Below are 143,437 nucleotides of genomic sequence, written 5' to 3' on the forward strand. Positions count from 1 at the left end.
CTGGAGGGGATTCTAGGGTTTCCTCTTCTTATTTGGGCCTAGAAAGTTGGATTTTTAAAAATACCCTTCAGAACCCCAGAGGATATACAATATGTTTTTTGTATTTTCCTTGTTGTTGTACACCAGGCTATGCTGGTTTCCATCTCAGTGTGTAGTGAATCTGGAATGGGTTTTGTAGTCTGAACTTTAAAAGAACTGCCCAAGGCTGAAGTTTCCAAGGCCCAAACTTTCAAAGAACTATCCTCAAAAATAGATCCAATCATCTTGGATAGTTTTAAAATTCAGACTACAATCCAGAGTGTATTCATGGCCCCACTGAGATGGGTGCCACAAGTCCTGGGATCCTGCCAGGCCTCAGAAAATAGTTCTCTCTTTGAAGGCAGCATCAAACTGAAGATTCATCCTGTCTTGTTTATAAAGAAAGTGCCTCACTTGACTATGGAAACCTATTGGGTGACCTTGGGCAAGTCATGCTCTCAGTCTGAGAGGAAGGCAAAGACAAACCTCCTCTGAACAAATCTAACCATGATAAGCCACAAATAAGTCACAAATACCTTGAAAGCATGCAACATCAGTAACAAGAGACAGCAGAAATTTTGAAGCTGTCCATCAACAATTATGACCAGTGGAATGAACAGACACACAAGTCATCCAGATACCAACTTGCACACTTTGGGTGAGAGGTACTACCTGTTTATTTTTTATAGTATTATAGTAATTATTTCTGTATTTTATAGTAATTATTTATGTATTTATATCAATCTTAAATACCCTAAAACATCAGACCCTGTCCTTTCTTGTAGGCTAAGCAGAGTCTGTTCTTGGTAGTACTTGGATGGGAGACCACCAAAGAATACCAGGTGCTGTAGGCTGCTTTTGGAATGATTAAGAGTACATTTCTCTCATCTGGATTAATCTTCAATTTGTACATCCTCATTCATTTCATTACTGATAAACAGCACTGATTTTGAATGGAAACAGCTTCTATAGGGCTAGATGGAAATGAAAAATAGAATGGTCTGTCAAAGGGGTATTGGTGACGTCTGACCCCCGAAATTCCACAACATCCTCTCATAGTTGTTTCATGTATGTGGGGTGGGATGCAAACCAAAATACTAAGGAACTTCACAGATTAATAGCCAAGGAGTCAAGCAGGAGTCCCTTGACACCAACCTTTGGCCTTTCTAGAAAGGAATGGAGCTATTGTAAAGTAGTCTCAGCAAATCCCATCCCAGCAATCAGTCCCAAAAGATATCTTGGTTGATGGTATCAAAACCTCTTGAGTGTCCCAACAGAACCACCAGGGACACTCTTACTTTGTTCATTTCCCAAAATATGTTATCCACCAATGTGACCAAAACTGCCTCCATCTCATAAGCAAGCCTGAAAGCAGACTAAAATTGATACAGATAATCCATCTCATCCAGAAGCATTTGGAGAAAAGAGGTTACCACATGCTCCAGTACCTTGCTCAAAAATGAAACAATGGAATTTTGCTGATATTAATTGAATATGGTAGGATGGGATTTCCCCTCTGACCTGTTTAATGAGCCAGAGTTGAGAAGAATGCAAGCAGATGTTGTTAGGTGGTTAAGGTTTTCCCCTGACGTTAAGTCCAGTCGTGTCCGCCTCTGGGGGTTGGTGCTCATCTCCATTTCTAAGCCGAAGAGCCGGCATTGTCCGTAGACACCTCTGAGGTCATGTGGCTGGCATGACTGCATGGAGCGCTGTTACCTTCCCGCCGGAGCGGTACCTATTGATCTACTCACATTTGCATTTTTTCGAACTGCTAGGTTGGCAGGAGCTGGGGCTAACAGCAGTCGCTCATTCCGCTCCTGGGATTTGAACCTAGGACCTTCTAGTCCACAAGTTCAGAAGCTCAGAGCTTTAACACACTGTGCCACCAGGTGGCACCGCAATTTAAGGGAGATGTTGACATGCTGGAATGTGTCCAGAGGAAGGTGACTAAAATGATCAAGGGTCTGGAGAGCAAGCCCTATGAGGAGTGGCCTCAAGAGCTGGGCATGTTTAGCCTGCAGATGAGAAGGCTGAGAGGAGAAATGATGGCCATGTGTGAGAGCTGTTCAGCAGTGGAACTCTCTGCTCCAGTGTGATGGAGCCCCCTTCTTTGGAGGCTTTTAAGCAGAGGCTGGATGGCCATTTGTCAAGGGTGCTTTGAATGCGATTTTCCTGCTTTTTAGCAGGGGGTTGGATTGGATAGCACACGAGGTCTCTTCTAACTCTATGATTATATGATTCTATGGCTCAGAAGAACAAGATCCTTCTCCAAGCAGACAGTGGAAGCTTGAAAAACAACACAAGGACAAAACTAAGCAATATTGTTTCAACAGCCTTCTGGAAAGGTATCAACTAGCATATTCCAAGGACAACCTTTCCTTTTCCAGACTGAAAATGATGCACTACACTGCTGCTACCAGCCAAGTAAAGAGAAAGCCCTTTAGTTCAACATAATAGCATTTCATAAAATAGTCGTTCCACAACATTCTTCCCATATGTGCCAAAGTCACTCAAGCTCCCAGTTCCCTTCTTCCAAAATAAAATAAAATCCATGGTCCTGATAGCTTCCACTCCTTTGGGTATACAGTGTTCCTTCACTACTTTGCGGTTCACTTTTTGCGGATTCACTGTTTCGTGGTTTTTCAATAAACTATAAAAGACTATTATAAAGCATAAAAAATTACAATTTACAGCCTAAGGAAGGGAGGAAGGAGAAGCCAAAGGGAGAGAAAAGGAGCCCAATTGGCAATGGGAGGAGAAGGAGGCGATTTATCAACACACGATTGGTTGATAAAGACTTAAAATAGTGTATAACTACTAAAATAATGTATAAATATTACAATAAATATAGTGTCCCTACTTTGCGGATTTTCATTTATTGCGGGTGGTCCTGGAACCTAACCCCAGCGATAAGTGAGGGAACACTGTAAACACTTTTAAAGTTCAGGCTGGAAAATCTAAAACAGGCCTTTCACAACCTCTATTTCATGTCAGGAGTTCGCCCCCTAGTGGGGAATGCACAAATCCCTAAATGTGAAAGAGAAAATCAGCAAATGTTGTCTAGAGCACCTGATACACACACTCGCGTTCATTTACTGTATATCTTTCACTGTGCACACATGCTCACACAGAAAACACCAAAGGGAAGGGGTGTTTAAGCATGGGATGATTTTACAAATGTGTTGCAGCTGCATCCAAGAACAACTGCATTACACAACAATTGCTCTGGGAAAGGGAGCCAATCTCCACCTCATACACGTGTATCTACACTGTGCAATACCACTTTAACTGCCATGACTAGATGCTATGGAATCTGGGAAGTTATAGTTCTTTAGTTTTCTCTGTCAAACAGTGCTGGTGCTTCACCAAACTCCAACTCACAGGATTCCCTATCATTGAGCCATGGCAGTTCAAGTGTTGTCAAACGGCATTAATTCTACAGTGTAGATGTACCCTATGATCCACCTAAGCCAGCATGCTGATTTGTGCTGTGGTAAAAAGGCAGCTTAGATGAATTCTTTTTTTATTATTATTATTACAACTCTCAAAGTCTCCCAACCAATGTGGCTACTGGTCATGAAAATAACCAGATTTCCATAAAGTCCATGAGCATGAAGCAAAAACACTCTTCTGCTTCTGTTCTCTAAGTTTCAATGGGATCTATTGCGGGGATCTTTTGCAGGTTGCCTTTTGATCAAGCGTTGTCAGCTATTATCTCTTTTGGGATATCTGCTGGACAGAATCCCAAGTGCTTAAGCCAAGTGTCAAACTCATTTTCACCGAAGACCACATCAGCCTTATAGCTGCTTTCAAAGGATCATTTGTAATTGTAAGACTGCATCAATGTAACTATGCTGCCCTGGCATTGAAAGCCTTGGAACACATAGAAAATGATGAGGCAGACCAGATTTGGCCTGCTGAGCTTATATTTGACATGTGTCATCTAAGCAATGAGCTGCCAATGATGCACTGTGTGTTTGATTTTTATATTCTATCTTTTAATTATTAAAAAAAATGTTTTGCATTCTATAGATTTTTTAATTGTATTTTAAAATAACTTATATATATTTTATGTTTTATATCCGGTATTGTAATCTGTATTGTTTAAGTTTTAAATAAAATATATCAATAAATATGTATATACAACTTAACAATTGTGTGTGTGTGTGTGTGTGTGTGTGTGTGTAGTGAGATGGAGATGTAGATAAAGAGAGACAGACAAGAACCTTCAAGTTGCTTGTTGATTTATGGCAAGTGCATGAATTTCACAGGGTTTTCTAAGACAGGAAGTACGCACAAGTGATTTGTTAGTTCCTTTCTCTGAAATGTAGATTGTCATTTTCCTTCAAGTAATTACCACTTTTTATTTATGGTGAACCAATCACAGAATTTCCTAAGGCTGAGAGTATGTGACTAGCCCAAGTTAACCAAGTAAGTTTCCATGACCAAGCAGGATCCAAACCCTGGTCTCCAGAGTCATTGGCCCCTTCCACACAGCTGAATAAAATCCCACATGTTATGCTTTGAACTGGAATATATGGCAATGTGGACTCAGGGAAATATAGGGCTGCGTGGAAGGGCCTATTGTCAAACTCAAACATCTATAACATGCTGGTTCCTTCAAATCTAGATAATCAATATAAATAAGTAAAATATAAATAAATAAAATGTAGCAGTGGGAGGAGTAGGAAGAAGAATACTAGGTGTAGGGTAGGACAAAATTAGTGGGGCCACTAGGAATTACAGTTGGACCTCATCTTTGGTAACAGTCCCTATTACATGATGCCATGTTCATCCCACTACTGGTTTGCCTCTATCTCTCCCAATAATTCTACTATTCCTGGCTATTGACAAGTAAAACCCATCAATTGCTCCTTAACCCGCTATGTTCCCATCACCTACCTTAGTGTGATGAGTCCCTTCCACTTCTGTGCTGGCATGGTGACAGTAAAATGACAGCAGTGGACGATATTCTCCTTCGCTCCCCACTCCCCCTTGCTATCTCAAGGTGGTAGTTTTGCTCTGATTATATGTACAGGCAGTCCCCAAGTAACAATCAAATTACAAAAGTTGAGAAGTAAATGGGACAAAAGGCAGTGAGGGAAATCTACCTCTAGGAAGGGAAATTCACTCCTGAGTTATCATGGGGAAAAGGTGTTTCAACTGAAGCTTTATCACCAATCCTTTCTCCACAACAAGCAATTTTTTTTCAAAACCCAGTGATCACAGGAACACAAAGTGAGGTGAGATCTTCTGAACAGGGGCAAACACACACACTTTAAAAATGTACCTGTTCCGATTTATGTACACATTAAAAGCAAACCTACAGAACCAATCTTGTTTGTAACTTGGGGATCTATGTATATGTATGTGTATGTGTATCTTTGCCAGATTTTGTTTTTAATACTGAAATTAAGCCATTGCATTAATAACAATGATAATAATAAAATGTAATGAATTGCAAGGTAATGCAGGACAATGGGATTACAAGAACGTGTGGAAATCTGATTGCAGGCAAATTGGTGCAATTGTGCTACTGAAGACAGGTGCGATAGTGAAGATGCTCAGTTTAGTATGAATCCATTATCTATGCTAACATGACTGTTGCAGAATAATAGGTTGGTGTGATAGTCCTAAGTCATCGGTGCTGCTGGATCAATGGCAAATATATATTTGAGGGATTTTGGGCATTATGGTCTCAAAAGTAACATTCCTGAGCTCTGTTTTCCACAAGTAACAATGGGTACTCAGAGATCTACTGTACCTGAACCTAGAGGTTTGTGGACCTATTTCTGTCCCCTTCTTTTCTTCACCGAAATTAATTCTTCATTGCTACGCTTAGATCTCTGAGCAAAAGCAAAGCTCTTCTGGATTCAACCAGCACTCCAGGAATTAAAATCTTAATAACCATCTGACACTGAAAAATCTGCTCTTTGCATCTCTAACAGCTTCACGTTAGGCTGTACAATTAGATTTTCCTTTGCATTCACACTTTCATTGGTATTTAAATATATATATATCTTACTCAGCCCAAAAGGGAACAGTCAAATTCTCCTTGGTTTAACGGTTCCAAGGCAGAAGATAAGCATGCCTTGCCTTGCCATATAATCAGCTCTTGCACCAATCAGCCTCTTGGGATGTAAATGTATGCAAATCTCTGGCAATGAACTGTCTCCGCCCCTATCTCTCTTTGGAAGGAGGAGGCTGGAGTAATCACAGCACAGCGGTGCTGGGCAGAGCATTTCTGCTGATGAATGCAGCCAATAATAACATAGTTTTATGTATCATTAATTCCTTTAGCATTCAAAACAATAACTTTGTCTGAGTGCAGATAATGCAGTAATCACTCACAATTGCCAATAGAGTTATCACCATTCAGCTGTGTAAAACAACAACTAGAATGTGTTTCTTCACTACTTAAAAAGGAAGGGTGGTAAAGAGAGCTCTCACTCTTTAACATTCACATTAAATGCAAAGCTGCACAGAAGCCTCACTCGCCTCGTTGCCAGCTGATCTTCAAATAGTGGATATCAAAGCAGACCAGTTCATGTTTTGTCACAACTGGAAAAAATGGGAGTTCAAGAACTGTAAATAAGGTTGTTTCACTTATTTCTTGCAATTTATATATCCTGTTCTTTTCTCAACTAGAAGGAACCCCCTTGAAAAGTTGATAAAACATTATTAAAATTCTGCTTTTTTAGACCTGAGGATGAAGAACATACAGATCTCCAGGTATTGATGGAATGCAGTTCCCATCAGGCCTTGCCAACATAGCCAATGGTGAGGGATTTGGCAGGTACAGTCCAACTGCATCTGGAAATTCACACACAAAAAAGGCATAATAAAATCTGAAGGGCAACACATCCCCCTTCCTGCTGTAGGGAATTGTATTGTCCAAGATGCTAATCTATTTGTCTACGGCCCACACCACTGGAGAAATTATACTGTTTAGCCGGCATTGCACCACCTGACATCTGGTGGGAAGTAGCAGCCAGCAATGAAAAGACCAAGGCATTGACATCTCTGGCCCACCCCCTGTATAGGTATCAGCCAGCATGCCAATGCCTTAAATCAAGAAATAGTTTTCTAAGATTGTAGATACTTGCAGGAACACCTCAGCAAGCGAGAGTCCAAAAGTGGCAGGTTAAATCCTCAATCAGTGGCTGATGCCAGATGAGAGACTCCCTTCTGGGCACACAGAAGACTGGGCAACTTGGAAGGAGCTGAACAGACTACACTCTGGCACCACGAGATGCAGAGCCAACTTTAAGAAATGGGGCTACAAAGTGGAGTCCATGACGAGCAAGTGTGGAGAACAGAAAACTACAGACCACCTATTACAATGCAGTCTGTGCCATGCCACATGCACTATGGAGGTCCTTCTTACAGCAACACCAGAGGCACTCCAAGTGGCCAGCTACTGGGCAAAGGACATTTAGTATCATGCCAAGATGTTGTTGTTGTTGTTGTTGTTTTAAAACTTTGATTGTGTTTGTGTTTTCGAATACATTGCAACTTGTACCCTCAGTGCGCTTCTGACACAATAAATAAATAAATTTAATCTATTTTGTCCTTATTCTAATGCAAGGCAATGCTAATACTATGTGAAATGTGATAGCTCTGAAGTAGAGCCTCTGCTTTGCACACAGAAAGCTCCTAGATCGATCACCAACATCCTCAACTGGGACCAGAATATCATTCTGCCTGAAATTCTGAGCAGCACCTATCAGTCAGTGTTACCAATATTGGTCTAGATGGACCAACTGTATGATTCAGAATAAGGACTTCATTACAGCACACTCAGCAGCAGCAAAAAGTTAATGTGGTTTTTGGGGGCTGGAATAGATTAATAGCATTTCAATTGATTCCAATCGATACATTTGATTTGACATTAGAGCAATTTGAGTTGAGCTCAGTCACAGAATGAATTTAACCCATAAGTCAAGGTATCACTATAGTTTACTTCTGGCAGTAGCATGCCATGGAATCTCCTGGAGGATTTAGAAAATGCTTAGACACATATTTTGTCAGATACAGGTAGCAGTCTCATGGATACAGGGATAACACTGCATTTCTATTTCTTTTACCATAACTGTCTTTAAATTGCATCTGCACATGCATCGGTGATGCATGTGCAGCATTCTTTGGCAGAGAAGGCTAAAAACCTTGTAAAATTACGACTCTTTTGATTCCATAGCACTGAGCCATAACAATTAAAGTGGGGTCAAACTGCTGTGGAATTAAATATGCCTGTTTTATCAGGATGCAAGACTAATGAATGTTTATGCTTCTCATGCATAAAACTGCCGCCTTATAGGCAGATGTCATCAATTTCTTTTTCTGGTCAGATCAGGTAGCTTTCTTCTGCCTCCCTTTGCAGGACAATGTCTCTATTTCTTTCATGAATCGAAGACATAGCTCTTCCTGCCATGGTAAAGCCACACATTGGACTGCCACTGGAAGGCCCACAGCACCTTTCACAGCCTGCAAGAGATTGCAAAAAGCAGTATTGCTGAGAATCGCCAGACTCTTGGTTAGTCCCTTTTAAACTTGGATTAAAATCCAAAGTGGATTCACAATTGAGCAATGGACATAGTAATGAAAGCGGACTTGAACAGACATCATGTGCCTTGAATTTCCAGGCTTTGCATTGTAGTTGTGCATCATACTTCGACATAATGTTAGCAGTGAAAACAGAGGGCCCTTCCAGACAGGTTCTGTATCGCAGGATGTGATCCCAGGTTTTCTGCATTAAACTGGATTACATGAGTCTGCACTGCTAGATAATTTGGGATAAACAGAAAACCTGGGATCAGATCCTGGGATATAGGGCCTGTCTGGAAGGGCCCAGAGTCGAGCAGACATCGTGTGCTTGTCTTTCTAAGCTGTGCATTGTGGTTGTGCATCATATATTTTGAATTGTGGCTGTCTAATGTGCACTATGCAATGACACCCGCCCACTGAGGCTCCTTTCTACACAGCCATATAAAATCAAAATTATCTACTTTGAACTGGATTATATGGCAGTGTAGACCCATATAATCCAGTTCAAACCAGATAATGTGATTTATCTGATTTGATAATCTGGATTATATGGCAGTGTAGAAGGGGCCTGACATGTGTTATGGAATGTTGTTAATTTCTGCTGCCATATGTCCAAATGCGTACACTTGTGCTACACTAAGGGGATGTTGGATTGAAGTCTCCTTTCAACAGCATTAACAAATGGCTTTAAATAGTACAGGCAGTCCCCAAGTTACAGAAATCTGATTTACAAGAGACTCATAGTTAAGAACAGGGGTGAGACAACAGGAAGTGAGAGAAATCTATCATCAGGAAGGAAAATTCACCCCTGAAAGAGTTATAATGAGGGAAAATGTGTCTCCACTGAAACTTTATCACCAATCCTTGTTTCCACAACAAGCATTTTTTTTTCAAAATCCAGTTATTACAGGGATGGAAAGTGAGGTGAAATCTTTTGAAGAGGGATACAGATAAAAAAGCAAACACCTCAAGGGTATTAACCCTTCCTTATGCTATCAAAGCCTAGCTATCTAGCTCTGGAGTTACACCTAAAATGTACCTGTTCCGACTTACATACAAAATTTAACTTAAGAACAAATCTACAGGACCTATCTTGTGTGTAACTTGGAGACTGTCTGTGCTTAGTAATATTCATCTTCACTTCCACATTCTGATGTCAAAGCTTGCTTCTGAATCAAGCAAAGTCCCTTTCAGTGAAATCAATGTGTTTTACATTTTTGACATCAAAATCTCAGCTTTGAAATTCACAAAAATCAGACTTTTCAATTTTAATTTGAGTCCACAATCTAGGATTACCTCTTTCAGTTTCTTATCCCAAGGGTCACCATAGAGTCCTTGATACTCCTTCAGTTCTTTATCATCCTCCTCTGTCACAGTGGTGACTGGCACAACTCCAGCAGGGAAGTTCAAAACGTTGAACAACATCGTAGATGAGATAGCAGCTGGAGAAGAAAACAAGCAAAAAAGAAAGTTAGGGGAATTCATCTCTACCCAGTCTACTCAAACAACAGAAGTTATGGCAGGACATCTACAATAACCACAAAATGCCATTCAGCAAAGTTCAAATGCATTAAATGATCACTGTAGAACCAGCTTTCTACATATTCTTCTAATGCAAGTGTGAATTGTTTGATCATACAAAATAGCCTGGTGTTCTTAGCTGTATTTTAGCACCCTCCACAAAGCCCTGGTCTAATCTGATAATTCTCAACAATGCTTTATAAACATGAGCACCAGGTTGCATTTATTTACTCCTTACATCATCAACCACATTCAGCTCCCCACAGATTATTTTCATACACATTGCTTCTTTTTTTTATTTCACGCCTCTTTTCCTATCTCTGCAAATGTAATATTTCCATCTTCCTAGTCATTCACACATCTTCAGACCGCAGAGGCTGAGCATTATACCCACTAACATCTCTAGGAAGAATGAATTCCCAGTTCCAATTTGGCCAACACTGTACAATAGGAGAAGGCACCTTGTGATCCTCCAGATGTTGTTGGATTCTGTAACCACCATCATCAGCTGTAGCCAGAAGAACCAAAGGTGAGAGATGCTTGATGTTGTAGTCTTAACAACATCTAAAATGGCACAAAATGCCAACTCATGATGTATAATAGTCAGTCTGTAAATTTTACAATTTGCTTTCTCCCAAATAATCCTGGTTGAAATTTGAAGTCCTGTTGTATGCATCAATATGTTGTGTAATTATTTGGGTATTTACCTGGGTCAAAGCTTTGTAGTGATTCATGTGGAATAGTTGGCATAGAATTCCCAACTATGGAACTCTATGCCAAGGAAAGTTAGTGTGTCTCCATCTCTTCTGAAATGCTCAATTTGCTGACTATATTTTCTCTGTTTGGATTGTCACAACCAGGAGTGATCAAACTTCTCCAGCTTTCACCTTCTAGCCCAGTTCCACTACAAGACTAGTTTTTCAATTAATGTTCCTAAAACTTCCTGATGCTTAAAAAAACCAAAACAAACATTATTAATGTGACTGAAATATACACATACTTTTAAAGTACCAAACTTACTTAGTACTTTGGCAGGATATCCAAGAGTGAAGGCTGGACCCAAGACTGGACAAAGGATAACATCAAGCTTGCATTTCTTCCACTCAGCAGCAAAACTCTGACGATAAGCCTGAATGTGCAATGCAACAGCAGTTAAAGAAGTAATGAATCTAGATGAGCAATTACAAAGAAACTGGAAAACTGTACAATAGTGTCTTAAATAATAATAGAATCTATGTAGTCAACCTAATCATAAGCATATGACGTGTGCTGAAATATATTTCCCCCCTGATATCACTAAGATAGTTGTAATATATTGATTATAGGTAGTCAGAAATTTCAGTTATATCAGGCCATTTTAAAAAAGAAGCTCACTGCAGCTAAGACAATTCATTTCACCTGGTTTTTTGTTATCAATATTAGCTGCAATTTATTTTTAGAGATTTTTTTGCTAAATGACATCTTAATTATGCTCGGGCAGTGACATTTGTAATTGCTTTATTTAGAATAGACAAAACTTACTCACAGCGACATTCAAAGCACACCTGTGTTTATACTGCTCACTGTGTTTTCTTGCAGAATAACAGTGCAAAATTCACAGAGATCTGGGCATATTGTTGGAGAGGTACAGGTTGTGCTTTCCTTATCTGTAATTAAGGTTGCTTGCAGCCCTTGGAGAGAAATATATCTCATGTCCTATCTCAGAGCAGATTAAACTGCGCTTTTATTCTCACTCTATTTTTTTAAAAAATATATTATTATTATTATTATTATTATTATTATTATTTATTATTATTATTACCATCACTTTGTCATGGTGCTCCCACAGCTTGTTCACGGCCCTGAAACATGTAACATATTAAGATGGTAAGGTTTGCTTGTGAAAAATAGGTAACAAGATTGTATGCCCCTAGAAAAGATATGGGAAACACTACATGCCATTAGGCTGCATTGTGCATTCTTCTACCAACTGATATTGGGTTGTAACTCCTAGCACTCCTCATTATTAGCTGCTATACTAACCTCCTTAGTGTTACTATCTAACTTCATCTGACGGACAACATAATTCCCATCCCACGCTTCATATTGCAACTTGAATGAGTTAACATTTTATATATTTCTTAAAGCACAACTCTTACCCAACTCCACACAATGCATAAATGTGGCTGGCTAGTCGTGGAAACTGGAAAGAAAACAAGACGGGATGAGAAACTAGATTTAGTAATTTCTACAGCTTCTATGGAGATATGCATAAGTGATACCATATTTCTGGACCATCTTTGAGCCTTGCTTAAGTCAAAGCCTGATGTTTGTATATGCATCAACCTGAGGTAGATTCATCTTTGCACACAATGTCACCAGGTGGCCAGGCTTAGTGACCCATGGTTTCCAAAAGATGTTGAGACCCAAAAGATACAATCTAGCTACAGTTGTAAATTTGGTGGAGAGAGTAACATAGCTGCTCAGGAATAAACTGCTATGTCAGTAGAGGCAGCTTTCTTTGTCACTGTTTTTTCAAATTCTGTTGTGTATTGCTCCAAAAAAATGAATTCCTCTGGCAAATCATCTCAACTCAAGTCACAGAAAGGATCCAGCCTTTGTGTCTAAAGTACAATTAATTACAATTGTATTTTGCATCTTCATTTCAGTTGGAATTAAGAGTGCATGAAATTTTAGGTCTGTTCTGCATTTCCCGTGCTCCACCTGTTATAGAAATGTGAAGATTCCCCATTCCCCAGATGGCGTAGTGGACTAAGTGACTTGAAGGTTGGGTTGCTGACCTGAAAGCTGCCAGGTTCGAATCCCACCTGGGGAGAGTGTGGATGAGCTCCCTCTATCAGCTCCAGCTCCATGCGGGGACATGAGAGAAGCCTCCCACAAGGATGGTAAAAACATCAAAAACATCCGGGCGTCCCCTGGGCAACGTCCTTGCAGACGGCCAATTCTCTCACTCCAGAAGCAACTCCGGTTGCTCCTGACACGAAAAAAAAAATCCTATGCATCAAATTGCCATCCACATTTTTCTACCATATGGGCTTGCACAGTGCACCTGTGTCTTCCTGGCCCCCATCAATATTGTCTGTTTCTTAAATAGTATGAAAAAAGTTGGCTTGGTTATTATTCATCTACAAATAATAATGGAAGATTAAAACCAATGGCATACAATGGTCTGCCTGTTGGGCTATGACTCTGAAGAAGGTTTTAAATGCCTGCTCCTCAATGAAAATCCTGGGAAAATAACATACTCCCAGTCCCAAAATATACTATATTAGGGTCACCATAAGTCAGAAAATACTTGAAGGCATACAACAACAACAATTTATTGACTAATTAAATGTTCAAGGTAAATGGCTATGTCCCCACAATGTCTTGAAATACACCAGCTGTAAGTAGGGTGCATGATGCCCAAGTTTAGGAGGAGAAATGCACATCAAATGAAACATATACTATTTTTTTTCTATTTCACACATACATGCACACACACATAAGAGCAACATTTCATTTTTAATGTTTGTAAGACTTCAGAAGAAGAAAAAAGCTGACAATATAATAATATATGGAAACCTGAAGACACCCAGGAACTCACCCATGGCTTGATGATCTTCGCCACAACTTTCTTGACTAAATTTGGAATTCTAAGGTAATTCACCTGAAATTTCAGACTTGGGTCCACTATATCTCTTTCACTTGGAGATAGTAGAAGAAAAAATGTAAGATGTTAGGAGGGCCTGATTCCTTTATGCAGAACAAGCATTTATTTCTTGCAGTTACTTACATCATTATAACCCACAAGAAGGTGTTGGGCAGCTTTGTAAAGCAATTTGGAGAACAATGGTTATGAGTCATAATAGTGAAATCCAACTCCTAAATGTAAAGGAAATTGATTACTTTGTTCATTGTTTCACATAGTAAAATATTTGTGGGCTGGCTCTATGTAATGGACTTGCCACTATCCACTATTTTGTTCACCTGGTTTTATCCAATGTTTGCAAGAATTTCAGTGATTTCAATAGTAATCAGAAATGTCAAATAAAATTCTAAATAAGCAGGATCAACTCACAAATGCCAAAATTCCATCATAGGGAATAAATTGTAAACCATTATTCATGGTGTCATAATTTCTTTCCTTATTTCAGACCATTTTTGTGTGTGTTGGAACATGCAAATCTACCAAATTTACATAATCATAAAAACTCAAGATCTATGTGAAAACTAACAGAACAGCAAGATCCAGTCTTGATTCCGGGCCAGGCAAACTGAATGTGGAATACACTAGTTTTTATTGCTTATTACAGCAAATGGGTATTTGGGTATTCAGAGTTTGCTTTTAATGACAATATGTGGGCTTATTCCAACATCATCTACACCCAATTCCCTTTAAAGAAATAATTGCTTACAACATGGCAGACAAAGTTGAGCCTCCATCTGCAAAAACACCTTTAAAGAAAAGTTCATCTATGGCATAATGCACTGAAGGTGGAGTGAAAGGAACCAGCTGTAAATAAAAGGAAATATATTGATGAATACATATTCCATTTATCATTCAGTTTAGACCATAGCAACACACATTATTGTTTATACTCATTATAGCCACTCTTTAGGGTTTGATATAGGAGTCTCCCCCAGCCCAACTGAATATGCCAGGAATTGAACCTGGAACATTTTTCAAAATGTAGGCTTTGCCATAGAGTCAATTAAACAAATTGTAACTAAGGGGCAGCACTCAAACATTCCATGAAAAGGTCTCAACTTCAATTCTAGGCATTTTCTAGTAGGACTAGAAGAGGCTCCTGCAGAACACCTACTATCCAACACAACATATTGTTATTTAACACAGGTATTATTTAATAAGTCATAGAATCATAGAATCATAGAATAGTAGAGTTGGAAGAGACTCCATGGGCCATCCAGTCCAACCCCCTGCTAAGAAGCAGGAAATCGCATTCAAAGCACCCCCGACAGATGGCCATCCAGCCAGTTAACTAGATGTTAACTAATCAACATTAAGTGGCATTTCACAAATACTTCTCAACTATTGATCCTGAAGAAGGTTGTGTGTGCATTATTTCTTGCTACTTTTTTCTGCTGTTTGCCTATCAAAGTGGGCATATATACATAGCTGTAATCTTTGCAAGATGGGGTGTGTGGTGTTTGCCTCACAATATATCATTGTGAGGACTCCCTGGTTTAACAAAAAGGATTGGAGGAGGAGGTCTTTCAAGCTTGGTCTTGAAAGGAGCAATTAAGACCCATTAATTTCATAAAATATCCACTCCAAATAAAAGGGGGAAATGCTAAAAATGCTTTATTGATATGGATCAACACTGTTGTCTTTGTTTTTGGAGTTCCTTCTGGAATTTAGATGTAGAAGGCAGACTGTTATAATCAATGCCCCCAGTTCAGAGTCTACTAGAAAACAACTGATTGAAGAACCCTCTTTGCATAGTAAGTAAAAGGTAAAGGTTTCCCCTGACGTTAAGTCCAGTCGTGTCCGACTCTGGGGGTTGGTGCTCATCTCCATTTCTAAGCCGAAGAACCGGCGTTGTCCATAGACACCTCCAAGGTTATGTGGCTGGCATGACTGCATGGAGCGCATTACCTTCCTGCCAGAGCGGTACCTATTGATCTACTCACATTTGCATGTTTTCGAACTGCTAGGTTTGCAGAAGCTGGAGATAACAGTGGGCACTCACTCCGCTCCCCAGATTCGAACCTGTGACCTTTCGGTCTGCAAGTTCAGCAGTTCAGCGCTTTAACACACTGCGCCACCAGCCAACAAAACCAGTCTTTATCAGAGATGTGCAAGCCAACTTTTAGTGATCTCAAGAAGAGCTCAACCCCTTGTAAATATTGCAAGCATGAGTAGACAAAGAGTTCTGTGCCTTTTTGTCTTTCTATGTTTACTTAAAATCCATGTAGGGAGGAAGGACAGAGGGAAATTGATCAAGACTGATGAGCTGGAGCACAGGAAGAGCTTAATGTTTTCTACCTGTGCCACAATCCACACAGACCTAACCATCCTTGAAGCCTATTTTTGCAGTTGATGAGTTGTGTGATGTCTCAGGGACCCTCAAGTCATGACCCCGCAGCCATTATGGATCAGACTGAAGAGGATATAGGGTTTGTGTCAACTCAGCAAGATTCTGCTCCCTTCCAGATGTCCCCTGTTGACAGTTTTAGCCCACAGTTAATTAAAAAAAGCCCTTGAAACAGAGCCTGGTTCCCCGGAGAGCGCTCCTTTTGATAGGACATTGTTTTTGGAAACATTCCGCTCTGAGAAGGAGAATAGGAGGAAAAGCGCACGATTAGCGGAGAGAGCAAACGCTAATTAAACCAGTTCCCTTGAGAGTTTCCAGGGAGGTTTGCATCTGGCAAGTTGTTGTCTTCAGTCCGCTTTCCCTTGGAAAAAGGTGTTCAGGCACCTGGTTTGAGGGGAGATTCGAAGTCCCATAAAAGTTCTGTGCGCAGGCTGGCCTTTGCGGTGTCAACGTGTCAGTTGAGAAATCAAGTCACCTCAAGTTCTTGCGGCGCGCTACTCTTGAGTAGACCGGGCGTTGCGTCTCGTCTCCCTGCCAAGTCTGGACTGCGATTCAGTTCCACCACGACTAACTTTGCCTTGCCTTGTTATCCTAGCCTCGGACATTGAACGTGGTACTCTTGAAAGACCTTGCTTATTTCCCCACTCAAACTGCTTGGAAGTTTGAGTGTGTTTTGGTTATTGGATTTAAAACTTTGAACTCTATTACTGGACATCTAACTACATATTATTGGACTATATTTGACCTTTCCTAAAAGGACTATTGCTGGACTTTATACTCTGCTTATTTTTGTTTGACTCTTTTATTTCCTTAATAAAGATATTAGATTGATTATTGGCCTCCGTGTCTGGTTCCCAGTGCTCTTGCAGTTTAGAGTGGTCACAAGTTGATACTTAAGAAGAAGCATTTCAAATGTCTCCAGACTAACAAACTTAACTCTGCTCTGAATACAGCGCCGTCTGCCTCCCATCTGCTACAGTCTATACATAGCAAAAGCCTAGAGAAACTTTTTTTGGGGCACAGGTAAGTGAAACCACAGATATGGATTCTGCAGTTGCCAAGATATTATTTTATAATAAATCCAATATCATTACTTTAGTGAGATTTAGGGCCCTTCTAGACAGGGCCAAAACCAGTGATGGGTTCTGGATTAGTCTGAAGCATCCAAACAATGTTTTAGGCTAATCCAGATTAACCCAGAGTAAACCTGGATTTCCAGGTTTTTCTCTGGATTAAAAAAACACCTAAAAAGATCTAGACCTTTCAATAAAGTCCGGATCTTTGCAGGTATGAGCCCTGTGGGGATTGAGTCTCAGAATCGCCTTCTGCGATCCTGAGGGTCAATTGCCACTGTTATCCCAGGTTTTCAGGCTCTAAAAGCCTGAAAAACCAGGATGGCACTACCGCCCTGCCCGCCCTCGACCATTTTATATTTTTAAACAATTTAAATGAAGAGAGTTGCCAATCCTGGAAGCCTGAAAGCACTCTGTTGTGCCTGGAAATGATGCAGTGGGGCTTTCGAGGAGGAATTCCTCTCTCCCACTCAAAACCTCAATTGCACCATTTCTAGGTACAGTGGAGTGCTTTCAAGCCTCCAGGAATGGTAACTTTCTTCTTTTGAATTGTTTAAAAATAGAAAAGGGGGTGAGAGAGGGCAAGGGACTGGTGGCTATAAACCCCCCTGCCAATGCTGGTTTAGGATAGGAAGAAATGTAGGAATCCCCAACGCTGAAAATCATGGGATTTGGGCCCACTGCATGGCCTAAATGCCAAGAGGAAATGGGATTTTAACTCCCAGTTCCTTTCAGGATTTAGTACTGTCTGACAGACCCTTCGCGCAGGGGTTTTCAACCAGTGGGTTCCCAGGTGTTTTGGCCTACAACTCCCAGAAATCCCAGCCAGTTTACCAGCTGTTAGGATTTCTGTGAGTTGAAGGCCAAAACATCTGGGGTCCCACAAGTTGAGAACCACTGCCTTAGTGAAATTGTTCCTCTGTGCATAACAACAGCTATTTCCAGAGACTGCTTCTGATAGCACCATGTAACTGATAGACAACTACCTTGGGATAAATAGAGAAATTGTAAGCAACAATAATCTTAGTTGTACATACTGTATGACCAGCTTCTTGGAGAAGCTTCTTGGTTGTATGAACAGCCCTTCTCATACAGGGAGGAAGCAGGAAATAGCCATCAGTATCGAAAAACCCAACCCGGAGTGGTGTAGAGCTAGAAAACACCTGGCAAGAAAGAGAAGAAATTGAGATACTACATCAGTGATTGAATCCCTGTGGAATCCCTCAATGACAATCAAATTATATAGTTGTATGCCTGTTTGCTCTCAAACTTCAGAATTCTAAAAATCACAGAGTCAGACATTATACAATGATAGCCCATCTGATGACATGGTTAGAGAGTTGGAGTATTCAAATTTAAATTCCCACAGTTTGTCATGGACCAGTCATAACCTCAATCAAAAGGCTCTTATGAGCATACATTTGGAGACAGAGCTATACCTGCTATCCAAACTTCTTGCAAAAAAGATGCAATCTAAAGATAAAATAAATACAATTCCAAAATCCTCCTTCTCTGCCTTGTTACAAATACTCAGTACTGAGTAGGCATATAATATAATAACGCAATTTACTTGATTATTCTAAATTACAGGGGAAAGAAGTTTTATATGGAGAAGGTTGAATTAATGGCATCTCCAGAAAAGGCTAAGAAAGAATTCTGTCTGGGCCCCCTGAGAACCATCACCATGATGAACATCTCTGACATTAGATCAGTGGTTCTCAACATGTGGGCCCTCTGATGGTTTGGCCTTAAACTCCCAGAAATCCTAATAGCTCATTAACTGGCTGGGATTTCTGGGAGTTGTAGGCCAAAATGCCTGAGGACTCACAGGTTGAGAACCACTGCATTAGATGGACCAGTTGTTTGATGCAGGATAGGGTAGCTGTCTCCATCTCCTTATTTGTTTACAACATATGATATCCATCCACATATCTTTTTACATTATTTCCCAGTTATATATTGATTTCTATCAATTTGCTTCTGATTCCAGGTTCTTCTCTCTTGAGGAACTGAAGCCAACTGTAAATCCAGCTACTTTGCACATTATATTTGCATACATTGTAGTTGTACACATTACAATCATATTATAGTCATAAACGTCTTGTGCACTAATATACCTTATGAGTAAGATGAGAATATAAATCAAAGACATTGGAATTCCTTGCATCTTGCAGCCTCTAGTCTAGTTTAAGAGTGGCAACCATGTGGGCCCAGAGACAGCCAGTGACTCCATCACTTCAAGATAATAAATCCACACTGGGTTTTACAGAAGCATTTTATGAAATCCATTCATGGTTTTAAGCTATGCAAAGAGTTATCAGCACCTCAAATAACTGCTGCAAAGTATTTCCATGAAATCTAAAGTCACTCTTTTAAACCCCAGTATGTGTTTGTTTACCATTTTGATGTAACAAAATCACTAGTTGTCTTTGTGGCCCTCCAGACGTTTTTGGGTTGCAATTCAAAACATTTTAATTTTTTAAATTAAATGTATTATATAAAATACATAATGTAACCAATTTGTTAAGTTTCACATGGGGCCACAATGCTAAACTGATTCATTGTATTTTTTTTTTACAGTTCCTAGCATTTTAAAAAATTTGTTATGCTGGCAAGGGCTGATGGGAGGTTTTAGTTCCACAACTTCAGTCCCATCCCTGTTAGATCTCTGATTGCAATCTAACTACTCAGGTCCCCAATGAACGGTTAAATAGCACTCAGTGCTCTTGGGTCAATCTTTTACTCTTTACCTAATCTAACACATACAGTTATGGTATGAGGATACAATGGGGAGGATAAGAGCTGGGTACATGAGCTTAAGGGAACATAGGCTATAAATGTAACTAATTCAGCCAATCAATCAATCATTGGTTTATGTTTCCCCCTTTCATGTTACTGATTTACACCATATTGAAATCAAAACCAAATTATATCACAAACCTAGCAACTGAACCTCTATCTTCAACTCTACGAAAACATTTTACAGTAGGTTTGGGAGTACTTTAAATCAGAGCAGTGCATAAGTGGACATGTCATTTGAAACTTACTTAGGCCATGAGGTCAGGCAAGAAAATAATACGTCTAAACTCCCCTGTCCTGCGATCATTTTATTCTACCAACATTAAAAGTTGTATGCAATTTGGAAATAATATGAAGCATCTCTCTCTTCCATTTGTAGGAAGCCGTGAGTGTTGCAAATGCATCTCAAATGCAAATCCTCAATTGTCATTAGGAATTGTACATTCAAACTAAAGCATGTTCTTCAAACTATATATGTTTGGGCCTCTTAAGTCTCATCTACTAAGTTGTATTATTTGTTCTGCAGTATGTCAAGAAGCATAATAATATGGCATTATGCAACTGCATACAAAATAAAATGTTTTAGAGTGGCAGTAACATCCAGGCAGTTGTTAAATTGCATATCCCAGTAACCCTGGCCAGTGTAGCCAACAGTGAACAATGCTGGGTGCTGCAGTTCAATCCAAGGAGGGTTACAAAACTGCACATCTATTTTAGAGTAAATTGCAGCATTAAATGTGAAATGAAAGAAATATCATGGAGGGTGAAAAAGTTACGCATAACTCTGCCTGTTCTCTTCAGAGAGTTTTGCCCATGCCACTGTCCATAGGAAATCTTGAGATTGTTGGATTATGGTTGTATGTGTATGAAATGTAAATCAAGTGTTTTCTGCTGTTTTTGCAAGAGTGTGTGTTTCAGCAATGAAACAGTTAACAGCAGGCTAGTTTGACTGACAGCCTGTTGTGACTGCTATGACCTATCAGGCATGATTTCCGGCCTTGGAGGTCGGGAACTTCCTTCGAACTGAGGAATGTGTTTCTTATCTCTGTGTGTTGAGCTGTGCTTGCCGAGGCGAGAAGTTGTAGAAGAATGCCAACTCAGAGCAATGACTTTTGCTGTGCTTTGTAAATATGTATTATAGATATTGAATAAATGTTTGGACTTTAGGCTAGAGATGTCTTTGAGTCTAACATTTGAACACAGGAATTGGTGTGGCAGTCGATTCACCAATTCATCAGGGTGCTGGTGTGCAGATGATTGATAGAGCTTGAAGAAACCCACTCAGCATGCACCCTGACCCCTCACGCCAACAGAGATGACTCCCAAATTCATTGATAGCAAAAATTACTTTTATGGACTGCAGCTCAAAAATCCTTCAATTAGCATGATACAATCCAGCAATCAAAGACATAACTGTGTTAGTCTAGAATATCAGTATGCATAAAGATATTGAACACCTTTGTGACTTTCGACCTCATCACACCGGGCTTTTGCCCCATTCTAAGACACTGCCAGGACGGAGCCAGGATAGAGCCCACTGGAGTCCATCATATGACTCAGGGTTCTGGTGGGGCTCCGTCCTGGCAGCGTCATAGGATCAGGCCCCGAGAACCGGGCTGTGTTCTCATTACCTAAGCCAGGGACAGCATTGGGGGGGGGGCAATGATGGTTTCCCCTGTGTAATAAGGAAAGGGTGATGTGGGGCGCTTAAGAATAGTTCCCCCCACTGCTCGATGGATTGGCCCTACTGCCCGATGGACTCCTCTGCTGTCCCCCAGTTTAAGGACCTCCATGTGATGAGGTCCTAAGTTTACAAAAGTTTATCCTACGATTTCTCTCTCACACTTTGAACAGGGCAAAAGCCCAATGTGATGAGGTCCTTAGTATACTTCCTCAGATGCATGGAGTGATCTAGGTATGTCAGAGATCATTTACATCACTCTATGCATTTGAAACTAAGTCTGCCATAGTTTCTGAATCCATATTATCTGCTTCCATTTGAATCCAGTTCAAAGTAGATAATTTGGATTTGGAAACTGGATTATATGGCAGTGCAGATGGGGCCACAGTCTATGAAAGCTTATGCTACAACTTCTTTCTCTCAGGCTGGATCTATATTGCTCTAAAATCCAGTTTCAGAATGTGGATCAACAGCATTGTTCTGGATTATAGGGAAGTGTAGAGTAGATTGATGTAATCGTTAATCCACATTATGAAACTGGATTATAAAGCAGTGTAGATTCAGCCCCAGTTAGTCTCAAAGGTGCTACAAGATCCCTTTCCCCAGTTCAGAAAGTAGTAGTTTGAAAATCTTGCTTCAGAAACATAGGAGCAATATTCCTGTCCCATACCTCAGAGGAAACTGAACTCTTATCTTTCACTTACCTCCTCATTGAATGGCATGGGTGGCAGTGTGGGATCCAGTTGGAACAAGTCCGCACACAAGAGAGCCCTCATGCAGAGAACCAGGCTGTCCACGTTCCTTGCCATTGGCCCCACTGTTCCCATAACTTCAATATAAAAGCAAAGATGGATTGTATATATATAAATACTGCAAACCTTGACTTGCATGATTATCTCATAGGAGTGGCTGGAAATGATGTGTACTATAGATAAATACATCTGGGAGGTTTCAGGCTGAGAAAGCCTGACTTAACAGAATGAGAGTAGTTTCATAGCTGCATTTTAAGGGCAAGGGAAGGAGGTTCACAATAAAGAATAGAATGGAAAGCCAACTAAGGCTTTTTGGAGAGGAAAAACTAGAAGCTAATTAGGGTTATTTCAGTCTTTTCTACATTCACATTTTAAAACTTGATTTCACACAAAGTATGAAGTATAAAGTAATACACAAGCTGGATAAAATCATCAAAACAAAAAAAGACCATATTCATTCACAAAAAATAGTATAATTATTCCCAGCATAAGGTAAAGGTAAAGGTTTTCCCCTGACATTAAGTTTAGTCATGTCCAATTCTAGGAGGTGGTGCTCATATCCATTTCTAAGCCAAAGAGCCAGCATTGTCCGTAGACACCTCTAAGGTCATGTGGCTGGCATGACTGCATAGAGCGCTGTTACCTTCCCGCCAAAGTGGTAGCTATTGATCTACTCATATTTGCATCTTTTCAAATTGCTAGGTTGGCAGAAGCTAGGGCTAACATTGGGAGCTCACCTCACTCCCCGGATTCAAACCGCTGACCTTTCAGTCAGCAAGTTCAACAGCTCAGTAGTTTAACCTGCTGCGCCAACGGGAGCTTTATTCCCAGCATAGCAAGGGCTATATTTTATTATGCTTTGCTACATGGTTTTTGGGAAAGAAGAAAAATGGCAACCCAGAACTAACATACTTTAGGAAGTATGAATTCAGTGCCAGGTTGTGTTCATTTGGGCCTATCCTGCATTCAGATTTTTAAACCTTTCATTTGTTCCATTCTAAATATGATCAAATTGGATAAATTATTATCAAAAAACAGATTGAAAATAAAATCTCATGCATTCTGACATCTTATCAGCTCATCAGGAGCCCCTGGTGGCACAGTGGATTAAACCCTTGTGCCGCCAGGACTGATGACTTGAAGGTTGGGTTGCTGACCGGAAGGTTGCCAGTTCGAATCCAACCCAAGGAGAGTGTGGATGAGCTCCCTCTATTAGCTCCAGCTCCATGGTGGGGACATGAAAGAAGCCTCCCACTAGGATGGTAAAAACATCAAAACATCAGGGCATTCCCTGGGCAATGTCCTTGAAGACAGCCAATTCTCTCACATCAGAAGCGACTTGTAGTTTCTCAAGTCGCTCCTGACATTAAAAAAATCAGCTCATCAAAAGCAAGAATGAATATCAAACTGGGATCATGCCATGCACAATGATCAAATGTTTACCACCACCATGACCCCCATTTTGATGCAATATTTATATTTTAACCATGATCCATTCTGACCCTTTTCTCTCTTAAAGCAGAAAAAAGACATAATTTACCGGAGAGTATTCCATCAATAGGGCCCCTGATTCCTGAATTGCTGTATAACACAGAAAGGGAGGACAACAGGAAGAACAAATCTGAGATTTTTGCTTAAAGCTTCATGGAGAACATTGTGGGATATATTAATCACTCAAATTTATTAAGTTTATGTTAAGTTTCTTTCAGTTTAAGGCCCAATATACATCTTAAAAAGTATGCTTGAAATAGCTACCTTGGCTTTGAAGAACAAGCAGTAGTACAGTGCTGATCCAGTGCTTGTATGGGTTTCTTTCAAAGCAAAGGTGGCTATTACATTAGTGGGGTGTTGAATCCACTATAAATTTTAGCTCAATTTTAAAGGGGATATCCAAGGTGTTTACCCCTCAGATATGTTCAGAAACCTAAATGGGACCTTGAAAGTCCCAACTAAAACTTATTGTAGATTTACCACCCTGCTAATATGGAAGCACCCACTATCAGTGCTGTGAAAACCAGCACTAATATAATATTTGATTATAGCAGAGGATGCCAAGCATTTGCAGAGTAGGGGATACTTACCTCAGTCTACCTGCTGTTGGCTTAAATCCGCAAATACCACAGAAGCTGGAAGGCAGGCGGATACTTCCACCTAGGTCTGATCCAAATCCCAAGATAGAGCCTCCTCCAGCAATCAGAGCACCTTCCCCTCCAGATGAACCGCCAGGGGTTCTTTTGTGATCAAGAGGATTCACTGTCTGGCCAAAAATTGAGTTGCCGCAGTCATAACTACAAGATAATAGAAGGAGAGCCTTTTATTTTTCTCCAGAATACTGGGCTACTAAATTGAAAACAGAAAGAGAGGTGAAGAAATTACTTTTCAAAAGCAATGAATTACAGTTACAGTCCTAAGGCCTACAAAGTAATTAGTTACCTTTATAATGACAGCAAGTTCTTTCCTGTTATTCAAAAGTAACTAAAATGCTGCCTTAGGTACTTTTTAAAAATCAAAATAATCAAGCTGCTAGTACAGCCACATACCCCATAAGCTTTCATTCAAGCTTCTCACAAAGGCCATGGAAAGTGTCCCACTTTGCCAAAGAAAAGAAAGGCAGCAGGGTGAATCTGTCATCCTGCACGCTGCTTCTTCGCAGAGACATTTTCCCCATCACACGTGGGGAGTGTCACCCTCTCGGCAAGGATCACTCCATTGAAGCCAGCACAACATGGGTAGGCCCCCTTGATGGGAGGGAAGCGCCCTACAAGGCTTGCACTCCACTTGTGGGCAGGGCCTCTGCAGGAAGTCCAGCAACATCATGGGATGGGAAGAATGCCCTTCAGTTGCTGGACTGGCAGGGAAGCTTTCTAAGATGCTTCCCAAACCCCGTCTGATGAGGTGGTATGATTAAAAGTGCATCTGCACTCTAAAATTAATGCAGTTTGATGTCACTTTAACTGCCATGACTTAATGCTATGGAATTGAAGTTATAGTTTGCTGAGGCCCACACCAGCCCTATTTTGCAGAGAAAAAGACATTATAAAACTAAAACTCCTGTGATTCCATAGCATTCCCATGGTGGCAGGACAGAGAGATGGGCCTCTCCTGATATTCTCAGGCTCAAGCAGGCAGATACACGTAGATATAGCCATACAGGGCTTTATAGGTCATAGCCAGTACTTTGAATTGTGCCTGGAAACAAACTGGCAGCCAGTTGAGCTGTTGCAATCAAGTCAGTAAATTTGATTGACTTATCTTATGGTAACTTATCTTTCACCAGAATATTACCTTAATAAGGATTGTGGAACATTGGTGAATACAAATGGATTTGCTCCTTGCCTCTTTAACACCTTGACTAATACACTGTCTTCTTCTTGTAGTTCACTGAGTGACTGAGTAAAACCACATGTTGATAAATGGCCCTAGAAACATTAGAGGAAGCATTAGGAGAAAGCTAAAACAACATTGTGACTCAGTTTTTTATTTTACAAATTATTAAGCAGATTAGTATTAGCATCCTTGTAAGCATCCAGGAACACCAACCCCCAGAGACGGACACGACTAGGCTTAATGTCAGGGGAAACCTTTACCTTTACCTTTAAGCATCCAGGCCAAATGTTAAGAGCTGTCAGCTGGTACAGAATACATACTGGGCCCACACAGTGTAAAGATGTTGTGGGAAGTATTTAGAGACAAGAGGTTAGAGACAAGAGGCTGTCTGTGTGGCACTAGGTGCCAGAATGCATCATGCGATGGGGTGAAGACCTGGGCTTTATATGGATAAGTCACACTGTCACATATCTCTTTCGTTCATTTTGTCCTGATCTGGATTAAGTTTCCATGAATTGGCTATTTAGCAACCCAATTACTGGACTGCCCTAAGGACTCAGGAGTTTCATCCAAGGCAAGTGAGACGTTAGATAATTTGTGACTTTGTTAGATACATTGTGAGAGTCCATCAACCTCACCATGGGGCAGGAGGAGCAAACCAACCTAAGGGGTTCAATGCCAGCCATGATGAATAGGATTGTTGGCCAATGATAGTCTGGGATAAATAAGCTGTTTAAGGACCCAATTCACCCATTGTGTGGGGATGCTGCACTCCACTGGCAAAATGGCTAGAATACTCCTCTACTATACCATGTACACTATCACTAAAGTTTATCTAGTAACAGTGATGAGTTGACACTCATCATATTTAAGCATTTCATATTAAACAGTGTCTTGGGGAAGCTGTGCCCGCAGCAAACTCCAGCACAGTGCAAAAGCTGTGCCCTTTCTTAAAAGTATGCTGCAAAGTGTGATTAAGATCTAACAAGTGTGATTAAGATTTGTGCCATAAGAAGCCATGCATACTACTATGCTTAGAGAAATTGGCACAGCTAGACACGTTATCAACTGTCCTGTTTTCTTCATATTGCTACACTGTTCATTGATCACAGTACTAAGACAGAAAACATAGATTTTTGTAGTTTTGAGTTCACAAAGTGTACCAATCACAATACATTCTGAAATTGCCTCCACAGTAATCTTGCCTTTGAAAATATAGTTCTGTGAAATGACTATACCACATGCACAACTCCATATTACATAGCCTTTACCAGCCCTGTAGATCAGCATTTCACACCCACCCCCCAGAGACTCTCATTGTGGCTCATAGAGATGGAATTACCTTGTATGCAATGTGGTCTTTGATACTGACAGGGATACCATACAGTAAGCCCTTTTGCTTCTGCTTTTTCAGTTCCTGGAGGTGTTGCTCACATTCTGGAATGAAATGACGCACACAGTTCACCTTCTGGGTCACTGTTAAGGCCTTTTCAGTGATAAAGCAAGAAAAAGAGGAAGCAGAAGAATTATCAAAAAACTACACATGTCTGATTTATCATTTTGTATCCTGCAGAAGCTTGGCTCCATAGTAGCTTTCTCGTCTAAAGCAATTGTTACTCATGACTCCTAGAATCTACTTTCTATCTTTTACTGAATCTACTTTCTAACTTTTACCACCTACCTGACACAATGTATTACCTCTGCTATTATTATTTGCTAGGCTAGTTTCCCATTGACTCTGCCCCTGCCCCCATTGTTTATTCAGCGAAAGTGAAGGAAGCAGTGCGGGATTTAGGACAAATGATCTGTGCTAATTAAGTTATGAGGCCCCTTAATTGGGCCCGGAAGGACGTGGGTCCAGTAGGCCTACACTGCCTACTTTGTGGCAGACTCCCATAGAATATCAACTCTATCATTATGTCTGGAATCTCTCTGAAACAGCTCCTTCAAATCTCTCTGAAACAATGCCTTCAAATTTAGCACTACGCTGCATAAGCAAAATCTCTTATTAAAAGGGGTTTTTTTACAGGAAGATGGTGCTCCATAGCCAATAGGGCCCTGTGCTTAAGTATAATTAAGCACAATGGTAAATTCAGCACTGGCAGGAAGACATAGGACCCCATCACATGAGGCTTGGGCTCTGTCCTAGGATGCCTCTAGGGCACAGCCCAATGGAGCCCATCCCATGACACAGGGCTGCTTCCAGTGGGACTCCGTCCTAGAAGCATTCTAGGATACAGCCCTGAGAACACAAGTGGCTACTCATGTTCTCATTAGGTAAGCTGGTTTAGGTTTAGGTTTAGGTAAGGTTGGGCTGCTGACCTGAAGGCTGCCTGGTTCGAATTCCACCCTGGGAGAGCACAGATGAGCTCCCTCTATCAGCTCCAGCTCCATGCGGGGACATGAGAGAAGCCTCCCACAAGGATGGTAAAAACATCAAAACATCCGAGTGTCCCCTGGGCAACGTCCTTGCAGACGGCCAATTCTCTCAAACCAGAAGCAACTCTGGTTGCTCCTGACATGGAAAAAATAAAGAAAAAAGCTGGAGACAGCATGAAAGGTAAGCCAGGAAGTGACACATTCCCCCATATGATGGGGAAGGTAAGGATGTGGGGGATGCGGGGCACTGCCTGCCAGATTTTCTCTGCTGCCCCACAGATGCCCCCACTTTCCCCCAGCCTGAAGAGCTCAATGTGATGAGGTCCATTGTATAATAGACTGCTGGAAAGGAATGCAGGAGATACAAGTTGAAGTTCCCACACAAACCTCTCTTTTTCTCAGTCTGACCTAACTAACATTGTTTTGAGGTTAGAGTAGAGAGAAGAAGAGGCATTATTATTATTTTTAATTATATTTATTTGTATCCTGCCTTTCTCCTCAAAATTGGGACTCAAAGCAATTCACAATTTAAAACAACAATGCAATTAAAATGTACAGAAAGTGAATGAGTAGCATAAACTATCCACCACAATAAAAGAATTCAAATATCAAGATAAAAAATAAACTTTTTTGAAAAGATAAAATACTAGTAAAATAGTTCAGTTAAAACAATAAAATCAGTCCGTTCTTTAAAAATGTTATGTTTTAAAAGCCAGTGGTGATTAAATGGTTTTAGCCACCTGACAGAAGGAGGAGGCCATTCTGGCCTCCCTGGGAAGCGAGCCATTGAGAAGGCCCTCTCTCATGTCTCCAACAACTGCATTTGCGATGGTGATGAAACTAAGAAAAACCTTCTCCTAATGATCTCAGTTTCTCGGTCTGCTCATATAGGCAGATTCGGTCTCCCAAATAGCCCAGATCTGAATCATATAGGGCTTTATAACCAGCATAACCATCATATTGAATTGGGCCTTGAAACAAATCAGCAGTCAGTGGTGCTGTTGCAACAAGGTGTGGGGAGTATGGTCCCTGGATGTTTGTAATCTTCCCCAGTTAACTGTCTGGCTGCAGCTCCTTTAACAAGTTAAGGTTTCCAAACATTCTTTAAAGGCAGTCCTAAGTAGAACATCTACAGAAATCCAAATGGGATGTAACCAAGGCATGGCCAGATCCAATGTCTCAAACAACTGGAGTCATTGGTGTATAAGCTTTAAATGTTCCAAAGCACTCTTCGCAACCACTGCAGCCTGGGCCTTCATAATTAAATCTGAGTCCAGGAGTATGTACAAACTGTAAAGCTGAGATTTCAGGGAGAGTGTAACTCACAGGCTTCATCCCTATTCCCTGATCTGCCTTTCGACTGGGAGCACCTCTGTTTTGTCTCAATTGTAGAAGGAAAACAGCCTCATGTATGAGTTAGGTGATTTAATGTTTTCAAACTATACTTTAGATCAGGGGTCCTCAAACTTTTGAAGCAGAGGGCCAGTCCACAATCCTTCAGACTGTTGAGGGGCTGAATTATCATTTGAAAAAAAAAAAAACGAACAAATTCCTATGCACACTGCACATGTCTTATTTTTTGTAGTGCAAAACAGCAACAACAACAATGAAAGAACAATACAATATTTTAAAATGAACACAATTTTAACCAACATAAACTTATCAGGATTTCAATGGAAAATGTGGGCCTGCTTCTGGCCAATGAGATAGTCAAGTTAATTAGGATTGTTGTTGTTGTTGTGTGCCTTCAAGTCATTTCAAACTTTGGCCGAGCCCAAGTCTAAAATTAATTATTTATTTACTGCATTTATTTACTACATTTATATCCCACCCTTCTCACCCCGAAGGGGACTCAGAGCAGCTGTATGTACATACAATATATTATATTATTAGCATAGCACAATATTAGCATTATATATTACTATATTGAACTATACCACTATACTGTAATATTATATGTAATATACAATTAATATTATTATATGGTATTATTATTAGTATTATATTGTGTAACGTAATATTAGTATCAATACTATATGTATATACAATATATTATATTATTAAAACTGATATAAAATATTATATTACAAAACTGAGGGCGAGGGCCAGGTAAATGACCTTGGAGGGCCGCATCCGGCCCCCGGGCCTTAGTTTGGGGACCCCTGCTTTAGATAGAAAACAGATTTCCAAGATACAGAAGCAAGACACAAATCTCTTTCTATCTGAAAAGACATTCTACTAATTCAGGGGGGAAACATACACACAAAGCATAGTAATTAAAACTGCATAGGGTTGTTGTTATTATTCAGTATTTAGGCTATCTTGGATTTTATTTTCTGGAGAAACTATTTCATTCTTCTTACCTTCTCCATATAGGTATAAAGGACACTTTCAGGAGACAAAGACCCTTCCTTCAGCTTCTCAGCCAGCTCTGCCAGAGGCAGAGAAAGGATAGAAGTGGTTTGTATTCCAGGATTCTGGAAGAAGAGCATAAATCATAACATTTCTCACAAATTCAATGGAGCTATGGTCCCCAGGTCTTCTGCAATTCCCAGAACACCTAGTTGTAGTTCAACAACATCCACAATATTTTTTAAGACAACAGACTCCCTTAGCCATCAAGATCCAGTAGGCATTGTGGTTCCCAAAATTATTTTTCCCAATCTCTGGTTGCATTTGTTCGCCCAGTACCTATTCATTAATATCCCATCAAAACAAGGAAAGAGAAATCCAATTCAACACAGAAAGCAAATATTACAGAATACATGTGCTTCAGTACCAAATGATTAAGTGCTATGCATTTGAAGTGCTCTGCTGAATTTGTCAGTTTTGCTTTTTCCAGTACTTCCATTGTAAATCCCTACAACTGGATTTATAAGAAATTGTTAGATTTGTAAAAAATGTTCCTGTCAAAAGCAAAACAAAATAAACCTACATCATCTACACTCTGAAACCCATTATATATTAAAATGCAATTCTCTCTCTGTAAATTTGTTGTTGTTTTGTGCCTTCAAGTTATTCATGACTTATGATGACCCTGAGTTGAACCTATCATGGAGTTTTCAGAGACTAGTCCAAGGCCTATTGACTTGTCCAAAATCACCGGGTTCTATAGTCAAACACTCAAACCACCAAGCCACGCTGGCCCCGGCTGTAAATTATTTAAAATGTTCAGATCTGCAAGAAAATATTACATTAGCAATCTGGGTATACTATATCTTTGTTCACTGAAATTCTGTTGAACCATAAAATAATTCTACCAATCAAATGATTATTTTAGTTCTGTAAACTATTGGAGTCTTTAGTGAGATAATTTGATTTTTTTTTCATTTAGTACTTGCATACCTGCTGTTTGAACTCACTGACAGCTTTTTCCATTTCTTTCAAACCATTGTTTCTCTTGCTTCTTGCCTCTAGAATTTGTTTTCTGATCCTTTTCTTTCGCATCCATCTCAATGCCAAGAAACCTGCAGACGAGCCACAGGCCAGGACAAGGACAATCCGAAGATCCATTTTCATTTGCGGCCATGGTTGAGCCAACCATTTGTGGATTGTGGTGGAAGCACTTTGCAACATCATGGAAACAGGTCACTGGGCAGAGCTGGTGAATCCTGAAAATTTGTACAAAAAAATGTGATGGGCAACCAATTCCATCAGGCATGTTCCATCATCACAGTGCATAGTAGGAAACACTTCTTGGTGGTTCCTCTCTTAAAATTCCAATTTGACCCCTTGGTAAGTCCACTACATAAAGGCATCAAAAAACAAGTACATTAATGATTCACAGAGGAATATAATTGTAGATAATGATTCACAGATGAATACAAAGATAGATAACGTATTTCATCCCAGATGTATGAAAGAACTAATCTATTATGTTCAAAGTGTAGCCCAATAGTGGCACTATGTTGAGAATGATAATCACAAAAAAGTCAAATTCTATATGGACTAAGATCTATTCCATGGAATAGTCATCAAAGCAAAGTAAGATGGGCCAAGTGGCAAATACCATGCCAGCACAAAAATGTAAGTGCAGCCAGCTGCATCAAAGCAAAGGTCCACCTGATCCAACAATTATTTGCTAATTCTGTTCTTGAATTCAGCAAAGAGGAATTTTACAATGTTCTTCTCATTGTGAGTAAGCCTTCAAAAACTGAACAGACTTAAAAGACTTTTTGTAGTTCTGGACTTTTTGTTTTACAAAATGTGCATGTCCTTATTTTGTACAAATTTTGCACATGCTTTTCTGTGCAGGATATATGCTTTCTAGACAAAACATTTTGCTTTCTGCACAAAAACTGCAGGTGGGAGGGTTGTGTAGAATAAGTCCTGAAAAAGATTCTTGTCAATCCTGGATTCTTTAAGCTTCCTATGACTTGAAAGGTGCTTCTTAAACCACTTTCTGAATAGTTTCAAATATTCTTTTCATTCCTATCCAGCACTATACTGTTCTCTACACGGTGTCCTTCTTCTGCTATTAAACCACAGCAACAGGGAGAGACAAAAAGAGGGAACTGGCTGATTTAGTTCTATGGCACCATGCACAACTATTAGGAATACAGGAAGTAGCATAATTTTGGGTACATTGGGTTATCAGAAAGCAATGTTTTTACTGCTTCAGGCCCCCACAAGGACACTTTTCAATTTTGAAGCATTTTGGAATTCTGGATATGGGATCTTTAGCCTGTATTTTCAAAATGATCCGACCTCTCCTGTTGATTTATTTTCTCAGGCCCGGTTAAGTTGATGACTATCAACACATGACCAGGCAGCAAATTCCAGAATTATTTTTTTTTACACATAAATCTGAAGAGGAAAGAGTCCTCATATCAATTTTTACCCCTGTTTATTTTTCACTATTTAAAAGAAGATATACACCAGGGGTGTTCACATTTTTTTAAGCCGAGTTGTCAGTTCACATTCCCTCAGCCAGACTATAGTTTGGAAAAAACATGAATGCATTCCTATGCACACTGTACATGTCTTATTTGTAGTGCAAAAAATAAACCAATGGAAGAACAATACAATATATAAAAACAAAGAACAGATTTAACCAGTATTTCAATGGAAAGTGTGGGCCTGCTTTTGGCTGATGAGAGAATCACAGCTTAATTAAGATTGTTGTTGTTGTTGTTGTTGTTGTTGTATACTTTCAAGTTGTTTCAGACAGTGGCTGCCTCAAAGTCTAGTGGAGTCTCCTTCTTTGGAGGTTTTTCAGCAGAGATGGCATGGCTATTTATTGGAAGGGATTTGATTGTTTGGGGGGGGGCTATAGTTGCCACCTGGCTCTCCCTTTTTCTTCCCAAGGAAGGAGCCACAGCAAAGGGCAATCTTTTTGGAAAATGCAGGACAGCAACATGGGACAAAGTCGGGGCAGAGAAAGGAGGGAGAGAGGAAACCAGGCAGGAATTTGGCTTCCAAAGCCTGCCCTTCCTGGTCGTGCAGCCAGGGCCCTGATCCCCAAGAAGGAAGGAAGGAAGGAACAAAGGGAGGAAGGCAATCAAGGAAAAGAGGGAGGAAAGAAGCAAGGGAGAGAGGACGAGGGCATCGGAGAGAGAGGGCTGATGGAGACTTGAATAGGGGCTGCAATTGACCCCTGAGCCAGACTTTGGACATGCCTGGTATACACTATACATGGGATGGAGAGAATGAAAATAAAACCATTGCACTGAATTTTGTATTTTTAAGAGAAATTGTGATAGAATCGATGCATAATAGACCCAAAATTGTTCTATGCACTTACAAAGGCAAGCACACATATACTTACACAGACAACCATTCCAATCAACATATACAAAAATATAATGACATGCATACATACTGAATAACATATACAATATATTATTGTACACAATAACAATGTGTACAATAGCATGTAAAACATTATTGCTGGACAAACACCACAATTTTTATCTCATCCCTTACTTTATAGATGAATAGATGTTACATTGAGCAAACAGCCCTTTCCTAGCATTTGCCCAACTTCTTAGCAGTTTAATTCAAATTCTATAAGCATGTCTAGTCTTCCTCTTTCTTTTTTGTTTTCTTACCCCTACACAAACACATACTTACCTTCCCCTTTCACCTCTGTCACATAACTTGAAATCTATAACTGGTCCAAGCCATTTACATTGGGTGGAACCACATCTACCAGCTGGGAAGGACCTCCAGGGGGAGGTGAGGCTTTGAAATCTATCTTGCTTTTCTTCCTGGCAGTCCTCCCCTTCCCATTTTTTAAGCCAATCAGATGGTGGGAGTCAAAGAGTAGATATGTGGGAAAACACAATGCAGGGATTTCTTCAGGGCACATATTCCACAATGTAAAATTAGTTCACAGAATAGCACTAATAGCACTATGATGCAGATATTCAACAAGTGATATTCTCAGCACAGTTTATTATACTTTTGCCCAGCAAGGGGGAAAACAAAACAAAAACTGTGTAAGACCCTACCTTCCCCAAAACAGGATGTAATCTTCATAACGACGTGCAGGAGGATCTCTTGTTTCTTTATAAAACTTGTAATCTGCTTTTCAGTTGAAAAGCTTTTAACAGCTGTCTGATGTCAGGATTATATATATATGCTCCACTGAGCTATGAACAGGAAGGCATCCAGTACAGTAATAGCAAGGGGAAAAGATATAACAGGAAAGTGTTGCAGGATAGATTTAGCTAGGAGAAGAGTGTGTTTAGGTGCTGTTGGCTGCTAAACCACAGTTCTAAATGACTTGGGGGTGAGGTTTTCAGATGGGAAATAGCCAAAATTAACTCTAATGAAATTTTGTTATTCCTTGCAATTTGTTAGGTCAATCATAGCTGAGTGATATAATTCTCCTGGAAGCTGTTTTTTAATACTGTTTTTATCATGTACTGTTGTTTTACATGTGGTGTTAAAATTTCTGTGTATTTATGTATTTTGTATTTATGTATTTTGAGTTTGTATTGTCCTAGGTTCGAATGGCATCAAATTGTTGCCGGGTGTTAGCTGCTCTGAGTCCCTCAATGAAGGAGAGAAGGTGGGGTATAAAACAAAATAAGTAAATAAATAAATAAAATGGCATTTGATCCACTGAAACCTATTGAGGTGTACACTGTCTGGCACTTCTGTGATATCAAATTTTGATGGTGCATCAGTGATGTTTTTAAAAGCCACAATGTTTTTGAAAACTGAGTATATAGAGAATGTGAAGGTAGAATTGTACTTTTAAGAGGTTTCCAGAGGCACAATTCTGCTTTAATTTTTTTTACCCTGTTTATATCCTGCTTTTCTCAATCCCAAAGGAAATCAAGGGGGCTTACATATGGCAATTATTCAATGCCTTAAACACACACAAATCATTAAGCTTAAAATAAATTGGGTTAAAATTAATACATATTAAGCATTCAAAATCATTACATACAATATTAAAATCACATCATCCAGAAATGTAGTCTAAGGTCATTCTGTAGTCATTGCACATGTGCCGAATCCATTATTGTACTAAGCTATTCTCCGAAAGCCTGAACCCAGAGCCAGGTTTTTACTTTTCTTCTGAAGACTAGGAGGGAGGGCGATGAACTAATGTCACGAGGGAGGGAGTTCCACAGCTGAGTGGTCACCACTGAGAAGATCCTGTTTCCGTCCTCATCAGTCATGCTTGTGAAGAGGGAGGGACCGAGAGCAGGTCCTCCCCTGATGATCTTAATCTCTGAGGTGGTTCATAGGGGAAGATATGTTCAGACAGGTAAGCTGGGCCGGAACCATTTAAAACAAGTGCATGTTCTCTGCATTCATTCACTTAAAAGAAAACTGATTTTTTTCTATTGCCACATGTTCTGTCAAAATTCAGCAGTATGGTGATAAATTTGACAGTAGCAAGAGGAAAAACAGTAGAAAGGATTCATAGAACTGTGCCCCCTCCCAAAGCAAATAATCTCAAGGGTGCTCATGTAAACTATATAGGGACTCAGTTTCTCTTACCATAGCAATTACCATTCCTATGATCAGTCAAACCATACACATTAAGATAATATTAAATAAATGCCTGTTTGTTGATCAATGTATTTTATTGGAACTGGGAATAAAGCAGCAGGGTAATGCCAGGAGAGTATTGTGTTAGTAGATGCTCATAGAATCCATGTGGCGCTTTGAGTGTTGGACTATGATTCTGGAAGATCAGTGTCTGAATTCATCCTCAGCCATGGTAACCTTGGGCAAGCCACTCTCTTTTAGCCTTAGAGAAAGGCAATGGCAAACCTTTTCTGAAGAAATCCCAGTCATTATGGATCTATGAAATACACTGATTCACGCCTGGCTGGTGGCACAAAGCATTGCAGGAAAAGTCTTTGTGGAAGTTAGAAAGGAAGATATTCTTTTCCTATCTTTTGAAGCTTCCACTTCATCTAGAAACCTTTCCAAGAAAACCTAGGATAAAGTTGTCATTGTTCAGAGCAACTTGAAGGCCATAAAGGTGGCAACAGAAAAATGTGACCATTTTACTGGTAAAAGACTAATGACTGAGAGCTACAGATTATTAAAACAGACACAGTAGTAAATAAAGGAAGCCAGCACAAAAGTTTATTTGCAGATACAATGAATTCCTTCCTAGCTCCTTTCTGATTGGCTTAGACTTTCCTCCTTCCTCTCTTCTCAAGAGAGACTCTTTCTACTTCCTTCATGAACCGAAGACACAATTCCTCCTGCCATGGCAGGGCCACACATTGTACTGCCACCGGGAGCCCAACAGCACCTTCCACAGCCTGCAGGAAAAACACAGATAAGTATAGTATTATTGAGAGAAAAAGTTAATTTGTAGCGCTCACACCAGTCAGAAAGCTTTCAATGTTGTTGTGACGTTGGCTGCATCTGCACACAGTTGCTAACTGAACATGCAGACACCCGTGCCCCCCAAAAATATTTTTCCAAACTCTGGTTGCACCTGCTGTAAAATAGTACTGACAGTAAAGGAAGTCAGCCTCACAGATCTTTTGCACAACCAAGAGGTTCAACCACATGGTTTCCATGCATAGCAATTGCCCTTTTTTGGTTACTCACTGACCTCCTTCATTCTAGTATCCCAGGGATCTCCATAGTGCCCTTTGTAAAGTTTCAACTCCTCCTCATCAGCTGGAGTAACTGTACTGACTGGCACAACTCCAGCAGGAAAATTCAAGACATTGTATAGGTGGGTATAAGTAGTAGCAACTGAAAAAGAATATATACAATGTATCAAAAATTCCCCAAGCTTTGTTATCAAAATTAAAAGCCCCAGAAATGTGATATTTATTTATTTACTGTATTTATAACCTGCCTTTCTCACCCCAAAGAGGTCTCAACTCATAGTAAGAGAGTTTCGCCCAGAAAGAGACTATTTAAATTAAACTATTTTAGAACAATTCTACCAAGAAAGGGTTTTTGGGAGGGCGGGGATACAGCTCCAAAAACTCCATGTTGACCTAGTATTCTGGGATCTGTAATCCACAAAGTTAACTTTTCCCTTCACTGTCTGTACCCAGGTGTATGAAAAAAGATGTTGTATAAATGTATAAATATAACAGGATGAAAAGCTATGCTTTAGGAAAATGGCCTTGTAACCTTCTGAATTTCCTTTTCAATGAATTTTGAAACTCATTTAAAAAAATCCTAAATGTAAAATGGTCTAGTACTAGAGGGTGGCACAAAACTAAAAACCATTATTTAAAGTAGCAGTATGCCAGATGTTTGGGATTTCAACTCACAGAATCCCTGACCATTGACCATGAGCCTGGAAGAGTCCTAGGATGGAGCCCTGAAAAAACGAGTGGCTAGTCATGTTCTCATTAGGTAAACTGGGAGGGGGGGGGGGAGCCAGGCAGCAACGCAGGCAATGTGGATCACAGGACAACAGTTTTCCCGCTGCCCATTAGATTTGCCCCTCTGCCCACAGATGCCCCCGCTGTCCCCTGGCTTGAGGACCTCAATGTGATGAAGTCCTTAAAGTCCAAAGATTTAGAAGCACTGGTTTCAAGAGATGAGAAAGCTATCAGAAATGGCAGAGTATTGTTGAGGAAGTCATCAAAGGCAACATATAAACCTCTTTGGAGGAGCTGGGAAAGTGTTCTGGTAAATGCAGCTCAGAAAAGTGTGCATTGTAGGTATGCCATGTAGAGCACGTATCGCTTTCACCATCCCTAGTCTTTCCTCTATGTATCCATCTACTGAAGAAGATTGCTTATCTTCTTAAAAGAGAAAACAAGATTATCTAGTTTGGTTTCATTCAAGTTGTAGAACATGACAGAAAGAATTTGAGAAAATGTCAGGCACTCATGAAAAGATGTCAATGTTGCTGTTGAAAACTTACAGAAGAGATCTGATCAGAGCTTGCAGCCATTTCTTTGAAGAAATACACCCAGGGCAAAGAGAATATAACAGTCATATACTGGAGAACCTGCCTGACTACAAGTATTACATATTTTCTATTTTTTCTGCATTCTCCAAAAAGATGTATCCTAATTTATCTTCACAACTACCCTGTGCGGTTGATCAGAAGGGATTTAGAATCTTATGGTTGGGAGGAATTGCAACCTTATGTCATGCAGATATACACAACTAAATCACTCCAGATTCCCCCAACTTATCCAAAGAGCTTCATGGCACGGTGGGAACTAGGACCCAAATATCTAAAACTTAAACATATTAAAGCAGCTCAAAATTGTGGACATTTCCTTGCCTTGAAGTTTTTGAAAGGGGTGAGACAGGACCCTTGTCAATTTGAATGTTTCTTTTACCAAACACAAACTATGGAAATCTACCCAAGAGGAAGCTCCAGAGCTCCCACTTTCCTATTGGCAAAACACATCTCAGGCCATATAACAGCCCTTCTGACTTCAAAGCTTTGCTGTGCAAGGTATTTAATATTTTAGTGCCTTTCTCATTGCCAATTGCTGATTTGATATAACAGCAGAAGGTGCTGCAAGCAGTATTAAGCAATGCAATTTAAGTACACATACTGTTGCATTCCCATAATGGTTTATTTCTACTAGTTGTTTTGTTGCTTTGCAAAGCTTTAGCCTCTATCACTTCATAAACATTTATGGGCATTTGGATTTTAAAGACTGGGAAGAAAGGGGGTTGCCATTTCATGCATATGCATGTCACCCAAAGCAAAACACATATAATGTCTTTGGCCTCCATGATCTAAACTTTCTATTCTATAGTCTTTCTCCTGTTACATGGAGGAAAAGATCACTCCCATACACATGATGATGTACCTCTGCTACCAGAGCCGGCCCTAGGTAATTTTCAAGTGTAGGCGAACAGAATTTTGGGGCTCCTGCCAAACCAATCAATGAAAAATAAAAGCGTTGTATAAGCGAAAATGTTGGATAATAAGGATTAAGGAAAAGCCTATTAAACATCAAATTACATTATGATTTTACAAATTAAGCACCAAAACATCATGTTTTACAACAAATCAATAGAAAAAGCAGTTCAATACATAGTAATGTTATGTACAAATTACTATACAGTAGAGTTTCACTTATCCAACATAAACGGGCCGGCAGAACGTTGGATAAGTGAGTATGTTGGATAATAAGGAGAGATTAAGGAGAAGCCTATTAGACATCAAATTAGGTTATGATTTTACTAATTAAGCACCAAAACATAATGTTTAACAACAAATTTGACAGAAAAAGTAGTTCAATACACAGTAATGCTACGTAGTAATTACTGTATTTACGAATTTAGCACCAAAATACCACAATGTATTGAAAACGTTGACTACAAAAATGCGTTGGATAATCCAGAACGTTGGATAAGCGAGTGGATAAGAGACTCTACTGTATTTGCGAATTTAGCACTAAACATTGAACAGGGGTATAGGGTAGTGTGGACTTAGATAACCCAGATAGCCCTCAGTATTAAAAAAAACTCTAAAATCAGGACAATAAATAAAGAACAACACTCTGAAAACAGAAGAAATCCAGACAGTAAACAATCAGGGACAGCTAACACCTCCCAAAAAAAGATTCTCCCAGGCAAGAAGAAGCCAGGCCTTGAATCCACAGGGCCATTAAATGCTAATCAAGGTGATTAATTACAACATTCACACCTGCTTCAAAGAAGAGTTCTTTCTCCCACCCTGGACCTTCTACAGATATATAAACCCCACATACCTAGCTTCCAAGTTCCCACAGATCTCTGAAGGCCCCAAAAGTGGGCTCACGTGGTGCGAAGGTGGGTCCGCGCCGGCCCGAAGGCCCAGCGTGGCCACCGGAAGGCCCGAAGGAGAAAGAGAAGGAAAGTGGCGTCCTCCTCCCAGGACGATGGCGCCCCCGGGACGATGGCGCCACAGGCGAGTGCCTAGTTCACCTTATGGTTGGACCGCCTCTGTCTGCTACCTACCAAAACCTGTCCACCAAAATATTTGTACTTTTATTTTCCTATCTCCCTGCTAGTACTACTACTCAACCCCCTGCATTATGTGATTTTTGTGTGTGTCAGGAGTGACTTGAGAAACTGCAAGTCACTTCTGGTGTGAGAGAATTGGTTGCCTGCAAGGACGTTGCCCAGGGGATGCCCAGATGTTTGATGTTTTACCATCCTGTGAGAGGCTTCCCTCATGTCCCCACATGGGAAGCTAGAGCTGAGAGATGGGAGCTCACCCCACCCTTCTCACCCAGGGGGACTCAGGGTGGCTATGATTCTCAGCTATTCTGCAATAGATGCTTTGCCAAACTGGTAAGTTCACTTTGCAGTTAACCCTCCTCTCCTGAGCAGAGAGATAAAGATGGAGCTATTTCCTTGGATTTAGCCTATCAAAGAATGATGGGTAGTCCAGGTGTTTTGTATATACTTTTGCTAGTTTATCTGAAAGTTTGCCTAAGGGAAGGTTATTTAAGCAGAAAATATGAGTAACCCTCCTTTTACCTTAATAAAGTTGTTAATAGGAATCTGAAGTCTGACTGCCAACTTTGATCACCCTAAGGAATTTTCTCTCACATGCAAGATTGCTTGATTTATGCTTCTCGGCCTTTTGGCTAAGATCAAGTATGATTTATGCTATATGAAAAACTCAGGGAAGTTATTTCTTTGGATATACATTTCAAAGCTAGCTGAACATTATATATTAAGGAGTTCTGGATATTCAGTTGGCACTGCCTTTCTCCCAGATAACTATCTACCACTTTGAGGGCTTTCTTCAATCTAAGAGCTAACGGTGACCAGAAATATTGTAGCAGAATTTAAGGATGTAGAACCAGGACTGGGACTACATACTGTAACTACACCCTGCTTTGGACAGTATAAAAAAATCAAATAAGCAATCAGAGTAGACAAGATACGGGTAGACAAAATAATCAGCTATTGGTACCAAATAGTTTCCCAGCATATCCAAGATTGAAAGCTGGCCCCAAAGCAGGACAAAGTACAACATCCAGTTTGAGTTTCCTCCATTCTTCAATGAATTCTTCACGGTAAGCCTGAAAACAAAGATAAATCAATAGCTATTATGTATCACCATTTTAGACTGCTTGTTATTACTTAGCAAGGCAAAAATGTGTGACAATCCTCATGTTTTAGACACTGGTCTGCAGAGATTCTAAAAAACCCAACAGGTTTCCAGTTCTCCTAACAATGGAGGAAGGCCTGAATTAGTGCTCAAGAATGTGTTTATTTTTAAAGACACCTGAAAGCTTTAAGTCATGAGACTCTTAAATACAGAATGACTGAAGGATATTGGTGTGGGTATGTAGCTTCAACCGCCTAATGACTTCTGAAAACCTCATGAATTTCATAGGGTTTTCTTAGGCAAAGAATACTTAGAGGTGAATTTTCCCGATTCCCTCCTCTGAACTATAGCCTACATCACTTGTTAGTCACTGACAGTCTCCCTAACCATGGAGGACCCTGATTTTCTACCAAGATTGGATAGGATCTGGTGCTGTTAAAGTATTTAAGCTTCTCCTGATTTTATGGCCTCACTACAATCCCTCCTATCTTTTCTGACATTCTTATTACCTCTTTGTCAGTCAATTGTGCCCTTTCAGCAATCAAGCTCTGACAAAAATACCCTTCTCTGCAAATGTGAAACCTTGCTTTCAGAATCCTTCTTGAAGTTAGATTTGGAAAAACAAGCGAGTCGTGCCCTTTTGACACTCAGCATGAAAGCCCTTGTTCAGATATCAAATCTGGGCCACTAAAAGAACATGACACAGCAATTTTATGATATACATAAAGTCCGACTCATAAATATTTTATTTGTCAAACTGATTCAATAGACTCTGATTGACAGACCTCTGGAGCATTTCACTTTTGTACAGTACATAGCCTGATCAATCTGGGTGTCAGAGACTACTCCTTGCAAAAATTCTTTTGAAGAACAGATGCTTCTGCATACCACTTAGCCCATATCCCAGATAAACCAGTTTTCAAGATAGAAAGTGGTATCTGCACTGCATCTGTGTTGTGTACCAGTTTCTTTTAAAGATCCACTAAAACAGATGTCAGTACAGATAGAGAGCCACTAATTTAGATATCAGATGCAACAAAACCTTCCTGACCAGAATGGTTCTTTCAACAACCTAAGTATCTTTCTAACCCCAACTCTAACAAGAAGATGGGATGATTATCAGAAAGATATCAAAGTTAGGCAGAATTCCGATTAAAGAACAACCACCTAAGGGTTTATGAGCAATGCATTTTTTTTCATGTCAGGAGCGACTCAAGAAATTGCAAGTTGTTGTGGTGCGAGAGAATTGGCCATCAGCAAGGGCATTGCCCAGGGGACGCCCAGATGGTTTACCATCCTGTGGGCAGCTTTTCTCATGTCCCCCCCCCCCGGGAAGGTGGAGGTAACAGATGGGAGCTCACCCCACTCCCCGGATTTGAACTGCTGACCTTTTGGTCAGCAGTCCTGCCGGCACAAGGGTTTAACCCATTGCACCACCAGGGGCTCTATGAGCAATCTAAAAAAAGAGGGCATAAATAATGGCAAATGTGCCTTGTCTAATTAGTTTCAAAGGCAAACAAATGCAGTAACACAATTTAATCAACATGCTTATCTCTGCTTGTTTAGCAACTCTGCACATGCTCAGACTAATTATGTAATAAAGACAGGGATTATGCTAAATGTAATCCCATTATAATTCAAAGAAGTGTAAAATTACCATTCGGTCAGCATTATTCTTCCAGAGGTTTTTCACTGACCTAGCAAATTTGCAAAATAAATGCAAGTTAACATCAACATTTCTAAAGATTTTTTTCAAAGAAAAATAATCACAATTTCCCATATTTGTACATCTATGTTTTCAATCACTGCCACATGCTATGGGTAAAATTATCTCCATAAAATGTCAAATTAAGGGGTTTTTTTTGAGGTCTCCATCAGTCACTGGTAACAATCACAAACTTTTAATGCTGCCATATGTTCATTCAGAACTGTCAGACAGCTGTTCTTACAATACTGTTAATTTTTTTCATGTCACTGTTTGTCTCATCAGAAGAAAGACATTAACAAAGAAATGCAATGTGTCCTAGTATCACGACTATGATAATAATCAGAGAACACATTAACACATCTGAATCTTCATTTATCACATTATATAGGCTCACATCTGTTAAAACCTCATTAAATCAAAATATCCATATGTTCCCAGTTAGGTTAAAGTAAAATTATATATTTCCCCACTTCCAGTAGAACACTGAATTATATATAGGACTGAAGTTATAACAATAAATTTTGGACAACCTGTACTGTCTGTGATCATGCATTCTGCTGCCCTCTAATGGATGGAACTTGTTATAAAAGCCCATTTTCTTTACATTTGTTTGCAAAGGGACATTGTTGTGGTGCACAGTAGCGTCTCACTTTTCCAGCATAAATGGGCCAGCAGAACATTTGATAGGCGAAAATGTTGGATAATAAGGAGGGGTTAAGGAAAAGCCTATTAAATGTCAAATTACGTTATGATTTTACAAATTAAGCACTGAAACATCATGTTTTACAATAAGTCTGCCATTTGTTTGGGAGCATGGTTACACTTGTGTTGTTGTTGGGCATGTTGGCCCGCTGCGCATTGCTGCCTAGAGAAACAGCTATGGATCCGGGTGGGAGATAGACTGCATTGGATAATACAGAACGTTAGATGAGTAAAAGTTGGATAAGCAAGACTCTACTGTACTTTCAAGCCATTTCTGAATTATGGCAACCTTAAAGTGAAACTATCATGGGTTTTCGTGGCCAATTTGTATGGGTGGGGAGGTGCTGTTGTCTTTGCTTCCCTCTGAGACGGAGAGTGTGTTGCTTGCCTAAAATCACCCAGTGGGTTTTCATAGCCAAGCCTGTGGCCCTTCCACACAGTTGTATAACCCAGAATATCAAGGCAGAAAATCTTACAACATCTGCTTTCAGCTGGGATATCTGAGTCCACACTGCTATATATTCCAGTTCAAAGCAGATAATGTGAGGTTTAATTCAGCTGTGTGGAAGAGGCCCTGGTCTCTCCAGAGCAATAAAGAGGGCTGTTGGTATCTTACACATATAAGTGTTAGTCCATTTATACATCTGGTTGTAATTTTAGGGTTGATGCATAACATGGTTGTGAAAATAAAGTGTATGGCACCATGTCACATAATTGTGCAGTGCACACTCATTGCATGGTAAAGCATGATTGTGCATTATGCCAAATGCACATTTGGTTGTGCAGTGTCACCATTCTGCAATGAGATGGTCTTGTTTAACTGAAGTATAACTCCATGAGTGTAAATTTCACACTACATCACTTTGACCTTGGCCAAACATTATCCCTGACTGGCATCGTAACAACAAAAAGATAAGTTATGCTATAGATTTCAGCCACTTTAGTTTAACTTTGTTGTTATGTGTGTACCCTGGGTTCTTATAAAGGGCAGGTTATAAATAGAATTCAATAAATAAGCAGCATTAGAAGTCATTATAAATTATATTCAACTTTCTTACCCTACTCCAAGAAGTGCATGTAGATGTCTGGAGATTCTTGGAAACTGAAACAAAATATTGTATTAGTAATCCAGTTGATTGCTCATAGTAAAATATAGCTCAGTTCTAATCTATCACAAATAGCCAGTGGATCCACCTTTATAGGGATGGCAAGACCACTCTTGATTTTTCTTGCCAGCTCTTCTACAACTGCTCCAAGCAGAATGGGGGCTATTATCCTTTGATGATCCTTTGAAGGGAATGGCCAAGCAGCAGGAGAGCTCTTGCTCAAGTTGGATTTACCCTGCCATATAATGCAGTTTCAGGATGCAGTTTAACAGCATTGAGCTGGATTATATGAGTCTACAGTAACATATAATCCAGTTCCAAGCAGTTAAACTGCATTCTGAAACTGCATTATATGTCAGTGTAGATCCATCCTCAACTTAAGGCAACAAGAAAATCAAAAGTGGATTTGCTATCTTATGTAGGAGATCCACTAGCCCCGATTTCAGCTGAACTATCCCAAGACCAAGTCCTAAGACATCAACTCAGAAGATGAATGTGTCACACTTTATTGTTATGTATGTTCACCAGCCTTTTCATACTACGCAATTATAGCACTATGATTCCATTTTAACTGCCATTGTTCCATTTTATAGATTCCTGTGGTTTGTATTTTGATGAAACTATAGTTCCCTGGACAAGAAGTCTAAATATCCATTGGACATCATGGCCATTAAAGCCATGTACACAAAAAATTGAAAAAAGTCCAAAATGTATTTCTTATAGTTGTGTATATTCAGGTCATTTCCAATTCATCACAACCCTAAGGCAAACCTCTCATGGTGTTTTCTTGGCAAGGTTTGTTGGGGGGTGTTGCCTTTACCTCTCTCTGAGTCTGAGAATGTGTCACTTGCCTCAGTTCACTTATTGGGTTTCCATGGTTGAGTGGATATTCAAATCCTTGTCTCAGAGATTCTGAAAGCAGCACACAAACTACTACACCAAACTGACACTGCTAGAATTAGAGGGGGAAATGTGCCAATCTGCTTTAATCAACAGTGAAAATGCTTTAAAAATGTTAGTGTTATGAAAATAATAATAAAAATTGGGACAGGGAGAAACACAACAGAATTGAGAACTTCCTTGCCTCTCATCCCTTATAGATACATATTTGGCTTCAAATGACATGGTGCCAATACTGCTGCATTGCAGTAGTTAGTTATCTGAGTCGCCGACAAGCAAGTTCTGGGGGGCAAACAGCACCGAGTTCTTGAAGGACAGAACTGTGCACAGCTTGCCCTTCAACTTTTAAACTCCCCTGCAGTTTTCCAACTGTTGTATACTGATTCAACTGTCAGTCTTGTTATGTGTGAGGAATGCAGACTGTGTCAATCTTGTCCTTTGATTCAGACTGCATAAAATGCAAGAATGTGATATTTAAAACGAGACATGTTCTATCTGACATTTTTATCTTTAAGAGTAAAATGCCTAATCATACTGATGGGCTAATTCATTTCTAATGTCCGATTTCACCCTATCTTGTAATAAGTATAGGAAGTCACCTAAATTGATAAGGTTCAATCCAGGTAATATCACTTACCATGATTTCCAAAAAAGAGAACAGATGTACTCAAATTTCCCCAAAAAAGGAATGGAACTTTGTCACTTGCAGCCATAGCTGGGGCCTTGGGAGGTTTTTTCCCAAACAGTGTCAACTCATAATAAAGCAAAAATATTGTGAGCTAAAGACATATTGGGGGGGGGGGGGGTCTCAAACCTACAAAGCTGTCAGAGCAAAAGAGCAAGATTTGTGGCAATGCCGCAATTTCTGTGTCTCCACTTTGCTTTCAACCCCATCATTCTTTAGAGAATGGGATCATCAAAAAAGCAGCGTATGAAAACCTGAAACAGGCTGTATCAAGGTCATTATTCTTAGATTATGATTTTCCAGTTTGGTTATTCCACTTTATAAGGAAGGCAGCTAGAACTTGATTTCAGTTTACAAGATAGACGGAGGCGACAGAGCTCTAAATGAAACAGTCATTCTGAGATAGCGTACAAGGAAAAAACAATCAACTATACAAGTTTATATTATGATTCAGCTGCAGCTTGAAAGAAAATGGAACATGGTTTTCTCTAAAGATCCAGAGCCACTTTCTGATTTAAATATTAACAATAGCAATCAATGCAAATAGCAAGTCATAAGCTTCCTCTAAGAATGTGCCACTAGAGAACGTGGAAGCAATCTCATTTTCAGATGTATAACAAAGGCTTCAGCACATTTCCAAGGACACTAGAATAAGCCTGAAAGTTTATTCTTGGCAACCAAATAATCTATACAGACATTTTTGGAATACTTGGCAAAAATATAAAAATAAATTTGCTCTTTTCTTCACTGCATCTTGAAAAAACTTGGCCCAGCAGTAGTTCCATCACCTAGCATCTCCAGGCCAATTGTATTCATCTTTACTCAGCTGTAAGAAACATTAGGTTCAAGGGAGTTTATTCCTAAATATGGGGCTGGGCTGTGGCACAGGGGGGGCCGGGCTGTGGTGCAGGCTGGTAAACAGCTGCTGCAATAAATCACTCTGACCATGAGGTCATGAGTTCGAGGTCAGCCCGTGGCAGGGTGAGCACCTGTCAATTAAAAATAAAATATAGCCCCTGTTCGTTGCTGACCTAGCAACCCGAAAGATAGTTGCATCTATCAAGTAGAAAATAAGGTGCCACTTATAAAAATGGGGAGGCAAGTTTAACTAATTTACAACGTTGGAATGAGGAAGTGAGGAAGTGCTATTTCAGTGGATGATGAAGCAGCTGCTCCCCCCTGTGGCCAGAATCGAACATCCCCTCAGGAGAAGGTTAAATTGCCTCTGCGTCTGTCTGTCTGTTGTCTCTGTCTTGGTTCGATGTGTTTATGGGCATTGAATGTTTGCCCTATATGTACATAATGTGATCTGCCCTGAGTCCCCTTCGGGGTGAGAAGGGCGGAATATAAATACTGTAAATAAATAAATAAATATGTTCAGGACTGCATACTTAAGCCTGTGGATCATCAACAAAGTTTGGAAAAGATCCTCTTTTTGGACAACAACCCCGGTAGTCCCATCAATTGAGGATTCTTGGAATTATAGCAAAAAGTAACTTTTCAAGTCTGCTCATTAAATGCCCATGTTCAAACACTGCCCTGTCTTTGCACTTCCTTATCAAATTGCTGTCTGTTCATGAAGTTATATCAATGTACCTCCTCAGATCAAAATCAGATGTTTGAGAAGAAGGATCTTAGTTCAGCAAAGAGCTTAAGAGTGAGATAGCTAAGTGCCTCATTTGATCTGTCCTCTTCCACCAGGCTTATGTCAGCTTCTGGTGCAATAAAAAAGCTTTACACCTTGCACAAAGACCTCCATGGTATGAATGCTCTCTTGTCCAGATAATAAAATACAAGGTGAGGACAACAAAGAGAATGGCACCTGGCTTACTGAATCCAAAAGGCTTATCCATTTGAAACCTCTCAGGAATGAGGAAGGACTCTCATTCTCAATTCTACTGCCAATTTTTATTCACGTTTTTCAACTGTTGTTTTTATATGCCTTTTCCCTATAAATTATAATAGATTTATCTATCTTTTCCCCCAGTTGTGTGGTGTAGCCTTCTAAGAATTGAACCAGGGTTTTGAATTACCACTTAGCGAAGGAAATCCACATAGTAACCTTGGGCAAATCATAGGCTCCTTGGGCAAAGCAATGGACACATCTCCAGACTCAAAAGAAGCCAGTGGCAAACTTCCTCTGAATACATCTTGCCAAGAAAATCCCATAACAAATTTGCCTTAGAGTCAACATAAGTCAAAAATTCCTTAAAGGAACATAATAACAAAAAAAATATTTTTCACCCAATACAAACTAACAAGCTTGGAAAAAATTCTCTTTTTTGACTGCATCTTTCAGAGCTTCTCAAAAATATAGTCACATAGTCAAGAAGCTATGACACTCACCACCACCACCAAAAAAAGGAATTTTTCCAAGTTCTTGTTGCTGCCAGTATGTAAGTATCCAAACATGAAATATAAAGGTGCCAGTCCCCGGTTATGTTATCCTGTGCTTACTTGTCAAGACTACATTTAAGCTGTGACCAAATTGTGGAGACAGTTCCTACTGCCTTCAGAAGGGCAGTATAATATGTGTGGAAAATGTCTCTCCATAAATTTACTATATAGCAATGCAACTCACCACAGGAGATAAGATGAAAGCTAGAATGCTCTTCAGCAAATTTGGCAGTCTGTAACAACGTATCTGGTTTGTCCAAGTGGAATCCACAAACTCTCCATTGCTGGAAGGGTGAAGAGAGAAAACAAGTAGGTAATTCTACAGATTCTGTGCCAACTGACTCATTTTCAAGGGACAACAAAAAGGTGAGTACTGTTTGGGACAGTGCACATTATTAAGGAGCAGGAGTGAAGGTATTTTACATTTAGTGCATCTATTTTCTGGCTAGCTATTGGAAAGTATGTTCACTTCATAACCATGTTTGCTGAGGCACAGCTATTCCTATTATCAACACACGTGTATTTCTCCTTTTCAAAATCAGAGGAAGTCATGAAAACTACAAATGTCACTGGTCAAGATTTGGAGGGTGGATCTGAAACCAGATATATACTTTTCAGACTGGAACATCAACAACAGTTTTAGAGACTTGACCATTTTTGTTCAATTTATGTGTCATGGAATGTGTACTTGGAACTATAAGATGCCAGCTTTAGTTTCAAAAGGAGAGTAAGAAGAATAATTTTGTCTGATCTAAGCTATAATCTCTTATATTTTCAGAGACATAACCATTTGCTAAGCCATTTGAGTGTCTACTTACAATTTTTCCACTAAGGTAGAAGTTCCATCAGCAAAGAGCCCTTTAGTGAAGAGCTCATCCACCAAAAAATCAATTTGTGGGGGAGTGAAGGGTATGAGCTGATAATGAAAAAACAAGAACAAAATTTAAAAGGAACATTTATAATACAATTATAACCCAACCTTTACATGTATATAATGTAATGGAAAGTGAAAAAAGATTTTTTTTAAAACCCTAACAATACATGCTTGATAGAAAAATAAGCTTATCAGATTTCTACTATGTTCCTAGCTCCACAAATATTCATTTACTCCACAATCAAACAAGAGATGAAAGCATAAGTCTGAATAAGTAGCAGACATTTTTGGTGAAGTAGAGCTCTGCTAGAGATGCAAAACACTTAATGAGGCAAAACTGGAAATATAAATTTTAGTCTGTAGTTGACGAGTGCTAGAATGTAATAGTAACTGCGGCTACAGAGATGTAAATCTTTGATGATTTTATCCTTACATGTGAGGATGAATAATTATTACAGTTTTCTCCTTGCTTTGAAGAAAATAAATATTCTTCTGAAGTACCCACTCTGTAAACTAATGCCTAATTGTGTTACAAAGGAATTACTCAGTACATAGAATACATGGATCATTTTGCATAACAATCCCATTTTCTGAGAAGAAAAAAAAGGTATTTACAAGAGGAGTCATTCTGTGCAGAGAATCCCACTATTCTTCTAATATGGACCCCAAAGCTGCAAAAAGGCTAAAATAATGTGTGGTGAAATGTTTAGAAAACAGAACAAGGATTTTCATGCACACACAAAAAATCTCATAGGTTTTTCTATGCAGGACAATTCCTCCGCCACACCAGTGAATATTGGGAGAAAATGTGCAAGATTAGGCACTGGTCTGTTATTCTTCCTGATGGGAAATGTGGAAATAGAGTCTGCAGCAGTTAGTATTCATTGGCAGTCTCCCATTCAGACACTAACTCTCTATAACAGTGGGTCCCCAGATGTTTTGACCTTCAACTCCCAGAAATCCTAACAGTTGGTAAACTGGCTGGGATTTTTGGAATTTGTAGGCCAAAACACCTGGGGACCTACAGGTTGAGAACCACTGGTCTATGAGCTTACCGTATGCCCTGCTTCTTGAAGGAGTTTTCTAGTTTCCTGCACAGCTCGTCTCATGCTGGGAGATGACTGGAAATAACCATCATCATCGTAGTATCCAATGCGGAGGGGCCTGGAACTAGAGTAAATCTGCAAAGAGGTGGATTTTTGTTTAATGCTTGACCACCACATAGGTAAAGGTAAAGGTTTCCCCCTGACATTAAGTCTAGATGTTTCCGACTCTGGGGGTGGGCCTCATCTTCGTTTCTAAGCCGAAGAGCCGGCATTGTCCGTAGACATCTCCAAGGTCATGTGGCCGGCATGACTGCATAGAGCACCTTTACCACATAAGCGGGATGAAAAATTCCTCAGAAGTTTCTGGATTTTCATAGCTCACCCAGCACTAAAGGCCAAGGGCATTCCACTTCTTTCCATAGGAATGCCCATCAAACGGCAACAACTTGTTCATCTCTACCTACATGCAGTCTAAACTCACTATCTGTGTGGGATACTCAGAGTTTGCATAGATGCACAAAATGACAAATAACAGCAAAACCTACCTAAATGAAGGAAACTGGCTGAAGAAGGTCCTACAAAATGCCTTAGAGGTATCATAGTTTGTTGGATTTCGATAAATGAAACCACAGATGCTGGTCACAAAGTTTTTTTTATTTGGGGGGGGGGGTCCTACTACACTACTGTACTCATTTGTACTAATACTGTCATCATACAGTGCACTCACTAAATGACAATGGGCTCAGTTATATATCTGGATTGGATTAAGGGATTTCCTTTTGCCAGGAAGTTCTGAAAAGCACACTGGCTGGTGTGTAAGCAACCTATGCCATTAACTCTGGTTTACTTGCCCTGTCCTTCTCACTTGAAGATGAGGTTTTACTTCAAATTTCTGAACCCTGGCAACCCTCCCCACTTGGTGCATAGATATAAGACCTCCATTTTCAAATGAATTTAGTGCCATGTTTCAAATATTGCTCAGCCCTCTGAACTTGCTATTCTTTCCTCGGTTGATACACCTAGCATAGGCCAGAACTGAGGCTGGAATACAACATTGCATGTCCTGTGGGTATCTATTTACAGTTCTTTGTATGAAGAACTTGGCAAATTGTAACACACAATCACATCATTGGGGGGGGGGGGGCATAAACTTCCATTATAATGATCAGAAGAATATCATCAAATTTTCCATTACCTCTTCATTGAAGGGCAGTGGTGGCACAGCTAGATCCAGGTGAAACATTTCATCACAGAGAAGGGCCTTCATGCACAGAACCAGACTGTCCACATTTCTTGCCATTGGACCAGGCACAGAGATGACTAGAAATGAAAGAGGGAAATAACTAAACATGTGGAGAAAAAACAGATGTGGCTTTGGGGCTGCCTTCCAGACATTAGGTTATTGACTTGCATAATAGTGCCCTTAAACTAGTGGTTCCCAATGTTGAGCTATCACTGCTAGAGGCAACCAACTCACTCTGGCTTGGTGACAGGGCAGGGTAACCCTATAGTTGTTGTGTGCCTTCCAGTTGTCTGCAACTTCTGGTGACCCTAAGGTTACCCTATCATGGAATTTTCTGAGGCTGAGATTATGTAACTTATCCAGGATCACCTAGTGAGTTTCCATGGCCAGGTAGGGAATCATGCCCTGGTCTCCATAGTAGTAATCCAGCATTCAGACCATTATACCACACTGGCTCATCACTACAATTTATGGTAATTATCTGAGATCTCCTTTTGTGACAAGATGCAATTACTAATTGAAGATACAAGATAAAACCATGGTTTAGTGGCTAGTTGTTGTGTGCCTTCAAATTGTTTCTAACATACAGTGATTCTAAAGTAAGCCAATCATGGGTTTTCTTGTTCAGGTAAGGCCAAAGGCATTCCAGATTGCCTCAACTTGAGCCATATTAGACTTCATAGTTCATAACCAGAACCGTGAATTGGACTGGCAGCCAACAGAACTGTTGGAACAAGAGAACTGTATGCATTTTATAATCCATACATAACTCACTTATTGTTCATACTCAAGGAAAGAAACTTGAAAGCTTCCCTGTTAAGTAGGGAATGGACTATAATTTTCCATTATGGCTAAATAGAGGAAAAATATAGTTGAATCACAAAGTATGATATTGAAGAGAATGTTGATCCTGACTTGATTAAACATAGATAAAATGAAACACTGGGGATGTTCAAAAGCCAGGCAAAAACTCTGAAACTCTTTTGTTGGTCAGCTGAAACCGAGAAGTGCATGATAAACATTTAACATGGCACATGTGCTTTGTTTTTAGCTTATAGCAGCTGTAAGGTGAATCTATCACAGGGTTTTCTTGGCAAGATTTCTTCAGAAGCATTTTGCCTTTGCTTTTCTCTGAGGAGAATGTGAATTGCCCAAGGTCCCCCAGTGAGTTTCCATAGCTGAGTAGAGATTCAAATCCTAGTCTCCGGGGTTGTAATTCAATGCTCAAACCGCTACACCACACTAGCTCTTATGTTTGCATAATAAATAATTTTGTCAGTAACATATCTAACAGTGGCTTTTTATTGTTAGGTATTGGAATAATAGTACAGTATTGCCTTAGTTTGCAAGTCTGACTATTATGGCGCATACCTGAGGAAATTTTTTAGTGGGAGGGGAAACTAAGCAATCAGAGGAAAAACATCTTCTTTGATGTCTAGTATGACCTTGAGTTTTGTATGTGAAACCTGAGCATAGCATTGACCTGCAAATCATTTGCTATAAATGTTAATAGACATAAATCTGGTGTGATGAGAGTTTTAAAACATGTGAACTGATACTTTAAGAGGCTAAATATATATGCTAATATATATTAATATATCAAGAAGTAGCAAAAGAGACATACATAATTATTTCCTGTGAAGGATGATTATTAAAAGGTTATGGCAAGTCTCTGGAAGTCCCCACATGAAATCTGAGCTCACTACAACTCATGAGATAGCAGTAGGGTAGTGTCCATGCCCCCTCTGAAATATAGGGCAATAATTGCAGGATATCGTAAGATTATAAGGTAATAACCAATTCATGACAAAATCCTATAAAAAACTATTAAAAAGCAATACTTTCATTAGGATAAACTATAATTCCAACATTTTTGAACTTATGAAAAAAGAGGTATAGCTATGCCTTTGATTTTTAGCCACTATTGGGTATGAGTATTTGTTTATTTGCACATATGTTGTGTACATGTGCACATACACAAAATTTTCACTTGATGCTGTTTTTATTCTTTTTATTGGACAATTTTCAGATTAAAAGATTTTCCTGGATGCACAGGTAAAAAGAAGATCAAAAAAATTAAGCCCTTTGCAAAATTAAGCTTTGTTATAAATAAGCAATAATGTCATCATTTGCCTTATTCTCCTTTTGCATATAGTCTACAGAATATTCATGGCAGCTGAATACACTAAAATGTATCTTTTCTTCATTTTAAAAATATAACTAATCACAAAAAGAAAGAGATGGGCAGTTGACTCTTCATAAAAGGGCATTTGGGGCTGAAGAGAAAGAGCAAAAGAAAACAATTTTGAATCCCAATTGCTTATCAGAAGAAGACCACCATATTCATCAAAGGCCATGGTACTTGTTTTGAATTTTCCCCTGAGCTGAGTAAAAGTTTCACCTCTAGCTTATATTTTATCAGTGAGGAAGTTGCTCACCTGAGTCCATTCCAGCTATAGGAGTGGTAGAACCTTTGTCGCTACACAAGAAGAAACGAGAAAAGTAAATTAATGATGGAGAAAAGCCAAATGACAGAGAGAGCCAAAGAGACCCAAGCCATGAAATGCAAGTGACATGTGTCAAAGGATGTTACTAATAGCGGCAAGCTATTGGAAAGCCATTGGAAATTCTGCACAGGGCACCTTCGGTATTTTTCCCTCTGATAGGGAAATATTATAGGCATCTTTCATTATCTCTAATTAACATTCTAGCCTCTATAAATCTACACATAGGAAAGAGCTATCGGACACCCACCTTTTGCTGAAGCAGATCATGGATATTTTAACTATGCAGCTTGCATACACTGTGGATTCAAACAATTTCACTTCCCTTCTTAGAGTTTAAACCAGAACTAACAACAATTTGCAGAGAGATTTGAGCTTTAAGTGAAAACAGGCTCTGGACCTTCCCCATGTTTAATACTTTCAGTGGCACAGCCCACTTTTTAGTCCAGAAGTTAGGGGTTACGCTGCTAATACAGTTCTCTCCACCACCACCACCTCCCATCCCCAGTGTTCTTCCACATATATAGTCAAATTTCCTTGAAAACCGATGTATCTTCAAGTACTTGGAAAGTTTAGCTATGTGTGAAATAGCATCTCATAAAGGGCTGGCATTGCCTTCCATTAACTCAACTTTTGCTTAGGGAAAGAAAGCTGAGATCTTACTATTTGTGGTGTATATGTCTAATGCTGAAATGTGAGTAGAAATACAACAGGGCTAATTGCAGAATCTGCTTTAATGCCAGATCTGGATTAAACAGGCTTCTTTATAAGGGAAATTTGAATAAAGTCATCCTTGAGGTTTTGAGAGATGGGAAAAAAAATCTGTAGGGTCTTCCTCAATTAGCAAGGGTAAGAAGAGGCAAGCAAATGCTCCAGACCAGAGCAAAGATGTCTTCACAGAAAGACAAGTTGGATTTGAAGAAGCACAAATGCAGGGTGAAAGAAAGAAATGTTCCAAGGGAAAGGCATGCCGAGCAAATCCTTGTTGTCCCATCCTTCCATCTGGAAAACTGTGTCCTCAATGTGATAGCTTATGATGATGAATGAAGAGGGGGCAATCACTGGTCTTGGGTCACTATTAACCCAGCATTTTTTTCAATTTGGCCCAGCTCTTTCAAGACAGTTCTTTCCCCATCACAATGGCATTTGGCTCCTGAGTCAACATTTTTATCTATCTCCTATTCTCTCCTTCCTTCTTCCCAGGAAATATGAGCATGAAAAAATAAGAGGAAAGACCAACAGGTTGTCTGGAGAAGCAACTATGGAGCATACGAGCAGAGGTTCTTAACCTGTGGGTCCCCAGATGTTTTGATCTTCAACTCCCATAAATCCTAACAGCTGGTAAACTGGGTGGGATTTCTGGGAGTTGTAGACTAAAACACCTGGGAACCCACAGGTTGAGAACCACTGGTCTAGAGCAATGTACCATTGTTCAGGTCTGTGATGTCTCATGGGCCTTGTAGTCCCGTTCCTAGTGCTATTGTGGCAGATGAGGAGGAAAACTTGGGATTTCCACCGGTTCAGCTTGAATCGGAGCCTCGCCACCTGGAGGATGTTTGTCCTCAGGAAGTTAACCAAACAAGCCTTGGGCAGAATTCTCCCCCGTTTTCCCGAAAGGACAATTATAATATAGAGGAGTCAGGGAGGCAAATCGCCGGAGTCTCAGAATCGCTGCCAGACAATTAGCTGATTAGGTCTGCTTCCCTTGGGAAATTCTAAGGAGTCATGCATCTGGACAGAGTTGGGTTTCACTTCTTGTTCTCCAGGGAAAGTGTTCTGTTGGCGGGAAAACAAGACCCTATATAGGGGTTTTGCCGCAAGGGGAACCTTGCGGAGTCAATTGCTCAGCTTGAGGAGAGAGATCGTGTGTGGACTTCGTATTCCTTGTTCCCTGCTTCCCGGATTTAGTTTCAAGTCTTGCCTTGCTTCACGTTTGCCACGGACCTTGTTTCATGCTTCAAGTTGTCACGTTCCAAGTCCTTGATCCAGCCAAGAACCAAGCCTTTGATCCAGCCTTGTTGTCAAGCTTCAATGGACTAAAGACCTTGTCATCTCCCCACACTATTGCTTGGCAAAGTGTGTGTTTCGGTTAATGGATTATAACTTTGAACTCTAATATCTTATATTGGACATTATTTTCCTGGACTATATTTGGCCTTTCCTGAAAGGTCTGCTTCTGAACTATATTCTTCACTTGTTTTTATTGACTTTATATATTTTTTTAATAAAGATATTAGATAGATTCTGGTCTCTGCACATGGTTATTGGTGCTCTGCAGCCTGGACCCTGACAAGGTCTCTGAGCTCACACATATAATCTCTCTCTCATTATTATACTTCTTCTGGTAGGACAAGAGACAGCTTGAGAGAGAACGAGACAAAGGAGTTTTTTGTTGAAGTATTGCTGTGACTGGTCAGAGCTTCTAAGAAGGGATGGGATTTAGGAGTGACACAAGGAGAAGTTATTCCTTTGAATCAGGAGAAGGCATCTTACAGACACAATGAATCAAGATGTTATCTAGAAACAGATAATGATGGTGGATAATAATGATCTAGATAGCTAATTCTGTAGTCATTTTTGTGAAGTTCTGGGCCACTTGATTTAAGCATGCAAGAAAAAGCAGAGACAGAGACAGAGAATGGACAATGATGGGATGAATCCTATGATTTTGTGAGCATACTGATGTGTATGCATGTGTACATGTATAATGGGTTGGGCATAATGCATGTGGATAGATATTAAGGAAAAAGCAATTGAAAATAAATGATGGATAAAGTACAGGGTTTGTGTATGATGATGATGGTGTCTGAGTGAAAAAGAGCATGGAAAGAGGTGTAGGAAGAGAAAGAGGGGTCAGAGAAGTATTCCACACACCTTTGGCCACCTATCACCAGCTCCAGTCCACAACCACCTCCACTAAATAAAAGTGCCCCTTGATTTGAAAATAGTTCACTGTGTCTGCTTTAATATCATCTAGTTCTTGGCAAATGACCCATCATGCTAAAAGGAGTAGTATTTATGATTCAAGAACTAGCTTGCTATAAATTTCTAAAATTGAAAAAAAGAGTAGAAAGTACATTTCAAGAAAATCTGTGCATACAGTTTCCTTTTAGATTCTAATATGCCTTCTTATTATTCAGTTCCTTACAAACGTTATATGAATACCTATTTGTTTCCAAACTGATGAAACCTACCTCAGCCTATAGCCGGTGGGTTTGAATCCGCAGATCCCACAAAAGCCACAAGGTACTCGGATACTTGCAGCCACATCTGTCCCAATCCCAAGAATGGAGCCTCCTCCTCCAACAAGCGCTGCTTCCCCTCCACTGGAGCCTCCTGAGGATTTTTTGTGGTTGAATGGGTTCAGGGTTTGTCCAAAGAGTGTATTGCCACAGTCAATGCTGAGTAGGAGCAGAAAGGAAAAATGGATTCAATTTCTCTGTTTGAGGCCACTGAGCATGCCCTGGCATAATATGGACTCAGGCATGCAGCTCACTAAACATAATGTTACATCACCAAGGAACTATATGTAAACAGATATTACTGATCTCTCATCAAGGGTCAGTTTTTGTCCATGGAAAAAAGACTATGACAATGCACCAATAGTAGCCCAGATCGCCTTCTCCAATCTTCAGTGCAAGAATGAAGAATCGAGTGAGAGTGTTGACTTGAAAAGTATATGTAGAATTTTTTTTACTCATTTGTTAAAACTGCATTTTTATTTGAATGGCATATTGTTTGCAACGGTGGTTGATGCTTAAGACATTACATCCAATGTTATTCCTTGGGACTATCCCATAACCTATTCTTCTGTGACATCACATAGAATAGTTCTTAGGTCTCAGATTTGGGCCCTGAAATGCCAAGGATGGTTGTCAACTGATAACCATACACTCCAGAGATGAGGTAGTGGTTGTATGCCACCTCCTCATATTAGAATCATAGCTCTTCAAGGTGAAATCATCATCATCATCATCATCATCATCATCATTTAATTACTTATTAATCGCCCTCCATCCAAGATGCTCTAGGTGATTTACAAGATAAAATTGTAAAGGATAAAAATACATACATACAAATATTGATAAAATTAGCATAGATTAAAAGCTCTAGTAAAGAGCCAGGTCTTAAGTGCTAGGGTAAAGGCCCTAACTCACGCATGGCTCTCATATAGGGCGGCAAGGCATTCCATAAGGCAGGGGCAGAAATAGAAAAAGCTTTTTTTCTATTTCAGTGTTACATGGCATTTTTTATATTGCTGTAATATGGTTGTTTTTAATTTTCTTTCAAATTGCATTACTAAGTTTTAGTTTATTCTTTTTTTAGTCACCTTGGGTTCCAGTTTAGAAGAAAGACAATGTAGAAATAAATTAAATGAAGTAAGTAAATAAATTTAAGATTTCTCTGTGTACAGAGAGCGTAAATACTGTGGCCATGTAAATGAACACAGCTGTTAATCTGTATGGTGAATGTTCTTGGCATGGAGGTAAAGCAACAAGAAAACTTTCAGGTTTTTTTATTCCCATGACTCAAAAAAGTCTCAGAATAAAGCCAGCAAAAATGGCAAGCCTAGTTAAACCAATAAGAGCTCACATATGTAATTAAGATTTGTACATTGGAAATATCTTAAAGGGAACTTACTTTAATATTGCCTGGGAAGTGTTGGTCTTTACAAACGGAATTGCTCCTTGCTTCTTTAATACCTTGACTATTACAGAGTCCTCTGGCTCAGGGTGGTCTAGAAATTTCACAAAACCAAGTGTGTTGGGATACCCCTTAAAGAACAGAAATAAAGTCAGTGACTTCCTTTTAGATTTGTGGCCCATTTTCCCATAAAAATATACCAAGTGGAAATATGATTTTAAATGGTATTCTAAAGGAAGCAATAGCAAATACTCCAAGAATTAGATAATACTATCAAATTTTATTAACAATTAAGAAGGACTCCAGACACATATTTCAAGTACTGTGTTATATCCATTGGTAATTTACTTTGTTTCTAAAATAACCTGTGTATTCCCAAAGCTTCCCTATTAGCTTTCAACAGCATACAAAATGTATGAGTGAATCACGATTGCATTTATTTTAGTATCTGCCATTTTTGACAGTATGGAATGAAGTCTTCTGTTCATGGGCCCCTCTTTGCCTTTTCCAGTAAATATTACCTTTCTTACCCTGTTAAAGTAATGAATTGATTATAGAGAGGTATGGTAAATGCCAATACACTGTAAGGCAACTGTCTTCTAAATCTACAAATTAATTGTATGACCTAAACAAATGCAAATATTGCAATGTCTCTATTTCTTTGCTTTAAATTCACTGCTACAACTTTACTGCATGGACCTATATATTATACTACACAGAGAGTGAATTTGTGATCTTCCCCTTATTGTGATTGCTTGGAATTTTTTAAATCACACAGATAAAACAGAAAGATAAGTACAATAGGCTCTCCATTTTTGTGGGGGTAGGAGTGCCGAACCCCTGTTAAAGAAAAACAATTACATTTCTTTTCAAAAAGCTAGTTATTTTACCTGAGAAAATACCTCTAGGAACCTGCAGGTCCTCCAGCATGGCTTTATGGTCAACCTTTCACCATAAGATGGTGATAGAATCACACTGGTGGACCTAGAGATTTCTAGAGTGAAGATTGATCAAATCTATGAATAATCAAGTCTGCAAAAGTTAAATTTGCAAATGTGGAGGGCTGACTGCAACACCAGAACAGGAGCAAAAAAATCAGGAATAAGATTTAGAAACAAGAACAAAAAGTACCTTGCAAGCAACATTTTCTTTGATACTGACAGGGACTCCATATAGCAACCCTTTCTCCTGTTTCTTCACTTCCTGAAGCTGTTCCTCGCATTCTGGAAGGTAGTTTGTCACACAGTTGATTTCCCGGGTTACATCTAAAGCCTTTGCATGAGGAGGAAAACTAGTTAGGGAAATCACATTTAAGAGTCATGACAATATTATCTTTTCTTGGCTGATGAGATATGGAGATTTCAGAGATCTTTCTTCCATACTATGCATATAGTGGATTCTTGGTACCGGGTCTTGGTTACAGAACCCTTTCTTATCTATACCAAAATCTGTGGGTGCTCAAGTCCCATTTATATACAATCAACGTTTGCTTGAATCAGATTGAATCAGTGGACAAAGAATCTGTGGATATGGAAGTCCACCTGTTTATAGTAGTGCATTTGCTGTACAAATGGAGAACACTACATTGCTGCAACTAAATGGCTCCTAATTTAAACCTAACTAAGGGCATGTTTTGACTAGGAATGTTTGACTCAGTTTTCTCTCAGCTATAGAGAAAGTGAATATTTTTGTCTGGATGTCAGGCACTCCAATGTATGAAATTGTTCTGCTTAGAAATATACATGTGTTCTTTGCACAGCAGTCACACATTTGTGTGTGTGTGCAAAAAGTTGATGACCAGAATCCTATTGGGTAGTTATGAATGTGGAACTAAGAATTACACATTTGTGGAGGTTGTTTCCAAAAGGTACGAAATCCATCTGAACAGATTTTACAGTAATTAAAAAAAGTGTTGGAGATATGTATTCATTGGCTATAAAATTTCCAAGCTTTGTACTGAAGTTATTTGAGACATTTGATAATTTTGATGTGCACATAATATTCTACTCCTAACCAACAATGGGCTGCTACATATAACTATATATTTTTTAATTTTTGGGATTGGTACCTTTTGGAAACAAACTTCACATTCCAATTACCGATCTATTTTTATTTTATTTGGTATCTTTTGGAAACAAACTTTACATTCCAATTACTGGTCCACTGAGATCAATGGGGTCTGTTCCCCTGTTGCTAAGGAAGCAGCTGACTGATGTTTTCAAGCCTTTTCATGCAAACAGTCTCTGCTGCAATGGGCAATTGGGACAAGGACCCTGTTTTTGCACATGAGCAAGCACATTCCCCACTGATTTCAGCAGGTACTAACTAGTAAGTGGAGATTGGATAGCTGAAGATTTGGGGAAAATGCACTGTTTGGCTATATAACTATTGGGGTTACATAGAACATAGGGGATTTTGATTATAGCGTGTAGAAAACACACAATGTTTATCTGTCTCCAGAAAACCACATGCTTGTACAAGATCTATTTGTTGATGGTAGTGGTGCAAGAAACAAGATGTTTGCACAGAAAATAGCAATCTTCCACATATAAAATGGCTACAGGGAAAGGGAGGTAGAATAGTTTGCACAAAAGCAGCAATTTTGTACAGCATTGTGCGCAGAATCCCAGATATATTTTTGTATAGAACAATCTCCTCCCTCCCCCCCCCCCCCCAAAAAAAATAAACCTCAACCCTCTGGGGTGTGTGAATATCAGATGAAAACTACATAACATTCTTGTCACTGTATTGTTTTTCCTGATCAGATTGATATCAAGAAACCGGTTTTATGATATGTGTATATCATATTGAAAACACACACAAAATGTATGAATCAATCTTCTGTTTTCTCCCCCATGTCCATTGAAGTCACATATATGTTTGTGAATGTATGCCTGCATTGTCCAGCTGACTGGCAAGCAGGCACAGCACTCACTCATTTCATGTAGGAGGGCCTTTGCTCCACCCTTCACAGCTCTCAAAGCCAAGCAGCTCCAAAAATGGAAATCCCTTGTAGCTTAGCTCTTAGGAGCCATAATAAATCTATCACATCTGAAAATAACTCTGTTGATCACATGGTGTATAATAGGCCCAAGACTAGTGCATACCAAAAACAAGAGGAGGGTCACAGATTTGTGTTAACCCTGTAATTCTAATAAGCCTGGAAGAGAGATGTATAACTTTAATGCAGGCATCAGTATTTGGCTTTTTCTTTTTTGATTGCAGGATTGGAATTTCTTTGGTTTAGTATCTCTGAGTATACAGTAATAGAATTATGAAATAAAAATAAGTAAAAAAGCCTCTAAATTATCTTATCATCAGTTATATTAACCTTAACTGAAGTATATGCATTCAAAATAACTTAAGTGTTGAGTAGTCTGCACTGCCTGTCTGTTTCCCCTCTTTTCTTCATTCAAGTCCTTACCATAAAAAAGCACTTTACCTATGACTTGCCTTTCATATGAGCTTCCTGATGAGCCATGCAACACTTAACAGAAGGTGCCAATGATTTGTATTGCATAAACGGTTTTTGAGAATTGCAGGAAAGAAAATATAGGTTTGGACAAACAATGCATATTGAATATTGGGACCTTATCACACAGGGCAAGTAAATTGCAGTTACAGCAGGATGACAGTGGGACTTATCACAAGATGACATTTCTCTTCTGTTGTTATTCTCATGGGACACCATTTAGAAAGTGTTGCTTTTGCTAAAGAAAGTCATTAGCAGATTATTTGTGTTTGTAAAAAGGAATGCCTTTCAAACTATCTCCCACTGGAGAACAACTGAAGAGGAATAATATTATGTGAAAAGTTCAATCCCAAGACACTATTATCCTGATTTAATTGTGAATTATCCACCACATGCAATGAACTCCTTGGTACTGAAAACTGAAGTTGAGGTTTACCTTTTCCATATAGGTGTACAGGACACTTTCTGGAGACAAGGAGCCATCTTTCAACTTGGCAGCCAATTCCACAAGAGGAAGAGAGAGGATCGGAGCTGCTTTCACTCCTGGGTTCTGCAGTAAGGAGCAAACACATTTCTGGCATAATCCTGTTTTGCATTATGTGAAGTTGCTGGACCATGGTTGACACAATGCACTTTTGCACATGCATGGTAAGCCACATATTGGTCAATTTTTCCATGATAGGAGGAGATGTGAGTTGTGTTAGCAGTAGATTGTGTGAAGGGGTGTGCAGTATTGTATCCACTGGGTTTGGTTTCAGGACCCTCTGTAGGTATCAAAATTCATGGATGCTCCAGGCCTATTAAACACAATGGCATAATAAATGATGTCCTTTATATAAAATGGTGAAATCAAGTTTTGCTTTTTGGATTTTGGGGGTTGGTGTAAGAAGGGGGAATATTTTCAAGCCATGGATGGTTGGATCTGCTGATATGAAGGGCCAACTGTATTTTTTAAAATATATTATTAGTCATTTATGTTTTAAATATGCCTTAACATATTTAATCAATGTTTTAATAACTTTGTCATTTTATTCTTTTTTAACTTTGGTAGAAATGTATTTTTATAATGTGATCTTCTTTTGTATTTCTGTAAACTACCTTGGATTCCACTCCAGGAGAGAGGCCGTATACAAATTCAAGAAATAAATAAGTAATAATGAATATTTATTCATTGTTGCCCTTCCACACAGCAAGTGCTCCATGTGAGTCATACACAGTAAAAGCATTAAAACAATAACATGCAGCAATTCTGTACAGAATGGAAACATATTTAAAATGCATACAACAAACATAAGGAAACTTTCTAAAACAGTGGTTCTCACCCTGAGGTCCCCAGATGTTTTTGGCCTTCAACTCCCAGAAATCCTAACAGCTGGTAAACTGGCTGAGATTTCTGGGAGTTGTAGGCCAAAAAGATCTGGGGACCCCAGGTTGAAAACCACTGTTCTAAAATCATCGCAAATCATTATATGATCAGTGGGATGGAACTGTTCTTACCACCTGTTCAAAAGCCAATATGATGCAACCATTATAGGAAGGAAGTTTTACAGTCTGCGGGCTGTTACACAAAAGCATATGTCTTTCATTGATCCTGAATTTTAGCCATCAAGGACTTTATAAGCAACAAGTCATCAAGCCTTCTCATCAAGAATTAGGTTCAGAAACAACAACTAAGTCAATGAAATTGTTCCAAGACTGTTGACCGTTCACTAAGCCAGTGAAGCTGCTGTTTTTTGCATGACCTGGAGAATCACTGAACAGAGATTGTTCTCATATTCTTAAACAAGTGTGAATAGTTCACTGAAACAAAGTAAGATGTGCATGAAAATATGGGGGAGCACAATGAAAGCGCTGTTCATGTAGCAAAAATGTTTCCGGGTTATATCCCCAAAGCCCTTGTGTAAAAGAGGGATTGAAGCTGAGCAACAGGCAAAAATAACACTTTCAGAGAGCTCACTGAATTCACCTTTCCTGAGAAAGATAGAAAATGGGAAGAACTGCTTCTTCTCTTCAGAAATGCCAAGCCCTAGCATGAAACAGCAGTATAATCTTGGCATTCACCAGCAACTGCCAAGCAAATGTCTACTAAATATCTCATCTGCAATGATGGATTATTCTTTACTGACCAGTGAAGACTGGGCGACAGCTGCATTCAGACTGTCGTTTTAAAAGAGAAGGAGGAAAGTGAGCAACTTTATACCCTGCCTGCCAATATGTCAACAAGCTCCCTAAGTTAGACACTGTGCATAGGTCAGGGGAGATTTCCAAATAAACCTAACTGGAGGATCAAGATGAGATTGCATGTATTCTGTTGCTGGATTGTGCGCAATGCAGCACCTTCAAAGTTACAAAAAGAATGCTAAATGTCAGCTAGATTTTATGAGAATGATGCAAACTCTGATCTACCTGGAAAGAGTGGTCATATCTCATCATACTAGAAAGCAGTTTGCAGAGTATAAAAGGAGAACCATAACAGACCCAAAATTAAATACATCTCAACAAAAGCTTCCTAAAAGTTAGAAGAAAAGCTTTCAGGTGGCATGCAACCACAATACAAATTCACCTGCTGTTTGAACTGTTTTGCTGCCTTCTCCATACGTTGAAAGCCAAGCTCTCTCTTTCTTTTGGCCTCCTCAAGTTTCTTCTGGACTCGTCTCTGGTTCATCCATTTTAGCGTCAAGAGGGCAGCGGCTGAGCCACAAAGCACACCTGAGACAACACGTATATCAATGTCAGCATCAGTGCAAAGACCCTTGACTTTGTCAAGAGCCATTATGGGAGATTTTTTGGGCTCTCAAAGGCAGATGAGGCTAGAGGTCCGAGTTCTTTGCAGCTAATGGCAAAAGCAGTCAGGAAGGGAAGAGGCTTGTGACTTTTGAGCCCTCCCAGCAGCTGTTGGTTCCAAGCAACTGGCAAAGTAAAGCTCACATGTCTCTGGGGTGAAGATCTTTCAGGAAAAAAATATCTTGGAAAGTCCAGCAGCAATTGGCTAAGACACACAGATACCACATTGTTTGCTTATCATCAGTGAATGCTCCCTTAACATTCCAACATATTTTACACAAGTATTCTTAGTAATACAAAGCTAAAGGAGGTGGTAGGGGAGGAAATAGGAGCATTGCCTCTCCAAATAGTAATTGTGCCCTTCGAAGAGAGTTTCCTTTAATCTCCAGTTTGGAGAGCATTGCAGAGAATGAAACACTGAAAATCATTCACACATAGAACTCTTATATTTGTTTTCCCTTGGTAATATTGTCTGACCCTTTCCTTGGATGACTGAACTATATTTCTAAATACACTTAGGTTGCCACAATGCTAGAAATTTGGAGACTGAAGGAAGAAATCACTGCAGTGGCAAAATTCTTATTTGTGGGAGCAATGCCCCTATTTTGTCCTTATACAGTGTTCCCTCACTACTTCGTGGTTCACTTTTCGCTCCCTCGCTGTTTCACAGGTTTTCAATAAATGTTAATGTAGCCATTTATCATGGTATTTTATTGTTTCACGGTTTTTGCAGTGTGCAGAGGGTTTTGGAAGGGGGTAGGGAAGGGAGAAATAAAGGGAGGGGGTAGGGAAGGGTTGGGAATAAAAAAGGGTTATTTAGCTTCTTCTTCTCTGCCGGTGTACTGTATATTGTAACTGCTAAAATAAAGTACAGACTACATTGTAGTAAATGTTTTGTGGTTTGTTCTCCTCCACACATAGAATAAATATAGTGTCCCTACTTCGTGGATTTTCACTTATTGTGGGCGGTCCTGGAACGTAACCGTGATAAGTGAGGGAACAGTGTACCTCCACCATGTTAGGCCTGTTATATTCTACTTAGATGTTTTCTCTCCACAGGGCAATGTGCTGATGTTGGAAAGTTACTTTTAAAAAAAGCTACAGTTACAAGGCTCCCAAAATAGTAAGCTATCATTTCTAATTTTTTAAAAGGATTTTCCTTTTACCTTCTTAAAGTAGAAATCATGCAAATTTAAGAGGACAACTCTTTCCCTTCTCCACTTTCCTAGGTATGGCAGTTATGTAGTTCACCAGTGGTCCCCAAAAAACTAAAATATGGTCCCTGGTCTCACCATTACTACGCAGTTGCAACGAGAGCAACTGGTCTCATATAACCTTCTTAAAGTGCTGAGGCAATGGGGATGTTAAGAGGGGAGAGGCTGACTACCCATGAAAGGCGCAGCAAGCCTCCTGACTGCTGCTTCTCCTCCTCCTTCCTCCCCCTGAGTAGAGCCATTCCATGTGGCATCTGGAAGTGGGGGCACCTTGATGTCTTCATTTTTAGGTCTGTTCCTGGGGATATTTAGGGCGCTGATTCAGAAAATTGCATTAGATAGACCACATCAGCTCTAGATTATTAAATATGGTTTTCTGTGGGCAAGCAGATGGCAACTACTGGATGGCATATGTTCTGTATCAGAACAGGAGCTGATGTGGTCTATCCAATGCAATTTTCTGAATCAGAACCTCAAATAACCAAACAGAATCTAAAGTTGACCAAAATTAATTTGTAACCCTTTTGGTACTAGTGTTGGAGAGTGGTCCCAGGTCAAAGTGGTCCCTAGTCAAAAAAAAGGTTGGGAACCACTGTTTAAATAAAAAGGCATGCAGATAATATCCACTATGTTCTGTAGGTACTAACTGAAATATGGTGTCACCCACCTTCACCATAACCACCACAATGGCCATAGTTAAAGAAACAGAGAACAAGTTTGTGTCCTCAGAACCCCTCCAAGGTTGCCATACTGGTTCAGGAGGCTAAAGACATTCTTGTAGATCAAGAGTTAGGCTGTATCACTTATCCATGCTATAAAATGTAATGAAGTGATTGTTCAGTCAATAAAATAAAACTGTTGTGAAACCATTTGGAGCATACTGATATAAAGATAGACATCGCAAGAGCATGAGGAATAAAGATTGTGTTTTGTGGCTTACCAATCAGTGAGGCATTATAGTATTAGGAAAGGAAAGAAAGTATAGGTAGTGTGTCTATTATGCAGAATTCCAAAATCCAAAATACTCCAGAATCCCAAATTGTCCACGTGGGTAGTTAGGATAACTATATATTTAATCTCTGATGGTTGTGTGTGTGTGTGTGTGTGTGTGTATCTATCTTTTGTTTCATGCACAGAAATTATTTAAAATATTGTGCATAAAATTATCTTCAGGCTATGTATGTGTATAAGGTCTGTATGAAACATTATGTACATCCAAGTATTCCAAAATCTGAAAGCTTATTATTGACATGACAAATATATTAACGGCTACTGGAATTATGATTTTATTTTCTGTGGTCATCTAATGCAAACCTGTACAATGTTGGCAAACAAGATCAGCTTCTATTATTGGACAAAAATGCAGCAACGGTAGTTATTGGTATATACCAGGCATGGGAAAACTTTGGTCCTCCAGGTGTTTTGGACTTCAGCTCCCACAATTCCTAACAGCCTCAGGCCCTTTCATTTTCCCAAGTGGCTGAGAGGGAAAAGGAAGGGGCCTGAGGTTGTTAGGCATTGTGGGAGTTGAAGTCCAAAACACCTGGAGGGCCAAAATTTGCCCATGCCTGGTTTATACTATGTGTGGTACTTATTGTGTCTCTTGATTTCTTTCTGGTTTACTGAGCTGGCAGAAAAAAAAGAAGTGCAGATGTGTTGAAGAGAACAATGCAGGCCTTATACCATTCCCCAGTGATGTGCAATTTCCATGTGACTCAGACTACTTTATATGTTGGACAAGTACTAAAGGGTCATGTGTCTCAAAGGGGATGATTTAAGGACTTAGTGGACTTTTAAAATAAATATTTAGATAAATATTAAAAATTTAAATATTATAAATATTAAATTTGAAATAAATATTTAGATAAAATAGACACAAATACACTATTTTTTCATGTATCATTCATGTTACTTTATTGTTAACAAATAACACTCATTCATACTTGAGTGTTTATATTTAGAAAGACCTCATTAACAAATAAAACCCAGCCTGTCATGCTTATATAGGATCCCTACTACATTGACTTCAATTAATGAAGTATATACTTCAAAAATTATGATAAATTAATGTTTTCCACTCATGTAAGTACAAACATGGAGAATCAATTACTGCATACAAATACAAACAGGTAGCTAAAATCTTCCATTTCCCATTGATGATAATGAATATAGTGTCATCATTCATTGTCATGCTTTTACTGTTTACCAATGAAATTTAGAGGCAAACTGTGGTGAGAATTTTTTTATGAGTACTGGGAAGAACCTCCCTCCCCCAACTGAGCCTATATGAAGCACAGTGGTTGCTGTTCAGTCATCCCTGCCACAGCTGTCATCTGTCTAGGCTTTCTTGTTCTGTAATAAGTCACAAATTCCAGCTGCCTCTACCAGGTGTTCAGTAATGTTCATTTAATATGCACAAGTCCTCTATTGACATATCTTACATCTCCCATTCAAACACAGCTTGGAGCAGTTCTCCATACAAATGCTAAATACAAAAACTGAATAAATCAAATCCCCAAGCATTGTCATTTTGACAGTAGGAAAATAATTCCAGACAATCTTTCTTCCTATCTTTCCATGTTTGGGGAATCATTTGTCAGAGTAATTGCAGCGCAGCAGTAGTTGGATGGAGTCAGTGGAACTCAGAACGAAGGGACACCCAGAGACGTTAGTAAAACTATATACAAAGTTTTACTATATGCAGTAATAATCAAGACAAACAGACTTGCAGACAATGGACGAACACAGGACTCTCTCAGCAGACAGCACTCAACTCAACTCAGAACAGAACTGATGTAATCAGTAATGCATACACACTTGTGTCTAGACACTCCCTAGCTCCAGCCACACATCAAGGTCATCACAGCTTCTCAGTAATTAACTCTTTCTAGACTATAGTACACTCTGGATGATGCAATCAGTATGCAATACAGGCAAGACACAAATTTCATTTAAACACTTATGAATGATTGAACAATCGAATTGTCACTTTGTTGTGTTGTTTCACTCTATTACTTTGTACTGTTGTCACAGTGAGGCCAACAGATCACTATTTGGTTCTCCTCTCATGGACAAGAGTCTCCACTTCTTTCATGAGCCGAAGGCACATTTCCTCTTGCCAAGACAAAGCCACACACTGGACAGCCACCGGAAGCCCAACAGCATCTTTAACAGCCTGCAATAGGAGGAATAGAAAACAAGAGGGAAGAGCATTGCAAAGTTAAAGAAGAAAGAAAATTTGTAAAAAAGGAAGGTAGTTTTTTCCAGTAGTGCAGACTGACCTCTTTCAGGCGTTTATCCCAGGGATCGCCATAATGCCCTTTGTAATGTGCAAGCTCTTCTTCATCAGCTTTGGACACTGTGGTGACAGGCACAATCCCAGCAGGAAAGTTTAGGACATTGTATAAATTGGTGTATGATGTAGCAGCTGAAAGAGCAGAGAAAATAATCAAGAGGCTTCTGATTCAACTATCGGGGCTAATTCTGTAACAGATTTAGAGTGGCATGAAGGTGCAGTGAATTGTTATTTTTGTGTTTTTACAGCCAAGGAACTGTAGAGGAGATATGGGATATTCTGCCTCTAGTGCCAAAATACCTTGTTTGTCTTTGTGCTAAGGCCTTTGCCATAGGATCTCTCCATGGGAGATACCACTTACTTTGGTTCAAACAGATCAGCCCTTGGTAAACCTACTACATGACTGGAAAAAGAAAGAGTTGTGTTCGAGAGGAATAAAGTTTTAACAAACAGTATAGAGTTTATGGGTGGTTGTAGAACCTACCTAATTGTGACCTCTTAAAAATAAATAAATACCCTTCTTTATAGTTTGGGACACATTCTCCTAGCAGTTGTTTAATTAAATGAAATACAAGGTCCAGAGAAAAAGGAAGAAAAGAAAAAAGCTAAAGACACACACATTTATATCTAGAGGGAGAGAGGGAAGAGAACATTATGCAAGTTTCTGAAGGGCAAATCCGAACTATTTAACAAGATAAAGATATGTCTAGAAAAGCTAGATTCATGTTGACATGAAACAGGGACTTTTTGGTACCAGCATCAAAACTGGGAAACTTTCTCCCTTGGGAAATTAAGATTTACTCCTTCTTTACTGTTCTTTAAACAGACAATTGTGCTGTGTTTTTAATGTTGTTTATTATTTTGTAACTCCTCCTTTTTAATGTTAATGCCAAACCCAAATCCATAATTGTTGGCCTGCATTGCTCTTGTGTTTCTTTATTTTCTTTGAAATATTGATGTTTTTATTCTACATTGTCTCCAGCACTTGTCAGGTGGGGAGACACTGTATAAATAAAGTAAAAATAAATGAAGAATTTTGCTTGGTTCTCATGTTTAAAAAGGGTTATATCAACCAAATATGTTGTATATATTCCTGGACCTTTGTTATCTTAAATCAGATGTTTTGCTTGGCAAGTTGAAAACAATAAAGTGGTTTGGATCATCTTCCAACTTTCTGCTGGTGCTTCAAAGATATTATTATATTTATTTAGTAAAATATTTATAGTAAAGGTAAAAGTTTTCCCCTGACATTAAGTTTAGTTGTGTCTGACTGGGGGTTGGTACTCATCTCCATTTCTAAGTTGAAGAGCTGGTGTTGTCCATAGACGCCTCCAAGGTCATGTGGTCAGCATGACTGCATGGAGCCTTGTTACCTTCCCACCGGAGCAGTACCTATTGATCTACTCACATTTGCATGTTTTCGAACTGCTAGTTTGACAGAAGCTGGGGCTAACAGGGGGAGCTCACTCCCCTCTCTTGAATTTGAACCGCCAACCTTTCGGTCAGCAAGTTCAGCAGCTCAGTGGTTTAACCCACTGAGCCACCAAGGACTCCAAAATATTTATATCCCACCCTTTATCCAAAAATCTTGGGGTAGCTTACAATAAAACATGCTTAATAATTACAAAAAATTACAAATTAGCAAGCCAGTCTGATATTGCTATAGACACTACTAGAATGGTCCCAAATGCTGTTCTCGTACTGCTCCCAGAATTCCCAGCCAATGAAAAGTCAACTTCATCTAAAGAATCAAATTTGGACATCATAGATTGAGATACAGACAATACCAAATAATTTCCCAGGGTAGCCTTCATTAAATGCTGGGCCCAAGGCAGGACACAGGATGACATCCAGTTTTAGATTCCTCCATTCAGCAAGGAATTCTTCCCTGTAAGTCTGAGAGAAAGTTTTGCTGACTTTAAAAGAGATAGGATTTCTGCATATGATTCAGCTCCACTGCCTTAATATTAGGATGACAACATTGCCACCAAGTGGCTCACTCTGAAACAATGTCTCTTCACATATAGGACAGACTTACCAGAATGTGGAATTAAATGCCCAAGAACAAATTACCCACTCATTCCATTAAATATGGAGATGTGCACTAATATATTTTAGAAATAGAACAGGAAATGTACTATGTATCCTCCAAACTCAGGCAATGGTTGCATTTCTACTTGAACCTGAGTACATGAAACTGTCTTCAAGACTGCATTGTGTATGTGAGTACCTGTATGCCCATTGTGTGTCAGAAATCATGCTTTTAAATGTAAGCTATAAAAGCATAGATAGTATTGGCTGGAAGATCAGAAAGATAATCACTGCACAGTTTTCACATGAAGTCTTAATGGCCCATTGGTGCTTTAGCAAGAACAGAAACTTACCGCCACTGCCACATGATGCTTCCATAGGTTTTTTACTGACCTGAAAAACATTCAGATTATTAAATTATGGTGGTTCTCTAATGAAACAAAGACTAACCAAGGGTACAATTTCAAAGGTATCTACTTCTGAACTTGGAGGAATTTGTTTTTAGACTACAACTCTCACAATCCTCCATCATGGCCATGGTCCTGCATGAAAATTCTTACTGGTTTTGCTACCCAGTCTTAGGATACATCTATACTGTAGAATTAATGCTGTTTGACACCACTTTAATTGCCATAGATTAATGCTAGTGAATTGTGGAAGTTTTAGTAGTTGGAGTATGTAAAGTAGTGTCAGACCACATTAATTCTAGAGTATAGATGCACTCTTAGAGAGTCTTTTCTGTAGGGTCTTTTCAGTCTCCCAATGGAGGAAATCATGAGACAGGTGAAACTTCCACACCTTTGCTCCACCCTTGTCCTGCACAAAGCAGGAAAAGGATGAAGCACAGCCAGGATTACAGCCCCAATCTGGAAACTCCAACCAGTTTTGCAACTGAAGTGCTTATCATCTCAGGGCAATGGTGACGCCCAAAATCTCAGATCACTTAATAACATCCAAGGTTGGAGAGTGGGGATATGATCTGCTACTTCAAAAGGCTCACCACTTCTGATTTACATTCTTCAGAGCTGTCGATGATGATGACACATATTTGTACATGGCTATCATGTCTCCTCTCAGCCTTCTCTTCTGCAGGCTAAACATGCCCAGTTCTTTAAGCCTCTCCTCATAGGGCTTGTTCTCCAGACCTTTGATCATTTTAGTTGCCCTCCTCTGGACGCTCTCCAGCTTGTCAACATTTCCCTTCAACTGTGGTGCCCAAAATTGGACACAGTATTCCAGGTGTGGTCTGACCAAGGCAGAGTTGAGGGGGAGCATGACTTCCCTGGATCTAGACGCTATTCCCCTATTGATGCAGGCAAAAATCCCGTTGGCTTTCTTAGCAGCCGCATCACATTGCTGGCTCATGTTTAACTTGTGGACAAGTGGAGAGCGTCCAGAGGAGGGCAACTAAAATGATCAAAGGTCTGGAGAACAAGCCCTATGAGGAGAGGCTTAAAGAACTGGGCATGTTTAGCCTGCAGAATAGAAGGCTGAGAGGAGACATGATAGCCATGTACAAATATGTGAGGGGAAGCCATAGGGAGGAGGGAGCAAGCTTGTTTTCTGCTGCCCTGCAGACTAGGACACGGAACAATGGCTTCAAACTACAGGAAAGGAGATTCCACCTGAACATCAGGAAGAACTTCCTCACTGTGAGGGCTGTTCGGCAGTGGAACTCTCTCCCCCAGACTGTGGTGGAGGCTCCTTCTTTGGAGGCTTTTAAACAGAGGCTGGATGGCCATCTGTTGGGGGTGCTTTGAATGCGATTTCCTGCTTCTTGGCAGGGGGTTGGACTGGATGGCCCATGAGGTCTCTTCCAACTCTACTATTCTATGATTCTATGATTCTATGATGATGATGATGATGATGATGATTATTATTATTATTATTATTATTATTTTATTTCTAACCCACCTCTCCTCATGGTTCAGTGTGGGGTACAACATCGCTAAATAACACAATCTTCTAAAAACATTTCTACAAAATATGTACTAAAATACACAGAATAAAGAAACATAAGGTGAACGTTTAAAATTAGTGATTACAACTGGTTGGGTAGTCCTGCTAGAGGAGATAGGTCTTTAGATGGTTTTAAAATTCTGACAGCTCAATTAGTAAAATATTTATATTCCACCCTTTATCCAAAAATCTCAGAGCAGAATTCAGTAAAACCAATCTGATGACTTTTAAAATCATAAAATTCCTTACCCAACTCCACATAGTGCATTGAGATCTCTGGCAATCCGAGGGTACTGGGAAAGAAACACAGTGGCATTTATATCCCCATGAACTCAATAATCATATTGATTTCACAGGGGATAAAAAAGTAGTCAGTATCCGCAGAACACACACATTCTGTCTTGTTTTAGCATATTCATCTACCTGAGACTAGCATATTTATGACCCTTCAGATGCCAATAGACTACAGTTTTATCATCTTCAGCTTGCTAGGGCTAATGAGAATTGCAGTGCAAGTACATCTGGAGAGCCATATATTTACCACTGTTTGGCAAGCTCTATAACATTATTCTGTTTGGCAAGCTCTGTATGATACCGATCAACATCATTCTCCATTTTAATTAAACAAGTGAGCCAAATACTCACCACAGGTTTTAGGATAAATGCCAAAATCTTCTTTATTACAATAGGAATACTGTAACAATTAACTTGGGATTTCAAATTTGGATCAACAATGTCTCCATTGCTGCAAGGTGAAAAGAAGAAGAAACATGGTCTATTTTTTCTAGTAAGGAATTCTAGATTCCCCAACCCTCCCCGTTCTCTGAGGGATTAGTCAGGTAACAGCTATGTTGGATAAATTCATAGAATTAAATGTAGAAAATATTCAGTAGCAGTTATTCAACTTGATATGTAAAAACATATGTTTTCTAAGAGGCTGCACTATCATTTCTGGAAAGTATACACTTCATTTTCAAATGTCCAAATGAGAATAAAAGTGGATTAACACTCCCATGTTAATAGAGTACATCAGAGCAGACTTGGTATGCAGAATATCCAAATTCCCTGGAGCTCCCATCCTCTTGATTCTACTGGATCATGTGGTTTACACACCACTGTATTCATCGTTCTAAAATTAAATTTAAACTAAATTAAAACCACAGCCTTGAGTTTTGCTTAGCTCATTTCTAATGAGACTAAAATGATAATAAATAATTTGACAAGACACTGATATCCCAAGTGCTATAATGAGCATCAGACTTTGCTTATAGAAAACTATAACAGCAGAGTAGTGAGCTGCATTCATGCTCACATACCAAGCAGTCTACTTACAACTTTTCCAGTAGACTTGCAGCTCCATCAGAAAAGAGACCTCTGGTGAAAAGTTCATCAACTACATAGTTAAGGCGAGGAGGCACAAAGGGGATGAGCTGTGTGAAAAAAAGCCACAGTTTTTATTTAGAAACAAGAAAAACCATATAAGTTGCATATACGATTCTACCCAATTCCATAAGCATTGAAAGTGTTATCTGAGAGTTGGGGAGATTTCAAAGTAAATTGTAAGGATGAAAAACTGTTCAGTTTTTTTTTTGGTTAATGACCACTGACCTATTCAAATATTTTAAGGACACACATTGAATACCCCTTATCTGGAATTATGAAAGACAAAATACTCCAGAAATCCAAAATTGTCTATGCAAGTGGCTGAGGTAGTGACACTTTTACTTTCTTATGGTTCAATGTAGACAAACTTTGCTTCATGCACAAAATTATTAAAAACAGTCTATAAAATTAACTTTAAATTATGTGTATAGGACATATATGTAATGTAAATGAATTTCATGTGTAGACTTTGATCCCATCTTCAAAATATGTACCTTTATACAAATACTAGCATTTCAAAATCCCAGCTCTCTTAAAAAATATGAAATCGAAAAGATTTCAAATAATGGGTACTCAACCTGAACTTCCAAGACAATATAGAGCCAAAAATGTAAATTTTGAATACCACAAACATAAAAATCTATTATACAAGTGTAATCAATGGAGAGCCAGGATAGGATGTAGCTACACCATAGCAAATGTGAAGGTGTGTTGTTTTTGTGTGAAGAAAAACCCAAGGCAGAGTCATAGTGGGTCCGTGTACTTATGAAATTTCCCATACAGAAAGCTTCCACCATTTCTGTGTGGAAAATAATCCATACTCATGCAAACACAAAAAATATGTGATAAACCATGAATGCACTTATGCCAAAAGCCATTCACATTCATCACACAGATATATTTTTTCTACATGGCAGTGATATCTTTGTAGAAGAGGCATGCCTTTATGGTATATTGTGGTGGCTGAACTCTGAAAAAATTATAGCCCCAGAATTAACCAAATGTGTACAGAATTCAGATCGTACATAGAGTCCAGGCCACACTTTATCTTAGCTTTGATAAATGTGTGGTGAGGGGAGGCAAATAGGCTACTTGTGTGAATTTAAAAAATCACTTTTTGAAAAATGTTTATGAGATTTTCCTAATGACTTTTTACAGAAAATTGTAGGCAAATGGAAGTTAGCAAAGATTTCGTGACATGCCCATGATGGTTAGATATGAGTACCCATCTCTGGGCAGAATTTGGGAAAAGGAATTAAGAAGCACATTTACTGTATGTCCTGCTGTCTGAAGAAGTTGTTTTATTTCTCGAACAGCCCTCCGCATGCTGGGAGATGGCTGGAAATATCCATCATCTTCATAGTATCCAATGCGGAGAGGTTTTGAACTTGTATAAATCTGGAAAAGGAAGACAAAGAAGCAGGAGGAGGAAGAGAAAACACCTGAAATGTACAGCTGTTCAGTGAAGCAATAACATAGTTTCTTACTACTTTTATAAACTGTGTTATGGCTTGTTGCAATGAAATAATTTCTTCAGTATAAATCAAGTTTATAATATGACAGAATCAATGATATAACCTAAAAGCAGAGCCTGAAGGGAAATATTTTTTGCACTGCAGTTACAAGAATCTCCCAGTCACTTTAGTCTGAAAAAAGTAACATTTCCAAAATCTGATCTAAGCTCTACCTATCTGGTTTGCTGAAATATTTACAGGAGGACATAAACGACAAGGCCTTCTTTTGACATATTGTCAAAATATCAGTGATGAGCAAGCTGCTGAAGTTAGCATCTAAAAGCTGAACTAAGAAGAAATATGCAGAAACTGATGGCTTTGGAAAAAATTCTCAAGTAACTGTATTATAATACATATTGTTGAAAAATGAAAGCATAATTCATAATTGGTTATGGTGGAACTGTCCATGGTACTGAACTTCTCATCCATTCTGTCCCACTCCGCTAGCTATTACCTCCTCTTTGAAAGGCATGGGTGGTAATGTGGGGTCCAGGCGAAATAACTCATCACACAAGAGAGCCTTCATGCACAGAGCCAGGCTGTCCACATCCCTTGCCATTGGGCCAATTGTAGCTGTAACTGCAAAGGAAATAAAGACCTTAAATGAGTACATGAAATGGTAAGGGCTTTATGAACTGATTTAATACTTTGTCTGCATGTGTGCCTTCAAGATACCTGTCAACTTATGATGACTCCTTGACTTCCATGAGGTTTTCTTAGCCAAGGATTACTCAGAGGTGGTTTTGGCAATTGTATTCACTAAAATATAGTCTACAGTGAAATATAGTCTAGACAGTATCCTATCCAAACACGAGCCAAAGCTGAACCTGATTAGTTTCCAAGATCAATCAGTATCTGGTGCCTTTGGGCATTTAAGCTGTTATGATTTACTACTACAACCACTAAAGAAGATGGGAATGCCTACCCAAATGTTAGGGTCAATCGCTGCTGGAGAAAATTGCTACTAGTTAATAGCAGGCAAGGTAGATAATAGTCCAATTTATTATAAATCAGCATCCTATTTTCCTAAGCCTTTACTCATATTGATCCGACTTTGGTAGTAACAGGTATGCAGTTGCAACTATAACAAGTTCATATTAAGAGGGATACAACAAACCCTACCATAAAGCCAGAGTTTCTGTGCAATTTACCATAGTCATCTATCATGTCATTCTAAAAAGTGCAAACCAGCTATAGCGCAATGTCTAGGACCTTCTAAGTCAAGCACTAACCAGTTGGTAAGATCTCGGAAGCCTTTAACATGTATAGTAATAGCAACATGTATCCTGAAGCCATCCTCTGGACATTCTTGCTCACATGCCAAGGCTGGATCTATACTACCAAATAATGCAATGCATAGCCGCAGAATGCAATTCAATGTGGTTGAAATTCATGATATGGGTCTACACTGATCACATAATGCAGTTCAAACTGCATTATTTGCCAGTGTAAATTCACCAAAGTATGCCCTCCAGATTGTTGTCTGGGCTCCTCAACTGGCTTGGTGTTATAGTCCAGCAACATATGAATGTCATATTATCTGTCTCTTCTTGAAAGAAGCTATTCCCACATTTAAATAAAAAGATCATCATTAAGAAGGCACAATCCTTTGCAAACATAAAGGGATTCCAACATATGAAAATATATGATGTAATTATAGGCTACTAAATAATTTGCTTATTGACTTGCATTGCACATCAGTCAGACTGGCAGGAACTCCCTTCCAAAGAATATGCAATTGGTTTCTCGGATGAAGCATTTTATAAGGATTTGAAAAACTGTACATTTGAAAAGACTTTTAGCAGATAGGTTTTATTGGTCATAATGCTGTTTTATTGATGCATTGTTGTTATAACTCTGAGGAATATTTCTTAACAGTAGTTGCAATATTTTAAAGCAATGTTGTTCTCACTGTTTTGTATTTTAAAGTTCGGTTGCAATATTTTTTCTTTCTTGCCCTGATACAGGTAACCAAATAGGTAAAGAAAACATTCTTATTTCTCCTTTTTTTAAAAAAATGCATGAACACATCTGAATTTAAACTGATTACTTACCTGACTTCATGCCTCCTATGGGGGAAGCAAGACCAAGAGTACTGGAAAAGAAGAAAAAATAAGATAAAAAAAGTATTGAGCAAAAACACAACAGCTGGCCCCTTGTTAGTTTGTTTTTGTTTGTTGTTGTGTGTCCTCAAGTCACTTCTGACTTAGGGTGAGTTTAAGGCAAAACTACTACAGAATCTTCTTGACAAGATTTCTTCAGAAGGGGGTTTCTATTGCCTTTGTATGAGGCTGAGAAACAGGCATGCTTAATTAAGATCATCCAATGGGTTCTCATGACCAAGTGGAGATTTAAACACTTGTTACCCAGAATCCTAGTTTAGCACTAAACCACTACAGCAGTGGTTCTCAACCTGTGGGTTCCCAGATGTTTTAGCCTTCAACTCCCAGAAATCCTAACAGCTGTTAAACTGGTTGGGATTTCTGGGAGTTGTAGGCCAAAACACCTGGGGACCCACAGGTTGAGAACCACTGCACTACAGCATGCTTGCTGAAAGTACATCTACACTGCCGAATTAATGCAGTTTGACACCACTTGAACTGCCATGGCTCAATGTCATGGAATCTTGGGAGCTACAGTTTGGTGAGGCAGCAGCACTCTTTGGTAGAGAAGACTGAAGACCTTGTTAAAGTACAACTTCCATGATTCCCTAGCATTGAGTCATGGCACCACTTGGGTGTCAAAGTGTTTTAATTCTATAGTTTAAATGCAATCCTTAGTCTATTCATCAGCCATGACATCCTAAGTTAGATTTAGGATTTCATAACTGCTTTGTATTCTCCTTTGCAATCATGGGCACCAGTGCCATAATAGCAAATGATCCTGAGAGCCATCTTAAGAACCAGCCAGCGGTCTGGAGAGACAGAGGTCTATTTTGCTACAGGGACCCACCACAACTCTGATTGGTTTTAAAGGTAGATTTCAGGGCTTGGATGAAAAGAAAAAGAGTAGCTTCAATGTCATGGCTACATGTTTGATAATAGAATAAAATAAAAAAGCAAGCATCTTGCATTTTCTTCCTTGTGTGCACCTGGACAGGTCAATCTCCCAAAGTTTAATGCTGTTACAAATCTAAAAGCTGACATTCCATGTAAAATTGTTTTAAATTTTGAATGAATGCTACTTATTTGGTCTGAGAATCAGATCTATATTCAGATACAGTTCGGATGCAGGTTTGAAGACAAAGCTTATTGACCATTTTAAAGGAATTTGCAAAATAAGTTGTCGGACATCTTGTATCCATTATAGCAAAGATAGAAATATAGATATGAAAACAAGAATGAATAAATGTTGCTGTGTATCATTACACTTAATGATAATTTGAAGTGCACATTGTAATTTTTATCAAAGATTACTATTGTTGCATTTGTGGATCCAACAGTCTCTATTTCCATCAGAGCAAATCAAGTGCTAGTTCATGATAATATTTCAAAAACACAAATTCCACTTGTGTTACCTACCAGTCTAAAGAAGATTCCAGGACCTACCTCAATCGGGAGCCTGTAGGCTTTAGTCCACAAATCCCACAGAAGCTGGATGGGAGGCGAATGCTTCCAGCAACATCTGTCCCAAAACCCAAGATTGACCCTCCTCCAGCAATAAGGGCTCCTTCCCCTCCAGAGGAACCACCAGGACTTTTTTTGTGGTTGCGAGGATTTACTGTCGGACCAAAAATTAAGTTGCTGCAGTCATAGCTGTGTGTGATTAAAGATGGATTTTTCATTAGCACCGAGTTTTAACAACATGTCTTAGGCCAGTAGTTCTGAAAGTTGAAACCTCAGCCAATCATGTTTTTTTTTTAAATGAGGACCAGTGAGTTCTGGAAATTATCCACAAAAGTAAACTTTCAAAGCTCTGGCCTTGGACTAGCCTTAACTAAAGCCCTGATTATTGACTAGGGATTTTGTTCATGGTAGTCTAAGAACATTTAGAGTCCCAAGTTTGATGATGCTTTTATGTTAAGCCACAGTAGTAGTAGTAACAACAACAACAACAACAACAACAACAACAACAGGGAACACTATCTTAAACAACTATGGGATAGTATGAGAAGATTAATAGGACAAACAAATTCAATCCAGAGAACAATAGTAGCGGAAAAGTAAAATCTATGGTTGGAGTCAAGGTAGGTTCAACAAGTGAAAGATAAAATGGTACCTCCTGCATTTCACGTGCAAAGGCATAAATCACGTACAAAGGCATAAGTCTTGCTTGAGCCATGGTGATGTGATAGGCTCACCCATCGCACATGAGAACAGCAAAACATTTCTTTGTAATTTGTCAGTCCCTGTCATGCTTCCTTTCTTTTCTACATTGCATCCAGGAGTGAGATGTTGATTATGAATATGAAGTGATCCTTATGATATACTTGAAAAGAGTGCAAAGAAAAATGGTAATAAAAACAGAACTGAAGATTACTTTATCATGCTCTGGGGAATGTTGGTTTTCACGAATGGAATTGCCCCCTGCTTCTTCAAGACCTTCACTATCACGCTGTCCTCCTTCTCGACTTTGTTGAGAAACTGCACCAAACCTCCGGTAGAGATGTGACCCTTTAGAAGAAGAAAAACACAGTTGGTTTAATACGATGGGACTAATTAATTTCATATTGTGTCCCCACCTAAGAGCTAACAATAGGGCCGGGCTGTGGCGCAGCTGGTTAGTAGCCAGCAGCAATAAATCACTACTGACCAAGAGGTTATTGGTTCAAAGCCCAGGTCAGAGTTAAGCTCCCAAGCGTTAATAACCTAGCTTGCTGCCTACCTAAGCAGCTCGAAAACAGTTGCATCTGTGAGTAGAGAATTCTAGGTACCGCTTAATGCGGGGAGGATAATTTAACTTAATTTATGACACCATAAAACTGCTGACGGCATGCAAAGAACAATGAGGAAGTACTACTATAAAAAAGGACTCCAGGTCACAGTGGATGATGAAGCGGCAGCTCCCCCTGTGGCCAGAATCGAGCATACTCTCATGAAGCTGGACTCTGGAAATTGTTAAATTGCCTCTATTGTCTGTCTGTATATGTTGTATGTCTAATAATGGCATTTAATGTTTGCCATGTATATGTACATTGTAATCCGCCCTGAGTCCCCTTGGGAGTGAGAAGGGTGGAATATAAATACTGTAAATAAATAAATAAATTACACTTGGTTAGTAAAATACTGTAATAACTATTTGAAACAAAACAATGAAACTGAACAATCTTTAACTAAATGTAAATGACACGATAACTGCAGCTAATTATTTTTTAAACATTACTTTCCTAGTTCTGGTGTTATAAGCATGCATTACATATGCAAACCAACCTGCCTAATACATATTGGCTCCTTCAAAACTTCAATCCAGTTCTCAAGACTTCCCAAGTAGTAAGACTTGAGTTAGATAGTGCTTTGTATTCAACTGAAACTGGTAAAAACACATTATTAACTTTTTGTAAGCACAATGTCTGATATACAGCTAGTCCATTGCAAGAAACGCAGTCAGCCCTCCACATCCACTGGGATTTGGGGCACAGGATCCTCACAAAAGTAAAGAACACAAATTAAAAAAACTTCTAAAAACTGAGAGAATTTCCTTCTAGGTTCTTCAGCATGACTCTGTAGTCAACTTCCAAAGATTCACACTGGAGGACCTAGAGATTCCTAGAGAGAATATTTTAATCAAATCTAAGAATAATCAAATTTGTAGAAAGTCAAACCCACAAACATGGAAGGATGACCAGTGACCATAAGCATTTAAGAGTAAACAAGAGAGCACCTTGCATCCAATGTGGTCCTTAATGCTGACAGGAACCCCATACAACAAGCCTTTGTCCTTCTGGTTCTTCAGGTCCCTGAGTTGTTCCTCACAGCCATGAATGAAATCTGTCACACAGTTTACATCTCGGGTTACTTCAAGAGCCTATCCATAAAGGCAGTGCCATCCAAGAGAAAAGAGGAAGAAATTGAAATAAGATGAGGTGGAAAGAGCACAGGAGATTATGTTGAAATTGATGGGATATAATCCAAAATATTACTGTCTCACATTCTGAAACAACTATGAAATTACGGCTTCCTCTAGGCCTAACAAACTTGAGCTGTTCCATATCTTGCCTTTAAGAGTTGCTTTAAAGCATAATTTAAAGGCATAGAAGAACCATGTTCTAGATTATCCAGTGAAAACTATCATCCTATTACCAGCTCCACTGCATTTCTAGTTATTTCAACACATTCCTTAACCTGCTCCTATCTGGCATAGCATGAGGTAAGCAGAATTTGGATTGTATGGGAAGCATTTCACTTGTGCTTGCATGATTTTTCCTATGTCATTATTAGCATGGCTGTCTAAATCTAATCACATTTAATTTGCAGTACAACTGAGGGCGCTTCCAGACAGTGCTCAAAATGCAGGCCCTGTTGGGCTGTTTAAATCTGATACCCCAGTAGACCTGAGCCTTCCTGAAAGGCCCAGGTCTAATGGAACATGGGGAATGTGGGGACTGACGCACAGGACTGCTTCCACAATCTAGGGGTCAATCCCCACATCCCATCTCAGTTCTTCAGACATCTAAAAGCCCAGAGAACCATGGCGGGCACTTACCCCCTCCCCAAAACCCTTAAAATAAAATGTAAACTTATAGGGTTGCCATGCCTCCTCTCCGGCAGGCCTTCTGGTGCATAGAAACAATGTGCCAGGAAGTGGGGGGAGTGACTTCCTCTATGCGCTAGGAGGCCTGCCGAAGAGGAGGCATGGCGGCCTGCTACAATTTAATTTTTTTAAAGAACTGTGGGAGGGGTTGGGGTGTCCCCATGGCAGTGTGCTGTCATAGAGACACCCCCCACCCCCCGCCCCCGGAAAGCTTGGGTTTTTTATCAGGTGTGCAGACTTAAACCCTCAACGAAGCAGATTTTCTCAACCCACTTTGTTGTGAGTTTAAGCCCTGTCTGAAAGCACCCCGGGCTATCTACCATATCATGGCATCTGTTATTCCCTTTCTCACATATTCCAGGTAGTGACTGTGTGCATTTCGCTTTGTTTTTCTGTTTTGGAAGTTTTTCTTTGGAATTATATTACAGTAGAGTCTCACTTATCCAAGCCTCGCTTATCCAATGTTCTGGATTATCCAAGCCATTTTTGTAGTCAATGTTTTCAATATATCGTGATATTTTGGTGCCAAATTTGTAAATACAGTAATTACAACATAACATTACTGCGTATTGAACTACTTTTTCTGTCAAATTTGTTGTATAGCATGATGTTTTGGTGCTTAATTTGTAAAATCATAATCTAATTTGATGTTTAATAGGCTTTTCCTTAATCCCTCCTTATTATCCAAGATATTAGCTTATCCAAGCTTCTGCCAGCCCATTTAGCTTGGATGTGACTCTACTGTATTTGGAATTATTTGAAACTATATGGACAGGTTAATCAATGATTATTTATGTGATATTCACAGGAAGACTATCGGGATGCGACTTGCAAAGCCAGGAAGACTACTATATAGAAAATGTGTTATTTCTAATCAAGATGAAATTACAATTATTATCATATTTCTCTCCATTCAAAAGCTGATGGTGTAGAATTTGCTACAAGGGCACAATTTTTCCATATGGTAATTTATCCAGTCAAGGCTGACATCTCCTAGTCAGCATGGTACTGAACCCACTCTGGGTTTTAGTCTTAACTTTGAAGAAAATATCTAAGGTGCTGTGGCTATTTGGATAGTACTTTTGAAGCCCAGACTAGTACTTTGATTGTGGTTTTTCTGCATGACAAGGGGTTGTACTAGGTGGCCCATGTGGTCTCTTCTGACTCTATGACTCTGTGACTAAAACCCAGAACAAATTCACAATTCTAGTGATATGGAAGACCTTTAATGAACTCCTTGCCCAGGTATTGTGTAATGTCTACAAAACGTTTTTCAACATAACCTACTGAACATCTATCTCTGCATAGCAGGCCTTCAGATGACATCACATACCTGAAGGTGGATGTTTTTACAGCTGCATCTCTGAAGAAAATGTAATTTTCTGTTATTTCCATGTGTCACAATTTTGTACAAGTGATGGTACAAATGGTGCATTATGCGCATCAAACAGTAGGTTTCTTGATCTCTTGTCCACTTTAAATAAAATGGCTCTGTTTGCAACCTTGCTGAGTGTCAGTGGGGGAGCACTCAACTACTAAAGATACACACATTTTATTAAAGGAAAGGTTTTTCCTGCAGCAACTTAGCTCTGCATGAGGACTGAGAAAATGAAATATCGCAACAGTAGAAGAGCAACACTGAAGAAAAATGTGTGAATAAAATGCCTGGAACATTTAGTGGACAAAAGGTGTAAATTATCTGGCAAGTCACTTAAGGTGAACAAAGATTTTGTAGATAACTTCTGATTGAAGCTGAAACGGTAGTCTCTCACCTTCTTTATGTAGGCATACAGGACACTCTCTGGGGAAAGAGACTCCTCTCTGAGTTTTGTTGCCAATTCCACTAGTGACAGGGAAAGGATGAATTCAGACTGGACTCCTGGGTTCTGCAGGGAAAAGCAAGGAAAAGACATCTGCAGGCACTGAACTCAACCCTGGTTTATAAAAGTGAGCTGGGTCACAAGGTTAGAATTTTAAATCCAATGCTCATCAGACTCTTTTCTAAATTCATTGACTCCGTGAGTTAAATAGCCATTACCCATTCTCCCCAATTGCATAGCTAGATAACACTAGGCAACATACATTTTGCTTACTCAAATGTTAGCTCTGTTTCTGAGTACATTTGACCTGCTGCTTCCAAAAATGGTACCAGTTTTCCCCTATCAGCTTTAGTTTTTGAGATACAGAACATATGCCATATTCCAGTCTTCACAATCTTACCCATAGAAAACCATGATAACCACATGATAACAACACTGTCAATTTAAGATAGGGCTCCAAATTTTGGATAGCATCTATGAAATCAAGAACAAATTCACCACCACCATGGTGACATGGAAGCAGCACCTAGTCCAATGCCCCCAAAGTTTTGTCCTACTAGTGCTTTGGACAGAAGTTCCAGCCAAGTTGTTCAACAGCCAGGAATTCTAGAAGCAAGTTTCCTAGCAAGGTAAACAGTGAGCAGATGCTTCACTTTGAAAGAGGCACAGATAGGACTTAATCAGACAAAGAAAATTGCCCGTCCGACGCTTGGACCTTTTTTCAGGCATGGAGCCTGCAGGATCCCATCACATGATGTCAATCTACTGCCAGCAGGGCCCCATGCCTGAAGATCCAAGCATTGCAGAAGGCAGCACGGCAACATGGGGGGGGGGGGGGCTTCTCGTGTTGTATAGAAAACAATGTAAGGAAGTCGGGCAGCAACACTTCCCCCATGGGATAAGGTGAGAGCAATGCTGGGTGATGGATTCCCAACGCCCCATGTCACCCCACCCCACCCCACCCCTGATTCACCAAAATTCATGGTGAATCACTATCACCCAGATAAGGGACCTCAATGTGATGAGATCCATAGATGAGACAGAACTTATTGATACTGTAACAAATAGAACTTTTCTGCTGTTTCAAGGATTTTTAAAATCTCTGTTTTGCTCAAATGGACTTGTATGCTTGAATGACTGGAATTCTCAAGCAAGGTTAGATTAGTAAAACTAGTTAAACATTAAACTATGCCCTGGAGATCATGGACCTTTTCCACAGGTCTGTTACTTCTCTCTTGTTGCTTTTGTTTGCCTTCAAGCAATTTCCAACATCTAGTGACTCTTAGGTGAATCTATTATGAGGTTTTCTGGATAAGATTATTCAGAGTGAAGGGTTGCCTTTGCCGTCCTGTGAGGCTGAGAAAGTGTGATTCCCATGACCAAGTTTGGATTTAAATTCATAGTTGTAGTGCTTAAACCACTACAGTACTCAAACCATGACACTATTCTGGCTCTCTACTCACTGCACTAGATAATATACTACATGTTACAGTGCTACGATTCCATTTTAAGAGTTATAACTACATCCTATAGAATCATGGGTTTTGTAGTTTTATACTCCTTATTCTACAGACAGAAATAATTAATCCTCTCTTATACTCTCTTATACTTTCTCCACCCCCTTTATTCTCAGATTACTTCAACTGATGTAAATTGAGTTCAAATAGCAAAAGTAGTTTGCATTCAATTACTCAACATTTAATCTCTGAAATGTTGAAGGCTACACAGTTTGGTGATAAACTCTGGGTGATAATTTTAAATGGTCCGCATTAAACTGCAAATCCCACAATAACATAAGATGGAAACATAGCTGTTGAAGGGGAAATGTTGCATTGTATGTCATATGTTCAGTGTGATAGGGGAACAGAGGCAAGTGTATCTTCTTGAAAGTAGTTCCATATCAATATAGACATTTCCAGCCATCTCTATATGTTTTCTCCAGTCTATTTTTCATTTAATAGGCAACCAAAGTTAATTAATAAGGATCACCAGACCCTTGCTAAAGTGCCTAAACTCAGCTTTCACTGTCCACTGGGGAGGGCTCATGGAGAGAAAGACTGTGGCCCCTTCTACATTACCAGATAAAATCCAGATTATCTGCTTTGAACTGGATTATATGGCAGTGTAGACTCACATAATCCAGTTCAAAGCAGATAGTGTGGATTACCTGCTTTCATAATCTGGATTATATGGCAATATATAAGAGGCCAAAAGGCATCTTTACAATACACAGTTATACTACTCTGATTCCACTTTAATTGTTGCATCATTGGGGTTTATAGTTTGGTGAGGCACTAGAGAGAATTCCAAATACTCCTTCCTACCTCCCTAAATTCCAAATCCCAGGATTCTATAGGATGTTGCCTTGGCAGCTAAAGTGAAATATGGCACAATTGAGTAATGTATGGACTCCAGAAGTTTCAGCAAGCAATATCCTGTTCAGAGTTAAGTCCCTAAAAGTAAATGGCAAGGACAGGGAGACAACACATTGCTGTGTTCCAGATTGCTCTGAGAATTTCTACAGATGAAATTCTGGAATGAAGAGTAAAAACAATGGGATATGTAATACTATCTTTTACTGTGCTGAGGGGTCAGGACTGTTAACTTGACTTTATTTTCTATTATAACATTTCCATTTTCTTTAATAGCCATAAAGAAAAAGACTCTTCTTTCTCCTTGTCCCCTCCCACCATATAAGAATATGCAACATGTGTTTTATAGATCTTTGGGAGACCACACCTTCCTGCATCCCTAGAGACATATAACTTTAAATTCTTGTTGTTCTTGTGTGCCTTCGAGTAATTTCTTATTTATTGCAACCCTATCACAGGGTTTTCTTGGCAGATTTTGTTGGCGGAGGAGGGTTTGCCCTTGTCTTCCTCTGAAGTTAAGCATGTGACTTGCCCAAGATCATCCAGTAGGTTTCCTTGGTTGAGCAGGGTTCTGAACCCTGGTTTTCCAGTAGCCTAGTCCAGCACTCAAACCTCTCTACCACCCTGGTTCTCCAGCTTAAAAATAATTTATTGCCAAAAGAGGTTACTCAGTGGTTACTTACAGGAGAGCCCTCCATAACTACCAAAGAAAATGTTACCTTCTGTTTCATCTTCCAAATGACTTTTTCCATTAGATCCAGGCTGTTGTCTCTCCATTGCCTGGCCTCCTCCATCTTCCTCTGGATCCTTCTGCGTGACAGCCATTTCCATAACACGATCGCAGTGGCAGAACCACAGGTCAGAGCAAAGGCTGCCTGAAGGTTTATGGCATCCCTGGGCAAGATCTCCCCCAGCATCTCCTCGACCATGGCAAAACGTCTGTCCTTCTTGTGTAGCTTACTCAGAAGGCAGCCCAAAAAAGGCGGGGAGGGGAGGAGATGCTACCTGGGGCTATTTAAGCCTTAGTTACTGAGCAACTTCAAAACTCAAGAGACCTTCAAAAATTCATGACTAACTCCTCCCAAGGGGCCCCAGAATCTGACCTTTAATCTGTTAGACAGTAACCTGATTAGAAGCCTCTACTCCATGTCTTCTGAAGAATTTGCGCAACTCCCAAACATGTCATGATAAAGACAATACACACATGCCACTGCTACACAATCCTTGCTGGTTTTAGCAATAAACTATTAATCTCTAATCTGTTTTGTGTATCGTTTATATAAATACATTTAAAATATGTGTATTTGTGGTATTTTTACAATGTTTATGTGTTTTATTTATTCTGTAATCCACCTCGAGGAGAGGTGGTCAAGAAATAAAATAATTATAATTATAGAATTGCCTGCAAAAAAACCCCATGTTGCCAAGACTGTGATTTGCAGACTTTAGGTTTGTGGATGTGAGCATGTGGAAAGTGCCTACTGTGACCCCAACCAGGCCCTTTTCAGTGTAAACCAAGTTATTCCAGTCTCAGTGAAGACATGGGCAATTCTGCCAAATCCAATAACTCTATACTTATGTATCGCCACAAAAATATTTTTTCATAAGCCCAATTACATACCTTGCAGCAATGTACTGTAAAATTAAATTTTTATGCTGATTTAGTTTAAGAACCTTCTAATGTAAATGCTCTCTGGTCAGAGCAGCCACTACTGCCCAGTTACAATTATTATTATTATTATTATTATTATTATTATTATTATTATTATTATTATTATTATTATTTATTGTATTTATACCACGCCCTTCTCACCCTGAAGGGGACTCAGAGAGACTTACAAAAAGGCACAATTCAATGCCGCATATATGTACATATAATAAAACAAACAGTATATAGTAAAACCAAAATGTTATTCTGATGTTTTCTGGTAGACTCTGGTAGGTAAAATTTCCAAGCTCTTCTTAATTCCAAAACAGGGAAGACATGTCTGGAGGAAGCTGGATGTGAGGGCAGAAATAGTTGGGGAACATATTTGGAGTTAAAATCAGTGGGCATGATATGCGTTCCCCATCACTGACCTCTTAAGCCCCCTAAGATATGGAGAAAAACACGTGAAGATACAGAATGGGGGACACCTGGCTAGACAGCAGTACATATGAAAAAGATCTTGGAGTCCTTGTGGACAACAAGTTAAACATGAGCCAGCAATGTGATGCGGCTGCTAAGAAAGCCAATGGGATTCTGGCCTGCATCAATAGGGGTATAGCATCTAGATCCAGGGAAGTCATGCTCCCCCTCTGTTCTGCCTTGGTCAGACCACACCTGGAATACTGCGTCCAATTCTGGGCACTGCAGTTGAAGGGAGATGTTGACAAGCTGGAAAGCTTCCAGAGGAGGGCAACTAAAATGATCAAAGGTCTGGAGAACAAGCCCTATGAGGACAGGCTTAAAGAACTGGGCATGTTTAGTCTGCAGAAGAGAAGGCTAAGAGGAGACATGATAGCCATGTACAAGTATGTGAGGGGAAGTCATAGGGAGGAGGGAGCAAGCTTGTTTTCTGCTGCCCTGCAGACCAGGACGCGGAACAATGGCTTCAAACTACAGAAAAGGAGATTCCACCTGAACATCTGGAAGAACTTCTTCACTGTGAGGGCTGTTTGGCAGTGGAACTCTCTCCCCCAGACTGTGGTGGAGGCTCCTTCTTTGGAGGCTTTTAAGCAGAGGCTGGATGGTCATCTGTCGGGGGTGCTTTGAATGCGATTTCCTGCTTCTTGGCAGGGGGTTGGACTGGATGGCCCATGAGGTCTCTTCCAACTCTACTATTCTATGATTCTATGATTCTAAGACACCCGAGATTTAAAGCTAAGATAGGAAAAGCAAATATTTATACACAGGCTAAAGATCTCCCTCATTGTGCTTTTTAAAAAAGAGGATTCTAATGATCTTAGGGTGTTAATAAAACAGAGCAATATACCTGCATGGTAAAAACAAAATCAACATAATGAAGTCATTGGAGCTTGAATAAAAGTGGCTGCGGTGGTAGAGACAGACTTTGGATTCCCTTAACTGTGTCCAATGGTTATTCATTTCCAAGCATAAACCTGTTTGCAGCATTTCAAAGATTAATGTATTCCATGACACCAAATGATTTATTTGTGCACTTTCAAGTGTGGGACAAAGGAAGTGGCTCAGGTTTCTACATTTGCTGGCCATGATTCCCATTGACCACCTTGACTGTACTCACCTTCATGGTGAACCAAGCCCTCCAATACTTCCTATCCATTCCCTTTTTACCCCTTGATTTCTCTAGCTTTAAAAAGCAGGTGTAGTTCAGTGACAGAAAAAGTGATCTGCCTGAAAAACATATCAGGAAAGAATCCTGTCTGAATCTGCAAGGAACTATTGCCTGTTAATGTCTACTGCTCTGGATGGCCTAATGGTCTGGGTGTATTGTGTGGCAGATTTCTATATTGCTGTCTGGGAATCTTGGATATGGATGCTTATACAATACCAGCAGCTGCATTGACTGTACACTCTTTAATGGAAACACTTGCAAATATAATGGGACCAATTTATTTTCACGTCAGGAGCGACTTGAGAAACTGCAAGTTGCTTCTGTTGTGAGAGAATTGGCCGTCAGCAAGGATGTTGCCCAGGGGACGCCTGGATGTTTGATGTTTTGCCATCCTTGCGGGAGGTTTCTCACACGTTCGAGCATGGGGAGCTGGAGCTGACAGAGGGAGCTCATCCACACTCTCCCCATGACCAATTTGAATGGGACCAATGCAACACACCCTTTCCATGTTCATGGCAGTGCCATAAATTTAAGCACGAAGCAGAAAAGCATTTCAGCATTTAATCAAAACTTGGTCTGATCAAAGTCTGTTATGGGTCTACTAAACCCAGAAGTTCAGTTTCTCATTTTTCTGTTTCTAGCAAGTTTTACACTCAATGTGTTCTTCTTTTTTCTGAAGTCAATGTTTCTATTTCCTTCATGAACCGGAGGCACAGTTCTTCCTGCCATGGCAAAGCCACACACTGAACGGTCACAGGGAGCCCCACACCCCCTTCCACTGCCTGCAAGGACAAAACACAGGAAGAGTAAGGATTTTGTGTTATAGTTTTGATACCCAAGAAAAGTGGCTGACAGACCTTATGAAGTACTAGATGACACAGGACATACCTTGGCAAAGATTTTGTCCCATATATCATTATAGTACCCTCTGAAGTTCTTCAGTTCCTCCTCATCTTCCTTCGTCACTGTTGTGACAGGAACCACTCCAGCAGGGAAATCCAAGTAGTTATACAACATAGTATAAATGGCTCCCACTGGAATGACAAAACCCAATAGGTTACTATGAGCTGCCAAATTAAATTTTTTGCTGACAGCTTGCAATGCTTTTGTAATTACTAATATACTACTTTTGAGGGAGAAGTGGCTTTATAACCACAGCCTCCTCAAATTTCTATTACAAATCCCCCAAAATGTAATTTTTCCATACCCAGTTTATGAAAATACTGGTAGGTGAGCTGCTTTAATTATTGTGTGATTTAAGTTTGATTTGGTTGTATGTTTACTATAGTGTGTTTCTTCTGTTGTAAGCTACCGCAAGTCCTTTCTGGAAGAGTGAGTGTGGTATAAAAAAAGCATTATTATTATTATTATTATTATTATTATTGACACAACGACGTTGTATGACACAGCAAACAAGATAGATATGCTGGATTTCGTTTCACAAAATCACAAGTCGAACACTTCCCAAGTGTCTAGGACTGTGTGATGTATTTTCGGATGATGCGTGCAGATCCCAGTAAGGTGGCCTTTTGCAGTTGGCAGATCGTAATTTTGTCAATGTCTATTGTTTCCAAATGCCGGCTGAGATCTTTTGGCACGGCACCCAGTGTGCCCATCACCACCGGGACCACCTGCACTGGTTTCTGCCAGAGTCTGGGAAGTTCAATCTTGAGGTCCTGATAGCGGCTGAGTTTTTCCTGTTGTTTTTCTTCAATGCGACTGTCACCTGGGATGGCAACATCAATGATCCAAACCTTGTTCTTTTCCACCACTGTGATGTCTGGTGTGTTGTGTTCCAGAACTTTATCAGTCTGGATTCGGAAGTCCCACAGTATCTTTGCGTGTTCATTTTCCACAACCTTTGCAGGTTTGTGATCCCACCAGTTCTTAACTGCAGGGAGGTGATACTTGAGGCATAGGTTCCAATGAATCATTTGGGCCACACAGTTGTGCCTCTGTTTGTAGTCTGTCTGTGCAATTTTCTTACAGCAGCTGAGGATATGATCAATGGTTTCATCGGTTTCCTTGCACAGTCTGCACTTTGGGTCATCAGCTGATTTTTCGATCTTGGCCTTGATTGCATTTGTTCTGATGGCTTGCTCCTGGGCTGCAAGGATCAGGCCTTCTGTCTCCTTCTTCAGGGTCCCATTTGTGAGCCAGAGCCAGGTCTTCTCCTTATCAGCTTTTCCTTCAATTTTGTCAAGGAACTTTCCATGCAATGTTTTGTTGTGCCAGCTGTCAGCTCTAGTTTGTAGTGCGGTTTTCTTGTACTGGTTTTTTGTCTGCTGTGCTTTGAGGAGTTTCTGATTTTTGACTTCAATGAGAGCAGGTTCTTCACTTTGTTTTACATATTCTGCCAGGGCATGTTCTTCTTCTTTGACTGCTTGTTTTACTTGCAAGAGTCCTCTGCCCCCTGATCTTCTAGGCAGATACAGCCGGTCAACATCACTGCGAGGGTGCAGTGAATGATGAATGGTCATGAGTTTTCTTGTTTTTCTGTCCAAATTGTCCAGTTCTGCCTGTGTCCAATTTATAATGCCAGCAGTATATCTTATGACAGGTATGGCCCAGGTGTTTATGGCCTTGATGGTGTTGCCTCCATTGAGCTTGCTTTTGAGAATTTTTCTGACCCTTTGTGTGTATTCTTTACTGACCACAGTTTTCACATGTTCATGCTTGATGTTGTCCAGCTGTAATATGCCCAGATATTTATAGGCCTCTGGCTGGTGACACCTTATTGTTTGGCCGTTGGGCATATTGATGCCCTCACTTTCAATTATTTTTCCCTTCTTCAATGCCACTGTCGAACATTTGTCCAAACCAAACTCCATGTTGATATCAGTGCTAAAAATTCGGACAGTGTTGGTCAGAGATTGGATTTCAGTTTCCGTTTTCCCATATAGCTTCAGGTCATCCATGTACATCAAATGTGAAATTTTGTGAGAATTCTTAGATGTTTGGTAGCCGAGATTTGTTTTTTGTAAGATTGTTGACAGAGGGATCATGGCAATAATGAAATTATTATTATTATTATTATTATTATTATTATTATTATTATTGAGGCTTACTGCAGTGGTGGGCACTTTATACGTGGAAGTCTTCTTGAAAGTATTCTTTAGGAAGATGCAGTTATTATGAGTCAGGAATCCAGAAATACAGGCTGGATCTACATTGCCCCCATATCCTAGGATTTGATCCCAGGTTATCTGCTTTGAACTGGATTAAATGAGTGTCCACTGCCATATAATCTGGGATAAGCAGATAATCTAGGATCAGATCCTGAGATATAGGACAGTGTAGAAGGGGCCACAATCAACCAACCCTCTACATTTTTCAGTTTGGCCTTTGCAGATTTGATTATTCACTGATTTGATCAAAATATTCTCAGAGGGGAATTCTTTTTTCCAACACAAATTATTTAAAACAGCCACTTGTGGAATACTGTTGCCTCCTAGGGGACAATAAATATAGTCCTTTTTTAAAAAATGGGGGTACTTTCCCCAAATCTGAATAGGCAGAGACCATGAAGCCCAAGAAACCTCTAAGACCCAAAGACAAAAAAAACCTTGAGACCCAAAGCTCCTTTCTCTTGATACAGCAAACTTACAATAGAAGTTAAAATTAATACCTAAACACAGTCATAACATCTAGATTGCCCAATCCTGATCAATACAGAGCTAAGAAACATCTGATAGTATGGGGTACATTGTCACCAATATACAGATGACATGCTATTCCTTGTTTCCTTACATCAGCAGAGTTATAGATCTTTCATCCCAGGGTTTGAATTGGGAAAAATAATTTTAAAGATGTAACACCAAAGAATTAAACAAAGACGACAAGTGAAACTATAATGTTCCCGATGCATTCTGACATCTTTGTCCAGAGAAACTAGTTTCTGAAAATTCCCCCAAAGAACTGTGTGGAACTGTTTCACTTCTGCCTTAGCAAAGAAATGAATATTTGAAAACATTCTAAAGATTCCCAATGCCCTCTGGAAATCTGATTTCACACATAATGTCCAAGTACTTGAAATTTTGCCGGGATATCCAATCTTATAAGCAGGAGACAGTGCAGGGCAAAGCATCACATCCAGCTGTAGTTTCTTCCACTCTGCAATAAATTTGTAGCAGTATTCCTAAGCAAGAAAGAATGAGAAAAGATAGCAAGATTTCAGTATTCATGTCTTAATTACACTGTTCCTTGACTTTAAGCAATGTTCTATACATGGAAGTGCCCTCATTCTATTACTGCAAAATACACAAGATAAGCTGTCTATTGATGCATAGTATGAATATCATAATATTCCAGTACTGGGCTAGTTGCCACCTGCTTTTTGGGTTCAATTCAATGTGCTGGTTTCAATCTTTCAAGCCCTAAAAAGCTTGAGACCTGACTATTAAAGGGACCCACCTGTTACATTATGAACCTGACTTTATGTTAAGATCTTCAGAGAGGGTCTTCTTCAGAATAACATCATATACATAGGTAAACTGAAATTAGGGAGAACTTCTACATATGAATCTATGTTGCTCCCAGGCTTTTTATTTTCTCAGAACTTTAAACAGTTCCCTCTCTTGCTGCTGTAGTGAAGAGTGTCAAGAAATTGTATTTTAAAATTGTCTTGATGTTTGCTAATTATTATTTATTTTAATGGCTTCAGTGATCATTATCTTCATGCTTTGTTTAATTAGGGATAGTGGCATCTGCCTTAAGAGCTTTTTAGTGGATAATCACAATAAAATAAAAGTATTGTATTTTAGTGTTCTAAAAAAAATTAAGACCCTAAAGATAAAGGTTTTCCCCTGACATTAAGTCTAGTTGTGTCCGACTCTGGGGGTTGGTGCTCATCTCCATTTCTAAGCTGAAGAGCCGGCGTTGTCTGTATGCACCTCCAAGGTCATGTGGCTGGCATTACTGCATGGAACACCATTACCTTCCCGCTGGTGTGGTACTTATTGATCTACTCACATTTGCATGTTTTCAAATTGCTAAGTTAGCAGAATCTGGGGCTAACAGTGGGAGCTCACCCGTTCCCCGGATTCAAAATGCTGACTTTCCGGCCAGCAAGTTCAGCAGCTCAGCGGTTTAACCCACTGTGCCATCGGGGGCTCCTTAGTAACAACTAAGACCCTACAGTAAAGATAAAGGTTTTCCCCCTGATATTAAGTCTAGTCATATCCGACTCTGGCGGTTGGTGCTCATCTTCGGCTCATCTAAACCAAAAAGCCAGTGTTGTCTGTAGACACCTCCAAGGTCATGTGACCGGCATGACTGCATGGAGCACCGTTACCTTCCCACCGGAGCGGTACCTATTTATCTACCCACATTTGCATGTTTTTGAACTGCTAGATTGGCAGATGTTGGGACAAAAGCAGCAGCTCACCCTGCTCCATGGATTCAAACCGCAGACCTTTCGGTCAGCAAGTTCAGCAGCTCAGCGGTTTAACCCCTCTGTGCCACCGGGAGCTCCTTAGTAAGTTACTTAGTTACTGAGACCCTAGTAATATTATATTAGTTTGTTATCTGCCTCTCCTCACAGCTCGAATAGGGGCACAAAACAGTTAAAACACATCATCATAAAATATCGTAAAATGCATAAAACACACCACTTCAAAATACATATAATACAATATTAATAATTAAAATTGAATTAAAATACAAAACAAATAATAAATTAAAACACAAATAGAATGTAAATGTAAAATTCAGTTTAAAATTGACTGGGTAGGCCTGAAGAGATAGGTCTTCAGTTCCGTCTTGATTGCTTGAGATGATACAGAGCCGTACAAATGCTAAAATGGCTGTGGACTAGTTTTGCTTAAGTGTGTCCCTACATAATAAAGCATCCAGTAAGTTATCTGTATATCAATTTCAGATGCTCAAAATACACTTTTTTAAAAGGATGTTAGTACAAAATAGAAAAGGTTGCAATAATAATTTTGGACAAACCTAGACACTGATTAGGGTGACTTAGTATAACTTTGAACATCTAAATCAGTGGTTCTCAACCTGTGGGTCCCCAGGTGTTTTAATAATAATAATTATTATTATTTTATTTTTATACCCCACCCCATCTCCCCGAGGGGACTCGGGGCAGCTTACATGGGGCCAAGCCCAGGCATCAAACAATATAAAACTCAACAATAAAAACAAATCATAAGCAAATAAAATCACATATACAAATAAACAATAAGCACACTTTGATAAAATCCTGGGTTGGCTCCTAAAAGAGGTAGTAAGCCAGAAAAGCGCAAATAGTTTTGTACGGTACAAATTAGCCTACAACTCCCAGAAATCCTGGCCAGTTTACCAGCTGTTAGGATTTCTGGGAGTTGAAGGCCAAAACATCTGGTTGAGAACCACTGATCTAAATAATACAGATGTTCCTGTCTCATCTCATGCCCTGGAAGATTTGTGGCGTGAGGCTGGCTACTACCGCAGCACCAGCTCCTGCAAGTTCCACTGGATATTGATTAAGCTGCAAATGGACTCAGGAACTCTTAAAATAAATTTTACCTCAATTTCAAAGTGAAGTTCCCAAAGTTCTTTCACAGACCTAAAATTTTAAAGAGAAGAAGGTGGTAAACTAGGAAAGAAATAGCATGGTCCTTCCATGTCCAGTCCAGTCTATGTAGCTTTGCCCAACCTTATAGTCTCCCAATGCCTCAGGACTATAAGCCTCATCATCCCCACCTAATAATAAGAAGGCTGTCATATACTAATAACAGATCTAGACAATACTTTGTCAAATGACTGCTGGTGGGGTAATTGAGAAAGAAGCCAATAAGCCACTTGTAGGAAAGGATCATTGAGTGGGAAGAATGGATACTTCAAACTTCCCATGTACACAAATATACCAAAGTTACAAACACTAATCCGGGGAATTGCCCTCTATTCCTTAGAAATATGAAATTATGGATGCATCTATACTGTAGAATTAATGCATTTTGACACCACTGTAATTGTCATGGCTCAATACTATGGCATCATTGGAAATGTAGTTCTACAAAGCCTGTTCCACTAGAGTGTGTTGGTGTCTCACTGAATTACAACCCTCAGGATTTCATAGAATTGAGCCATGACAGTTAAAGTAAGTTACACTGCTCTAACTCTAAAGCATAGATGCACCTTGAGTTTCCACCAAGAAGTCCTTACCTCTCTGTCATGTTTTTCACAAGTTTTGATGCACGAGGACTCTAAGGAAGCAAAAGAATTGACAGAAGAATGGGCTTTTATTTTAAAATAATACACTTTTTATAACATTACAAAAATAATACACTTATATCAAAGTGTGCCTAGAAAGTACTGTGAGATGAGTTTTCCCCAGTCCATGAAACCTCAGTAATCTACTCAAGTTTGTTTGCCCAATCCAATCTATTGCAGACCACAGAATAACACAAGTCAACAAAATCAAACTATTTTTATCATCAAAAATGATAAAAAGTAGCACAGTTTAAATCAATTTTATGCTGATTTTAAATATTTCTTTATTTTTTCCCCATCACGTCAACTTTTTAAAATATGACAAATGGTATATTACAGCGAACTACTGTAAAGTCTGCATATTTCATAGCATATTCATGTAGCACAAACCAACAAGCATTTTTTGTCAGATATAATTTTAGGTCATTCTTATAGAGTTTTTTGCGCTGAATTCAGATCTGTTTATTTTTTCTCTATCATGTATAGTTTTTGCAATGAGGGTAATTAAATAATAAATGCATTTACACACTAATCTCAATAGACTCTAATTCGGGGGTCCCCAAACTACGGCCCGCAATCCACATGTGGGCCATCGAAGTCATTTATCTAGCCCCTGCGGCGGCATTAATACACATAAACAGTATATAAAACTTAAAAACATATAAAATGCATAGTTCCGTTCTTGGACTTGTTTTCTTCTCTTCCAGTGAGGAGAAAACCACAGTAATTGCACAGCCCAACAACAACAAAATAATTTCTTGGTGTCTTGGTTTTTAGACCTGTTCCTGGGGTTATTTGGGCACCAATTCAGAAAACGGCATTCAACAGACCCCATCAGCTCTAGTAGCTTAGATGATTATCATGATTTTCTATGGGCAAGCAGATGGTAACTGGTAGATAGCATATGGTCTGTATCTCAAAAACTGGAGATGATGGGGTTGGGGGCGGCGGTGTTCTGGGGCCATTTTTGGAATCAGCAGGTCAAATATACATACCCAGAAACAGGGATAACATTTGAGGTACCAAAATGTGTGTTGCCCCACTAGTACTTAATCTTTGCATGTGAGGTAAAGATATTAAGGGATTTACATCCCTAGACATAAATGATTATTGAGTTCAGTTATTGTTTCAGTTAAACAGCTCACTCCCTTTCCCCCTTCTCCCCACTTGCATTAGCATGTGCCCTAACAATGTGCCTCTCCTTTGCTTCTTACGTGTTGTTGCTTAGGTAGCTCACTCTCCGTTCCTCCTATTCTCTGTTGCAACAGTTCCACTGGCTACCAACCTATTTCCCAGAACAATCTGAAGTGCTGGGTATGACCTATAAAGCCTTATAGACCTTGAGCCCAGGTTATTAGAAGACCAAATCTATATGAACTTACCAGAAAACTATGATCATCAGGAGAGGGGGTGATGTGTATTTAGTGTGAACAATGGAGTGGGCTTTGTGTTGCTTACTCCCAGACTCTGGAACTCCCTCCCAAGAGAGACCAGGATGGCTCCATCCCTGCTTGCCTTTTGTAGGCAGGTGATAACACCCCTCTGCCATCAGGCATTTATGGACAGATGAGAGGCAAACTTTTGGAGTTGGGTGTGAAATTTTAATGTATTTTAATGAGTAATAGTTTTAATGACACAAAGGTTTAATTTTTTATTTATATTTAAACCGATTTACGCTGCTTTATTTAGCCCTAATTTATATTCATTATTAGCCGCTTTGAGTCCTAAGATAAAAAGTAAAGTAATATAATTCCCCTAACTTCACACCGCTGCAGTGAGCTCCTCACTTGATGCTTGTACACTACCATTTGCATCACCAGTAACCCTTCCATCTCTCACCACACCCTCTCATAATGACACTCCCTCCCTTGCTTCTTACATGTCACCACTCCCTTTGCTGAATCTGCCATCCGTCTTATACCCTTCTTTACCTCAACCTCATTCTCTTGGAAATGCATCCCTTGCCTCACACCACACACTCTTGCAGTGTGCCCCGGCCCCCAAGTTCCTTAAACGTTTCTCCTGGAAATGCCTAGAGAAATAAGGAGTACTGGTATGGTGCATTTCTGGTCCTTAAATGACTTAGGGCAGATGTAACTGAAGACACACTTTCTTCCACATGTTTCTGCCTAATGGTTAAGATCAGGCATAACAGTTTATTTCAAAAGATATTTTCTTTATTTATACCCTGCCTTTCTCCCCATGTGGACGGAATTCTTCTCTGGATGCTGAAATGGTATGATGGGCAGCCACTAAGAACAAACACATCTTCAAAATGATCCCGGCTCCTCCCTAGGGAGATCTGCCTTATGCTACTGAAACTCTTTATTCTCCCTGTGCTTTGCATTCACATGTGATCAAATATAGGCACGAATGGGTTTGCTATCAAGACTATCTTCAAGAAAAAATACAAAGAAACTCTGGTCATAATAACTACTGCTGCTTTCTTCAGCAAGTTAGGAAAGGTCAGTGAGGAAATAAGCCTTACTATTGGTCTGACAATCCAGCTTAGGAGGCGTCGCATCCAGTTAGGTACTTTTGCCAGGAGCAGCAAATCCTTTATTGAGGGATCCACCAACTCTCCTTTGCTGAAAACCAACCAAGACCATTTCATTATATAATCGTCACCATAATTATCACTTCAACTACCAGTATTCCAGCACCAAGACTTTGACAATGGCAAATAGCATAATATAACAGGATTATCAACTATCACACATCTGAACTCCTCAAGGACTCCCAAGCGTGTGCATTGGGACTCAGTAATGTGTAATTTATCTCTTGTCTCTATTCCATTCTATTCTTGAGATGTACACCCAGATAAACAGCACCTGTTTCAGGACCAATATTTTTCACAATGAAAGCCAGTAGAAATGAATAATTTGTATTTTCCTTCGCTTCCATATCCTCCCCAATGTATGAAGTTAGGGAGGGCCATAGGAAAAGTTTAGACACGCAGTTGTAATGTGCCATTAAATGTAATGTGCATCTCTATTTTGGTTCAGCAATTTAGCCAATAAAAGGTGTGCATTACATTAGAGTAAATACAGAAGTTACAGAGATGTACCTATGATGCCAGTTCAGGATTCCAGTGAACAACCTTATGCTCATATTCATTTCTTTTATTGTCAGTTACTATCTGCATTTACACAGGCATCACTCTTTCTTATTTTTTTCTCATTAGGATAAAATCTCTGCTTTTTGAACAACAGCCTTCCTCTTTTGTATATCTTCCCTGATGTTAATGATGCAAGCATTCTAGCTAATAATAATAATAATAATAATAATAATAATAATAATAATAATAATAATAATGACAACTTTATTTTATAACCTGCCTCCATCTCCCTGAAGGGACTCGGAGTTGCTCACATGGGGACCAAGCCCAGAAGTGAAAATAAAGTTAAAACACAACAACAATATAGTTAAAACAGTTGAGCAATAAAATAAAACATCATAAAATACATCAGTGGGTATCAAAAATGAAAGGTGGGGCTATTAAAATTGCAAGGGAGGGGCAGCATGTGCAAAACGCAGGACAGTAAAATCAGGAATGAGAGTAAAGTACTGGAGATCACCATTAAACATGCAAGCAATTACAATGTTACTTGAGATAGCATCCTAAGGGCTTTTTCTGGATCACAAGTGATGCAAGGTGTCCAAGAAAGCTGCATCAACTCTAATTTGCAGAAAAGATTAGGTGTTTCATACAATTTTACTTTATCTACAACAGTCTAGAAATCACTTTTAAGCCAGGACATGAGAGAAGCCTTCCACAGGATGGTAAAACATCCATCATCTGGGCATTTCCTGGGCAACGTCCTTGCAGACGGCCAATTCTCTCACACCAGAAGCAACTTGTAATTTCTCAAGTCACTCCTGATACAAAGAAGAAGAAAAACGGTTAAGCCACATGCATGTCCATTCAGAGGTTAGAATTATCAGAGTGAACAGAATTTTCAACATCAGAACATTGTAAGCCTGCCTTTTCCTGCAGTGGAGGTGATAGGAAAATGGAGCGGTAAGAAAGGAAGAAGCAAATTTCTTTACACAGAGTCCTGTCATCACCTTCTCTTACTTATGTAATATTAGGATTCAGGTAACACAGTACTTACAAGTGTTCTAGGTAGGTGGCAGAGCCATCAGCAAAGGTGCCTCCAATACAAAGGTTATACACAAAGTAGTCCATATTGATGAGCTTAAAGGGAACCAGCTGGAGAAAGAATTAAACAAAGAAACAAGTCTGGATAAAAAATAATTATTACTGTAAAATCCCATTGTGAAGATAAGAAATAATTTGCCCATTCAACTAAACCATTTTGCATGAAACAGTAAGGCAGAGCCACAATTCTCCTGGTAATGATATCTACAAAGATTCTGAAAAAGGGAAAGTTGTTCCATGAAATGGACCCAAGTCATAACTGTTCAGTACAGGCTCTGGCATTTCAGAGACAAAGAATTATTAGAAGCTCAGCTGCCACACATCCTCTGGTGTTGACACCAACAAATACAGATATTTATGCCAAATATAGCTATTCTAGAATATGTGTACTCTTAGATATTTAAAATCTATGTCAGTATTCTTTCCCACAATACTAGAAGGATGTATGGCAAAAGCCTACAGATAATTTATTCAAGGCATCTGCCACAAGAAGGTACAACAGTATCAAAACTTAACATTCATTAAATTTACACCTATATCCATATGGTGCCTGGTAATAATCTGAGTTTAAGGCCGAAGTTCATGCACCCATTCGTAATTATGTATTTCCCCCCTTAAAAGATGACGGGAAAGAAATGTTAACTTGAGAAATCTAAGAAAAATAAGAAGCCTTTTCAAACTCATGTGCCTCTGTGGATTTATTTAACATGGTGCTACAGCTAAATAAATCCAGACACACACTGGCATGGCTAAACTGAATACTAGGGGGCGGGGTGGGTGGGGGGGAATACCGAATTTTGAGAAATGGCAAAACATTATTGCATCCTCAATGCAACATTTCTGTTCAATATAATATGCTTTTAACTGCCTGCTCACTAACCCTAGCTCTCAAGGTGCTCTTAAAATTATATCCTCCAATCACAATACTGCAAATATAGTTACTAAAATATAAAATGAACACCAAATCATCAGAGAATGAATCATGTAATATAAAACAAATATTCTTCTTTGAGGACATGTCTCCATCAAGGATGCATTACTATAAGGGACTATAGACAGTCAATAGTGGAGTCTTTAAAGTGTCCCTGCAATAAAACGGTTTTGATTTTTTTCAGCATCTGGAGTTTCCACCATCATTTGTTTCATGTTGTGGTGTTATCCACATTTTTGTCATTGTTTTTATCCCATCCTAGTACCACCTAATTCAACATATTTTATAATGGCTGCTGTCAAGCCAAATTCTAACATGCACAGTATGAAGTGAGGAGTTGAAATGGAGGACACATACCACATGGCCAGCCTTTTCTAGAAGCTCCTTGGTTTCCAGTATAGCTCTTTTCATGGAAGGGGTTGGCATAAGAAATGAATCGGTGACATAGTATCCTATTCGGAGGGGATGAGAGCTAGAGTACACCTGGAGCCACGAGGGAAGGGAAGAAAAGAATTTCAAAGTGATCAGAACACATACAAATCCTATTGGAATCTGCACGGATCAGCCAGCAGGCTGGGTGAGCATGGGTGAATCTACATTGCAAAATACTGCAGCTTGACTCACTTTTTATTTTAATTTATATCATAGTTTTCTTCCAAGCAGAATTCAAAGTGACAGACAAATATAAAACAGAACATCTGGAGCAACATGAAGTATATAATTTAAAGAGCGCTAAATCATCCATCAAATTAAATGCTTTTAACAGGTTGGATTAAAAAAATAATGTAAAAGTACATCTTAAAAACAGTACACCTGTTACATGGTCAATTAAGTCTGTTTAAACATGAAGATTTTTCCTTGCTGGCAAAAAAGCAGCAGAAAGGGTGGAAATTAAACCTCTGTTGTGACTGCGCCTTCGGGGATTATGGTTGATGGGGATGGAATTCGAAGAGGAAGAAAAAACCCTCGTGATGAGGGTTCACTGGAGGAGTTGCGCAGGAAGCGACTTAGAGAGCTATATGGGGGATCTTCTGAGGAAGATTCAGATGGGGAGATGGATGCTGAGGAACAGGTGGTGGCTGGGGAAGCGGGCACTGAATGGGCACAGCCACCGGAGATGTCTGGGGATTTGGGGCCTATGGATACTTCTGAACCTGGGGTTTCTGCAGGAGCTGATCCCAATTGGGATGCTTGGAGAAGGGAGGATGGTTCTTTAAGTGTTCATGGGGCTACGTGTGGGCAGGATGATTGGGACTCCGACGAATTGCTAGGTACTCCAGATCCACGAGCTCTAGCTGTGTGGAGTTCAGACTCTGAGTAGATTTGGGACACCTGGTGTTTGGGTGTGAGTGTTTGGTCACCCAGGAGGAAGGGGAATAAAATGGGAATGTTTGGCCACTGCACTTTGCGTGTGGCAAGGTGTTGCTGAGGCGCCATTTGGATCTCTGTGTTTCCATGAAGACTGGACTTGGACTATGATTTGAATCTGCTGATATCACCTAGCTTGGCTCTCGCTGTGTCTTATCGTGGACCTGTTTTGGATGACTGCACCCTCTTCGGACTTTGGATTGAATTTGACCTGGCTTCTGTCTACACCCTCTGACTGACGGCTACTCCCGGCTTCTGACTATTGGTTTGTCTTTCAGAATTTCTGCTGCCTCCTGACCTGACCTTGGATTCTTCTGATGACGGCTATTCATCATCCCTTTGAGGCTTTCGGCTTATCTGCACCGTGGAAGCAGCTTTATTGCTTTTCTAGTTTGTTTATTTTCCAGCAATTTATTTGTTTTCCAAAGCTGAATTGAAGCGTTATTTAGTTTTTTTATTGAATGCCAGCATGGGAAATTAGCGTGGCTCGTTTTTGAGTTATTATTGTCCAATCTACTCTCGAAACACTGAAAAGTGAAGTGTTTCAAGGATATTTCCTGTGTTTATGTTATTTTCTGGCTTATCTTCGGAATAAACTCTGTTTTGTATGTTAACTGGCGTCTGACTCTTGACAACCTCCCTTAAGGTGTTCCACAGCTCTCCACAAATAATAATAATAATAATAATAATAATAATAATAATAATAATAATAATTTATTTTTATGCACCGCTTCTATCTCCCCGAAAGGACTCGGGGCAGCTTACATGAGGCCAAGCCCGGATAAAAACAACAAACCAAAATAAAATAACATCAGAGACTACAAACACAAATATTAAAATATAACAGTCTAAACACAGTAAAAAGTTTAAAATTATAATCATTATAAGACATGGATTTGGGATCCAAGTGGAGGGGGTACAAAATGAGCTGGGCAAAGTGCAACAATTGAATATTGTATACATGAGGTAGATAATTAAGTGCTAGCATCAATGAGAGAGCAACTTGGGGTGGGGTGGACCCTGTGACTACAACAGACTAATAGGGCAAAATAAAGTAAAATAAATAAAATAAAATAAAATGATCACTTTTTCCTCATCCAAACAGAAGGCAACAAGAAATCAAGCAAGCATCTGCAGTGCTGAGCAATAATATTTGTTTTGTTCTCCAGTTATCGGTACATCAGTAAGAAAACAACGCTATTGCAAATGGCACAGCTATTGAAAGAGAAGGCAGAGAGATTTTTCAAACATTTCACTCCTTTCTCTATGATTTCTACTTTGAGTATGTACACAATCAAACGTCTCACCTGCTCATTGAAAGGAAGGGGAGGCACCTTGGGATCCAGGCGGAACATTTCCTCACACAGCAGAGATCTCAGACAAATAGCGAGGCTCTCAACATCCCTTGCCATAGGTCCTACACCTGCAACAACTAGGATCAAGAAAAGAATTGTAGTTTTCACAATCTGATCTTTCAGACTCAGGGAACATTTCTGGGAGAAGTAAGAAGTTATGTTTACAACAAGAATCAACAAAGCTTGGGGCTCAGAAAAGATTACTTTTTGATTACATCCTCCCAAACATTACTTTTTGACTATGGGCCCTTCCACACAGCCCTATATTCCAGAATATCAAGGCAGAAAATCACACATTACCTGACTATGGACTCAGATAACCCAGTTCAAAGCCAATATTGTGGATTTTTCTGCCTTGATATTCTGGGATATAGGGCTGTGTGGAAGGGCCCTACATTGCCCCAAATCATTTCTGAGGGACTGTGGTAGCTGCATTCTGAAAAATGTAACTTTAACAAGTCCTGATCTTAAAGCGTAAAACAACCTAAAGTGCCATTTCCTTCTTGGAAGAGCTGGGTGATGCTGGTACCTAAAAAGTAATTTTCTGAGATTCCCCACCCCCATATGTAGCAAATCAAAATGATTTCAAAAAGAGACAAATCATGTGTTTGTGAATCAGATATCTGAGACAACAACTTTCCTTGCAACCTAAAACTGCTCTATGTGAATGTCTCATATTCATTGTTGCTAGCAATTCAAAACTGAAATTTTTAAAACTTTTAAAATGTCTGTCAAGAATTAAATATTGCAAAGGAGATTATGGAAGAACCTTTGTGCACCCCAAAGGGATGTGAAAGATGCAATGCCCCCTCAGAGACTTTCTAACCCAGGCAAACTTTGACTCTCCAGGTGTTTTAGACTCCAACTCCCACAATTCCTAACATAAGGTAGGCTGTTAGGAATTGTGGGAGTTGAAGTTCAAAACACCTGTAGGGCCAGTGTTTGCCCATGCCTATTTTAACCCCTTACTGCCACAACTTTTTCATTTTTAAAAACCACTGCAGAATTACATATCAATATAACAGCACATTGTTTAGAAACCAAGCAAATCAAAAACACTACATTGAAAACTCATACCACCCTTTTGGAAACATGAACAAGGAGTGAGAGTATTGTGGTGGTGCTGGTAGGATGACGATATAGCCATTACTGTGTAGACCAGATAAGGCGTAAGACTTACACAATGCCAAATATCTATCAACTAATCTTTCCACTTTATTCAGACAAAATCACACACCTGATTTCTGCCCACCAAGGCTTCGTATAACTCCTCTTTTGCTGTAAAAAGATAACCAAAATAAGAATGGAAAGCAAAAACAATAGTTTTAAACAAAGCTTCACTACTTTCCTAATTGGGAAATCTTTCTCAGGTCCAAAAGCAGTTGCTGCTTCAAGCAACTAAGGATGCATCTAGACTCTAGTTTGACATCACTTTAACTGCCATGGCTCAATGCTATGGAATCACAAAAGTTGTAATTTGGTGAAGTATCAGTACTCATTGGCAAAGAAGACTAAAGAACTTGTAAAACTTCAAATCCCAGATTCCATCACATTGAGCCATGACAGTTAAAGTAGTGCCAAAGTGTGTTAATTCTGCAGTGCAGATGCACCCTTAGAGGTCCCCTCCACCACGTGGCAGAGAAGGTACTTTAAGGAACAACAGCCTGCTCAGGCCCCTTCCACACTGCTGAATAAAATCCCACGTTATCTGTTCTGAACTAGAATATATTGTCAGACATATTAAAAATTAACTAGGTATTTTAATTACAAAAATGTGATTTAAGCACTAGAAGGGTTAAATAAACCAGCATTGCCCTGAGGAGAGTGAGTACATCAAAGCCTGTTATAGTTAGTGGGCCAAAGCTAGTGTCGTCCTGAGGTGCGTGAGAGAAGCCTCACTATGAGGTAAGCCTCAGTGTGTGAGAAGGCCTGGTGTGAGAAGCTTCGGTGAGAGATGACCCAGTTGAAGGCCTCTTGTGTGAAGCTCCAGTGTGAAGGCTGCTGTGTGTAAAGCTACTGTGTGAAGCTACTGTATAACTTTGGTGTGAGAGGAGGCTCTGTGAAAGTGAAGCTGTTTATCTGCATGAAAAAGAAGTCCAGCATGGAAGCAAAGAAAGAAGTACAAAGAACTTTATTTGTATTGTGAAAACCTTGTTTTTGTAAATAGTGCAAACCATATTATTTTACTATAAAGAAAAGCCTCCTAAGGAAAAGATAACATTTGTCTGTGTGTTTTTGTTCTATTTATCACTTTGGGCTACTGGTGCTGGGTTACACTGCTGCTTTTTTTTTCCATGTCAGGAGCGACTTGAGAAACTGCAAGTCGCTTCTGATGTGAGAGAATTGGCCGTCTGCAAGGACGTTGCCCAGGACACACCCGGATATTTTGATGTTTTTATCATCCTTGTAGGAGCTGGAGTTGATAGAGGGAGCTCATCCGCGCTCTCCCCGGGTGGGATTCGAACCTGGCAGCTTTCAGATCAGCAACCCAATCTTCAAGTCACAAGGCTTTAATCCACTACGTCACCGGGGGCTCCCACTGCTGATAATAAGTTGCTATACATTTATGGGAAGGGTCTTTTGTTAATAAGCCCACTCGCCCAACAAGGGTTATGGGCCCAGTATAGCCCTGTCTAGACCAATACAGACCATTGTGAGGCGGAAGAAATATGGCTATAGCATTTCAAGCAAGTGGACCGCCTTTTGAAAGGTTGAATGCCAGCAATTATGCCACATTGTTATTTAAAATAAAAAAATGTACCTTATTCGGTCGCCTGTAGTTTTGAGTCCACAAATCCCACAGAAGCCAGATGGAATACGGATGCTGCCTCCTATATCTGTGCCGATGCCCAAGATTGATCCACCACTTTTAATAAGTGAGGCTTCTCCTCCTGAAGAACCACCTGGGGTTTTGGTGTGATCCAGAGGATGCACTGTCTGGCCAAATATTAAGTTGCTACAGTCAAAGCTGAAAATAAAGACAAGACAGCCAATAAAACAGACACAAATACCCCAAATCTTTCAAATAGAGGTCTGGAATACAATTTCAATCACACCCTGCCTTTAGCAACCCTGTCAATTGCTTGGGAAGAGAAATCTTTATTTCACTAAGGGACCACAGAAGCTCCAACTATGCAAAACCCTGCTTTCACTCTATTCCCCACGAGTGGGAGAGATTCCCCCATCTACCACAAACATTTGCCTGTCCAATTGGATAGTAAGGAGATGTTTTTCTATGCAGAAAGAGGCACAAAACGTCTGTAAATGGCCACTGAAATGAGCCCAGTTTGATATAAAAAGCACACCAGCTCCAAAATCTAAGGCTGTTCCCTGTCACTGCCTTGGGTCTTTCAAGGAGGTGTAATGCTCCAGGTCTTTTATTGAAACATGGCAAATACAGCCACAAGCTGGCTTTATTGCTGGGTATTGTAGGAGAGGGGAAAACAGCTATGGTGGTTGGGAAGCCAAAAGGAACCATTTTCAAACTTCTAGTTGAGCATGTAGAGTCTATCTCCTTTCTATCCTTTCGTACCACTAGAAAACAATAACTAGTCATTGTATTTCTTGAATGAGGTGTAGTAAGAATGGAGAGATGATTACCACAATAAAAATGGCTACTTTTTAAAATAAAAGCTGTGCATGCTCAAAGAAATTAAATATCACTGAAATATCACTTATAGTACAGTATAAATTGCTCCTTGGTAATATGGGAAGCATGCAGTTCTCCAATTTATTATTAGGTTGCTATTCTCATTAGTCTTCACTTCCTTCACCAATGGGGAGGGATCATGGGAGTTGTAATCTAGTTTCTCCCTCAATTTTCCATGAAGCATTATTTTTATTCCGAAGCTATTTTCAATATATTTTGGAACACAAGAGACTAATGGTCTAACAGCCAACAAGCTGATTTTGCAGAGCTAACAAAACCATTTTCCTTGCCCAACTGTCATACCACAATGTTAAGTGTTTTCATGCTTTTACACACTATAAAGATGGACTCTAGAAGCTCCACTGTCAGCCAGACAGGGGCCAGTTTCATGGCATCCAGTTTACATCTTTTGTGTTTTATCTCTCTGGGGACAATTGAAGCGTTGCTCTAGGCAGTTTTTGTAAATCTGCTGTGTATCTATAAACAAGGGCCTTCAAATAAGTTGCTAGATAGAAATTGGACAGAAATTATTCATAGTTAGTAAACAGAAAGTTCCATTCTACCAGTCATGTGAGGTCTGAAAATATCTAGTAAGTTTCTGAGTATCTATGTAGAAATCCATATATACCAGCAGTTAAAAGAAAGATTTACTTCATTAAAGACTGAGGGACATTGGTTTTTACAAATGGAATTGCTCCTTGATGTTTCAACACCTGGACTAAAACAGCATCTTCCGCTGCTGGATGATTGAGACGTTTCACAAAACCCAAAGTAGAGTCAAAGCCCTGGAAAAAAAACAAAAGGAGATTATTCATATGCCCTGCAGAAACTTTATGTATCATGCAACAATCCTGATCATAATATAACAGAACATCACAAGCAACAGACTAATCATAAATAACATGCATCTCCCACAATTTGTACACAAAATAGTTTCATTTCATTTTATATTCAGATCAGCGACATATGTAGGAATGTTTACCATGTGACATTCCTCCAGTTCACCAAAATTAGCCAAAAAGAGATTAACATCTTAAATGTTCTTGTGATTAATTATGTAAAAAAGATTGTCACATTGCTGATTACTTTCACTTACCATTTCAAACATATGAAGTAAAGGAAGGAAATGTATTTTTAAAATGCATTTCATCCTGATGCATCTATTTTATTTTTGTCATTTGTTTTGTTTGCCATACTTTTGAGTAAATCAAAATAATTTTGAATATGAACTGATTAATAATATTCTTGAAATACATGGACAATTGTATTCCAGTACTAAAGTTAAGCTCAACTGCATATGGCATGACTAAATTCTTGAAAATATATACTAGCAGGCTAATCAAGGAAACATTTTTGTTAACTGTCAATTCCACAACTGTACAATTTTTTTTCAAAGGTTTCCAGAATAGTGAGGCTTTGAATGATTTGACATGACAAGAGGACCCATCATAGGATGGGAAAAGGACTTTATGATGGAGTTCACCAAGCCATAGTTACATATTTCTCTGTTTCAGTCTATCAAAAAGATTGTTCAGCATATGAAATGGAATTTCATGAAATAAGAATGAAGAAAGGACATGGAGCTTGGGATATAGCATCTGAGAGGGACTGGAAATTACCATTTAGGGTCGTTTATAAGATCTCTTAACTAATCACATTTAGATGCTAGATTCCAAACCCCCTCGATAGTCACCTTGTCGTGGTGAGGGGGCTTGTGTGTTCCGATGAACCTGCGGGCACAACCACTGGAGTCATGCACTCCCAGAAGTGGCCGCAGGGGAGGTTCCAGACCAAGCACAATCCGAAGACCCAAAGACCTCAACGGCGGAGCAGGCGGAGGATAACATGGTACATGTTACAACGGCTGTGAAGGCAGAAGAAGGCTGCAACAGACTGAGAAGCCACTCTTGTTGTGTTAACCACACCACTGCTGGAACCTCACTCTGTGAAGACTGTGTGTTGACCAGCCGTGCACTGACCTCCACACATTTAAAAAAATCACGCATAGGCGTCTTCCAACAAAAATAAAAACAAACCTACAAAAGTCCCATAGCGATCAGCTAGTGGCAACGGGGCCAGGACTGTGAAATCTGGAAGCCCCTAGTCACAGACTGGCACATGGGCCCTTCCCCATGTGGGGTGAGCAGAGCGGATCCTAAAAAGGGCTGCTCAGTCATGGATACAGCTGACGGACTACTCAACTGCCTCGGTCCTTGAGGTAGAACGAATGAGTCCATATGGTGGATATGGACTCAGTCGTTCTACCTCAAGGACCGAGGCAGTTGAGGAGTCCGTCAGCTGTATCCATGACTGAGCAGCCCTTTTTAGGATCCGCTCTGCTCACCCCACATGGGGAAGGGGCTAGAAAAGGTGCCCTAAACATAGTCTGCCTCTCCTACCCTGACTGGACTGCCGCGTCCAGAGGGGTCACCACTCTGTGGCCAAAAAAGAGAAATGAACTTTGGAACATGGACACTCTTGGATAGCACAGACAGCGAACACCCCGAACGCAGGACTGCTATCATAGCAAGGGAGCTGGGACGCTTTAAGATCAACATAGCAGCCCTTCAGGAGACCCGGAGAGCAGGAGAGGGACAGCTGAAGGAAGAAAAAGGAGGCTACATCTTCTTCTGGAAGGGACTGCCTGAAGAAGAGCGAAGAATACACGGAGTTGGCTTTGCTATCAGAAATGACCTGGTGAAGCACCTGATTGAAGCATCCACTGGCATCAACGAACGACTCTCAACCCTCCGAATTAACCTTGCCAAAAACCAACAGGCAACCATCATATGCGCCTATGCACCAACTCTAGATGCTGACGAAGACATCAAGGAAAAATTTTATTGTCAGCTGGACACCATCCTATCGGAGATACCTAAGAAGGACAAAATCATCCTCCTGGGGGACTTTAATGCCAGAGTCGGACGGGACTCCGACCTGTGGCCAGGGATCATGGGAAAAGACGGGGTCGGAAACAGCAACTCGAATGGCATCTTGCTTCTCACCAAATGCGGAGAGCACAACCTTGTCATCACCAACACGCTCTTTTGCCAGAAAAACAAGCTCAAGACATCATGGAAGCACACCGGGTCAAAGCATTGCCACCTCTTGGACTATGTAATTACACGTGCCAGAGACCGCCGCGATGTGCTTCTCACAAGAGCCATGACAGGTGCTGATGACTGCTGGACAGACCACAGGTTAATCCGATCCACAATGGCTATCAAGATCGTCCACAAACGGCGACTCCAAGGAAGAAAAACAAGGCGTAAAATGAACACCCAAGCCCTTCAGGAGCCCTCCAAACGAGCCCTTCTCCAAACAACACTCAAAGATCATCCACCCACAGAACACCCCGAAAATGTTGAGGAACATTGGAACAAACTGAAGACCTCCATCATCACAGCCTGCGAAGAAACCATTGGATACCAAACTAAGAAACATCCAGACTGGTTTGACGATAAGGACAAAGAGATCCAACAGCTAATTGATAACAAAAGGAAAGCCTTCCAAACATGGCAGAGAGACACCAACTGTGCTGCCAAGAAAAAGTTCTATGCCAGTGCAAAAGCTGAGGTCCAAAGAAGGACCAGAGAACTCAAGAACATCTGGTGGACAAAGAAGGCTGAAGAAATCCAACACTTTGCAGATACCCATGATGCTCAGGGATTTTTCAAAGCCACAAAGATCATTTACGGACCAAGAAACCATGGCATACAGCCTCTATGCTCATCAGATGAAACCAAAATTCTGAAGGACAAAACATCAATTGCACTACATTGGAAAGAGCACTACCAGAACCTGCTGAATCGCAGCTGCAATGTGGCTGAAGAGACCCTCTCACAAATCCCGCAACAACAAACCAGGGATGAGCTTGCAGCACTGCCTAGTTTGGAAGAAGTTAGCAATGCCATCAGCCAACAAAAAAAACAACAAAGCCAGCGGACCTGATGGGACCCCTGCTGAAATGTTCAAAACGGGTGGACCTGAACTGATACAACAACTCCACCAGCTGATTGAAAAGGTGTGGGTGACCGAGAAAATCCCAGCAGACTTCAAGGATGCCACCATCATTACCCTTTTCAAGAAAGGGGGCAGAACAGACTGCGGGAACTATCGTGGTATCTCCCTTCTAACCTCCGCTGGGGAAATCCTCGCAAGGATTCCTTGCAAACCGCCTTCTCCCTGTTTCAGAAGACACCCTCCCAGAATCCCAGAACGGCTTCCATCCCTCCAGAGGAACAGTGGACATGATCTTCACTGTACGACAGCTCCAAGAAAAATGCAGGGAACAAAACCAACCTCTGTACATGGCATTCATTGACCTTGCAAAGGCATTCGACACAGTGAATCGCAGCGCTCTCTGGACCATCCTCCAAAAAATCGGGTGCCCTGACAAATTTGTGAACATCCTGCGGCTCCTCCATGATGACATGATGGCAACAGTCTTGGACAGCAACAGCTCCCAAAGTGACCCATTTAAGGTGAAATCAGGTGTCAAGCAGGGATGTGTTATTGCCCCCCCCCTTATTTTCCATCTTCATCGCTATGATACTTCACCTTGTTGATGGGAAGCTTCCCACCGGTGTGGAAATCATCTATCCGACAGATGGCAAGCTATTTAACCTCAGAAGACTGCGAGCCAAAACCAAGGTCACCACAACATCTGTTATAGAACTCCAATATGCCGATGACAACGTAGTCTGTGCACACTCAGAAGAAGACCTACAAGCCACTCTAAACACATTCACAGAAGAATACGAGAAGCTTGGCCTCTCATTGAACATCGAGAAAACCAAAGTGCTCTTCCAACAGGCACCAGCTAATCCCTCTGCGATGCCAGGAATACAGCTTAATGGTGTAACATTAGAAAACATTGACCATTTCCGCTACCTTGGCAGCCACCTCTCCACAAAAGTCAACATTGACACTGAAATACAACACCGCCTGAGCTCTGCGAGTGCAGCATTTTTCAGAATGAAGCAGAGAGTGTTTGATGACCGGGACATCCGTAGAAAGACCAAGGTGCTTGTTTATAAAGCCATTGTCCTCCCAACCCTGCTCTACGCCTGTGAAACGTGGACAGTAGACAGACATCACACCAAACTCCTGGAGCGTTTCCATCAGCGTTGCCTCAGAAAAATCCTGCAAATCTCTTGGGAAGACAGGCGGACAAATGTCAGCGTGCTGGAAGAAGCGAAGACCACCAGCATTGAAGCGATGCTCCTACGCCATCAACTCCGCTGGACTGGCCACGTTGTCCGAATGCCCGATCACCGTCTCCCAAAGCAGTTGCTCTACTCCGAACTCAAGAATGGGAAACGTAATATTGGTGGGCAGGAAAAGAGATTTAAAGATGGGCTTAAAGCCAACCTTAAAAACTGTGGCATAGACACTGAGAACTGGGAAGCCCTGGCCCTTGAGTGCTCTAATTGGAGGTCAGCTGTGACCAGCAGTGCTGCGGAGTTCGAAGAGGCACGAATGGAGAGCTTAAAGGAGAAACATGCCAAGAGGAAGGAGTGTCAAGCCAACCCTGAACAGGACCACCTTCCACCTGGAAACCGATGTCCTCATTGCAGGAGAACATGCAGATCAAGAATAGGTCTCTTCAGCCACCTGCGGACACACCCCCAAGACCCTATAACTGGAGGACCATCACCCTCGGCCTACGAGGGATCGCCTAAGTAAAGTAAGTAAGTAAGTAAGCTAGATTCCAAGCTCCACAACTATCCTTCATGCTTTTATGGTTTTAACCTGGATTGGTTTAATATTAATGTTGTTTAATACAATTTTAATATTTGTATACTTGTATATTTTAAGTTGTATTGAAATGCTTTTAGTTGTGAGCCGCTTTGAGTCTCTGCATGGAGAGAGAAAGTGGGATATAAATAATAAATAATAATAATAATAATAATAATAATAATAATAATAATAATAATAATAAAGTGGACAGTGTCATACTATAATGCCAATCCCACCCACTTCTATTGGTTTTTCTTGGGAAAGCATTCTTGTCCCAAGTTTTGGGCAATATATTTTAAAATAGACACCCCATACTAAAATTTGCTCAAGACACCTGCTCAGTGCCCATAAAACATTTAAACTCCATGCCCAATTTATGCTTTGTCACATGAATGCCAAGCAACCTGCCCATGGTCCATCCTGGCTGTACCTTGCAGTCAATTGAGTCCTTTATACTGACAGGAACCCCATAAAGCAAACCCTTATTTCCTTGACTTTTCACTTGCAGAAGTTGTGATTCACTGTCTTCAAGATAATCAGTCAAACAGTTGACATCCTTAGTGACTTTCAAAGCCTATGGAAAGCAAGAGAAGGCAGCCAGTTAAGCAAGACAGCTGTAGTGGAAATATCACAGAAGACAAATGTATATAGAGGAAATAGTACAGTGTCACAGTTGTGTTATGTATTTCCTACAAATACCTTAAGGCAGTGATTCTCAGCCTGTGGGTCCCCAGGTGTTTTGGCCTACAATTCCCAGAAATCCCAGCCAGTTTACCAGCTGTTGAGATTTCTGGAAGTTGAAGGTCAAAACATCTGGGGACCCACAGGTTGAGAACCACTGCCTTATGGGTAAAAAGTTTATTTATGATCTATATTTGCCAAGTATGTAACTTTGAATCAAATTTAACTGGGAACAAATGGCCTTGAGATGTGGGATGCCTTGACCTGGACAGGTTCCTCCTGATGATCAAATTGATCATTATTCACCAGATTGGGTGATCTGGCCAGTGTCTATTGTTTAATGCAGTGGTTCTCAACCTGGGGTCCCCATTTGTTTTTGGCCTTCAACTCCCAGAAATCCTAACAGGTGGTAAATTGGCTGGGATTTCTAGGAGTTGCAGGCCAAAAACATCTGGGGACATAGGTTGAGAACCACTGTTTTAATGGTTAACTCCAGAAGCGACTTGTAGTTTCTCAAGTCACTCCTGAAACACAAAAAATAGTTTAGTTAGCCCATTATTCACCTGATTGGGTGACCTGGCCAGTATCCACTTGTTCATAGCTGGGCAGTGTTTACTTGTTTAATAGTTCAGATAGACCTGAGTTTCTCAAACTGTGCTCCTCCAGATGTTTTGGACTTCAGCTCCCACAACTCCTAACAGCTGGCAAACTGGCTGGGATTTCTGGGATCTGAAGTCCAAAACACGTGGAGGAGTACAGTTTGAGAAACACTGAGGCAAACCATCATTTCCCTGATTGAGTAGCCTAGCTAGTGTCTACTTGTTTAATGTTTTGTGTAGCCCAATTAAAGACATACAGTAGGATTAAAGCAAAGTACTTAGGCAACTGAGATGCTTATATAAGTCAAGAGAAGTTAGATTTAAGTTGAATTTCACTACCGACTGAGGTCGGGGATATAGGATTTGCCATTGGGGCATCTCTGGCTGTCATTCTCAGCGTTCCCAACAGACTAATTGAGACAGATTTGCTAGGTTTGTATGCATTCTTTGATGTCTTGCCTGTTTTTCAATAAAATCTTGTATCACTTGGGTGTTCATTGTCTTTGAATCTCAAAAGAACCCTTTACCTTTGGCAAAACAACAGCTGCCTCAAACAGCAGATTGGGGAGGCAAATACCAACAGTGACTTGTTGCCGGACAGAGCTGTATATGACCCTCCCTAAGCTAGTTTGCTAGGAAGTAGGATTTGACTGGCACTCCACTTGGATTCTGTTCATATCATAGTGAGTAGGGGAAGATATCACCTTATCCTTTGCCTCAAAGATCAAAAATGATTTGACTGAGCCCTGAGATACATTAATTGTAAGCCATAGCACAAACTTATGGCACTATATAAATATACAGTACAGATACCATCTCAAAATAACCATTTTAAGGGCATTCCCCCTGGATTAATGTGGATGTTCTTTGTTCCACAACATTGACAGGGTTCACACTGGCTATCATTGGCCTTTCTCACATACTTCACCTTACTTGTTCGGTTGTTCAGAAGCCATCCCTCACCTTGTCCATGTAAGTATAGAGAACACTTTCAGGCAAAAGTAAACCATCCCTGAGTTTCCTACAGAGTTCAGGCAGGCTCAAAGACAAGATTGATTCTGGTCGGTGGCTTGGATTCTGAATGAGAAAAGGAAATTATCCATGCATTAACTATAGCTCCCAATGATCAAAACACTCTGCCCAGCCTGGCTGTTTATACCATATAATCCACCCACACAAGCACCATGTGTCTATGTTTCTTTTGAGAGAGCAGAGCAGAGGACCCAGAATTAGCCAATGTTGTTGCATAAACTGATTCAAGGATGTTTGATCTGCATCTGAAGAGTCTGGCCTTGGATTTCATTTCTCACTGGTCGCCCTTAAAACCTACTTGTCAGCCACAAAATGAGAACAAGAACAGCCTGTTTTGGAAGAGCCCTTGGGAAGTTACATAAAACAAAATTATTCAAGATAACAATCTTATATTTCAGGTTGCCACACTATTTTGAAATAAAACGTATAACTAAGCACAAACACATATAACTGGAAACATGCACAATCTTTCTCTTTTTTAGCTCAGAGCATTGAACCATGTTAAAGCGGTGTCAAACTGCATGAATTCTACAGTGTAGATGCACCCCTGGATAAAGTATTCTCAACCTGTATTGTTAACTGGAGCCAGTTTGACAACTGACTTGAAGAAATAATAGTTGGTTACTAAGTCCAGCCATCCATAATTTAATGAAGGAGCTTCTGGTGGCGCAATGGATTAAACCCTTGTGTCAGCAAGGCTGCTGACTGACAGGTTGGCAGTTTGAATCCTGAGCTTCCATCTGTCAGCTCCAGCTCCCCTTATGGATCATCCTTGTGGGACATGAAAGGCTCCCACAAGGATGATAAAACATCAACATCCGGGCATCCCCTGGGCAACGTCCTTGCAGACGGCCAATTCTCTCACACCAGAAGCAACTTGCAGTTTCTCAAGTCGCTTCTGACATGAAAAAAATTAATGAAACCTCTAAAATATTCACATATTCAAAACAACTGAAAACGATTTCAGTTCATTTGATTGCAGATGCCGTTTGGTTACAAAAAGTCATTCTGCTTCTTCAATAATGAAATCATCTCATCACATGAAGAATTATTTTATTCTGTTCTTTTGTTTGCATCCATCCGCCAATAAATATCTCCAGACTCTTAATAGTATTATAGAAATGTGTGTGCATCACAACATGCTGTGTATGTCCTGGTGCTGCTCTGCTCCAATGACCACAAATATGGACTTTCTTCTAACAGCCACATCTAAAAATCATTACAGGAGTACAGTATAGCTGTATCACAATTAGTGGTTACTGAATGTTAGATCCAGACCTACAGCACTAGGTTCAAAGTCTCTTTTGCCAGGAAGCTGGTTTCGTCATAGGGCAGCATCAGGTCTATTGGTTTGAAGTTACAGAATGATAGATTTCAACTGAACTGCAGAAGGAACCTCTTGACAGGAAGAGTGTGTCTACACTGCAGAATGAATACAGTTTGAAACCACTTTGACTGGTACAACTCAATGCTATGGAATCGTTGATTATTTATTTATTTATTTACCATACTTGTATCCCGCCTTTCTCAACCCCGAAGGGGATAAAAGGCAGCCTTACAAAGGCAACAATTCAATGAATAAACAAAAACATTAAAACCAAACAATGAAAACATATTATTAAAACAAGAATTAAAATCATATAATCCAGGTTGCAGTTTGTGGAGACACAAGCCCTTTTTGTCCCTGGAGGCTAAAGACTTTGGGTGTATCTACACTATAGAATGAATGCAGTTTGATGCCACTTTATTTTTGTTATGGCTAATTGCTGTGGAATCATAGGAGTTGCAGTTTGATGGGAAACCAGCACTATTTGGCTGAGAAGGCAAAAGACCTTCAAAAAACACAACTCCCATGATCACAAAGCATTGAGCCAAGGTAGATGGAAGTGGTTTCAAACTCTGTTAATTCTGCAGTGTAGATGTACCCTTTGGAAAACTGCAACTGCAAGAATTCTATAGCATGGAGCCATGGCAATTAAAGTGCTGTCAAACTGTATCGATTCCACAGTGTAGATGCACCATAAAAGTTTGGCAGTGGACTCAACTGGCTAGGGAGATGGTGGGGTTTCCTTTTGTGGGTATCTAAAAGGCAGATTGCCATAAGCATTTGTGGGGGGAAAACACTTCAGGCAGCATCTTTAAAGTGCAAGGATAACAATATGAATTGGTTCAATTTCATTTTAACAGGCTTAATTCTGACTCAACAATAGGTTTAGGATTGCAGTGCACAAGTTGCATGCCAGCAGGTGCCTTTTCCATTCCAAAGGAAGGGGAACAGAGATTTCTATACCATTAGATTATGTAACACAATTTTGCTCCTGGGTGATAAAAGCCATTTCCTAACTGGTTCTATCATAAAAACATGGGGAAAGTTTATTAAACTGCAAAAACTTTGTTTTGGGAGGACATCCTGCAGCACATTTTGCTATAGTTTTTCAATGAATATCTCATAGAGTCTCAATCAATTCAACATAGTTTGTGGAAGCCACGAAAATGAAGTTTCTGCAGGATAATAACTACTGTACTTTCAAAGTAAGTTCCACACATTTAAACAGGAAATAACACTTTCAAACTAGGAACATAGTTCTTTTCAAATTTTGTAACATAGTGTTATGGTCCCACTTGAATTTCCTGGGCTGCCTCCCATGGAATCATCTTTGAGAGCTCTTGGAGAAAGGGACAAGTCTCAGCAGATTGGAGGAGGGCAAATGTCATCCCTACCTTCAAGAAGGGAAAAAAGGTCAACCTAAAGAATTACCGTTCGGTCAGCCTCACGTCGATACTGGGCAAGATTCTAGAAAAGATAATTATGGAAGTGGTCTGCAAACACTTAGAAAGGAATGCGGTAATTGCTAATAGTAAACATGGATTTTTCAAAAACAAGTAATTCCAGACTTATCTCATCTCTCTCTCTCTTTTTTTAACAGAATTACAAGCTGGGTAGATGCAGGGAATGCCATGGATGTAGCCTATCTGGATTTCAGTAAGGCCTTCGGCAAGGTCCCCCATGACCTTCTGGCAAAAAAGCTAGTCAAATGTGGGCTAGGCAAAACTACGGTTAGGTGGATCTCTAATTGGCTAAGTGAACGAACCCAAAGGGTGCTCACCATCCTGGAAAGAAGTGACAAGTGGAGCGCCGCAGGGTTCCGTCCTGGACCCGGTTCTGTTCAACATTTTTATTAACGACTTAGACAAAGGGTTAGAAGGCACGATCATCAAGTTTGCAGACACCAAACTGGTAGGGATAGCTAATACTCCAGTAGACAGGAGCAGAATTCAAAACGATCTTAACAGATTAGAGAGATGGGCTGAAACTAACAAAATGAAGTTCAACAGGGACAAATGCAAGATACAGAATGAGGGACACCTGGCTCAACAGCAGTACGAGTGAAAAAGACCTTGGAGTCCTTGTGGACAATAAGTTAAACCTGAGCCAACAATGTGATGCGGCAGCAAAAAAAGCCAATGGGATTTTGGCCTGCATCAATAGGAGTCTAGTGTCTAGATCCAGGGAAGTCATGCCCCCCTCTATTCTGCTGGAATCACACTGTGTCCAATTCTCGGCATCGCAATTGAAAGGAGATGTTGACAAGCTGAAATGTGTCCAGAGGAGGGCGACTAAAATGATTAAGGGTCTGGAGAACAAGCCCTATGAAGAGCGTCTTAAAGAGCTGAGCATGTTTAGCCTGCAGAAGAGAAGGCTGAAATGAGACATGATTTATAAGGGGAAGTCATAGGAAGGAGGGAGCAAGCTTGTTTTCTGCTGCCCTGGAGATGCGGAACAAGGGCTTCAAACTGCAGGAAAGGAGATTCCACCTGCACATCAAGAAGAACTTCCTCACTGTGAGAGATGTTCAGCAGTGGAACTCTCTGCCCTGAGTGTGGTGGGGACTCCTTCTTTGGAGGCTTTTAAACAGAGGCTGGATGGCCATCTGTCGGGGTGCTTTGAATGTGATTTTCCTGCTTCTTGGCAGGAGGATGGACCGGATGGCCCACGAGGTCTTTTCCAACGCTATGATTCTATGAATCCTGAGGTTTGTCCTTAGGTAATGCACTAGAACTAGCTGAAGCTGCATTCAACAGTGTTAGAATAAATGCAGTTTGACACCCTTTGAACTGCCAGGGATAAATGCTATAGAATCCTGAGAGTTGCAGCTTTGCAAGGGCTGTAGCCATCTCTGCCAAAGAATCGCTCCCACGATCCCACACCATTGCGCTGTAGTCATTCAAATGGAGTAGTCCGCTCTCCCCACCTGCTCCGTGAACCTCCGCGCCGCCGCCCCCATCCGCTCCAGGGCGCGCTCCCGCTTCTGCTGGGCCTCCTCGATCTTCCTGCGGATCTTCCGCCGCCGCTGCCATCTCAGCCAGAGGAGCGTGGCGGCCGAGCAGCAGAGCAGAGCCGAGAGAAGGCCGACACTCATCCTGCTCTCCCGGCTTCCCTCTCCTTCCTCCCAGGAGGGCCTTCCCCTTTAAGAGCAGGCCGAGGGGCGGCGCAATTGAACCACCCAGTTGCCTTCCGGCGTCCGTATCCCAGTGGCGGAGGGTGAACCTCGTGCTGCAGAATTCATGCGGGGAGTTCTCCTTTAGCGAGGCACCCGCTCTTTGGCAGAAAAGGCTAAAGACCTTGTAAAACTACAGTTCCCATGATCCCATAGCCTTGAGTCATGGTAATTAAAGTGGTGTCAAGCTGCATTGATACTACAATGAAGATGCACCATGAATGATGATGCACTACAACAGGCATGGGCAAACTTTGGCCCTCCAGGTGTTTTGGACTCCAACTCCCACAATTCCTAACAGCGTAGCCAGGGCTCAATGCTATGAAATCCCAGGAGTTGTAAGTTTATAAGATCTTCTTTGCCAAAGTGCTGGAGCCCTGCAAACCACAACTTCCAAGATTCCATAGCACAGGGCCATGAAAGTTAAAGCTTTAATTCTACGGTGAAGATGCACTCCTAGTTCCTGAAAACTTGTTTGAGGAAATTATTGTTATGTAATTATTCCCAATTATTGCTATTTATATATTGTGAAGAAATTAGTTATATACCTTATAGAAAAGTATTACACTTCAATGTAATTTTCTACTTTTTAAAAGACTGCTGAAAAAAGTTTGATTTTGAAAATATGTATTATGGAGGTAAAGACATAATGTTGTTAGATGCACCCCAGCGCAGGTTGCTATAAGGATTACGAACCTAGATTCTCATCATTCCTCAGTCCCAAATTATGTTTTGCTTGCATGCATGCAGACACAGGTCTAGTCATACACGCACACAGTCAATAAGCCAACAAAAGAGATTCAATTAAACTTAATGTGTTAAGCAATCACTTCTTGGAACTGAAAAAGCTGCCCAGTTTCACAACCACACCAAGCTTCTGGGAGCTTACAGATAGCTCCTCACTCTCCACAAAAACAGCTGTTTTCCAGCTCTTAGAAAAGGGAAACTTAGAACCGCAAAATACTATTTATGCCAAAACGAAGAATGTGGTGCATTTCCAGAAGTAGAAGCCTTCTTATTGCACATACAACCTACTCAGAATTCTCCAAATAGCTTCAAGGTAGCTTCCTTTATTCCTAAGCAATCCTGAAGCAGGATTAGCAGTGGCCGTCCCATTTTCAAGCCATGGACAAGAGTGGAGGCTTACTCTTCAACACAGTCAATAAACAAGCCTGGTTCTTATAGGGAAAAATCTTTATCTTGCAGGCTTCCAAAGATACTGGGACTTGGAAGAGTATTAGGGGTTTCAAATCACAGGTAAAATTCTACATTAGGGAAAACTATCCTCATGTAAAGAGCAGTTCTGCAGCTGGATATGCTTCCTCGGAGTGTGGTGGAGGCTCCTTCTCTGGAGGCTTTAAAGCAGAGGCTGAATGGCCATATGTCGGGAGTGCTTTGATTGTGTGTTCCTGCAGGGCAGGGAGTTATATTGGATGGCCTCTTCCAAGGATTCTATTTTTTTATCATGTCAGAAGCGACTTGAGAACATACTGCAAGTCGCTTCTGGTGTGAGAGAATTGGCCGTCTACAGAGATGTTGCCCAGGGGATGCCCGGATGTGTTACCTTCCTGCTGGGAGGCTTCTCTCATGTCCCTGCAAGCTAGATCTGACAAACAGGAGCTCACCCCATCTCGCAGATTTGAACCGGCAACCTTCAGGTTACCAAGCCAACCTTCAGGTCAGCAGTCCAGCCAGCACAAGAGTTTAACCCACTGCATCACCGCAGCTCCTATTCTATGACCCTGTCCTACACAATTTTTTTTTAATTTAAAGACCAACCCATTTGGAATGGACGCAGAGAATACGTCCCATAGAACAGATAGAAAATATGACTTCACTGTGTAATATTGAGAAGTGCCAGGGATGCAGTGGGTGCTATAACAAAGCAAAACAAAACAAATGAGTGCCACTTTCATTTAATAAATGCTTATAGAATCATAGACTTGGAAGAGACTACAAGAGCCATCCAGTTCAATCGCTTGCCATACCTAGTTATCTGAACTATATTCTCCCATGAGTCCCTTTATCCTTTAAGATCTTCTGGACAGGCCTTTCTTTCTCTCCCACCACTTCCATAGGTTCATGTTTGGGAACGTGGTAGAATGCCTTATTGATGGCTGTGTTTAAACCAGTGGTTCTTAACCTGAGGTCCCCAGATGTTTTGGCTTTCAACTCCCAGAAATCCTAACAGCTGGTAAACTGACTAGAATTTCTGGTAGTTGTAGGCCAAAACACCTGGGGACCTACGGGTTGAGAACCACTGTTCTAGACTCTGGGAGTCACTTCCTATACCTATGAGTTAGACTGTTGCCTTTCCTATGGTTCTTTCACAGGCAGGTAAAGACTGTTTTGTTTCGAGGACTTCCGGTTTGGCGAGATGGCGGCAGGGCGGACTTCTTGAGGGCTCCCGAGAAGCCAGCCGAGCGGAGCGACCGGGTAGAGCGCAGAGCTCCCTCCCCCCAACGGATCGAGTTTGGGGGGACAGCCAAACCCGTAGGGCACCAACCGACGGTCTTGAGGACCTCCATCCCTCAAGGGTGGGGGTCAGGAGAGACCCGGACTGGTAGCCCGCAGGGTGAGCGGGTCGTAGCGAGGCGACCGGACCAAGCGCCCGGATCACTGCCGAAACTCGCCCGATTTTAACAGTGCTAACAGGACACCAGAAAAGGTACGAAAGAAAATCCTAATCTATATTGGACTAAATACTTCACTAATACTTCAGTATTACATGTATATTTAGCATCTTGAAGAACTGGGAACCTAGAAAGTTAACCCAGAACTTAAAAGGGTCTCGTATATTGGATAAATTTCTACCCACGAATAAAGGGACACACAATATTTCAATATAAGAAAATCGGAAAGACTCAAATTTTAAATCGCCCTTGCTAGGATTTGTAAAGAAAAGCGAGACATTGAAATTAAGAGGTTTAAAAACTAAAAGAATTTAAAATAATCTGATCTGACCTTGGGACAATATTGTTATGACTACGCCGGCAAACCCAGTCTAAACAATCTGATAACGAAGAGGAGACACCAGCGGAAAGAACAAAGAAAAACCGGAACGGAAAGGAGATAGCTGCCCACGAACCATAGAGCAGCAGGAGGACTGGGTAGAGCAAGCAGTAGACAAAGAAGAGGAAATGACGAGGGGAGTGAAGGAGACTATAGATCGAGAAAAGTAAGGAACCCGAGAGCATAGACTGAGTTAAGGAAAAAAGAAAAGAAAAGAAATTGAAAGGGCGGCCCCGCGTAGGGGCCCACTGATAAAGAGAGCGACAAATAAAAGGGCAAAAGGGCGATCGTGGCTACGACAGAGGAGGGGTGAAGAGGTGAGAAAAGAGGTTAGGAAAAGAAGAAGTGAGAGTCATAGGAGACGGAGGAGGCACGATGGAGAAGAAATAAAGGAGCCACAGACAGCTGGGGAAAGACAACACTCAGTAGACAACGGACCATAGACCCAGGCAAAAAGAAGAAAGAGAAGGGGAAGAAGAGAAGAAAGGGGGAGAAGAGAGGGGGAAGAAGGGGAGAGAGAGAAGGGAAAGAGAAGAAGGGAAAGGAAGGGGAAAAAGACAAGAGGAAGGAAGGAAGAGGAAGAAGGGAGAAGGAGGGAAGAGAGAAAGGGGAAAGGAAAAGAAAGAGAAGGTCCGAAGGAAACCTAGCCTATAGACAGGTAGATTGGAGACGAAGAAGGACAGATAGACGGAAGAAGAAAGAAGGGAAGGGAAAAGGAAAAAGAGAAAAAAAGACAAACAAAGTAAAGTACGAGGATAGGAGGAACAGGGGGATAAAGTAAAGAAAATCCCCCCTCCCTCCTCTTTTTTTCTCTCTCTCTTTCTGGTTGGTGGGGAGATAAATAGATAGAAAGGAAGGGAGAAGGGAACGAGAGAAAAAAATAAAACTAGGAAAGAATGGCAACTTAGAATTAAGATGGATAAAGACAAAGACAAAGATAAAGGAATGCAAAGGAGAGGTTCACTTGGGGAAGATATAAGCCTAAGAGACATTATGAAGGAAATGAGGGAAGTCATGAAGGAGGTCCAGAAAGTGGCCGAGAAACAAGACGCATACCAAAAAATGTTCCAAGACCAAATGTTAAGCATGAAGAATGAAATTACAGAAGAACTGGGGGACATGAAGAAAGATATTAATAATCTAAAACAGGAAATTCAAGAAATAAAGCAAGACAAAATAAAACAAGAGAAATCCCAGATAAAAATCCAGACAAAAGTAGAGAACCTAGAACTTAAAAATCAAAAACTAGAACAGAAACAAGAATTGATGGAACAGAAAAATCTAGAATCCCAGCTGAGATTTAGAAACATAGAAGAAGAGAGTAGGGAGAATCTAAGAGAAATAATAATTAACTTATCATCGAATTTAACGCAAACTACCTACGAAAATATGGATCAGGAGATCGACAGAGTATACAGAATATCAACAAACTATGCAAGAAGAAATAAGGCCCCAAGAGACGTGATTGTCCATTTCTCAAAAAAAAAGAATTCGGGACAACATCCTAAGGGAGAACAACAAGAAACCAATATATTACAAAGGAAAAAAAATAGCTATTCTCAAAGAATTCCTACCATCAACTCTAATCAAAAGAAGAAAATATACGTTTTTAACAGAAGAATTAAAAAAGAGACAAATTAAATTCAGGTGGGAGCAACCAGAAGGAATTATGACGACCTATAAAGAAGAGAGACTGTGGATCACTACCGAAGAAAAGGCCAAGGACTTTTATAGAAATCTGAAGAAAGACGACAAAACTAACTTCCAAAGAAATAAAAAGAAGGAAACAAAGGACAGGACTGACAAGAAGAGACTTAGAGAAGAATCTCAGGACATAGAGAATATCAAAGGAGATACAAGCTCCGCGATTTTAGACGAGATTGAAGAGGTAGAGGAAGAAGGACAGGAGGAACTGGAAAACGATAAAGATGGGAAGATCGATAAGATGTTACTCGAACAACATTAACGGACTGAATTCACCAAAGAGGAAAAAAGTCTTCAACAACATCAGAACAGGACTCTACGACATTGTGGCCCTACAAGAAACCCACATTGCACAGAAGCATGTAACATATTTGACACAAAAACACTTAGGTAAGGAGTTTTACTCCTCGTCTATTGAAAAGAAGAGGAGAGTAGTAACATACATCAAAGAATGGATTCCATCGGAACTAGCTTTTAAAGACAACGAAGGAAGAATCCTGGGAACTTTTGTATACCTGGAGAATAAAAAAGTCTTAATTTGTAATATTTACGCCCCTAATGGGCCAAAAACTCAATTTGTTAAGCAATTAAAAGATTTAATAATGGAACACGAATTTGAAAACTTGATTTTATTGGGTGACTTTAATGGAGTGATGAACGTGGATATAGATAAAACAAAAGACACAAAAAGAAAGAGTAAAAAGGGGGGGAGAGAATCTACCAAAAAACTTTATCAATCTGCAACAGGAAGTGGATTTACAAGATGTATGGAGATCCCACCACCCACAGGAAAGAGACTATACTTTTTTTCCTGACAGACACCATGTTTGGTCACGAATAGACATGGTATGGATCTCAAATTGCCTCTCAACTAAAATATCCAAAATGGAAATATTAGCTAGAACTCATTCGGATCATTGCCCAATAAAATTTATAATACATGAAAGTAAAAAACCAGGGAAATGGAGGTTAAATGATCTACTATTAAAATCAGAAGAAGACATAGAGAAAAATAAACTTATATTGAAGGAATATTTTAAAATCAATACAACCCCAGGAATCTCGACCCAAACGGTATGGGAGGCCAGTAAGGCCGTCATGAGAGGCCACTTTATAAAACAGAACACATGGAGGAATAAAAGCTCAATCAGTTTAAACCTTTGTGAACCGCCTTGCATTTGGGATGGGAAAACGATGGGATACAAATTCTTCCGTTTCCGTGTAAGAAAGGCAGAGCCTCTGACTTCTAACCATTCAAGAGAATGTGTAGACGCCTCATTAGGAACAAACCTAGTTAGACCATGGCTCAGATTTTTCCTTGTTGCCTTCCATACAATAGTATAGAAGGGTTTGGGCTCTGGTTTAACTATATCTAATTAAATGCATATAATTTCCAACATGTTTTCTTGATGCACTTAAATTCTGAGTACAGTGGAATGGTTGTTCATCAAGAAGTTTGTTCTAAACAAGCATGGAGAGAAAAAGACAAGAGATCCTTTGTGGTGAAAATTTTCACTTTAAACCGTTAGACCATATTCAAAGGTTTATGCATGCCCTAAGTACATGAAAGATTAGCCATCTTCCATAATAACTGAGGACTTCTGCAGGCTGATGTTCTACAAATCACACTGACTTGTTCCAGAAGCCAGCATACTATTATTTTTGTTGTTACTGGTGTTAGCACTGACTGAAAACCTATTCAGTCTTCATAAACATCTTTATCTTTTTAAAACTTTTCTGGTAAGAGGAACTATTGCAGTGGTAGAAAAGTATTACTACATAGTAGTGAAAAAAAGAATTCTTGGGAGGGATCTAGAAATATAACCTTGGTCTGGTTAATCCCTAAATGGAAGAGTTTCAGAAGAAGGTCATGACAAGCTCCCTGAGATATTCCTTGTCTTAAAACACTGTATGAAATTAATGGGGGTTGTCATTATGTAAACAGAGGACTTGCAAGCACATAAACATGCAATGCATATATCATTCAGGTTGTGCTTCCCTTATCCCAAATGCTTGGGACAAGTAGTGTTTTAGATTTAGATTTTTTAATATTTTGGAATACCTGTATTTGCATATATACACATGATTAGATACACTGAAGATGGAACCCAAATTTCAATACGAAAATAATTTATGTTTCACACATCACCTGAAGAAAATATTGTAGAAAAAAAACCAGGGCAAATTGAGCACCAGAAAGTAAAAGCATCAGTATCTCAAATACCCATATGACCAATTTCAGATTTCAGAATTACAAATAAGGGATACTCAACCCATACTCATGAAGTATACTGACCACAATGGTGGCTACGTAATGTTTTACAAATATCTGTAAATGTTGGGCAATGCTTGTTTAACAACTATCCCCTCCATGTGAGGTTAAGGATTATTTTCCACTGCATTCACAAAAATCAAGTAAGGGGTACACACAGGTCCACAAATGTTGCTGATAACACAAGAAGTTTCAGGCTTTTTTTGCAAATGCCATTACAGCTTTAACTTTTTAAAAGGCATGAAAAGATGGATAGTTTCCCTTCTGTCGTGCCATGTACTGTCCATTCTAACTCATCCTACGCAATTTACAAAAATACATGGGTCCGAAATTAGCTGTGAGGTGAGGAAGAATAAGTTCCCCGAGTCTGCAATCTGGATAGAAAGAAAACGTGCTCTGGAACAACTTCCGAAAATAGCTCAAGTCTTCAACCTGTACTTCAATCTGATATTGGATTGCCATTAATTCCACAGCTCTCTCGATCACATACTCATTCTGAAGCTGAGACAAGGAGCATGTTGAATAGACCACTTCCCCACCTGGTTTGGCAGCAAGGATTCCAGCTCTGGAAAAGAGAAAGGAAAAATGCGTATTGGAGGAAAGTGGGTGAGATAATGTTGCATTTGTCTTTGTAGAATTTTATTTTCTGAATTTCACCTTTTCGTTTATCTAGGTTGTTCTGAATTCTGTTCTTCTCTTTCAAAGTGTTAGCTATCCCTCCCAAATCATATTTCATCTATAAAGCCAATAAGGATTCCCTTTACCCCATCATCTACATCACTAATAAAAATATTGAAAAGTGTTGAATCCAGTATGGAATCCTGTGACATTCAGCCTGAGACCTTCTTCCAGTTTGAAGCACAGTTCCTGATGACAATTCTTTAAGTATAGATTTCCAAGCACTTATGGATCTATCTGATGTTGTTTCCATCCATTCCATGTTTAGTAAGTTTGCTAATCACAGTATCATCAACATATTATGAAATGCTTTGAAGAAATCCAGATAAATGACATCCAGAGCATTCCCACCATCTATGAAAATAGCAACTTGATTAAACACAGATAGATTAGTTTGACAGGATTTGTTATTGACAAACCCATGCTGGCACTTACTTATCACTGCATTGTAAAGCAGTGCTCCTTTCCTCCCCTGCTCTAATATATTCTAAATCATAATGTATCATTAAAAAGTCTTTTTACAAGAACCTAGAGTGGATGCAGGACATTTCCAGGATACGAGGTCATTACATTAAATTCAGGGTTCCAATTTAACTAAAGCCTCACCCAAGCTTTTAAATGAATCATTTGCCTTTCATATTTTGTCTATAATGGCAAATAAAATTAAGAGAAGCATTAGAGAAGCAGTCCTAAACTCTAACTATTGATGGTATGCTAGTTATAGGCATGCAAAACATCTCCTTCAGCTACTAAAGTTGGAAGAACCTCTTTACAAGGCAACAATTAGTGTAACACCAATCTATAGCATCAGACAATTTGCACAGATCCATATACATCATTCAAGGTCAACATAATGTACATCACTCAAGGCCACTCACACAAGCAACTCCAGTTGTAGCCTGGGCAAGTTCTGACGCTCGCCTTTTCTCATGCGCATAAAAATATTGTTATCCTCTTCCCTGAGTGAGTGTCGATCATTTGTGCAAGGCACATCTACAAGCACCTACATAAAAAATAAGAGATTTCACTCTAAAATCCCATACAGAGATGTTTCAGGAATAAAATGCTGCAGGCAATCATTGATCTGAGCATGGTTGAGCACAGAGGAAATATGAGATATCAATGGAATAATAATAACACAGGCAACAAAATAGCAGGGAAATAAAAGTGCTTGTCTCAAGCTCACTCCATTTTCTTCCATCCCATGACATAATCTGTACTAGTAGGATTACTATATATTCATAGTATTCACAGTGATACTTCTAGTTCCTTGTTATTATGTCACTTAGGTTGTTATTATTGTATATTGTATTCAATATTATGTATTATATTATTATTCTAAATAAAAACAATAGGAAGGTGTTTTCAGAGTTCAAAAATAGATATTAGAATCAAATTGCAACATTGTCTGAATTAAAAGCAATACACAAGACAACAGAATAGACATAGTTGTAAGCATAGACCTTCTTGTTTATAGACACAATAGAAAGAAAGCTCCAAAGGATCAATATCAACAGCTTAATTTATCCACATCTGACAAAATATGTCTTTATCTAAATCTTCCAGGATGGCTCTATGGTATTCTTGGGCCAGAAGACCTTCATTTCAATAGGGTTTGCTACTATCAGCAGTTTTGCATATCCAGAAATGTATCCTCCATAGATATGGGAGACCGTACACAATAAGAGGAAAATACTATTCTATACAAGGAAAGGGATAATTCTAAAAGGTTTATCCAAGTAGTATTCCCCTGATATTATTTACCCTGTCAAAAGTACTTGTCTCCAGCTCACCCCACTTCCTTCCATCCCACGATGTAACCCGTACTACTTTTTGGAGCTCTTGTGGAAGGTATCTATGAAGAATGTCATTAAGCCGACGAGTGCGAGAAGTTGAAAGATCATTGGCAGCCAGCCCTCCTATTGCAAAACAAAAGGAGCAATATGATTGAGATATTATAGTTATGTAGTATATATAGCATGGTGTAGTCGTTTAAGCACTGGACAGTGACTGGAGACCAGGATTCGATTCTCTGCTTGGCCATGGGAAACCATTAGGTGTCCTCGAGTGAGCCACACACTCTCATCCTTAAATTTTAAAAAAACTTGAAAGTACAGAAAAACAACATTTATACAGTGTTCCCCTACTTATTGCGTTAGGTTGGGTTAGGTTCCAGGACCACCTGCAATAAGTGAATATCCGCAAAGTAGGGACATTATATTTATTTCAATATTTATAATTTATTTATACTGTACTTTATTTATATAGTTATACTTTATTTTAGCAGTTACAATATACAGTATACCGGCAGAGAAGAATGGAAGCTAAAATAACCCTTTTTTATTTCCAACTCTTCCCTACCCTCGCCCTCTCCCTTTATTTCTCCCTTCCAAAACCTGCGAAACAGCAAAAATACCACGATAAATGGTGTACATAATATTTATTAATATTTACTGAAACCCCGCAAAACAGCGAGGGCGCGAAAAGCGAACCACGAAGTAGCGAGGGGACACTGTATATGGTAATAAACACATTTTCTCTTGCACGCATGAAAGCAGGTTCAAGCTTCCTATACTTGGGGGACAATGCAGTAGATTTGTCCTCAAACCCAACACAGAACATTCCCATTGCCTTGACACCTTCAGTACAAAAGGAACTACTGAGCCTCTTTGATTTAAGAAGTTGACACTGCTCTCCCTTAAGTTTGATGTTTCTTAGCCCAGAAACTCCACTGGAACCTAGGAATATACACATCAGTTCCCAGCTGCTGAAGCAGGACAAAGACTTTAACACAAGGGGTGTCTCACACAGAACTGGTCACCCATATGGCTTTACCTGATGATGAAGTAATGTGAAGCCTACTTCCATGAAACACAGGGTAGAAGTGTATAAAGTTAAGTACAATGTGACCTGTAACCTAAACTTCACCTTCTTCAAACTAACTTTGCTGGAACCTGAAAGTTATCTTGCCTAAACCTCAAGCTTTTCTTGTCATAATCCAGCACCTGCTTTATCTGGAACCTCATTCTCCTGAAATCCCCACATGGGAGAGAACAAGATAGTTTTCTAAAGCCTAGAACTGTAATCCATAATATGTCACATGTAGAAGTGGAAATGGCGCATCACTCAATATAGATTCAAAGGTCCCATATTTTTCAATCAGGCTTTACCCTATGGCAATTAACTTAAGCTTCCTAACCTGATATAAGGGACAAGAGGAAGTCTAAGGCTGCATTCCCAAACATTATATGAAATCTGGGGGACAATGCCACATAAACCCTAAGGTTTATCAGTCAGCCTTAGAATGACCTGCCGGAAGAGATCCAATAGCTAAATGAACAGTCAGCATTCAAAACAGAACTGAAGACCTATCTCTTCTGGCAGGCTTACCCAGTCAATTTTAAATGGTGAGTTTTAAATTTACATTCTATTTGTATTTTAATAGATGTATTTGTATTGTATTTTAATCCTTGCACTATGTACTTTAACATATGCATTTTGTGATGGTAGTGTTTTAATGTATATATTTTATGGTGATGTGTTTTAACTATGTTGTGCCATGCCTTGAGCTATGAGGATAGATGGGTAAAAAAATATTATTATTATTATTATTATTATTATTATTATTATTATTATTATTATTACTACTACTACCATTATTAGGAACAATAACTCATTTGTGAGACAGACAGAAAGGAGAAATCAATAAGCAACTTATTTCAAAAGCAACTTCTTTCTCTTTCTTCCTTTCTAATCTACCTTTCTCAAATTCAGGAAAATGAGGCAACTGTATATAGAAGAAAACCTGATCTGCTTTCATGTTATTGATTAGCTACAGTTTTGCGTAGTGCAAAGTGTACTCTGTATTATGTGCACATTGAGGTTTAGAGGGGTCTTTTTCAGCCTAACGTAATGTCAGAGATTGAAACTGGGATTTTCTCCATGCAAAGCATGCACTCTAGCAAGAAAAAAACCATACAAGGCACACCACATATGCTTCTTTTTCTATAACATGTTTCAGTAGAGATAACACATTTCAAAAGCAAAACTACAGCTATAAAATCCACTCACTAAGATGAAGTTCAGCCTAGATGGGCAGGAGGGGGATATTTTTTGATGAATGTGTTTAAGAATACATTGCTATATTTCTAATTCTGAAAGTCCTACAGTGAACAAAGTGGAGGAGACTTTGTACAGAACACAACTACTATAGAGATGGCTGTCTCCAAAACAGCTGGCTAGTGATGATCTCTCATGGTTATATTCTACACACTGAAAGCTTGTTTTTCTTGTTTCCAGATGGCCCCATTAACACCACATGAGCACACAGAGATGCAGAGGAAAATAATGTTACTTACTACAACACCCAGTCTGTAGAAGGGCTAATGTCTTCCCTCCAGGTGCTGCACAAAGATCAAGAACTAGGTCATCCGGCTGTATGTTGAGAGCCAAGACAGGCAAGATTGATGCAGCATCAAGGAGATAGTAACCCAGGATTCCTATCACATCTGGCCTAGAAAGGAAACAAACCCATAAAGCTTAAGTACACAGTAGATACAATAAGTCTTGAGTTCTACAGCAACTTCTACTTAAAGTCACTGATGTATAGAAGAGCAGTAGCTTTCCGAAACTTTCCAGGCTCCGTTCTTCGTATTTCCAGGTACAGTGGGAAAAGGCAAATTATAGAGAGCTCTTCTCCTGCTAGTCAGTGTGAACAATGAGTGTGATGGACCCAGTCTGAACACAGGTAATGTAATGTTTCTTGTGTCATACATTGTAAATTATGTTATCGTTCCAATTTGTTTGCAGTGATTTTACTTGTGTGTGCCTCAAAATCTTTTGATATATGTTAGTATAGAGACTAATTAATTAACTAATATTTTATGGGGTAAAGGCCTCACCAGATAACAACTACACACTATTGAATTCCCTCTTAAGAAGGCACATGTGGCCCTGACTCTATTTTTGGAAAAGAGTTTGAAGAATTTTTTTATTTTTCAAGATGTTTTAACTGATGTTTGACTGATCTTTATTATACTGTTATTAAATCTATCATTTGTGCTGATTACACACACACTGTTTTAACCTAGAGTGGGCAATTATGACCCTCTATCAGTGCTGCCTGGATTGAAGAAAGTCTTTGTCAGTCCCCATCAGACATTAATGGGGGAGTTAGTTCTGGGAATCTGAAATTCAGACCTTCATCCATAACAGTTAAAGTGATGTCAAACTGCATTAATTTGACAATATAGATGCGCCTTTGGAGAGTAAAGGGAAGGACACACTGCTCCTACTACCATGTTTCCCCAAAAATAAGACATCCCCTGAAAATAAGACCTAGTAGAGGTTTGGGGAAATTGCCAAATATAAGACATCCCCCAAAAGTAAGACCTAGGAGGAGGGAGCCACGTGCCAGGAAGGCATGTGCAGTGCAAAGGAGGAGGGAAAGGCGCCCGCTTTTCCCTCGTCCTTTGCCTTCCTCAGCAGCAGCAGCTCCCTTCTCCTCCCCCGCCGAGGAAGGCGAAGGACAAGGAGGGAAAGGCAAGCGCTTTCCCCTCTTTGTCCTTCATCTTCCTCGGCGGCAGCTCCCTCCTGCTCCTCCAAGGAAGGTGCGTGCGCCGCACACGACTTCCTCGGCAGAGGAGGTGGGAGCAAAATAAGAGATCCCCTGAAAATAAGACCTAGCGTATCTTTGAGAGCAAAAATTAATATAAGACACTGTCTTATTTTTGAGAAAACACAATATCTCCCCCCAACACATGAGCCAGCTGTCACTCTGACCCATGGCATTACTAGTCCAAGTGGGATTTCAAACATACAAACGAGAGCACAATATACCACATGGTACTTCAGACCATCCTGTTCCATAATACCTGTTCTCCTGGGAAGCAAGAAGTTACTTGCAGTCTATTTTTACAAAGTGGAAAATACTTAAATCAAAAGCCAGGCACATCAAGAATTTGAAATAGAAGCAAGGAATTCAAGCATTATTATCAACAGCAACCAGAGACCTCAGGATATGTTTTCAAGAAGCATACAGCAAGCCTTTAGGGTTTGGTTACAGGACTATGTGCCATTATATAAAATACTAAGAATGGTATTTCTGATGTAAAATGACAAAATCAAGGTTTGCTTTTGGATTGTTTTCAAGATGTGGATGATTGAGCCTGTGAATGCAAAAGCCATGGATACACAGAGCCAGATGTATTTATTTTCATATGACAAATACAAACTACTCACTTGGCTGGATGAAAAATGCTGATGTCTCCTTTGGGAAATGTGTAGCATTTGATGTTGGGACTGAGGGAAGGAACAGGCTGCTCTTGTTGCAGGGAAAGCTCAGTCTGAGTTTCTGAGGCAGAGGATAATTCACTGGCACCTAACTGAGCTATAGAATCAGGTTCCTGTACTACTGTTTTAGATTCCCAGATGAAATCCGTTGCATTCAAGTCTTCCAGTTGCTGGGTTATCTGCAGCACATCAGAAAAGTTGTTGACAAGAGCACCATATTTCTGCTCAGACAGGAGACTGATGCGGATTGAAGGCCAAAGACTGCCAAACTGTGCCCCGTAGTTCATGTCAAAGATCTGCAGAGCCAACCTGATGGAAGATATCCGAGGAGTAGTGGCTGCCTGTAAAAATATGAAAATATCAATTGGGCAAAATATTTAAATTCCTCCATTGTGACAAGTTGTAAATGGGGCTGAGATTACTATGGGATGATATACAAGATTTCACTGCCTGCCCCCCATACACAAATTCATGTACACTGGGAAATATGATTGTTTGCCAAGTTTGTGAAACACCAGTCAATTAGATTAGTATTTCCTACCCCATCAGCATCCTATCAGTCTTCAATGAGAATACCATATGATCAGCCCTTTGCCTATGGAATCATATTTGGTCTTGGGAGCTAGAGTGCATCTACACTATAGCATGAATGCAGTTTGACACCACTTTAACCACCATGGCTCAATGCTATACAATCCTGGGTTTTGTAGAGATGGCTAAAGACCTTGTAAAACTACCAGGATCCCATAGCACTGAGCCAAATATTTGTTCAATGATGTAGCTGCATCTTTATGTCTGCTCAGAGCTTAGCCCCATTACGTTCAATTGGCTGGATCCAAAGTTAAGTCATGCAAATGGAATCAACGAGACAAAGGTATTAGGGCTGTGGTTCTCAACCTGTGGGTCCCCAGGTGTTTTGGCCTACAACTTCCAAAAATCCACCCAGTTTCCCAGCTATTAGGATTTCTGGGAGTTGAAGGCCAAAACATCTGGGGACCCACAGGCTGAGAACCACTGTGCTAGACTGCATGCTTTGCATGGAGAAAAGCCCAGTTTTATTCTCTAATTTATGTTCAGCTGGAAAAGACCCCATCTAAACCTCAATGTGCACACAGGGAGAAATTGTTTTCCTCCTACAACCCACCCTCCACCTCCATAAATTGGACAAGCCCTCACTTGCTAGTGACACCCCCCCCTCGTAAAATGAACTATTCTTCTGTGTCTAGCGCCCCCTTTTGGCCTCTGCCAGGATAATGGAACCATACTAATCAGAGTTTCCTCTCAATGGTAGTAATTTAATGTCATGTAAGCAGGGTCGGCTCTACTACTTGGATGGGAGACTGATGAAATATACCTTGTTTATGATATTTCTGCAGAAGAATCTGGCAAAACCACCTCTAAGGGTGCCTCTACATCAGGCATGGGCAAACTTGGACCCTCCAGGTGTTTCGGACTTCAGCTCCCACAATTCCCAACAGCCTGTTAGGAATTGTGGGAGTTGAAAACCAAAACACCTAGAGGGCCCAAGTTTGCCCATGTCTGCTCTACATTGTAGAATCCATGCAGTGTGACAACACTTATTATATTATCATCATTAAATTCAGTTATATCCTGCTTTGGAACTATTCTATTATTGAGGTGGAAGCCATTGGGAGTACTAGAGAGAGAAGAATAATCAATTTTAGGGGTGGGGGAGTGGAAGGAGGAAAACCATTTTCTCCATTTTTGCTCGTTATTCCCCTTCCCTACCTCTCATTTAATAAATGAGGATTTTTCCATAATGGGGTCACGGGTGGGGGGAATCACAGAAAAACAGGGGGAAATGGTTTTCCTTCTTCAACCCACCCTCCACCCCCATAAATGAGACAATCCATCTCTCTCTCTACGCCCCCTTTTGGCCTCTGCCCAGATAATGAAACAATACCCCGCTTTTTCTCTCCAGAGACTCAATGCAGGTTACTGTGAGCTTTCTGGGCTGTATGGCCATGTTCCAGAAGCATGCTTTCCTGACATTTTGCCTGCATCTATGGGAGGCATCCTCAGAGGTTGTGAGGTCTGTTGGAAACTAGTCAAGTGAGGTTTATATATCTGTGGAATGTCCAGGGTAGGAGAAAGAACTCTTGTTTGTTGGAGGCAGGTGTGAATGTTGCAATTGATCACCTTGATTAGCATTGAAAAGCCTTGCAGCTTCAAGGTCTGGCTGCTTATTGCCTGGGAGAATCCTTTGCTGAGAGATGTTAGTTGGCCCTGATTGTTTTCTGTCTGGAATTCTCCTGTTTTCTGAGTGTTGTTCTTTATTTACTGTCCTGGTTTTAGAGTTTTTTAAAAATACTGGTAGTCAGATTTTGTTCATTTTCATGGTTTCCTCCTTTCTGTTGAAATTGTCAACATGCTTGTGGATTTCAATGGCTTCTCTGTGTAGTCTGACATAGTGATTGTTAAAGTGGTCCAGCGTTTCTGTGTTCTCAAATAATATGCTGTGTCCAGGTTGGTTCATCAAGGGCTCTGCTATGGCTGACTTCTCTGGTTGAGTGAGTCTACAGTGCCTTTCATGTTCCTTGATTCATGTTTGGGCAATGCTGCGTTTGGTGGTCCCTATGTAGACTTGTCCACAGCTGCATGGTATACGGTAGATTCCTGCAGAGGTGAGAGGATCCCTCTTGTCCTTCGCTGAATGTAACATTTGTTGGATTTTCTAAGTGGGTCTGTAGATAGTTTGCAGGTTGTTTCTTCATCAGCTTCCCTATGCAGTTAGTGGTTCCCTTGATGTATGGTAAGAACACTTTTCCTCTGGGTGGATCTTTGTCTTTTCTCTCATGGCTTGTTCCTGATCTTGCTGCTCGTCTGATGTCTGTGGCGGAGAATCCATTAGCCTGTAGAGCTCAGTTTAGGTGGGTTAGTTCACTTTGGAGGAGGTGGGCTTCGCAGATTCATTTTGCACGGTTTAAAAGGGCCTTCATTGTGCTTCTTTTTTGACTTGGGTGATGGTTGGTATTTTTATGTAAGTAGTTTTATCTGTGTGCATAGACTATATAGCCCAATTGTTGACTGGGGTTACGGATGACTAGGACATGTAGAAAAGGCAGTTTTCCTTTCTTTTTTCCATGGTGAATTGGATGTTGGGTGGATGCTGCTGAGGTGGTCCAGGAACTTGTTTAGTTCTTCTTCTCCATGGCTCCAAATGTGAAGGTGTCATCCACATATCTGAACCATATAGTAGGCTTTTTGTTGCTGTTTCCAGGGCTTGTTTTTCAAAATGTCCCATGTAGAAATTTGCTATGACAGGACTGAGAGGGCTCCCCATGGCTACTCCATCTTTCTGTTCATAGAATTCATTGTCCCATTGAAAGTAGCTTTTGGTGAGGCAACGGTAAAACAGGGCTGTCATGTCTTCTGGGAAATTCTGATTGATTTGTGTGATGGTGTCTAATACCGGGATCTTGGCAATTAGAGGCACCACATTGAAACTGATCAGTTTGTCGTTGGAGTTGAGCTTGCTGATTTTTTTCTATGAAGTGGGCTGAGTCCTTGATGTAGTGTGTAGTGAGCCCAATAGATACATCTCCCTTGCCTAGTTCCCAACAGACCTCACACCTTTGAGTATGCCTGCCACAGATGTGGGCAAAACATCAGGAGAAAATGCTTCTGGAACATGGCCATACAGCCCAAAAGACTCACAGCAGCCCAATGATTCCGGCCATGAAAGCCTTCAACAATACATTTTCTCTGGTTGAATTAGTCTGCATATTATGTGCAGATACCTGCCATAGATGCAGGCGAAACGTCAGGAAAGAATGCTTCTGGAACATGGCCATACAGCCCGAAAGATTCACAGCAACCCAGTGATTCCGGCCATGAATGCCTTTGACAACACAGACTCAAAGCGACTTAGGTTAGCTGCTGGAGCTCAATATTATGGAATCATGGTTTGGTGAGGCATCAACAAGCATTGGCAGAGCTTAAACTATAGCTCCCGCGATCCTATAACATTGAGCCATGGAAATTCAAATAGTGCCAAACTGCATCGATTTTGCAGTGAAATGTAGGATGAGACGAAGGGAAACCCTAGGAAAAGCCTCGAGAAGGTAACCCATGGCCTAAAGCTGCCACCCAAAAGGTCCAAGGCGAGAGGATGAAGCTGCAAGCGAGGAAGCTGGAAGCCCCAGCAGCCCGTTCTTTCCGAAGGGAGACACACCAGTCTTTAGAGGCGAAGCTCAGAGCTTCCTGCAACGCCGGGCTCTCCCACTCACCCATTTCTTCTTGTAATGCCGGCGGGGAGCCGAGGCGAAGGCTGGGCCCGCCAGGAGAACGCGCCTCCCTTGCTTTGCCCAACGCGAGGCCGCCATTGCCGTGGCTCTGCCGCACCTCCGAAGCCCAAGCGCCGCCTCTCCAGGATGGACTGCCTTCTCTTGCATTGGGATGGGAAACGTAGGCGGAAGCAGCAGCAGCATTGCAGCCTATTGCAAAATGAATGCAATTTGACACCACTTTTATCGGCTGTTGCTCAAGGCTGCCGAATCCTGGGAGTTGTCGTTCTGCAAGGTCTTTAGCCCTCTCTGCCTAAGAGCGCAGGCGCCTTGCCAAATACAACTCCATGGATTCCATGGCATTGAGCCAAAGTGATGCCAAACTATACAAATTCCAGTGTGGGTCAGGCATGGGCAAACTTGGGTTTTCCTTCCAGGTATTTTGGACTTGAACTCCCACCCTTCCTAACAGCCTCAGGCCCTTTCCTTTTCCCCCTCAGCCGCTTAAGCGGAAGGAAGGAAGACCCAAGTTTGCCCATGCCTGGTGTAGATGCACCCACTCGACCCTGTGGAATCTGCACCCACAGTGTTTCCACCCTCCATAAAATCCCCATTCCCCAAAGTACATCTTGATTTTTCCATTTTTATATAAAGGACAGCATTTTACACCATTGTATATAACTGGAGTTGAGTTTCCACAGATTTTGATATCCACTGGGCTCCCAAAGCCATCAGATACCAAGGCCCCACTTCCAAGTCCAGGTTGATAGACCTGATCCAAAAATGCTTGGGCTCAGAACCATTTTGAATTGTTTAATATTTGCATATACGTATTTATTTATTGCCATTCTACAAGGGGATTGCAGCTTTATAAGGTCTTTAACTGACTGACAGGAGTGTTGATGTCTCTCCAAACTACAAATCCCAAGATCTCAAAGCCTTGAGCCATGGCAGTTAAAGTGGTGTCAAACTGCATTATATCTAGTGTTGATGATGCACTCTAAGACTCCAGACCAGCGTTGGAGTGTCTGTTCAGCCATGGTAACTTACTAGGGACCTTGAGCAAGTCACTTTGTTGTTGTTATTTGTTCAGTCGCTTCTGACTCTTCGTGACCTTATGAACCAGCCCATACCAGAGCTCCCTGTCAGCTGTCTCCATGCCCATTTCTTTCAAGATCAAGCCAGTCACTTCAAGGATACCATCTTGCCCATGGTCGGCGCCTCTTCCTTTTTACTTCCATTTTCCCCAGCATCATTATCTTCTCCAGGCTTTCCTGTCTTCTCATTATGAGGCCAAATATCCTTCTCTCCAGTGAACAGTTGGGCTTTATTTCCTGGATTATGGACTGGTTGAATCTTCTCATGGTCCAAGTCACTCTTAGAATTTTTCTCCAACACCACAGTTCAAAAGTGGCTATCTTCCATTGCTCAGCCTTCCTTATGGTCCAGCTTTCGCATCCATAGGTTATTACAGGGAATACCATTGCTTTAACTATGCAGAACTTAGTTGCCCATGTGATGTCTCTACTCTTAACTATTTTATTGATATTGGTCACTGCTCTCCTTCCAAGAAGTAAACATCTTTTGATTTCCTGGCTGCAATAATCTTTGTGCCTAGAAATAGAAAGTCTGTCACTGCCTCCACGTTTTCTCCCTCTATTTGCCAGTAATCAATTAGTCTGGTTGTCTAATCTTGGTTTTTTTTTTATGTTTAACTGCAACCCAGCTTCCCTGAATAAATCTCACCAAGGAATTTTGCCTGAGAGTCATGAGTTGGAAACAAAGGCACACACAATACACATGCCAGCTCTCAAATTAAAGATTTACTTTCAAAATCTTCTAGATTAAATCCTTATTTGAAATCTTTAAGAGATTCTCTCAGGGCAGAGAGTACCCATTACCATGCCAAAAACACAGAATCATAGAATAATAGAGTTGGAAGAGACTTTATGGGCCATCCAGTCCAACCCCCTGCCAAGAAGCAGGAAGTCACATTCAAAGCACCCCCCACAGATGGCCATCCAGCCTCTGCTTAAAAGCCTCCAAAGAAGGAGCCTCCACCACAGTCCGGGGCAGAGAGTTCCACTGCTGAACAGCTCTCACAGTGAGGAGGTTCTTCTTGATGTTCAGGTGAAATCTCCTTTCCTGTAGTTTAAAGCCATTGTTCCTCGTCCTAGTCTCCAGGGCAGCAGAAAACAAGCTTGCTCCCTTCTCCCAATAACTTCCCCTCACATATTTGTACATGACCCTCATGTCTCCTCTCAGCCTTCTCTTCTGCAGACTAAACATGCCCAGCTCTTTAAGCCGCTCCTCATAGGGCTTGTTCTCCAGACCATTGATCATTTTAGTATAGTAGACACTATACTCCTATTGATGCAGGCCAAAATCCCATTGGCCTTTTAAGCTGCCACATCACATTGTTGGCTCATGTTTAACTTGTTGTCCACAAGGACTCCAAGGTCTTTTTCACACATACTGCTGTCGAGCCAGGCTGTCGAGCCATTCTGTATCTTTGCATTCCATTTTTTCTGCCTAAGTGGAGTATCTTGCATTTGTCCCTGCTGAACTTCATTTTGTTAGTTTTGGCCCATCTCTTTAATCTGTTAAGATTGTTTTGAATTCTGCTCCTGTCTTCTGGAGTATTAGCTATCCCTCCCAGTTTGGTGTCTGCAAACTTGATGATCGTGCCTTCTAACCCTTCGTCTAAATCATTAATAAAGATGTTGAACAGAACCGGGCCCAGGACGGAACCCTGCGGTACTCCACTTGT

General features: G+C 40.1%; 5 protein-coding genes across 7 annotated transcripts; all 5 read right to left on the minus strand.

The window, feature by feature from the left end:
• Positions 1 to 7,959: 7,959 nt before the first annotated feature.
• LOC100556190 (vitamin D3 hydroxylase-associated protein) lies at positions 7,960 to 34,549 on the minus strand. 2 transcript variants are annotated; one of them, XM_008109552.3, is made up of 16 exons: positions 34,205 to 34,549; positions 31,478 to 31,743; positions 30,496 to 30,609; positions 27,096 to 27,239; positions 25,712 to 25,845; positions 24,508 to 24,714; positions 23,967 to 24,007; positions 22,379 to 22,503; positions 18,232 to 18,357; positions 14,481 to 14,578; positions 13,670 to 13,769; positions 12,222 to 12,265; positions 11,885 to 11,924; positions 11,104 to 11,212; positions 9,859 to 10,004; positions 7,960 to 8,502 (listed from the first exon to the last, which is right to left on the minus strand). In XM_008109552.3, the coding sequence occupies exons 2-16, from the start codon at positions 31,709 to 31,711 to the stop codon at positions 8,368 to 8,370; spliced, it is 1,797 nt and encodes a 598-aa protein (XP_008107759.2). In that variant the 5' UTR covers positions 31,712 to 31,743; positions 34,205 to 34,549; the 3' UTR covers positions 7,960 to 8,367. The 2 variants fall into 2 exon arrangements, with proteins under 2 accessions (XP_008107759.2, XP_008107760.2); XM_008109553.3 differs by lacking the exon at positions 34,205 to 34,549 and having other exon boundaries at positions 31,478 to 31,890.
• Positions 34,550 to 36,662: 2,113 nt separating this feature from the next.
• LOC100560843 (vitamin D3 hydroxylase-associated protein) lies at positions 36,663 to 65,801 on the minus strand. The gene is made up of 15 exons (XM_003220220.3): positions 65,445 to 65,801; positions 63,318 to 63,431; positions 60,541 to 60,681; positions 59,407 to 59,540; positions 57,960 to 58,166; positions 54,700 to 54,740; positions 52,214 to 52,338; positions 51,028 to 51,153; positions 49,917 to 50,014; positions 49,283 to 49,382; positions 45,069 to 45,112; positions 43,258 to 43,297; positions 41,463 to 41,571; positions 37,170 to 37,315; positions 36,663 to 36,870 (listed from the first exon to the last, which is right to left on the minus strand). Exons 1-15 carry the CDS (start codon positions 65,652 to 65,654, stop codon positions 36,736 to 36,738), a joined length of 1,770 nt encoding a protein of 589 aa, XP_003220268.1. The 5' UTR covers positions 65,655 to 65,801; the 3' UTR covers positions 36,663 to 36,735.
• Positions 65,802 to 68,766: 2,965 nt separating this feature from the next.
• Positions 68,767 to 88,930, minus strand: LOC100555992 (vitamin D3 hydroxylase-associated protein). Its single transcript, XM_003220277.4, has 15 exons — positions 88,663 to 88,930; positions 85,524 to 85,637; positions 82,882 to 83,025; positions 81,541 to 81,674; positions 80,610 to 80,816; positions 79,116 to 79,156; positions 77,516 to 77,640; positions 76,820 to 76,945; positions 75,497 to 75,594; positions 74,810 to 74,909; positions 74,414 to 74,457; positions 72,559 to 72,598; positions 71,962 to 72,070; positions 70,161 to 70,306; positions 68,767 to 70,054 (listed from the first exon to the last, which is right to left on the minus strand). The coding sequence occupies exons 1-15, from the start codon at positions 88,870 to 88,872 to the stop codon at positions 69,929 to 69,931; spliced, it is 1,764 nt and encodes a 587-aa protein (XP_003220325.2). The 5' UTR covers positions 88,873 to 88,930; the 3' UTR covers positions 68,767 to 69,928.
• A 2,856-nt stretch (positions 88,931 to 91,786) lies between these two features.
• Positions 91,787 to 122,547, minus strand: LOC100555796 (fatty-acid amide hydrolase 1). The gene is made up of 15 exons (XM_008109551.3): positions 122,218 to 122,547; positions 117,896 to 118,009; positions 116,083 to 116,226; positions 110,562 to 110,695; positions 109,023 to 109,229; positions 107,499 to 107,539; positions 106,214 to 106,338; positions 103,896 to 104,021; positions 102,561 to 102,658; positions 100,934 to 101,033; positions 98,398 to 98,438; positions 97,759 to 97,798; positions 95,269 to 95,377; positions 92,128 to 92,273; positions 91,787 to 92,021 (listed from the first exon to the last, which is right to left on the minus strand). Exons 1-15 carry the CDS (start codon positions 122,383 to 122,385, stop codon positions 91,893 to 91,895), a joined length of 1,722 nt encoding a protein of 573 aa, XP_008107758.1. The 5' UTR covers positions 122,386 to 122,547; the 3' UTR covers positions 91,787 to 91,892.
• Positions 122,548 to 127,793: 5,246 nt separating this feature from the next.
• Positions 127,794 to 140,858, minus strand: nsun4 (NOP2/Sun RNA methyltransferase 4). Of its 2 annotated transcripts, none has more exons than XM_003220275.4 (6): positions 140,671 to 140,858; positions 136,370 to 136,761; positions 134,488 to 134,642; positions 131,894 to 132,048; positions 131,008 to 131,132; positions 127,794 to 130,016 (listed from the first exon to the last, which is right to left on the minus strand). In XM_003220275.4, the coding sequence occupies exons 1-6, from the start codon at positions 140,833 to 140,835 to the stop codon at positions 129,740 to 129,742; spliced, it is 1,269 nt and encodes a 422-aa protein (XP_003220323.3). In that variant the 5' UTR covers positions 140,836 to 140,858; the 3' UTR covers positions 127,794 to 129,739. The 2 variants fall into 2 exon arrangements, with proteins under 2 accessions (XP_003220323.3, XP_062834415.1); XM_062978345.1 differs by lacking the exon at positions 140,671 to 140,858 and adding an exon at positions 138,581 to 140,652.
• Between the last annotated feature and the right edge of the window lie 2,579 nt (positions 140,859 to 143,437).

The sequence above is a fragment of the Anolis carolinensis genome, chromosome 4 (genome assembly GCF_035594765.1).
Source record: "Anolis carolinensis isolate JA03-04 chromosome 4, rAnoCar3.1.pri, whole genome shotgun sequence".
Taxonomy (NCBI): Eukaryota; Metazoa; Chordata; class Lepidosauria; order Squamata; family Dactyloidae; genus Anolis; species Anolis carolinensis.

Excerpts from the sequence above, each read along its gene's own strand:
- LOC100555992 (XM_003220277.4), bottom strand. The coding sequence starts at position 88,872 with ATGGTCGAGGAGATGCTGGGGGAGATCTTGCCCAGGGATGCCATAAAC. Across the intron at positions 81,675-82,881 it reads AGGACCACATTGGATGCAAG|GGTCACATCTCTACCGGAGG; the intron begins GTGCTCTCTTGT and ends CTTCTTCTAAAG. Across the intron at positions 76,946-77,515 it reads CCATGCCTTTCAAAGAGGAG|ATTTATACAAGTTCAAAACC; the intron begins GTAATAGCTAGC and ends TTCCTTTTCCAG.
- nsun4 (XM_003220275.4), bottom strand. The coding sequence starts at position 140,835 with ATGCAAGAGAAGGCAGTCCATCCTGGAGAGGCGGCGCTTGGGCTTCGG. Across the intron at positions 134,643-136,369 it reads AGCATTTTTCATCCAGCCAA|GCCAGATGTGATAGGAATCC; the intron begins GTGAGTAGTTTG and ends TTTCCTTTCTAG. Across the intron at positions 131,133-131,893 it reads AGACAAGTACTTTTGACAGG|GTGCTTGTAGATGTGCCTTG; the intron begins GTAAATAATATC and ends TTTTTTATGTAG.
- LOC100556190 (XM_008109552.3), bottom strand. The coding sequence starts at position 31,711 with ATGATGTTGCAAAGTGCTTCCACCACAATCCACAAATGGTTGGCTCAA. Across the intron at positions 30,610-31,477 it reads TCAGTGAGTTCAAACAGCAG|AATCCTGGAATACAAACCAC; the intron begins GTATGCAAGTAC and ends CTCTTCTTCCAG. Across the intron at positions 24,008-24,507 it reads CCAACAGCAGGTAGACTGAG|CAATTCAGGAATCAGGGGCC; the intron begins GTAAGTATCCCC and ends TGTGTTATACAG.
- LOC100560843 (XM_003220220.3), bottom strand. The coding sequence starts at position 65,654 with ATGGCTCTTGACAAAGTCAAGGGTCTTTGCACTGATGCTGACATTGAT. Across the intron at positions 63,432-65,444 it reads CAAAACAGTTCAAACAGCAG|AACCCAGGAGTGAAAGCAGC; the intron begins GTGAATTTGTAT and ends TCCTTACTGCAG. Across the intron at positions 45,113-49,282 it reads CTTTCATCTTATCTCCTGTG|TTTCCAAGAATCTCCAGACA; the intron begins GTGAGTTGCATT and ends ATTTTGTTTCAG.
- LOC100555796 (XM_008109551.3), bottom strand. The coding sequence starts at position 122,385 with ATGAGTGTCGGCCTTCTCTCGGCTCTGCTCTGCTGCTCGGCCGCCACG. Across the intron at positions 101,034-102,560 it reads GCCACCTACCTAGAACACTT|CAAAGGAGAGTTGGTGGATC; the intron begins GTAAGTACTGTG and ends GTTGGTTTTCAG. Across the intron at positions 92,022-92,127 it reads GGGACAAAATCTTTGCCAAG|GCAGTGGAAGGGGGTGTGGG; the intron begins GTATGTCCTGTG and ends TTGTCCTTGCAG.